The 144,179-nt window shown below is 46.1% G+C and overlaps 3 protein-coding genes and 3 non-coding genes across 6 annotated transcripts in view; 2 read left to right on the top strand and 4 right to left on the bottom strand.

The window, feature by feature from the left end:
- Positions 1–2,481: 2,481 nt before the first annotated feature.
- LOC119400410 (H(+)/Cl(-) exchange transporter 7-like) lies at positions 2,482–56,353 on the bottom strand (the record flags this gene model as incomplete). The annotated part of the gene is given in 24 exon segments (XM_037667433.2): positions 2,482–2,537; positions 4,343–4,426; positions 6,259–6,348; positions 6,779–6,862; positions 7,425–7,539; positions 9,679–9,725; positions 9,727–9,765; positions 16,045–16,224; positions 19,450–19,619; positions 22,104–22,197; positions 23,973–24,111; positions 25,980–26,040; positions 26,625–26,679; positions 27,253–27,363; positions 28,111–28,158; positions 28,160–28,176; positions 31,122–31,215; positions 33,110–33,193; positions 42,508–42,651; positions 47,668–47,777; positions 53,027–53,159; positions 54,279–54,344; positions 55,386–55,469; positions 56,187–56,353. Coding segments are annotated over 24 exon segments (2,207 nt in total), but the record flags the coding sequence as incomplete, so codon positions are not given.
- Positions 56,354–67,643: 11,290 nt separating this feature from the next.
- Trnaq-uug (transfer RNA glutamine (anticodon UUG)) lies at positions 67,644–67,715 on the bottom strand. The gene has a single exon. It is a non-coding gene; the product is annotated as a tRNA-Gln (tRNA).
- Positions 67,716–68,036: 321 nt separating this feature from the next.
- Trnaq-uug (transfer RNA glutamine (anticodon UUG)) lies at positions 68,037–68,108 on the bottom strand. The gene has a single exon. It is a non-coding gene; the product is annotated as a tRNA-Gln (tRNA).
- A 6-nt stretch (positions 68,109–68,114) lies between these two features.
- Positions 68,115–68,186, bottom strand: Trnae-uuc (transfer RNA glutamic acid (anticodon UUC)). The gene has a single exon. It is a non-coding gene; the product is annotated as a tRNA-Glu (tRNA).
- A 3,928-nt stretch (positions 68,187–72,114) lies between these two features.
- Positions 72,115–106,124, top strand: LOC119400412 (uncharacterized). Its single transcript, XM_037667434.2, has 6 exons — positions 72,115–72,229; positions 89,863–90,094; positions 90,945–91,137; positions 92,278–92,400; positions 102,437–102,574; positions 105,892–106,124. The coding sequence occupies exons 2-6, from the start codon at positions 89,903–89,905 to the stop codon at positions 106,110–106,112; spliced, it is 867 nt and encodes a 288-aa protein (XP_037523362.1). The 5' UTR covers positions 72,115–72,229; positions 89,863–89,902; the 3' UTR covers positions 106,113–106,124.
- Positions 106,125–117,569: 11,445 nt separating this feature from the next.
- The window catches only part of LOC119400413 (voltage-dependent calcium channel gamma-7 subunit), a 66,869-nt gene continuing 40,259 nt past the window's right edge, over positions 117,570–144,179 (top strand). Inside the window, exon 1 of the mRNA XM_037667435.2 lies at positions 117,570–118,056. Within this exon, the coding sequence (XP_037523363.1) occupies positions 117,849–118,056 (208 nt within the window). The 5' untranslated portion in view covers positions 117,570–117,848. The remainder of the gene's footprint in view (positions 118,057–144,179) is intronic.

The raw sequence follows: 144,179 nt of genomic DNA on the forward strand, positions 1-144,179 counted from the left end.
ATTAGCGGCGATTATGTCTTATATACATATAGTTGAAAAATTTAAGGCTGGCAATGCACATTTTGTGTATGTGTCATGTGCACACGCGCTCACGCAATACATCCATATTGTGAGGTGAATCAGTTTTAAGCAACTTAGCAGAAGAACACTGAAACCCGTGGAAAACAGTGTAAAAAATATGAGCGAAAAAGGAACGGTGAGAATTCCTTTAGTTAGCTATTAATTGTGAAAATGTTCCTACTTTGGCTTGTGTGCAATGAAGGATGTGCTTCATGCTGTAAAAGCTGGTGTTTCCTTTTTCTACGATCTCAACAAGTGTTGCTTGAAGTCCTTGAAAATTCTTCGTTAGGTGCTTGAAAGTCCTTAAAAACCTTGAATTGTTTTCTTCAAAGTTGCCATCAACCCTGTCTAATGCAGTTATGTTTACTTTTAGTAAACATTATTGTAGTTGTTTTGTATCACTCTAGATACCTCATTGTACTTCTTGTGTATGACTCATGAATGATGAGTGTCGCTCTACTTTCCTATGTACAAAGCTCGGTGAGACTTCGTGTAAACGTACAAATCGCCGCTCTATGCTGGTTAATGCTGCTTGCGTGATTTGCATTCTCTCTTGTGTTCATATTTGTCGCCGATATACTCAGATTCCTGCGTAAACTTTTAGGTTTTTTGTGATATTACAAGATTTGACCATGCCCACCATGTCAATAAATTGTTTTCAAAACTGCACGTGGTTTTCTACGAGATATTATTTTAGATAATGAAATGGCACTGAGCAATGCAACTGAGAACAAAAATAATGAGCATTTGGTTACTAACGTGAAGTTTTAAAGTTGGGCAACGCCCCCCTCCCCCTCTCCCCCCCCCCCCCCCCCCCCCCCCCCAACAACCAACCGCCCCCCCAAAGCAAGCGCCTGGATCCGCCCCTGCTGTAGCATAAAGTCAAATTGAGAACAATGTGAGCGTTAATTGTGCATTACACAACCAGCAGCGAACTCGGTCAGCTGTTAGAGAGAGGAGGCAAACATTTCAAGAGATAGTTGTAGAACAACATCATTAGTCAGTTTGTTCCAGTCTCTGAGAGTCCTTGAAAAATTTTCTTTTTTCAAATGATTATTGCACAATTTAAAGGGTGCAATAGTGTTATTGCAGTGTTACCTGAAGAGAGACAATACATTGAGATCTGCACTACAGTGTTGTGCCATGTGCTATTGAGCCATGCTATCTGCGGTGATCCCGCAGCCGCTTCCCATACTGTATTTTCTCGCATATAGCCCACCCCTGCGCCCCTAAGCTTAACTCTACAAAAGGAAAAAAAAAAAAACATGCACATAAGCCCTGCATATAACATGCACCCCGACTTTTTAAGCCCATTTTTCCGTTTATTGGTGCGGGTTATATGCGAGAAAATACCACTAATCGCCGAAACTTAGCAATAAAAAAAAAAGGCAAAGAGCTTGGCAAAATCTACTGAATATGGGACGAATATGTCTACCGTGCCAGACAATGGCAACAACAGCATAGCAAACACACAGCACGAATGCTGCCTCCGGCTGTTTGTTCGCTACTAGTACACCAGAGATCACGACATGGCAAAAATAGAAATTGGGTTGTACACACTCGAAAGTTGACTCACCTGTCTTGGAGCAATGAACTTTCAAGCACTAAACATGAACTTTTAAACAATAGAAATGTCTAAGTATAGATTATGCTGCACACAAGTGTATCAGTCTCTGACACAAGTCTGTGATAGTCAGGAAAGCCCTGCTGGTATGAATGCATTGCAGAATAGTGTGAGAAACATGGACGCAGGCTAGACAGGCAAAATGAGTGCTTGTTTCATCTGTCTAGCCTTCAATGTCTATCCTTTAGTGGTGCCTCTCATGTCCATATCTTTCCCAATGCAAAACTCAAACTGTATACTAGCTTGCGGTCGCTGTGTTTCGTAACAACGTTAATCCGTAACAAAATCCCCATTACACAAAAGATAACTCCCACAGGTCAAGTTACCAGTGATTCTGCTGTCATTCCTGAACAGTTTGGATGAATATAACTTCTTACTATGGTGATCATTTCTCATATTCCCTGGCATTTCTGGCATCGCAGTCACCAACCAACACTTTGGATTAGAAGGAAGACTGTCAAATCACTGAATAATCAGATTTGGCTTCAGAGAATCTGGTGTTGCACAGCCAGTCATGAATCAGCACTAACTTGCCCAATTGTCAGTACTTTTGCTCTGAATAATCAGAAGTGCAAAATACCGAACTAGCCAGAAGATATATGACTTCATTCTAAAGGTGGCCAAGAAATAATATGACAGGCGTGCTGTATTCTAGAATTACTTTCAGGGATAACATCAATTTCAGGTGACTAACCTAAGATGCATGCCAGACATGCTAAAGCTCTCTACTGGTCGAATGTATGCAACTGGTAGCAATCGAACGGGCACTCACCATATTACTGCCATCGACGACAACAAGGTGCCGAAGGCCAAGGGCTCTGAATAGCTTGAAAATCCTTGGCAGTGATGCATTCTGATGGCCATGCATAAAAATGGTATACAGCTCATTGGCATTCCAGAAATGGACAGGTTGATCAGACCAAGAGCAAAATTACTTTGTGAGATGGTCTGTGTGTGAGAAATATAATTTGCTATAATTAATATATGCGGTGAAAGGTGGAAATTTAAGTTTCCAAATCAGGATCATGGCGTGTGCAGGAAGCAGACGATACAGCAACCGTTAAAAGCAGCACTGCATTCTCCAACACAAGCAAATTGGCCCAATGGGAAAATTGTTACACTTTAGTTTGTTGAAACATGTGTATAATGTTTGCACACAGATACGTAGTGACACACACTCACAATGCCAGAGTTAAAGGGACACTAAACAGAAACAATGAATCGGTATAGGTCAATAAATTGTGCTCTGAGAACTCTAATGTCGTTAATTTCGCTGTCATAGGTTTATTAATCGACGAGAAAATCAAGTTCAAAGTTTCATTTTTAAATTTTCATGCCGCATTTCGGCGCAATTCTGCGTCGAAATCTCTCCGTGTGATGTCACGGATTTCGAAGTGTATTTATCATATTTTGGCGCCACTGGCTCAGCAAAATTAGCCCAAACTTGGTACGTTAAGTCTACGGTCCTCTCGAAGGACAATGTTCTTCATTTTTACCGATAAGGAACTACGTAGTCCCTAGTAAGCGCCGTCAAAATATGCGACGTCACGGCGAATAGTGCGGATGGTCAAGATGGTGTTGCCATCCACATTTTGTTTCTGCGCATTTTCTCGCTCACTAAGCGTCGTCGGCAGCAAGCGTGGTGTTGTTGGTGTCGTGAAAGAGTACTTTACTAATATGAGAAAAATCGTTTTGCTGTTTAGTGTCCCTTTAAGACAACTGGTACACAAGAGCTTTTGCATTTCGCACCTCAGAACGCCACCACCATGACTAGGAGCAAATCCACAATTTTTCACTACCATAGCCTGTGACTGTCAATAATGCAAGGAAGGCTGGTGTGGAAAAGTGGGGCTTGTCTTTGGCGATATTAATACAAATTGCTCAGGAAATTGCTGCTTGAGCTTGATGTTGAAGGGTTAATTAATGCAAAAATTCATGAAGAAACCTCATTTGGGAAAGACAGGGCGTGGAAACACGGACACAAGAAAGCGGCGTTTGTGGTGTCCTGACTTCTTTCTTGCGTCCGTGTTTCCACGCCCTGTCTTTTTAGAATGAATACTTACCAACTAGCTCAGCTCTCTGTTATTCTAAGCTCATTTGGGAGTTGCCTAAGCGATGCATTTTATTGCAGGTAGCAGCCATTCCTGGAACGCCACTTTCGGACGGCACCGGCACGGCGTCTTTCATCTCACCTTTAGCACTCGTCAGCGTTTCATCTTCTCTACAGCCCTCATGCGTATACCATGGAACACTTCCCCATGGCACGCACATTCCGCGAACACCGAAATGTGTGTTTGGCATGAAAATCTCTACCTTTTGTCCTGCAGAGGGCTTTTATTCCACTTTCACAAAATTCAATGACTCCTTCATGCAAAGTGTTACATTGCTACACTTGTTCTGTACCGCGGGTACAACGCATTGACGTAGGTCACATATGTTCACATTTTGCAAGCATGGATGTAAGGGGTAGTGGTTAAGACACTCGCCTTTGAAGCGTGATGGCCCGGGTTTGAACTCTAACACTGGAGTGAAAACTTATTTTCATTTATTTCTCTATAGCAGCGATCATCTTATGTGACAGGCAGACGGATGGACAGTTTTCTCATTGAGTCAGCATAAAAAATGTTTACACATTTAAAATTAAAGAAACAAACTCACGTGAGACACCGTGTAGGCAGCCGAGTTCATGAAGGGCTGAAGGTCCATGTTGTACTCGCGCTCCCGAACAGAGACGTGCACTTGCTGTTTATGAAAAATGAGAAAACATGCTATCACTACACTGCAAACACAGTTACAGCGCAAGCAAAATCCCTTGGCAAGGAACCACTGTTGACTATGTGCGAACCAAACAAAAAGCATGCTAGACATGCCACGAAATTCTGCGTACAAGTCGAATGAAGCAACGCAAAAATTAACGAGGTGGTCTTCGTTGGTGAAGTGCCGCGTTGTCTAAGCGTAATGCTGAATTTCGATAGCATGCCATCTGTTAGCAATGCCATTAACCAGTGAAGCATTGTGCAAATCATAGCAGCACAAAGAGCACATATAATTGCAGCGTTGAGCTAGTGATGCCCATGCATCCGTGGTAAAATGAAAATGCATTGGGCATCCCAATCTGCTAGCTCGTTCGTTGGAAATATTTAAGGGGTGTTCTGTTCATCCTGTCGTCAAATGCATTCTCACTAGGCCTGCGCGAATAGTAAACTTTAGGTTCAAAGCGAATAGTGATTTGGTCGAATAATTTCGAATCGAATTCAAATAGTATATATCACGTATTACAAAGAAAAATTAGCATATTTGTCATGACCCAACAAACCTGCACAATATTTTTTCATATTGAAACAAGGCATGTGCAAATTCGTTCTTTTTGGTTCAAAGGGAAGTGGAAGCAATGTTGAATAGTAGTAGGATTTGACTTTCAGTAGAATGCAAGTGATAATCTGTAAAATATGTTACGTTTTAAAGTTTACTCTACTTAGAGCATATAAGCTGGTATAATGAGCTTTTAAGCTTATAAAATGATGAATCGATGTGAGGGTAATTTGTTCATTCTTGATGTGGGACTTCACCGCAGCGCGGATTTCCCCTCGATAGGCGTGTTCACAGTACAGCACCCCTGCACTGCAGTGAAAACACCTTTACAGAGGATTATGTGCGGTTTATGTCTATTCGTTCATTTCGCATACTTCGAAATTTAGAATAATTTAAATTCGTTTCGAAGCGAATTTGAATACTGTAATATTCATTCAAGTGTTCGAACTGCTCAAATATTCGCACAAGCCTAATTCTCACACAACCTTCACTCAACAACATCATCGTCATCATCAGCCTGTCCTGTGTTCACTGCAGGATGAAAGCCTCTGCCAATGATCTCCAGTTTACCCTGTCCTGTGCAAGCAGATTCCATTTTGTGCCTCCGAATTTCTTAATTTCGTCTCTCCACCTAACCCTTTGGCGTTCACGACCATGCTTCCCATCTCTTGGTATCCACTCCGATCTTCCAACTGCCCATCTGTTATCTGTCCCTCTCGTGACGTGACCTACCCGGGTCCATTTTATCCTTTATATATCTACTAAGATATTGGCTACCCCTGTTCACCCTCTCATAGACTCTCCTGTCTTCCTATCTCTTAGGGTTATCCCTCTCATTTTTTGTTCCATTTCGGACTGGGTAGTCCTTAGTTTCTTTTAGAGTTTCTTCATTAATCTACGGGCTTCTGCCCCATCTGTGTTAAAACTGGCCCAATAAATACAATGGTTGTACAGTTTCTACTTTAGTGATAGCGCTAATGGTCATGAGTTGAGAGTGCCTGCCATATGCGTACCAGCCCCTCTTAATTCTTCGGTGGACTTCGTTTGCACGAGTGGGCTACACAGTTAATATTTGGCCTAGATAGACACCTTCTTTAACTGATTCAAGGGTCCGGCTGTTTGCCACGAATTCACATTCTTTTGCCAGACCACCTAGCATTATCTTTGTCTCCTGCACTCAATATAGAGGGTTCTCATGCTTAGGCATTGAAATGCCAACACTAAAGAAGCAATAAGGAGACGCCAAAGGTCAGTACAGTTACCTGAATGGTCGGGTAGCGCGGGTAAGCATCCCGGAAGTTGGAGAGCCGCAGTCGCCGATGGCAGGCTCCGTCAGTGTCACTCTGGAACATCTGGTGGGGCAACGTAGTGTGTGCTTATTATATTCCGACTAGCACTGAATCCAGTTCACTCTGATGTCTAAGAAGGCAGCTATGTGTGCAACCTTGATGGCCAGAAGGTCCCGTTGACAAAACAAAATAAGGAACTTAGAAAAACTAATATTATTGCTTTATGTTAATGCAACACTAAAGTGAAACAATTAATCGGTTTAGAGTGATAAACTGTACTCTGATAACTCTAATGTCATTAATTTCACCATCATGCGTTTAATAACAGAGGAGAAAATCAACGTCAAAGTTTCATCAAATTTCGCACCGAAATTTCCATGTGACGTCACACATTTCGAAGTGTATTATTAGTTATGCTTCCAATTTATACAGCCCATAGGCCAAGTTTCAAATATTTCAGAAATTTTAACAACTGAATTAACCGCATTCTCACCTTGTACTGAAGAAGAACGATAAGCTGCCACCGAAGAATAATGCCCCGGAAGCGGCCAAACGAGTGTTCTTCACCAGAACGCTCCTTCAACAAAAACAGAAAAAAGGTTGACGACGTCTCGGCTAAATGTTTCCATCTCTATTATCATCATCACTGTTACTATAATAACGGTAATAAACCTGCTATAACAGTAATGGACATTTTTTCTACTCCAAATGATATACAGGATTAAGCAAAATTTTAAAAATATGATTTATTTTGTGGCTTTTCAAGCCACAAATCTAACATACCGAATTAAAACGATTTAATTTTATTACTTTACTTAGTACTGACGTCATGAAAACTTTTAGCTCAAAGCTAAAGGAATTACCAAAGTTTGCCAATGCGTCCCGAGATGAAATTGCACTCTGTTGAGCACACAGCTTTAGACAGCAGGGTACTAGTTTGGGTGAGTTGGTATTTATATTGCATGACAATTTGACAATTTGCGCACAATAGAACAACTGCGCTTAAGACACGCAAGCGCAATGCGTGACAATAATATCATGCATCTTCACGGGTTTACTCTCCTTAGTTCATGTATGAAATGTGTTGTCCCACAGTACAGCTTTAGTGGAGTAATAAGCTGAGCTGGCAGGAAACCAACCTCAGCCGTGTCCACCACGGGGAAACCGTTGTGCGGACAGGAGGCGAGAACGTCGATGATCCTGCCAACATTCTCCACTGTCCGGAACGTGACCACAGGGTAGCCCATCACTTCCCTGAATAGACGCAAGCCACTTGTAGTCACCATCACTGTGTCATCGTCATCAGCTTATTTGCAACATTAGCACTCGTCTTCACCCGTCTTCTTTTGTGTATGTGTTTCTTGCGCTACGCATAGTTTCTAATCATTTCTGTTATTTTATGTCCACTGCCAAACAAGGGACTGTCGCAGTGATCTCCAAGTTACCCTATCTCGTGCGAGCTGATTCTATTTTATCTCTGCGAACTTCTTAACCTCGTCACTCCATCTATAACTCTCTGCCTTCCTCGAATGCGTTTCCCATCCCTTAGTAACCATTCTGTTGCTCTTACAGTCCGACGGTTGTCTGTCCTACGCATTACGTGGCCAGCTCAGTTCTATTTCTTGCCCTGTCAACCGGAACATACGCTATACATGCTTATTCCCCGACCCATTTTGCTGTCTTCTGATCTCTCATCGTTACGCCTATCATTTTCCACCAACATTCACACAAAATCAAATCAAATAAGATTATGGGAAGTTCAGTGTCCGAAAGCAATGCAAGGACCGCAACAGATTTTGTAGTTTTTAGGAAAATTTGGGATTTTCCCAGAAGAACCAGAATGTATTGCTGTGCACAAGCTTGTTCTCCACCTCCTAGTCTATTGAGGTTGCATGAGAGAGAGCTAGGCATATAAAAAATGCAGCTCGGGAAAGCAATCGCTGCCTAGAGGCAAACAAGTCCCCTCATTGAAGCATACGCTCCAACATTTCTTGTTCAATGAATATACAGTAATACCTCGTTAACTCGAACTCGCATATCTCGAAAAATCGGCTAAGTCGAAGTTTTGCGCAGTACCGAACAATTTCCCATAGGTGCAATGTATTTATTGCCCTTTATCTCGAAGTATTTCCGTGCCCACTTTCGGTTATCTCGAAATCTCGACTGATAATGGAACCGAAACTTCGCCGCCGAACCATTTCACAAAATACTAGCGGCAAAATGTCATACGTTTCACAAGGTTCGCGCGAGGCTGCCGCGTTTACGACGAAGTGGACACTGTTCCCGAAAGTAAAGTCGGAACCTAGCGGCATACGAACTTTGTCGAGCAACCCTGTGTCACGTCGTGACGCTATAGACGTGCACATAAGCAGGCCCTGCAAAATAGCTCGGGTCGTACAAGTTTTGTTTACCGTCAGAGACGCGATTTCAGCACTTTATTTACGCAAGGCACGTTGCGCGGATTTTTTCGTCGGCCGTGCGATGTGGTGAGGATAACGCCACCAAAGCAAAGCAAGTCACTGATGCTGCAAAGAAAGGTAGCCCTAATCAAAGAAACGGATTCGAGGCTCGAAGTTTCCGGACGTCAAAACGGCGCTGAATGTGTGGCATCGTGCGAGAGGAGCCCCTTCCAGTCACATCGACAGATAAGGCCGATTCTTTGGACTTAGCGGTGGGCTAAACTGACCTAGCCTGCAACATCGGCTGGTTTGACCATTTTCTTAAGCCAGACAACGTGGCGTCACGCACAGTGATAGCGGCAGCGTCGACGCAGCTACTCGAGGGGTGACGGCATCCGCCGAAACAAGAAACATGCTTCGCTTGATGCGAAATAAATTTGAGTGCAGCGGCGCGGATGATCGGCACATGCGATGTGTTAAGCAACTCGAGAAAGCTTTGCTAGGTGCAAGTGTTACTGAGAGGCAGACCAGGCTTAGTCGGTCTCTCTGCATTAAATAAAAAGGCAGTGCCGAAAAACACAGCTGGTTAATAGCGCTGGTATGTCATTATGTTTCTTCAAAACCTTTACAAAGAGCCAGTTTGGCGCTCCTGTTAAGAAACTGGTCAGTAGGGATAACGTTTCTAGATAGAACTGAACTTCTCAATGGAATTTGCCCAACTTTGCTTATCTCAAAAATCTGCTTATCTCGAAATTTTTTCTGGTTTTTACTACTTCGAGTTAACGAGGTATTACTGTAATATGTCCAACAAACCAACATGATCTGTTCAACAAACAGATGAGCAGATTATGATCATCAAACAGAATATGATCTCGTAAAAGAACAGATACAAAGTGAACTATACAGCCGATACTGCAATAGAACATGGACGTATCCAAAATTTTATAAGCCTTCAACGTAACTACAGCCAGCAGGAGCAAAAGAAATTGCTTGCCTGGCCGAGATGTTGCTCGAGCGTGAGGGAGCCTCCCACCCCAAAAAACGGAACACCAGCCAACTGAAGGTGGATGTCGTAAAGACCCTGCAAAGAGAGTAAATCAGAATCACAATGAACGCAGATACGGTGAGGGAATCAGAAGTCATTGTCATGCCTTCCTCCTGTAGTAGAGCACCAAGTTGGTGGAAATTCATCTCGAAATGGTTTTAACTGTGCTAGAAACACCACTCATTTTCTGTTGTCTGTGTCTCCAGAGCAGTTAAACACATTTCATCATGAACTTTCTCCTGTTCATGCGATTGTATGATAAAGTACTTTGTTTAGGGGTTGTATACTGTGAGACCAGCCACACCTCGAACTTGACAGCCCAAAACTTAAGAAGAAAGCATCAAAACAAGTACAACACCGGTAAAAGAAAATAGAACTCACCGATGTTTCCCAAGCAATGATGAATTCCAACCAAAGAATTCGAAGCAGTGTTATTTGCTACTAGCTTCAATATAACTGGGATCTCAAATGCCATGGGTGGCACGAAAGATTACGCAATCCAAAAATGCATAATGTGAACCATACGTAAGCAGCAGTGGGCCAGTAGACAATTGCACTGTGTGCATTAATGAATGAATTAATTAATTATGAAAAGAATAGGCTTGTGCGAGTAGTAAATTTTACGTTCGAAGCGAATATGAAGCGAATAGTGATTGTGGTCGAATAATTTCGAATCAAATTCGAATAGTATATATCACATATGATAAAGAAAAATGAGCATATTTGTCATGACCCAACCAACCTGCACAGCGTACTTTTTTAAAATTGTAACAAGGCATGTGCAAATGTCATTCTTTTTGGTTCAAAAGAAGTGGAAGCAACTTTAAATAGTAGCAGGATTTGGCTTTCGGTAGAATGCAAATGATAACCTGTAAAATATGTTACATTTTAAAATTTGCTATCCTTGGAGCATATAAGCCGGTATAACAAGTTTTTAAACTTAAAAAATGATGAATCGATGTGAGGGTAATATGTTAATTTAACCTTGAAGTGGGGCTTCATGGCAGTGCGGATTTTTTTTTTTGGAAAGGTGTATTCACGGTATAGCACTGCTCCACTGCAGTGAAACCACCTTTACAGGAGATTACAAGCGGACAGTGTGGATTTTTTCTGGAAAGGTGTTTTGGCCTCGAGGAGTTACGGAGTCGCCCTGTATCGGACGCGCCTCGATTGCGTGTTAGGCAGGATGCCGCCGGCGCGCGCCCCATAGGTTTTGCTGTCGGCGCTCTACAAAATCACCTCGCGGAAGCCCTCCGGGACATTTCTGCAGGTACTTTCGAAAAGAAATATGTTCTTTCCTGTCAAAGGAATAATTTTCGATGAACAGAAAGCACAAGATAGTCTACAGTCGCTGTCTCTCTGCAGAAAACCGAGCCCCCGCTGCACGCGGTCACCGCGTTGGAGACCCCTGAACCGGCTTCTTGCGTGAAAGGTAGTCACTCGCTGAGTGCAAACTATGTGAAATATCTCGTTAGAGTAGACTGCCTGTATAACCAAACGGAGCATAACAGAAAGAAGCCCCAAGCCAGCGATCGCACCGGTTCGCGACGACTGACGGTGCCTCTGCATGTATGAGCGTCTGCATGTATGTTCGTACTGATGGTTTCGCTTTTGCTACGAGCGCATTTTGGCACCGCGCTGTGAACTTTAGGCCGCAAAATATGAGAATTTGTGAGTAAACAAACAACTACTGTTGCGCGGACGCTATCAGAGCAGTTCAAAAACAATTTCCTTACAACTGCGGCTTCGGTGCGCATGGCAACTTTGTGATCTGCCGTCCCGACGATTCAGTGTTTTTTTTTTCTTTTTTGGTCTAAATTCGGGTACGTTTCAATGTCATTTGACAAGTTGTCTCGCACTGCGTATTGATCGGTCTTCTCAGCGGGCAAATGCCGCTGCTTATGTTTCTTTATTCCGCACATTCGTTTCGTTTGGTGCTCACACAAAACGTGATCAAATGTGACGCCTTTTTTAATGCTCCTTAATTATCGTTCCGTTTGCATTCCAGCGTTCTCTGTCATCAACAGATTCACAGACCAAAGCTTCACCACTTCGAGATTGCTGGTGGAAGAAAAACCAGTCTACGAGACCGAGCATGTAGTAGCATGCGACGCCTAGGAAAAGAAAGAAAATACAGTAACGTTTGCGGACTTGTTCTGCAAACGTCGGCTGTGAACTAGGGCCCACATGAACTTGAAATAGTGGTGAATAAAATAGAAGTTATTGCAGCAACCAACAGCCGCAAAACAGGATAGTAATTATTTGGCATGTACCCCAGCAATTTTGGCAGCAGTGTCGTGTCTAACGCCAACAGGGTGGCATCTTTCCCACGTAAATAAATGAGGCTCCAAGAAAATACATGGGGTTGGCCGGTGGGCCGATCACGGAGGCAATGCAAAATTTATGTAGCTTATGAAGCAATGCATGCCTCATCAAATAGGAAGGTTGCCCGTCGGCATCCCGCGTCGGCGGAGTCAACACGAGTGATGCAAAAAATAATCGTCACGTGATGGTGTCACCATATGACGTCATCATGACGTCACAGATCGCCAAAATATGTAACGTCATTATGACGTCACACAATGTGACGTCACATGATGACGTATTCACACTCATGGTCGCTTTGCATTGCCTCCGTGATCGGTCACGGAGGCCGTGCAAAACCGCGTTAGGCGCAGAACGCTTTTGGAGAGGGGCGCGGGAGAATCAGTACATCGACTGACAAGAAGAAGATGGCTTTCGCCTTCTAGTCATCTTTAACGAATGCATAAGGGACCCTGTGCGTTTTTTAATTTAATGTATCTAAACAATGACTTGCGCATCTGCAGCCGATTTTGTGGACGCTGAGCACGGGGCCGACGATCAAGAGGTCACATTGGAGGGTTCTGAGATGGCATCGCACGTGGTAAAAGGTAGCGCTTTTACCATCCTGTGGCAGATAAGCATCATTTGCCGGCGGGAAGCGCGCGCGAGCCATTGTCTCAGTGCACGCTGTCTGCTACTCACCGAACATCGCAGGCCCGAAGCAGTAACAAAAGTCTTCGTCGCGGAAGTGCTTGTTGCACACAAGACTCGTAGCGGATGGCTACTCTCCGGTTCTTAGCTTTACAACCCATGCTTCACGCTGTTTCTTGTTCCGCGGTTACCAGTGCAGGCTGACACTGGGCTCCTTTGCGTAAGCGCGGCACTGCGGCACCGAGCGGTAGAGCCCCATGTTCATCGCCTTCGGAGGCAGCCACTCTATTACAATGGCTTCAATTGAGTAGTAAATGAGAGAAAAGTTCCGAATTTGAACAGACAGCAGTGCATGTGGGACTTGAAACTCGTTTTCAAAGCACGCGGCAGTGCGCCACAAGCAGCCGACACGGCCGCTGAGACCACGTGATGCTGCCAAGCACGTCACGCCGACGGTGGCGCCGGCGTTTCCAGTGGTGGGCCTCGAGGCCAATACACGGTAATAGAACCCCTCCACTGCAGTGAAACCACCTTTACAGGAGGGTTATACGCGGACTAATATACACCTATTCATTCATTTCGAATACTTCGAAATTTTCAATAATTTAAATTCGAATCGAAGCGAATTCGAATACCGTATTATTCGTTCGAATATTCGAAGTGCTTGAATATTCGCACAAGCCTAGAAAAGAAGAGCATTCACTTCTGTTGTGGTGGGCAGTGCGGAGGATTACATGGATTTAATACTTATAGTAAGAAAAATTAGAGAAAACAGCATGGGTCTCGTTTAGAAGCCGCATCTCCTCAAAACCAACAAAAAATTTTTTGAAAGAAGCACAGCTCTTGTAGGAGTCTAAAGGTATTATTGGCGCCAAAAAAACATGCATAGACAGCAAAATAGGCAATTCTTACTGATTACTCAAAGCTTTCCAGTCTAAAATTAGGCATAATACCATGTACTCCCAAATATAACACATTCAAAAATGAAACACAATTTCTGTTAAAAAAGATCACAAAATATATCTTACACTTCACTTTATGAAAGTAAGGTACACAAGGAAAAATTGTCCTCTAACTCGATGGTTCTCAATTCTGACAGCCTCGAGGACAACTTGTTGGCTGACTTTAGTGGGATATCACTCATTTGGCTGACCAGCAACTACATACAGTCAAATCCCGCTACAACGAAATTGACGGGACGGGCGAAAAAAATTCGTTATCGCGGAATTTCGTTGCAGCGAAATTTCATCTATAGACCACAAACGTTAGGAAGATCTGATGATCATGACTCGTCATTTGGTCCCGTCAAGCGCATATGCATTGTCCTTTGCATTTAACTCTCGCTAACTCGGACGCACTTGGCCGCACACCGAGTAAATGTATTTTCTCGCGTATAACACGCACAAAATATACAGAAAATTTTGCGCTAAACTCAGGGTGCGGGCTATACGCAAATGTCGGTGCGCAAGTTGGCTTCACGGTAATGCAAGGAAGGCGGCTTTGCGTCAACACGCGAGTTATACACGTGGGTTATACACGAGCAAATACTATATGCAGGCTACCCTCGATGCGTGCCGAGCGCGTAGTGCCGTAAAGGAGCGTGCCAAAGTTCGCTAGAGGCTAACTGAAAACGAAGTGCCGAAGCTTCGCACTACCACAGTCATAAGCGAGCGAAGGGAAAGCTGAAACGCTTCGTGCCGTTTTACGACTTTATTGCCTTTAATCTTTCTTCCGGTGTATTAGCTGCGTACTTGAGCGTATTCGCTATCGATGATCGCGACGATAGCGACCGCGGTTTTCTGCGCAGCGGTTGCGGCAAACGGTGGTTCGTTTTCAATCCGTGCGCGCTGGCCGTGCGCGTGCCTTGAGAACTGCGTCGTTGCTATCTGTGATTGCGTCTACCGCAGTTTTGACCGCAGCATTGCTTTGAGTCGGTGCGCGTACGTTGGATGCGCGCGTACTTTCGTGGTCGCTCATGATCGCGTCGACATGACCGCATTTGTGTTCACAGCGTTTGCGGCAGACGTAGTTACGTTTGGACTCGGTGTGTGCTGGCCGCGCGTGTGCCTTCAAAACGCCGTGGATGTCATTCACGATCGCAGGGCATGTGACGACGAGCAGTAGTTTTGTTTTGAGTGCTTCGTGAAAACAATGGCGGGAGTTCTTGAAGAACGATTCTTCCGCGGCCCACACGCGCATCAAACCCGCCGGCAGCATCATGGCGGATGGACGATCTGTCGCCGAGCATCTAAATAATTTACCGGGATGTGCGTGTGGTGGCAGAAAGCATGTCTCCAATGAAAATACGGGTCTTGCGATGCGGCCACACGGCTCTGGCAACGAGAAATGATCGAGTTTCTAGCGGAATTTCGCGGCAATCCTAGGCAAGCTCCGTTTCCTTATGTGCTGGCACTCGCGAAAACTTCGTTCAAGCGGAAATACCCAGAAAAAGTATTCGTTGTGACGAGACATTTTTCGCATTGTTTTCTATGGGCGGCTGACGGGGAATCGAAAATTATTCGTTGTGGCGGAAATTTCGTTGTAGCGGTATTCGTTATAACGGGATCCGACTGTAATTGCTAGTCGGTGTTTGATCACAACATGTCAATCGCTCTTTTGAGTTTTCATTTCTGGAACAGCTGTAGCACTAATTGCAAACTCTAGTAGAACTCGCTGTCGGGCTAGTTGGTACATGTCTGAATTAAATAGTCAACTTCGCGCCAAATTCACATTCACACAGAAGAAGAAACACAAGACAGGTGTTTCTTCTTCTGTGTGAATGTGAATTTGGCGCGAAGTTGACTATTTAATTGCAAACTGTTACCAATCTGGCCAATAAACTGCTCTCCTAAACTTTTGTCCTTAACCCACAAACAGCACAACCTATCGACTATCAATTTATCTATTAAGGAATGAAAATTAACTGATCCCTGAAGCACTGTGATATTATGCCATGTGATTCAATTTCTTTTCTATATATATACTTCTTGGTCTTTGCAGATGTTTTTTTCTTCGATTTATGGAATCATCTTTTGTAGTTACTCTAACACTGTTTCATTACAAAGTGTTTTATTGAAAGCTTTGTGTATCATGATCTATAAATTAAACAAACCCTTTCCTGTCTTTCCTAATTTTCTGCAAGTTTTTTCTCACTCCTTCAAAGTGCCTACATCTATTATATGATTTGTTATTTCCTACACAATTACATCTTGTACCGTGCTCACATGCTGCGAGACTCTGTAAGAGGCCAGCTGCAGCTTTTATTGCTTTTTTTTCCATCACCCCCTATTTCTCATGAAGAAATAAAAGTTCCTTTGATTGACTGATTCACCGACTGATTGATTGAAGAAAAAAACTAACCTCGGAGAAGAAGTCGCCTACCCACTTGGCCACCGTCAAGGCGATCATGATGGGCAGCGCAAAAGTGATGTTACGCGTTGCCTCAATCAGGATGACGCTCAGGCTGAGCGTCATGCGGACCACGCCGCCCAGGGTAGCCGCCGCTCCTATCAGTGCGAACTTGCCGGGGTTCACCCAGGTCTGCGGCCACAATGAAAACAGCACAACCGGGAGATCGGAGTACCAGCTTGAAATACAAGTGCCGAGCTCACAGAGTGCTACATAATGTTAGATTTTTGTTTACTGTCCGTCTGCGCTGTTGCTGGTAGTGTGCATGTATGCACACACACACATATACAGTAGAACCCCGCTGATACGTTTTTGAAGGGACCGTAGGAAATAAACGTAAGAGACGGGAAACGTAAGAGCCGAAAAACAGGAAAAACGGCAAAATATTTAGTGGTACAGAATTTTATTTCAATTCTTACGAGCAGCACGAAAATTGGCGCGCTCAGCCGCGATCTAGTCGATGGATAGAAACGTGGAGCTTAGGACGGCCTCATCCACAGAAATGTTATCAACGTATGTGATTTTTTTAACACCAACAGCTGTAGGCATGAAAGAACTAAGCACACGCAATCACGACCGGCGCAGCGAGTCCGACCGCGAACCGCACGCACGACCATGCGAGCTCCAACCAGCTCGAACTCCTCCCGTTCTCCGACAAATAACGATGATGATGAGTCTACGCCAACGCGATGGCAGAAGTGAATGCCAATCTCGAAGGCCTTGCTTTCGCAAGCAATTACGTCATACACGCCATGTTTGTGCAATACAAATCTCAAAGGCTATGCTTTTGTCAATAGTAAATGCCAATCTCGAAGGCCTTGCTTTCGCGAGCAGTTACGTCATAGACGCCATCTTTGCAATTTGAATCTCGAAGGCCATGCTTTTGTTTGCATCAATTGAAAGATTCTGTTGCTTGCGCCTCTCATGCGCCTAATATTACGGTCAAACGAGGCCAAGCTGCGTGAAAATGCACCATGGCCGCTCTCTTTGGTAGTCACTCGGTCGGCTCCGAGCGCACTTCGCGACGTATCATACGGGAACGGTCCGACAGTTACGACGTAACAGCGGGGTTCCCAATACATTGTATCCTATGGGAGTTATGCCGGGACCGGCGGAAAACGACGTAACAGCCGGGAAAACGCAGCAGTGAGGAACGTAACAGCGGGGTTCTACTGTATATCCATACATGATCTTGTTGCCCCAATTTAATGACTTAGGAGAATCTCTACTTACTTGAAACCACAGGTGTTTGATATACACTCAAACCTCGATATACCGAATTATCAGTTATAACGAAGTAAATGAAGAATAGTCTTGTCATAGATACAGTGTTACAAATATACGTTTGTAACGAATTTTTGGATATAACGAACTTATTTTCGTGTCAGATGTGACTTTGTTATAATGAGGCTTGAGTGTATAAGGTCACATATTTAAAGTGGTGCATGGATGTTGCAACTTGCACGCAAGGCACACACTAGTACTTGTGAGAATCTATAGTAGACCACCAGAACAGCACAATGACACCGAAATATGTACTATACAATATGCAGTGGTGCTCATGCTTAGGACGTAGTAACAATGAACAAAACAGTAAGAGAGATACTGCTGCATATTGGAAGGCAAAGTCCTGCAATACCCACATGTTTTTAGTTTACTTTCAATCCTCAATTCTGTAACTCTAACGCTAGGCCTAATGTGTTCACAGATTCACTCTTGCTTGAGTCACCAGTACGTCACAGATGACATTTATTTCCTCTGAGCAGCTGTAGAAATGCAGGTCTTTTTTCATCACAGTTCAGACTCAACATACCAGTGAACCAAATTTTGTTCCTATTCACAAAGTGAACATCTCCTGTGGCTAGTGGCACCGCTTCTTTAAAATCAACAAACATACAACAGCAGATAGCTTTCCACTTTTACAAAGCATGACTTACATGGTACATGAACTGCCGGCGTGTCCTCATAATGAACTATGCTTGCAGTGAGATGTGGTGGCGGTACTACATTTATTCGGGTAAGCAAATCAGTGTGCAAAGAGGCAGCTGCGGCAACCAGTCTGGCCAAGAGCCACGACATGAAGTACATGCAAGGCAATGTTCGATGATGGCAGATGATGACACACAGTGTTGATGCTGCAATGCTCACGGTGTGAAATGTGACAGGGAATCTTCAAGTAAAAGACTTCACATGTGTAATTATTCGAGAGCACCATGTCATGCATCTACAAATCTCATTACTAGAGGCGGTGCGTACTCTGACCTGTGTGTACAAGTTAAAATTACACTGATGTCACACTAACTGGTCACAGTGGATCGAAACGGAGCTATGCACATTGCTTAGCACTAAATTGACGCATGCTAAATGTGCCATATACATCTCAAGATGTTGAAATGAGCAGCTGCAAGGAATGTGTTGATTAATTAATGGAACTACAGTAAAAGCTCGTTAATTTGACAACCGTTAATTCGGAAATTCAGATAATTCGGACGGCTCTATTGGTCCCGGCCAAAGTGCATGTTAATCTATGGGACCAAACCTTCGTTAATTCGTCAGAATTGGGCTCCGCACCGCTTAATTCGGACAAATGCTGACGGCTGCCGCTACACAAAAGTGTGGTAAAGCATCGCTGGCACCACTGGAGCGAAACCGAAACCCGAGTGGCATCGCCATCGTCATCAACTAGTGGGGGCGATCGCAGCGTCACCGAACGTCGGCGTCTTCTTTCTTCGCTCCAATGCGCCTCCGGCGCCATTTTCCCTTGTGTTGTGTCGGCACCGTCTCTTCTTGCGGAGTTCTCTTTTTTTTTTCCCCCGTTGTGACCGTGTTTACATGTGAGGCCCAAGCATGCGGCAGTAGCTGACGATGGCATCGACGAGTTATCAGCCGAGTCCACCGACGATGACTGTCCGACCTTCGATGCTGTCCTTCCCACAAATATGACCCTTCAGGACTACATCGCGATTGATGATTGTGTCGCCACGACTGGTCTCCTGCCCGATCAAAAAATTATTAATGATGTCGTGACCTCATCACACCTCACGGGAAGTCTCGGAGGCGCTTTTGATATTAGAGGACGTTTGCCTGAGCACTTGCAACAGTTTGCGTGCTGTTGGCCGTTTGGAAGAGTTAAGAAAAATTGTAATGTCAGCCGGAATCTGCGCGAAAACGCAGACGACCATTACAAAATACTTCAGCAAATAAAGGTATGCTTCTGCAACTTGATTTTAATGTTGTTTTTCCTGTTTATTCGTTATTTCGGCATTCGGTTAATTCGGACATTTTTTCCGGTCTCGTGAAATCCGAATTAACGAGCTTTTACTGTAGTCAAAAAGATGGTTTCAATAAATCACGCACACTTGTAGGGAACATGTTGCGGACACCAATGCCGAGCAGACGGCCCCAGACCGCGCCCACCAGGAGCGTGGGGATGAACACTCCGCTGGAGACACTCAACCCATACGTCCAGCAGCTCAGTAAGAAGTACACCATGAAGAATGCCAGCAGGGTCAGTGCCGTCCATGTGCCTGGAGAGAATCGGTGAACAGTTTGTGAGACACAGGCGCTGAGCACAGTCGACTTCTGCTAATGTGACCCTGAAGGAGATGACAAAATTGGTTTAAGTGGGGAAGTGGGTTTTTTGAAAGTCATCAAGATCTCCTTTACACAATTTATTGAAACTGCACACACTTAATCAGTTTTCTTTGCCGATTCCAAATATGCAATCATTTTTTAACTACATGAATTAGTTCCAAGGTTAATTACAAATTAATTAGCACTGTTTCCGGGCACAATGGAGCAAAGACTACTCATCAAAATCTTGCTTTAGGCACAATGCTAGATACTAGGAAACACAAGCTTCACAATGGTAGGAATACGTCTTTAATTATACAGTCGATCCCGAATATATCGAACTCGAAGGAGACCGCGAAATAGTTCGATATATCAAGAATTCGAAATACAAAATATGCATATTTAAGGCTTAATTAAAGCACTGCAGGCCTCGACACAGTTTTCGGAAATCGTAAAAAGCGCGAACATGATTATTCGCTCTTTATTTCGCATGAAAATAGTCGGCAAACTTGTCTTCCTTGTTGCGCGCCGTGAATTCATTAAGTTATCATCAATATCATTGAAGCTTTCCAAATAAGCAAATTCAGCACCTTCGGCCACAACAGTGGTGATCGACACTGAACGCCGATGCAAACTCTGTAGCGCGGTAAAGGGTTCAGCGGTGGCAGCGGCGGCATTGGCATCTTCAAACCGCACGGGTCCATTTCCGCAGCACTGGCAACGTCAGCTCTGATCTCGGCATCGATGCAGTCAGAAATAGCTACGTCATTATCTACACCGATGGAGTCGCTCGTTGTGCTCTCATCCAATATGTCGCAAAATTCACAGACGCACCATACGCCGCAGTCAGCGGTCATGAATGACGCACCCAAAATCATCACCTGGCACCAAGACCCACAAGGAAACGGTGCACGACTGTGCTTTACTTGACGTCGCTCCAAGCACCGTCATCATTTTTATTGCTACGAGCGGGACAATGTTTAGTTCGACTCCCGAATGACGGTTTATCAAGAACGAAGCAAGAAGCACACAAGTCCACATGCCGCAAGAGACAACGACAACGCTGCACAAAGAAACATTTCTCCACCGTCGACATGTTGGCGATAGCGATGACACTTCTGGCTTTGTAGAAGGCAGCCGATGCTTTGGCGAGAAATACGAAAAAAACCTTAGCCTTTGAGATGTGCGTTTTAAAACCGAAAACACCAAAAATACGTCACGAGATGGCGCATCTCAAAGGCCATGCTTTTCGGGCCCACATGCCATCGTGTGCGAACAAACAAGGAAAGGAATGAAAACATTACTACGAGGCTGCCGAGTCACTTTGCATTCTTATTTTGAAAAACCCTATGCCATGCATTAAAACCTGCAGATCGCGCATCAAATGTACCGGTGCAGTGACAAGCGCTGCGCAATGAACTAGATCAAAACAATGGAATAATACCGCTTTTTCGTCACCTGCACGCGACAAGGGATCGGAACTTGTTAGAACGCGGCCGAAAAATGATCAATATTTGTTAGGAAAAATGCACTTTCTGGGCTTCGGCGCGGCGTTCAATATAGCGGATGTTTCACTGTGCGGGAGTTCGATATACATGTGCACCAGCCCCATACTTTTGCATGGGAAATTCAAGGGGATTTCTCAACTGTTAGATATAGCCAATAATTCTACATATCTGAGTTCGATATATCCGGGATCGACTGTAATGATAATTGTTGGGCTTTATGTCCCAAGACCACAATATCATTATGAGGGATGCCATAGTGGAGGGCTCCGGAAATTTCGACCACCTGGCATACTTAGCTTGCACCTAAATCTAAGCCTTTCGCCTCCATGGAAATGCGGCCGCTGCGGCCGGGATTCAATCCCGCAACCTTCGGGTCAGCAGTCGAGCCCCTACACACTAGACCACTGTAGTGGGTTAAATTTGACCCTGAAGGACATGACAAAATTGGCCGAATTATCTGGCAGGTAGAGCTCGGCAAGGAGGAGGGAAAAAACAATGAAATTTGCCGCTGACTCACTTGGCAGTGTTTGAACCTACAGTAACATGTCCCCTAATCAAATGTGCATGCACATTTTATGAATTCAAAGGAGGAAAATACATTCAAAATGATAATGGAGCATCTAGATTATGTAGACATTGAGTGTATGCCCAATTTTTTCAGCATAAATTGACCGACTGACTGACTGACTAACTGACTGACTGACTGACTGACTGACTGACTGACTGACTGACTGACTGACTGACTGACTGACTGACTGACTGACTGACTGACTGACTGACTGACTGACTGATTGATTGATTGATTGATTGATTGATTGATTGGTGAAGTGGTGACCAGGCTACAAAACACACTTGAAAGACTAAAAATTAATCATGATCATGTTCTATTTGAAATGCTCATAGAACTAAGCACACTAAAGAAACCCTTACCTTCAGGTCTGTGGAAAAGGCTGCGAACACTAGCTTCAGGTGTCTGGAACCAGATTTCTCCCAGCGCACTATACCGGCCATCAGAGCAGTTGAACTGGAAGAGCCATAGAATAGCAGCGATGGAATGAGACACGATGCTACAGCAAGACAGTGGCGCGAATATAGTGAAATTACAAGCAAGCACACCCTCCAAATTCATTGCTAATTTCAAATTTCCACGCCATTCTGAGAAAGCACTCCCACGCTCCCTCTTTGCAGCCCGACTGTGTACCAAGTACATGCAACACTGGCCTGCTTGAGTTTCATCCAATCCTGCTTAGCAGCTCTATCGCGAAGCGCCTGCATCTGAAATTTGTCATCATAATTAGATTTTTTTTCCCGTGCATAATGATCGCACCACAAACTTAGCGCAAGACACCCGTGTTGATTTTCGGAGTCCTACAAGCAAAAGCACGGCCTTCAAGATCTGAATTCCAAGATGGTACCTATGACGACATAGTCTGCAAGAGTAAGGCATCGAAGATCTGTTTGTTGCTTAGAGATGTTGCGTTAGCTCGTCATAGGAAGTGCTTCCATGCCATGCTTCCCGCGGACTCATTGCCTTGCCATTGTGTTTCCCGTGTGTGTGAGCAGTCGCTACATTGCGCTGTGGATGTGGACTTCTGTGTGCATGTGGACTTCTGAGGAAGTCCACATGCACAGTTTTTTTTCTGGCATCAGAACTTTGCTGCCACCATCTTGAATTTTAGTGCCATTCTGGGCAAGTGCACCTTGCCAGTAATTTCAGCGTATCTTCAAAGGTGCACTTAGTTAATACAGACACAGGACGAATAAAATACAGGACACAATACGACGAGCGCACTTTGCGCTCTTTGTATTGCGTCCTGTATTTTATCCGTCCTGTGTCTGTATTAACTAAGCACACCTTTGAAGATGAATGAACACCAACTAGCCCACCTCATAGCTCTCCTCAATTTCAGCTTGCTAAAGGGAGGGGGGGGGGGCTTGCTTGGGATTTCACGGTATTTAGCAGTAGCGTGTAGGCGACATATGAGTGTAACGACTAAGTTGGAGTTCGTCAGGTAATGTAATGATGGCAATATGTAGAGTTTAATGGGACAAGTGCAAGAAATAGCAGGGACATGTGCTGCACAGTGTGGGTACCACATTTTCTTGCATATAACTCGCACAAAATATACAGATAATTCGGGGCTAAAATGGGGGTGCGAGTTAGATATAAATCTCAGTGCTCAAGTTAGCTTCATGGCACTGCTTCATGGTAGTGCAAGGAAAGCGGCTTACACGGCAATACACGGGCATCTTTCTTCTTCTTTCTAAATTTTATTTGCCCATGGTTTGTAGTTGGGGATGCGGGTTATATGCAGTGGTGGTTTATACACGAGAATTATAGTATGTCATGACAACTGGCGAGAACTATAAGCATTAAGCGAAAGACGATGAACCCAGTGACAGACTAAGAAGAATACTAATTTAAATGGCGTCAGCAGACGCAAGGCAGGGGCTACTGGAGGTCTCTGGCAATGCCCTCTGTCTCGCAGTGGACAAAAATTAGGCTCACAATGATGATAAGGAAACAGTATTGAACATCCAAGCTCGCAATTAGGAAACACAGAGCCTTTTAGCAGTGTTGAATAGCAAAACGATTGGACAGCCAACTGGGTTTAACGTTCCCAAATCAACACTCCGGCTGTGAGAGACACCGTAGTGGAAGATGCCAGATTTTTCACCAGATAAGCCCCATGCTAACTTGCTTAGTAGTAGCAAAACAGCTTAGCCACAGTGCTACCACGGTGGTTGCATCTGGATTGGAAAATTTGGAGCGGTACAAAGAATGACGTTACGGCTCACCTGCAGAGCATTATCGTAAAAGTCATCCCTATGAGGCCGGCAGTCGGTCGAGATGTCAATCATGAGGAAGCCCACAGAGGCGGTTACTATCGCCACGGCAACAGCTTCCAACACCCTGATCCACCGCCGATACAAGTACCTGAATAGAACCATATATACAACGTGCTCACTCATTTAAATTTACAGTGCAATAGGTGATGTGGCGAACTCGTAGGTTTTTGCCAAGTATGATGTGAACACTCTTATGAAAGAGGATACATAACCTTATGCACTCTATTAAGCTCTTGCAACACGCATTATGACTAGAGCTGTGCGAATAGCAAAATTTTGGGTGCGAAGCGAATTCGAATAATAAAGATTGAGTGCGAATCGAATCGAATAATTTCGAATAATTTTCGAATATTTCTCAAACATTTTTCGAATAATTCGAAGTGAAATTACAGAAAAAGTTGCAGTGAATCCCTAAGTATGTTCTTGTGAGATAGCAACATGAAAGTGTTTCTTTTCGCGAGGTAGATGAAGTGCTGGTGGGGTCATATTTCATAGTTGTCTTTCTTATCAAGAATGAGGCAATGTAGAGGCCGAATTGGATTTATGTACATGATTTGGTGCAACCAAAGTGTTGCCGACAACACTTTACTTGCCGACAACACTTTACACGTGATAGGCAGAGATGCCATTTCCTCAGCCTCTCCTTCTCTTTCAACTTCTGTGGAAGGCCAACTGATGTGGCAGACAAGGGTGTGCTCCCTTCAAGTCCTGAGTTCCAAGTCTGCCTCGTAGACGTCGATATATAAGAACATCTGAAATTTTGGATGCTAAAAAGCTTTGGCGTCCGATTTTTCAGACTTCCTGCCCAAATTTCAGGTCCAAAACAGCATTAATTGAGCCCCCAACTCTGCCACATCTTTCATCTCCATATTAGAACCAGCGTTTTCTTGAGTTAATACATTTGCGACCGTAGCGGAGCTTGAAAGGCAGCTTTGCCGCAATACAGGGGTGTGATGAGGTGAAGCATATTGAAAATCTAGGGACCACTTCCAAACGGACGTTGACTGTCTCTTGGCTAAGTTCGACCGTAACGGACCTTGAAAGGCAGCTTTGCCGCAATACGGGGGTGTGATGAGGTGAAGCATATTAAAAATCTAGGGACCACTTCCAACCGGACTTTCTCTCTTGGCTAAGTTCGACCGTAACGGAGCTTGAAAGGCAGCTTTGCCGCAATACGAGAGTGTAATGAGGTAAAGCATATTGAAAATCTGAAGGGGTCACTTTCAACCGGACGTTGACTGCATTTGTCTTTGGGAAGTTCGAATAGTTCGAATAGTAAAATTTCAGTGCGAATCAAATCGAATAGCAAACACTATTCGAAAAATATTCGAAATTTCGAACATTCGCACACCCCTAATTATGACCAGTCACCCATAAATGCGTGAAATTTACATCTGATGCCAAGGTTCTGGAGAACCAACTTAAGCTGAGTGGAAATGCTGGAATAAACTATAGTGCATTTTAGAGCAGTTAATTTCAATTATAACATAATTATCTAATCGCTGTACAGCTGGTCCCCCATGCCATATTTCTTCATAAAAAGACTTCAATTACCCATTCAAATTACATCCAATAGTTATCTGCTGATAGCAAGCACTCACAAGAAAATATTTTTTAAATTTCGAATTCCTGCCAAGACACCCCACGTCAAGCGTCACATTTATAACACTATATTGCATTCACCAAAGTGATCAAGTGTAGCAAAATATTTCACCCAGAAGTAATATTATAAGAACTTTAGGTAACAGGAGTGTTTAATTTACCATTATCTCAGTGTTCATTGTCTCTCTATTTCCACTAGTGCACAGAAATGGCAAAAGTAAGTCGCGTGCACAAATGTACATGCCGTGTCGCAAAGGGTCAAAAACAATGCCAGCAACACCGTAGGTTTCTAAATCTAATACTACGAGTCCCACTCAGTATTTTTATTACTTATGGTAAAGCACGCATAAGTACCTTATTCTGAAGACGGTCAGCTTGAAGTTCACTAGATTGAAGAGGGCTCCCAGCAGTCCACCTAGACAAGAAAAAAACTTAGCACATATGTGCAAAATGTAAACAGTAATACTGGGACATTCCGAGTCGACAGAGGCTGCACACCACGGATACTTACTTTATCTATGAGGCATTTAAGGCGAAACGGCAAATGAAAAGAACAATTATAATCTTAATACTTAAACATTGAGTTCACACAAAAATACAAACAAGGTGAGGAGAATTTTTCCAAGGAGATCATTCATATGTTAGACACAACCAAATGAATCGAACCGACAATTAGGCCAGAGAAAGCATAGGGGACGTTAACTGTTGTCTTCAACTGTAGTGTGCTCATTGTGACGTAAATTGAAATGAATTGAAGTGGACGAAAAATCGCCCATTCTGTCGATGAGATCCCACCGATGGAGTGGGTGATTTTTCATCCACTTCGATTCACTTCAATTTACATCACAATTAGTACACTACAGTTAAAGACAGCAATTAACAAAATACAAAAAAGTGATTTCACGCTTGGTGACTACAACGGTTCTTACAGACTCAGTAGTTCTCACGAGCACTACGTGGTAATTCTCATGAGCACTGCTAATAGGCCGGGGTACTCACCAATTGCTCCCATGACTATGTAGATGGGTAGTTCTATGATGCTCCACTGAACATCCTATAGAAAAGGAAAAAGTCCCATTTGCTTCTGTGTAGCAAAAAGTGATCCAAGTTGACAAAATTTTGCTCATCAGTGTGCTCAGAATGCAATTACACCAAATTCCACACAAAAGTGAAATTTTATTGGCAGCAAAAAAAAAAAAAAAGGTGAAAGTAAAATACAATATAATCGTGTTACATGAAACCTCAAGGCACTTAAAAAATGTGCTTCATTTAGCAGCAGTATTGTTTAAGGACAAAGATGTTTAAAGGGACACGAGGAGAAAAAAGCTTTTTTTCATACTATTACTAAATTACTCTTTCAAAATTCCAAAATCACCAATCTTACCACAAGAAAACGCTTGGTAAGCAAGAAAACACGCAAAAAGAAAATGCGGGCGGCAATGCCACCTTGGAAATTCCCGCACCAAACACCCTGACGTCATAGATTTCAACGGTGTCTACTAGGTCCTATGTAGGTCCTAATCTATTTAAATGAAGTACATTGTCCTCTGAGGGAGCCATAGATTTAACATACCAAGTTTCAGAGAATTTTGATAAGCCAGTTCTACAGCAGCTATGCCTCACTCACATCAAACTCTCCAAAGTTGACCAAGCCCGAGAAGGACAGCTCCCCGGCATGTCCGTGGAAGGCACTCAGGATGACGCTCAACGAGAAGGCGGATATGGTCGAGCAGAAAAACTGAAATGTGAAAAAATGGTTGAACAAGACTTCCATCACACTGCAACATTACTAGAGCAGCGTAGAATCCATTCCAGTTTAGCGGCGGTGACATCTGCCGAATGGCGTGCTTGCACTAGAGCATTCAATGCTATGGATCTCTTGTTACAATTCTTCCTGCAATTCTCTTGCCACAGAACTGTAGCATCGATCACACTGCTCGGTAACTGCACCACGCTAGCTCCGCCAACCAAGTGTGCTGCACCACTCTGTCTGCTGGTGTCGTCAGCATGCTCTCCTTATGCAACTTCTTCGTCCAGTTGTTGACACAATGATGGGAAGCAGAGGATGAAAAAACTGCATTTCTGGACCTTCTGGCAAGCACATTCATCACTTTGCATAATGAACAGAAGCCGCCATTTCCAGAGTTCTCCGAGGGACGACACAGATGCAACCTCAAGTTGTGATTGGCAGTGGCGGTTGAAGTAGACCCAGAACCAATCGAGAGGGGCATTTCGACGGATCTCACCGCCGCCGAACCAGATTCTATGCCGCTCTAGATGCAGCCCTTGACCGACATGTTAGTTTACATATTTTAATATTTTTATCCGTTAGACAAGTTATACAACAGCAAGAAATAAGAGCAGAGTGAAGTGTTGTTATGTCATTATCACAAGTTTTCTTTTTTTAATTATGCAGTCGTAGGCAAATAAATGAACGTGTTATAAATATGAAATAAATGAGCAATTAGAAAAAGGTGGCACGTACAATCCTCCATGTTAGAGACTGGTTCCAAAAGCTGGCGCCTTCTTCCAAAACTGAACAAGACACCGCCTGCAATGTGCAGAAAATAGCGAGAATATATGTAAAGAACCACAATTACGTACTAAACATGCAAAACAAGCTTGTTCCTGCAAGCTTGGCTTACAGCCGTCAAATTGGAAAGAGTACATTCGCTAGTTTGCTCCGATTGTATGTGTTTACTTTTTCTCTTCCTTCATTCATGCAGCTGCAATCAAAAGTGTGGTGGGCTACTAGCAGTAGTTGTAGTAAACATTGTTAAACTGTCCTAAAACACGCAAACATATGAGGTAGCTTGTGGAACACTTCTATGTCAAAGCCATTCACAGCATCTGAAGCAGTGCTGCTAGTATCATTCGGTGACAGCTTCTTCAACCACAGCACTTCAGAAATGTTTCCATCTGATATGAGAGCAGTTGCACAGTGCAACTGCTCTCATATCAGATGAGGAAAAAAGAAAGAATGTAGTACAGTCGAACCCGGGTATATCGAACTCGCCAAAAAACGTTTATTAGTTCGATATATGGCATAATTCGATATAGGCCCGCTATAGGACTTAATGACACAAAGGCACATACAAATAAGAAAAGTACTTTATTAAGGGGAGACGTGGGTCTTAAAAAAATGTTTTTTTAAAAGTTGGGTGAATGGCATGAAATTTAATACACTTATTCAGCTTTTTCTGCAGATTCAAAATCTCTAAGTAGATTTTTAATAGCTGCATTAGAACAAAATATATGCAATTTCTAACTCATATTTAAGCATATTTCTTACGGGGATTTTTGGCAACTTTGCTTTGTCAAGCACAAAAACAAAGTATGTGGCAAGGTTGCCAGGAAGCTGGTCTAGCCGGTGATGCTATTTATTTTCTTACAATATTGTTCACCAAATTATAATTCTCGATTATCAGAAATAGTATGCAGCAAAAAAATTTCACTCACATTTACGTTTACTATTCATTTTGCATTCAAAGTTTGCTGAGACAATCAGATTAGCATCACCGGCTAAACCAGCTCTCTGGCAGCCTTGCCACATATTTTGTTTCTGTGTTTGACAAAGCAAAGTTGCCAAAAATTCCCGTAAGAAATATGCTTTTAGAGATTGCACATCTTTTGTACTAATGCAGCTACCAAAAATCTAATTAGAGATTTGGAATCTGCAGAAAAAATGGGATAAGTTTGTTAAATTTCGTTCAGTTCACCCAGCTAATAAAAGAAATAAAAAAAAGACCCGCGTCTCCCCTTAATATGGTGGCTTACTTGCGTGCCCTACTTTGGAACAAAATAGTCCCGGATTTTCTTCTGTTTCAACAACTTCGCTGCCTGCGACAGCACGCACGCCTCCACGTCCAACGAGTCGGAGCAGCCTTGTATATTCACGCAATAGCGCCGGACCAATGCAAGTGCACTAATCACTTCGGAGGATGTAGGCAACGGGCCATCGTCAATTTCCTTATTGCTGTCGCTTTGGCTCGTGGTCGGCACGACGTCTGCAACGTATTCCTCATCTTGTAGCTGGCCCATGATGGCGACATCATCGTCCGCACTGACGAACTCGTCGAATGTCGATCCGTAAGCGGTGGCGACGCCGGACTTCTTCTCACCGCGCTCGACTCGATTTGTGATTTCAAGTTTCGTGGCGAACGGCAAATTCTGCCTCTTTGCACAAGCCATGACGACAGCGCGCCAAGAAAGTTCACACAGCGCCAACAGGCAACACCACCAGCACGGACCACGCTGAACTCGTGGAAAAGAGGCAGCAGGCACGCAAGAATAAAGAAAGAAAAAATGGCGCTCACTTGTACCGCCTCCGCGCCTCGGAGAAAGCGCGACGGCCTCTGATTGGCTGTAAGCGCTGCGAGCAGGCCAGGATCATTTTTTGTAGGGGGGTGTTCGGCCGTGCACAGCCGGGTCTAAACCACTTTTTCTAGGGTGGTGCCGGCAGTTTTCCCCGACACCGCGAGGGAAAGCCAACTTGCTGGGGCACTTTTGAGGCACACGGAGTTTGATATATCGGTTGTCGTTGCTATTTTCGTTCGATGTAACAGTAACTTTTGCTATATATTCTCAATGTAAATTTACCGTGTTTAGAAATTGTTCGATATACGGGATAATTTGATATAAACGGGTTCGATATAGTCGGGCTCGACTGTATGCATTAATTATTACTACTTCCAACCCTCTGCACTAGCTGATAACTAGAACACGGTTGTTACAATATATAGTTGTGCATCAGTAGGCATGAGCATTCCAAAGTGGCACACTACATGTCCTCAATATTCTGTAAGGCATTATATGCTTACTAACAGACTGAAACTCTCTAACGAGCATTCCATGTAGTTAAAGATGCGTGCAGCAAGTTTATAACGCGACATGGTATTCATTAATGACTAGGAATTGGTGAAGAGTAAATTTGAGGTTCAAAGCAAATAGTGATGTGGTCGAATAATTTCGAATCGAATAGTTCGAATGAAGTGGAAGCAACTTTGAATAGCAGCAAGGTTTGTACAGCAGTGCAGGTTATAACTGGTACAATATGTCACGTTTTAAAAATTACTATACTTAGTGCATATAAGCCCATATAACACGCCTTTAAACTAAAAAAAAAATCATTGAGGTGAAGGTAACAAGTACATTTAACCTTGAAGTCTGGCTTCGCGGCAGTACGGATTTCCTCTGGATGAGTGGTTTCACGGCATGGCATCCTCACACTGCAGTGAAACCACCTTTGCAGGGGGGTCATATGCAGTCGAATATACATTTGTTCATTTCGAATACTTCGAAATTTCGAATAATCTAAATTCATGTCGAAGCAAATTAGAATACTGTAATATTCACTCAAATATTTGAAGCGCCCGAATATTCTCCCATGCCTACTAATGACAACAACTGGAGTATGACACTGCACATCTCACATGTTACAGATTAAAAGAATGGCTTCAATCAATCAAAATATCGTTTGAAATATGGGACACCCACCAACGGGTGCTCCAAAAGCAGCGGCCACTCCGGCGGCTGCCCCGGCAGAGACGAAGTCTCGCTTTTCATGATCCTCGCGGAATTCCCGGAAGCACTGCAACGTCGAGAAAAAACTAGCTCATACACAGCCAACACGTAGTGCGTAAAATGTTCTAGGCTTACAAACAACTTGTGGGGATCATCTCAGTGAAACAGCATTAAAACACCACTCATTCACAACCCCCACATACACTGAGGAATAAAAAAGTGCTTTCCTATTAATGAACTCAAGAAGTGTGGCAGTACAGAAACTGGGGTAGCAAATGACAGCAATTAATTGAATAGTGCTGCCTCCATATTCTTGTATAATCGCATCAAAAGTAATAAACAAGCAACTCCCACATTTTCAAATAATCTCGATTTACCCTTTGCTTTGGCATCAGCCAGCAACTGTCATGTTTACTTTTCATTTAATGTGTTCGTTAGGCATGTAATTACATCCTAAACTTGACTGAGTGCTGATTCGTGGCTTCAGAAAATGCTGTGGGTTTAACAAAATTCAATCACGACAATCCAGTATAGTTTGACAAGTAGACATACACACAGAGCAGTGAGGTATTCACTCAAAGAAGCTTTCTTGTCAGCAAGAACAATTAATTTCTTTGTGTGGTACATTTCTACAAAACTGCTTTCAAACCCTCCATCTTTTTTTCATCACATTGCATAACTGAATGAAGCTGTTCATACAAACTTTGTACAGTAGAACCCCGCTGATACGTTTTTGAAGGGACCGTAGGAAATAAACGTAAGAGACGGGAAACGTAAGAGCCGAAAAACAGGAAAAACGGCAAATTATTTAGTGGTACAGAATTTTATTTAAATTCTTACGAGCAGCACGAAAATTGGCGCGCTCAGCCGCGATCTAGTCGATGGATAGAAACGCGGAGCTTAGGACGGCCTCATCCACAGAAATGTAATCAACGTATGTGATTTTTTTAACATCAACAGCTGTAGGCATGAAAGAACTAAGCACACGCAATCACGACCGGCGCGGCGAGTCCGACCGCAAACCGCACACACGACCATGCGAGCTCCAACCAGCTCGAACTCCTCCCGCTCTCCGGCAAATAACGATGATGATGAGTCTACGCCAACGCGATGGCAGAAGTGAATGCCTATCTCGAAGGCCTTGCTTTCGCAAGCAATTACGTCATACACGCCATGTTTGTGCAATACAAATCTCAAAGGCTATGCTTTTGTCAATAGTAAATGCCAATCTCGAAGGCCTTGCTTTCGCGAGCAGTTACGTCATAGACGCCATCTTTGCAATTTGAATCTCGAAGGCCATGCTTTTGTTTGCATCAATTGAAAGATTCTGCTGCTTGGGCCTCTCATGCGGCTAATATTACGGTCAAACGAGGCCAAGCTGCGTGAAAATGCACCATGGCGGCTCTCTTTGGTAGTCACTCGGTCGGCTCCGAGCGCACTTCGCGACGTATCATACGGGAACGGTCCGACAGTTACGACGTAACAGCGGGGTTTCCAATACATTGTATCCTATGGGAGCTATGCCGGGACCGGCGGAAAACGACGTAACAGCCGGTAAAACGCAGCAGTGAGGAACGTAACAGCGGGGTTCTACTGTATATATTTTTCACAATGCTCCACACCTTTTCCCCACTAGCTACAAGGCTTCTCAAAAGTAATATAAAACTGACCCCTGCAATTAATAATAAATGATATGTAATCTTGTCTCACTGTATTCCAAAGCCCCAACTGTACACATTTTATATTTGTTGTTTGACTTTGTGACCTCTTCCTCTACCACATTTGTTTCACAACATTTTATCAAATATTATCCTTACAATAACTTCTAACATAATGTTTTTTCACGCTGTTTATTCGTTCAAGCAGGACACTGGAAACACTCTGTGCATACTGTATTCTCTTCCTCTGTATGCATCATTGAGTGCAACACTTCCTTGTGGAAACAAGGGCTCGGCACTCACATTGAGATCCTTCCTAAACGTGGTGCTCTTGCCTTGCGAGATACCAGCGGCAATCACCGAGCCGCAGTGGATCATGGGACCTTCCTGAAAGTACAGAGGTGAAAAATCATGCAAGAACCATGAGAAACCATGCACTGAATTTGCGTCCAACCTTTGTCAAGCCCTTTACAGACACTAGCATCGACCATTTTGCAGTTGCTCTGGTCACGAACTACTTTGCCTTTTTGGCACTGCACGGAAAGAGCATTGGCATGAGCAAATGTGCAGTGAGTCACTTATTTTAGAAAAATTGTCTTTTTGCCTGAGGCTTTTATACACTGTATAGTCTACAGCCAATATCGTGTTGTATGTGATGACTACAAGAAGCTCTCTTTGGGGTTCTCATTGCCACCTTATTCTTCAGTGCTTTTAAACAGAACAGCTGCAGGTTGTGGGGGTGCTGTCGGCCCCTGTGGAGTTGTCTGCGCCTAGTGGCGCACGCGCGCCTCGCGGATAGGCCGTCGGCGGCAGTGGCGCTGGGCTCGCGAGCGTTGGGGTTCGCGCGTGAGCGACGGCCGCGCCACTGGAGAGAAGCGAGCGAGCCCGCCGCGGCCGCCGGGCGGGAAAAAGGAAGTCTCTTGGGATTTGGCGGCTGGCGTGGACGGGCGGCTTCCCGCGGTGGGTCCCGCTGGGGGACGATACCGCGGCTCATTTCCCTCGGGGCCCCTCGTCGGTGAGTCGTGCGTCCTCGCACGCCGCATTCGCGGTTATTGCTTGTATGTTATGGTGTATTTCATGTGTTACGTTGTTGAATGTGTGTTATGTTATCCAAGTATTCATTGCCCGCGTGTAATTGTTTTAGCGAGTGACTAGATTGTAATAAGATTCAGCCGGCGAGCTCGCCGAATGTAAAAGCAGTGTGTAATAAACTTGAATGTGTTCGTTGAACCGACCGCGTCTGCTGTCTTCCGTGTGCTCTGAGAGCCGGCGATAATGAGAACACCCGATCGCAGATCCCACACTGGCTGCCCAACGTGGAGGCTCTTGGGGCATCGGACGACAGTTTTCGCGGTTCGGGCATCCTTTGTGTGAGCCGGGTTAGAGTAGGCCTAGGGGGGGATTGTCATCGCAAAATGGCGGCGTGCTTTCTAGAGAGCGAGGAGATCGGTTGTTGTGGCATGTTTGAACTTGTCGGCCCACTAGTTTTTTTTTTTGCTGTTTGCAAGTGGGGAGATTGGTTGTTGTGGCATGTTTGAACGCGTCGGCACACTAAGAGTTCTTTTTCTTTTTTTTTTCTGTACGGAAGTTCATTTTATTTAAAAAAAAAAAAAACGTCGTTGAGTTTTCGGTACGAGCCATGTGGTCCGCATCATGGGAGAGCGAGGCATAGAGTACGTGGATTGTAGGCAAGCCCGAAGCGAGCGTGTACGGAAGCTTCGTAGGTGGTCCGGGTTTCTGTAAATAGTTTCTTCTGTCTCTTTGACTCTGGGAGTCGCGGCCTGTGTAGCCGGGTGGCCAGGGGCCACGGGTGTCGTTGCTGCTGGTATTGCGACTCGACGCCGGGGCGTCGTGACATCGTCCGGGACGATGGGCGCCGATCGCTCGGTAATCTGCTGTGTGCAGCGAGCGCGTAGGGCCACCTCACGGAGCTGATGTCTCCTCGCGACTGCCTCCTCTGCGGGGTGCTCGTTTTGGATGCCGGTTGTTGTCGAGCGACTCGTTGGGCCTAAGGCCTTGCGGGGCCGCCTGTCGCGCGGGGGACACAACCCGTTGGATCGTGGCGATGAGGTGTTGCACAAATTAAGAAAAGCAACATTGGCTCACTTAAATTTGTCGTCTGCCGCCGCCGATATCATTGCTAGCCGTTGCTACGTGGGCGCTGCGCCCGTAGCTCCCTTCCCCTTGCTCTGCGGCATCGTTCTGTCGAGTGTTTTGAATGTACGCAGCGGGATTGACGTAACCCGCGGCTGGCTGTCCCCTGCACGTCGTCTTCGCCGTTGGCCGGGAATGCGGTCGAGATGTCTTGGGCAATGGACATGCCTGTGACCTGCGCGGCGGTCTTCAAGCTGGGGGGCCCTCGTGAGTGTTGCCCATAACCGGAGGACGTGTCGGTGCGAGCGACGCTCTCTCGCGCCGACGGCCACGTCGCCTTTGCGGTTCCGGGACGGAGGCCAAGCCATCGAGCCAGTGCAGCGGTGTCGACCAGCGGCTGTGTCGCGGTGCACGGACATTCTTTAGGGACATTTAGGCCACATGTGTTGTTTTTAGTAGAGCTTGTGTAGATGTTTGTTTTCAAGTTTTTTTTTCGGGATATGTGTTGAATTAAGGTTGGGGGGATGTGGGGGTGCTGTCGGCCCCTGTGGAGTTGTCTGCGCCTAGTGGCGCACGCGCGCCTCGCGGATAGGCCGTCGGCGGCAGTGGCGCTGGGCTCGCGAGCGTTGGGGTTCGCGCGTGAGCGACGGCCGCGCCACCGGAGAGAAGCGAGCGAGCCCGCCGCGGCTGCCAGGCGGGAAAAAGGAAGTCTCTTGGGATTTGGCGGCTGGCGTGGACGGGCGGCTTCCCGCGGTGGGTCCCGCTGGGGGACGATACCCCGGCTCGTTTCCCTCGGGGCCCCTCGTCGGTGAGTCGTGCGTCCTCGCACGCCGCATTCGCGGTTATTGCTTGTATTGTCACGTGGTCGTGACGACGAAGACAGCAGTCAGCACGTTCGAGATGAAACTGTTTACTTGGCCGAACTTGTGGCCGGGAAACTGTAAGTCAATCTACAGCAACACACTGATAGCGGCGGACAGAGCGTCGACCGTCGATCAACTGACAAGCGGTCAAGCGCGTCGGCTTTTATACAGGCGCTATGGAACTTTCCAGCAATATCGCTGGTGGCGGCGTTATCTCTCGACAAAGCTGGAACATTCGCGTGCGGCACGCAATCTTAACAAAACGATCTACTAAAATCGTGAAGCTTCTCGAACACTGCTTCACGGCCAGCGTCGAGCGTTGATAACCGTCCTTGCTGGTCAAACTCGAACACATCAAAATAAAAGAAGAAGCGGGCGTGGCATTGCCCCCCTCTGAAAAAGCATCGTCCCGATGCTTGCAACAGAACATGCAAAGGAAAAAACAAGTGCATGCACAAATAAATTACAATAACAAAGGAAAAAGTAGAGTTCTCAGGTTCGCTAACGCGCAAAAAACGGCTTAAGGCGCACGACATGGACGACTTCAGGTCGTGCGCGGCGTCGCTGGGAGTTCGTAATGCCGTCCGGGACGACCTCGTAGTCAAGAGCGCCGTGACGTCGAAGCACCTTGTATGGGCCGAAGTATCGACGAAGAAGTTTTTCACTGAGCCCACGTCGGCGTATCGGCGTCCAGACCCACACACGGTCACCGGGTTGGTACTCCATGTGGCGTCGTCGAAGATTATAGTGACGGCTGTCGACCCTCTGCTGGTTCTTGATGCGCAGGCGGGCGAGCTGTCGAGCTTCTTCGGCGCGTTGCAAATAGGCGGCAACGTCGAGATCGTCTTCGTCGGTGGCGGTTGGTAGCATTGCGTCGAGCGTTGTTGCCGGGCTCCTTCCGTAGACCAGCTTGTACGGCGTCATTTGCGTCGTTTCTTGCATGGCCGTGTTGTATGCGAAGGTCACATACGGAAGGATGGCATCCCACGTCTTGTGTTCGACGTCGACATACATGGCCAGCATGTCGGCGATGGTCTTGTTTAGCCGCTCGGTGAGGCCATTGGTCTGTGGGTGGTACGCTGTGGTCCGGCGGTGGCTTGTTTGGCTGTATCTCAGTATTGCCTGAGTTAGGTCAGCAGTAAACGCCGTACCTCTGTCGGTGATGAGGACCTCTGGGGCGCCATGACGCAGGAGGATGTTCTCAACGAAGAACTTTGCTACCTCGGCGGCACTGCCTTTGGGCAAGGCCTTCGTCTCCGCGTAGCGGGTGAGGTAGTCAGTCGCTACGACGATCCACTTGTTGCCGGAAGTCCACGTCGGGAACGGCCCCAGTAGGTCCATCCCGATTTGCTGGAACGGCCGGTGAGGTGGTTCGATTGGCTGCATAAGTCCCGCTGGCCTAGTCGGTGGTGTCTTCCGTCGCTGGCAATCTCGGCAAGTCTTGACGTAGTGGGCGACGTCGGCAGCAAGGCGTGGCCAGTAGTACTTTTCCTGTATTCTGGCGAGGGTGCGGGAAACACCGAGGTGTCCAGCCGTCGGGTCGTCGTGTAGGGCCTGGAGGACTTCTGGTCGCAATGATGAGGGCACGACAAGAAGGTAGTCCGTTCGAAGTGGCGAGAAGTTCTTTTTCAGGAGAACGGCGTTCCGTAAGAAAAACGACGACAGTCCTCGCTTGAATACCTTCGGAACAACGGCGGTCTTGCACTCGAGGTACTCCATAAGGCCCCCCAGTTCCGCGTCGGCTCGTTGCCTTTCGGCGAAGTCGTCGGCACTTATAGTTCCGAGGAAGCAGTCATCGTCGTCGTCTTGCGGTGGCGCGTCGACGGGGGCACGAGAGAGGCAGTCGGCGTCAGAGTGTTTTCGTCCGGACTTGTACACGACGGTAATGTCGAATTCTTGAAGCCTCAAACTCCATCGTGCGAGACGACCTGAAGGGTCCTTCAAGTTAGCTAGCCAGCATAAGGCGTGATGGTCACTGACAACTTTGAAGGGCCTGCCATAGAGGTAGGGGCGAAACTTTGACGTAGCCCAGATGATGGCAAGGCATTCCCTTTCTGTTGTGGAATAGTTGGCTTCTGCCTTGGATAGTGACCGGCTAGCATAACTGATAACCCTTTCAAGCCCGTCAGTCTTTTGCACAAGGACGGCACCGAGTCCTACGCTGCTAGCGTCGGTGTGTATTTCAGTGTCGGCGCAATCGTCGAAATGCGCAAGTATGGGTGGCGTCTGCAGGCATCGTTTAAGTTCCTCAAATGCTTGCACTTGCTCCGTTTCCCACCTGAATTCCACGTTAGTCTTCGTGAGAAGCGTCAGTGGTTCGGCGATGCGTGAAAAGTTTTTGACGAAGCGTCTGTAATAGGCGCATAAGCCGAGAAATCGGCGCACGGCCTTCTTGTCGGTGGGAGGCGCGAAGTCGGCGATGGCCGCTGTTTCCGCGGGTCTGGGCGCACTCCAGACTTGCTGATCACATGGCCCAGAAACAAGAGCTCGTTGTACGCGAATCGGCACTTTTCTGGCTTCAGGGTCAGTCCAGAGGCCTTTATTGCTTGAAGTACTGCCTCGAGCCGCCGGAGATGCTCGTCGAAGGTCAAGGAAAACACGACGACGTCGTCCAAATACACAAGGCACGTCTGCCACTTCAATCCGGCCAGTACAGTGTCCATGATGCGCTGGAACGTCGCAGATGCCGAGCAAAGACCGAAAGGCATGACCTTGAACTCAAAGAGGCCGTCGGGTGTTATAAAAGCCGTCTTTTCTCGGTCTCTCTCGTCTACTTCGATCTGCCAATAGCCGGTCTTGAGGTCCATCGATGAAAAGTACGTCGCGTTGTGAAGTCGATCCAGGGTGTCGTCTATCCGTGGGAGGGGGTACACGTCCTTCTTCGTGATTTTGTTCAGGCGCCGATAATCAACGCAGAAGCGCAGTGTCCCGTCCTTCTTCCTCACTAACACCACGAGTGACGCCCACGGACTCTTGGACGGCTGGATGATGTTGTCGCGTAGCATCTCGTCGACTTGTTTCTTTATCGCGTCGCGCTCTCGAGTCGAAACTCTGTAGGGGCTCTGACGGAGTGGTCGAGAATCTTCTTCTGTTATAATGCGGTGCTTAACAAGGTGCGTTTGTCGTACCCGCGATGACGACGAGAAACAGTCCTTGTATTGCAGGAGCAGGGTTTTGAACTGGTCTTGTTTGACCTTCGCAAGGCTCGGGTTGACGTCAAAATCCGGTTCGGGACCTCTATTCGTCGAAGCAGGTTCGGCAGCATCGAAGAGGGCGAAAGCATCGCTGGCGGCTACACATTCGTCAATGTAGGCAACCGTCGTACCAATGTAGAGGTGCCTATATTCGTGGCTGAAGTTTGTCAGCACTACCTTTGCTTTACCGTCACGCAGTTCGGCTATACCTCTTGCGACGCAAATTTGACGGTTCAGGAGTAGTTGCTGATCGCCCTCGATGACGCCTTCAAGGTTCGCAGGTTTTTCGGTGCCGACGGAAATAATGACGCTGGAGCGGGGCGGAACGGTCACCTGCTCTTCTATCACATTCAATGCATGGTTCCCTGGCGTCGCGTGGGGCGGGAGCGCTTTGTCTGAGGTTAGCGTTATCGACTCAGATCTCAGGTCGATGACGGCGCCGTGGTCACTTAGGAAGTCCATTCCAAGTATCACATCCCTAGAGCAATTTTGTAGGATTACAAAGCTCGCAGGATAAGTCCGGTTATTGATGGTGACTCTCGCCGTGCAGACACCAATCGGCGTTATCAGGTGGCCTCCAGCTGTCCGGATTTCGGGTCCACTCCAAGCGGTCTTTACTTTCTTCAGCTTGGTGGCGAACGGTCCACTGAAGACAGAATAGTCGGCTCCGGTGTCGACGAGAGCTGTGACGCTGTGCCCGTCGATAAGAACGTCGAGGTCGCTAGTTCGTCGTCTCGCGTTGCAGTTAGGTCGTGGCGTGGGGTCACGGCTACGTCGGTTTGTTCCGCTGCTTCCCCGTTGCGTCGTCAGGTCTACTTCGGTCCGCGAGGTTTCATCGGCAGGACTTCGTCTGCTTCGCGTCGTGTTCTGCAGGTCTCCTCGCGTTGTCGTCGTCGGCGGCCGCGGAGGATCTTCGGCATTTCGTCGTGCAGCAACCGCACCTCCATCGGTTGCTGCCCTTAGTTTTCCGGATACGGGCTAGGCGACCGGCCCCGGTTTGGGCCAGTGTACTGCCGGCGGTGCGGTGACATGTAGCGGCCGGGCGACGGCGAGCGGGAAGGTCGTCGTTCTTGCCACTGTGTTCCGGTGAGGAAGTCGTCGATGTCGCGAGGCCGTTCGCCTGGCTGGGGGCGCGGCGCGTTGACGGCGAATCCGCGTAGCCCCATCTGACGGTACTGGCAGCGGCGGTAGGTATGGCCGGCCTCCCCGCAGTGGTAGCAGAGCGGGCGGTTGTCAGGGGCGCGCCAAACGTCGGTCTTCCTTGGGGCATAGCGCGGGGCATAGCGCCGGGCGACAGGAGGACGGTAGGGCGTTGGTGGTGGTGGCGGCGGCGGCGTCTGGCGGCCGAACTGCTGCGGCGGCGCGGCGTCATGACGTGGACGAGGAGCGGGGGCGTTGCGTCGGGCTGCTGCAGCATAGTTCATTGCTTGCAGCTGCGGCTGCGCTGCATCGGGGGTGCCCAGCGACTGCTGGATTTCCTCGCGGACCATGTCGGCGATCGAATCCACTTGAGGCTGCGCTGAAGGCAACAGCTTGCGCAGCTCCTCCCGCACTATCGCTCTGATGGTTTCCCGTAGGTCGTCGGTGCCTAGCGAGTGCGCTTCTGTGTAGCCTGTCGACAGGGTTGAGCGGTTGTATTGCTTCGTCCTAATCTCGAGGGATTTTTCAATTGTTGTAGCCTCCTTTAGGAATTCGATGACAGTTTTCGGTGGGTTCCGCACCAATCCTGCAAAGAGGTCTTGTTTCACTCCCCGCATAAGGAAGCGGACCTTTTTTTCCTCAGGCATCGCAGCATCAGCCAGGCGGAAAAGTCGCGTCATCTCTTCCGTGTAGATGGTGACCGTCTCATTCGGTAGCTGTGCTCTTGTCTCCAGCAAAGCAGCGGCCTTTTCCTTGCGGACGATGCTCGCGAAGGTATTAAGGAACGTCGTCCGAAAGAGGTCCCAGGATTGAAGGCTCGATTCATGGTTTTCGAACCACGTCTTCGCGGCGTCTTCTAAGTAGAAGTAGACGTGGCGCAGCTTCTCTTCAGTGTCCCAGTGGTTGAAGGCGGCGACTCGCTCGTACGTCTCCAGCCAGCTCTCCGGGTCTTCAAACGACGATCCACGGAAAGTCGGTGGCTCCCTTGGCTGTTGCATCACTACCGTTGTAGGTGGCAGGGGGTCTGTCATCGTCTCGGCGGTCGATGTGACGGTCTTCGGCTGCCTGGTGTTTTCGGGAAGGAGCCCGTACTCTGGTTGTAGTCCCTTCTGCCGGCGGCTGGTTCGAGGATCCGGGTTGTCCTTAGCGTCGTCTTCTTCTCGGCTTGGGCTTGGGTCAGCGCCCCGCGGTGGCGTCCGGATCATGAAGCAGCACCTCCACCAGATGTCACGTGGTCGTGACGACGAAGACAGCAGTCAGCACGTTCGAGATGAAACTGTTTACTTGGCCGAACTTGTGGCCGGGAAACTGTAAGTCAATCTACAGCAACACACTGATAGCGGCGGACAGAGCGTCGACCGTCGATCAACTGACAAGCGGTCAAGCGCGTCGGCTTTTATACAGGCGCTATGGAACTTTCCAGCAATATCGCTGGTGGCGGCGTTATCTCTCGACAAAGCTGGAACATTCGCGTGCGGCACGCAATCTTAACAAAACGATCTACTAAAATCGTGAAGCTTCTCGAACACTGCTTCACGGCCAGCGTCGAGCGTTGATAACCGTCCTTGCTGGTCAAACTCGAACACATCAAAATAAAAGAAGAAGCGGGCGTGGCAGAATGTTATGGTGTATTTCATGTGTTACGTTGTTGAATGTGTGTTATGTTATCCAAGTATTCATTGTCCGCGTGTAATTGTTTTAGCGAGTGACTAGATTGTAATAAGATTCGGCCGGTGAGCTCGCCGAATGTAAAAGCAGTGTGTAATAAACTTGAATGTGTTCGTTGAACCGACCGCGTCTGCTGTCTTCCGTGTGCTCTGAGAGCCGGCGATAATGAGAACACCCGATCGCAGATCCCACAAGGTTCAATGAAGGTTCAACAGAAGTATAGTTTGCAATTTACTTATTTTTAATTTTTACACTCAGTATAACAATTTTGCCTCCACCGAGGCAAGGCCTACATTTGCAGTAGACTGCGAAGTCTTGTGGAAGTAAGTTTTTGCCCAAAAGTTAACACATCAAAGTGGGAGTGGACATGTTCACCCTCCCCCTCGTAGATAGGGTGGCTATGAAACAGTATGGCGAGCCACCTGGTGGGTACTTTTCTTCTTTCTTCTGTATGTACGATAAATGGAATAAACAGTTTCATGTCTGTCAGCATAGTTGCCTTGCTGTTAAGATGACAGACAGTAATGAAGCCTGTATCATGTTTGTCTCCAATGCTGTCTTCGTGAAGCGGTCTATTTTGCCGGCTATGGACGTGAGAACTGGAACAGTACCCAAGATGGCCACTGTCCACTTACTGTCTAATTTGCTGTCTACAGCGAGTATTGGAACACACCGACAAAAAGGGTCCCACAGAAAGGGGTCCCACAGCAGAGGCCGCAAAGAAAGCACAGCCCCAACGCACCTTCCCAACGGCCAGGCCTCCAACCACAGAGAGGACCACACCCACGGCCTTGGTGACCAGAGTCTTGAAGCGGACCACTTGGGGCACCTTGACACCGTTCAGGTAGCACTTGATCACCGGAATTCCACTCGCTGCGGCCACGGGCTGAGAAGACGGCACAGGCAGTTAGTAAATGGTTGGCAACTACCCGGGTAACTGCTTATTACCTAAATACTCTTTTTTGTCTGAGAACAAACATCTGAAAAAGCCCTGCAACATCTTTCTAAGTCACCACAGAATGACCTTACAAGTAGACTGGGTAGCCTCATGAATGTTCTGCTCCAAAGGTTTTCAAATCCATCAAGTATGAGCAGAGTTTTTGCATGAGACAATCTTCTCTCCTTTTGCCACAAAGAGTGTGCCAGAAGCTACACAGGGGGGATGGCATGAGGTTGACACCCAGTCCATAATTTACATTGCCATGTCACAGCCACTTTTTCTGTTCTTTCTTTCCTTTAAATGAATGACCTGCTATATTTGATTACAACAAGCGCAGCTATAACGTTAAGTGCTGTAGGATTGACAGTTGGGTGAGTTGATTAGGATGCATTTTTAAGAAAACGGCGCAATAGAACGAGATGTAAACACTGGAACCACGTGAGCACAAGCACCAACTCACAACTGAAGCTGTATTCAAAAGTGCAGAACAAATATGTATATATATAGTACATGCATGTGTCTACAAATACAAACCACAAAGCAAAAACCAAGCGAAGGACCAAAACATTAACCACTAAGATACAAGATTTCTTTATGCTGCAGTGTGATCAATGAAAAACTGATACATGAATGTCTTTTTCCATGCCTCGATTACAGTGCAGACCACTTATAACGTAACCGCATATAGTGCAGGACCGGTTATAATGCGGTCTTTTTCGACTCCCGTTTACCCTCCCATAGAACCGCATGTATACGCATACCGCTTATTGTGCAGTCCCCCAAGATGAAATACCGTTTATAATGCGGTTGCGAGAAAATATTTCTGACAAACGCGGTAGAGAGTGCGGTTCTCAAAGGAGGTACGCCGCTGGGGAGGGAGCGACGCGGTCGTTACGAAGGGCGAGGGCACGCACAGTGAACGAACGAGGGGCGGAGGGAGGAAAAAGACCGCGGCAGCGCTGTGCGGGCTCGCAGAGTGGGGAAGGATGGTGGTTGCCTAGGCGACGGAGTAGCCTTTGCACCGGCGGCGGCAAGGCTCCGCGGCCGCTTGCCGGCAGCGCGTTACGCGTGGAACGTACGATCGCGTCCTCATCAAGTGCGCTTTAAAGTAAGTTTCCTGTCGGGAAAAGCGTCGTCGTTATCACACTTGCTACAGATATCGCGTCTGCTACCTCGTCCGCAAATTGAAAAGTTTTGCAGCTTCATGACGCGAGCTTTCGCCTTTTCTGCCTGTGCGCGGACTTAAACGAGCTTGGCGGGTTTTTGTCGCCGTTGATCTCCCAGCCGCGAACATAAACCGCACAAACTTCGTATCATGCGCGCTGTTCTTGGGTTAGTGCTTGAGTGCGATCTTTTCGACGTCCGATCTTCATGTTGTCTTGGAGAAATTTCCCACGACAACATGCTGAACCGCACGCCTAATCAGCGTTGGTTGCTTTTCGGTAGCGGTCGCGGGCGATGAAAGTTGCGGTTTGGTGCGGAATCAACGAAACTTTTTGCGATGGCTGCACTTGAAGGGAAGAGAATCATATCGTTAATGAAAACGAGGGCATGGTTGGCACATGCAACTCTCGAATGGTGGTTCCGGATTCGATTGCAATGTCTTGGACAGCGCGTGCGCGCCCGTGATATCGAACGATCGGTACCGCTCAGCACGTGAAATTTCGGTCGCGATTCGACATGGTTTCTGTGTAATGCGCATACCTCGAGGTGGCCTGAAACGTAGTCGGCGAATTTCCGCGATGGCACTTTGTTTTGTTTGCTTTTTCCCCCCGTGTTCATTTCGTTGGCAATGCGGGTCTTTGGCGGTTAATTTTTGAACATTCGGAGATTTAAGTGGTTGTAAGCGCCCCAAATCGCATATGTCGATTATCGGACACGCGAGGCTACATGCTCAACACGTTTTGTGCAACTGCAGCCTTTGTAGAAGGTTGTTTTGGTTATAGTGCGGTACCGCTTATAGTGCGGATATTCGCAACTCCGGCGACTTACGTTATAAGCGGTCTATACTGTACTGAGATACCCAGACTCACATTATTCAGAGTAAGAAACATTCATGTGTCAGTTTTCCATCGGTCACAATGCAGCATAAAGAAATCTTTTATCTGAATAGGCAACGTTTTGTCTTTTGGCTTGGTTTTTGCTTTGTAGTGTGCAGCCACGTACGTGAATATATTCGTTCTGCACTGTTGAATAAAGCTTCAGTTGCGAGTTGGTGCTTGCGTTCATGTGGTTCCAGTCTTTCTGCCTCTTTCCATCACACCATTTTCTTAAAGGACCCCTGACACCAAAATTGAAACCTCAAGATGTTTGTGTTGTTTAATTGTCCTGTATACGGGGGCACTCCTGAGCGATTATTAGTGCCGGATGTTAGCTTTAGGATATTTTAATTTGGTTTTAATGTAAGCGTGAGTGCTCATTTCAGTTGGCAGCACCTCGCGACATCGCCACTGGTATGACGTAGACCGAGACCCCGTGTGACATTCCATAAGTAAAGCGAGATTGTCAACGTCAGAGAAGATTTGCGGGGCACGCACAATACCACGACTGGCACCCAGCGAGGACTATAGACAAGTTGCTTAAGTACCACTTTCCTGTCCGCGCCTATGCCGACCGATAGCCCGCTATCGATTGTTTTCAACTTCAAATTTTGCCACGCTAGGAGCACTTGCGGACGACCAACATCATCCATCGTATAAAAGATGAGAGGACCGAGCACTCATAGCTTCAAACATGGCGTTGTCATCGCGCCCCTGCCTCTCGAAAACGGCAAATTTAGGCGAATTCCGGTAAGTCTGAGTCAGATTTTTTTTATGCTGGCAGCAGCGCAGACTCTGAAGATGATTTTGACTCATTGGCCTTCAGCACAGACAGCGAAAGAACGTCAAACAGCCGTGGAATGTCAACAGGCAATCGCTGGTAACTTTGGTTTTGATATCCGAACCGAGTTGTCGCTGCCGCGCTCCGTTCGAAAGATATGTGGCGTGTTCTAAAGGTCACATTTTTTATCTGTGGGATATCAGCATTGTTTGGGCGGGACCACTTGCCGGCGCCTGCTGATCGCGTGGAGTTTCGCGCGAGAAAACAATCCGGAGTGGACCTTGGCATTGTGCTCCATAGTGCCACGCGGCGTTTCGTCGGAGCCGTCGATTTCTTCATGCTCTTCTTTACTTGAGAAATAATCGCCGAGATGTGCAGCACAACTAATAAATATGCATGAATGCATACTCTTCAGCAAAAAGTAACACAGAAAACGAAGGTTTTCTGTGAAACACGATGCACAAACCTGTGCTTCACTGCATCACGTAACTGCATTGCGGGGTGGCATGATAGCCACTAGGGCTAATGTTTTCTTTTATATCTAAATAACGACTAGAGATAGAATGCGTATATTTGCAGGGATATTGAATATGGCATTTTTGGTTAAAATGCATATTTCGAAATTTTTGTTTGTTCAATTGGTGCAAGGCACCATTGATGTTCTTACAGAATGTTCTCGTTTTTCCTGTTAAAGTTTCTTCTTCCAAAAAATTCTTTAGAAACGTTTGCTTAAATATAAAACCATTAGAAAGTCCATTCCTTGTTCTACAAGTTCATATCATATATTACAGTATCAATAATGTTCTGTGCAGTAGAAAAATTGTTTACAAGAGTACCCAAAATTGGCCTATTTTTCCGCGGACAGGAAAGTGTTAAGTACTATTGCGCTCAGTATGAGCTACATCACGGGAGCGTGTGGCCGAGCGCTCTGAAAGGTTGTACACTGCTGCCGATCATGGCATATTCTCGAGTCATCGAGAGAGAGTTTGGCTGTCCCTGCGAGCACGCATCACCTCCACTTGCTTTCACCCTCGCCCTCGTTATGCCCTGCGGAGATATCAGCTTCAAAAATGACAACTTCGAGAGTGAAAGCAAGCAAGTGGGGGCGATTTGCGCTTGCACGAGCAGCCACACTCTCTCCCAATAACTAGAAAATATGCCATGATCGGCGCCACTGTACAACCTTGCAGAGCGCTCGGCCATGCGCTCATGTGATGTAGCTCACAATGAGCGCGATAGTACCAGCAACACTGTAAAAAGCCCCTAAACGTTCAAGCAACACTGGGCTCGGCCGCCACTGTGCATGAAAACAAATAAAGAAACACGCAAGAATGCGGCGCTCGTGCGAGTGAAAAGAAATATTGACGGAAGATAGACGTTTCATTTCAATGTGAACATTTTATGTGATCCATGTGGTATGCACGTCCAGCCAAACGCACGGGACTGGTCGTGCGCAATGCCGGCCGTTGGCTGCTTTCTGTACATACATACAGATGGCACGGCAATCGATTCTTTTTTGCAACTTTTCTATTGTTTATCACCCCTCTCGCTCCGTTGTCGGGCTGCTCTCAACAAAGTTCTGGCTGCTTCGACCAGGAATCCTTTTTTCTTTTTCCTAAGGGAAGGGGGGGGGGATATACAGAAGCCCCCGCATCGTTTCATTCTGTACCGCACGCGGGGCACCAATTTGAAAAATGCACTTTCAACGACACCAAAGCTTGAGTGCACGTGATCTTGGGCGCTCCCCGGCTGTGGGGTGCTAGTTTCTTATGGTATTTAGGCGGGCGTTCCAAAGTGACGGCAAATTGTTGTCAATTAACGACACTAGCATTAATTATACAATGCATTAGAGCATTTACGATTCAATTTTGGAATTACCAGACACAAAGCTACAAATTACAGTAAAAAAGTCGCAACCAAAACTTTCGCTGTAAGGGTCCTTTAATAAATCACAGCTCTGGCACACAGCTGCAAACTGAGTGGCTGCAGTACCTACACGACATGGCATGTGGTCACCGAGATCACATGCTGGTGCGTCGTTTATGAAATCGACCAATAACTGTCACAACCACTTCCTCACCAACCTCCAAATAATGAAGAACACACAACAAACGTGGTCTCTTCGTAAACACGTTTACTCACCGCAACGTAAGCCACCAAGATTGCACCAGCCAGAACAGCAGCTGCGTTCATGCCAACCCAGCCGAGGTAAGGCAGGATGACGCAATCCCTGCGGATGCAATCGTTTATCCCTTTTTGATGTTTAGTTAAGGAAAGAATTGACTGAGTGGTGAATTGATCGATATACCATTAGTTGCTTGGCTGACCAAGCGATCGCTTCGTCAATTGACCAACTTACCTCCAGGTTTCCACACATAAGAGGATGACAGAACATTTTACTCATGCCATAGCCAGGGTTCATAGCAACTTTGAAGAAAAAAATTCAATGGTTTTTAGGACTTTCAAGCACCTAACGAAGAATTTTCAAGGACGTGAAACAACACTTGTTCAGATCGTAGAAAAAGAAAACACCAGCTAATACAGCATGAAGCACATCCTTCATTGCACACAAGCCAAAGCAGGCACTTTTTCACAATTAATAGCTCACTAAAGGAATTCTCATATTTCCTTTTTCGCTCATATTTCGTTCACTGCCGGTTCTATGGCATCACACTGTTTTCCACAAGTTTCAGTATTCTTCTGCTAGTTTGCTTAAACTGATTCACCTCACAATATGGATGTATTGCGTGAGCGTGTGTGCACACAACACGCACACAAAATGTGCATTGCCAGCCTTAGAATTTTTTAGCTTTATATTAAAGGGGCATTGACATAAAATTTCAAGCTCAAGATGTGTCCTTCATTTGATTGTTCGGTATGCATAAGTATTTTTGACCAAGTTTGAATGGCATCTGTCACCTGGAAGTTATTTTATTTCAAGGGCAAAGAGCGTATGAAAGCTCAATGGGGCTTTCATCATCCTGCGACATCGAGACTACTGTGACGTGTTCTGTGTGGCACATGCCATCCTGAGTGACGATGCACTAGTAGGGATGATGTCAACGATTCGAGTGTTTTTATTGTAGCGCCGACGCCCTGAAACGCTCTCACTTTTCATGCCTGATCTTCATCGCGCAGCTTTGAATGATTTCATGAAATTACAAGACGCAAACCACCAAGAAAAGACAGGCAAAAGGAAAGAGCATGATTCGACGTGTATTCGTCAGTCAGCATGTCGGGGAATTGTGTTGTTGGAAGCATGGAAAAAGCGGAATGAGTGTGTCGTTTCATTACACATGAGGTACATGCCAACACGACGGCAAGCTATCAAAGTGGAGTAGCGTCAAGATAAATATCATCACTAAGAAGTAACACGCAGGTAGCGTTAATAGTGAATTTTAGTTTGTCCGTAGACTTTGTTGCGCTAGCGTAATACCGGGTTACTGCAGCCGTAGGCCGGATAGGTGGGGCCATCCGGCGGTGCAAAGAAGACTTTGCAAGCACAGAACTGCTATTGTAGAAACCTAACGTATTCTATTTCTCCGCTGGTGTGCATTCGCTATACTGATATTCCTTAGACCCCTTTGCGTACACCGAAATATGCCGTGCATGCTAAAATTCTCTAATATAGCTAATTGAGACACACCAAGGAGCATGGCCCAAGCGTGCGTCCCCAGGCACCTCCTCGTTGCTGCTTGGAATGACGTCCATTTTTGATCGCTGTTTTGCAAAGCGTCGAAGTGAAAATGACTTGCGACGTTGCGAATCGCGGCGATTCCAAGTTCCAGGATGTCGTCTTCAACACTAGTCGACAGTTTTGACGGCAATGCTGGTGACAAGGCATGACCGAACGTGTGCGCAGTGTTGTATGCGTTACCGAAAAAAAGTAACTAAATACGTTACTCGTTACGCTGAAGAAAAAGGAACGCGTTACCACCCTGCGTTACTCATAAAAAAAGTTAACGCGTTACCATTACCGTTACCGAAAAAAAGTAACGGACGTTACTTCTGCCCAGGCCCGTAACCAGGAATTCTTTTCAGGGGGGGGGGGCCACTTGGTGAAAGCCTTGAAAAACACCAATTTTTATTTTTTTCTGTAAAACACCCCCCTCCATCAGAATTTCGGGGGGGGGGGGGAAGCGGGGCCCTCTGTCCCCCCCCCCCCCCCTGGCTACGGGCCTGCTTCTGCCGTTAACCCATAGTCAGAAATCTCAGTCAGTGCGTCCTAGCCTCAGGAACCTACAATAGCAACTTTATTGCTATTGGTGAAAGCCTTGAAAAACACCAATTTTTATTTTTTTTTCTGTAAAACACCCCCCTCCATCAGAATTTCGGGGGGGGGGGAGGGGGGCCCTCTGTCCCCCCCCCCCTGGCTACGGGCCTGCTTCTGCCGTTAACCCATAGTCAGAAATCTCAGTCAGTGCGTCCTAGCCTCAGGAACCTACAATAGCAACTTTATAAAACTCATATTTATATATCACATTAAAGTTGTCGCCCCAACAAGAATTTTACCCGAAATACTGACCAAACGAGAACAATTCACACAAATCTGCCGTATGTTCGCATTACGTACTATAGCCGCCTAAAGGTGCCTGTAAAGTTACATGTGATGGCTTCCAACTCAGTGGCAAATGGGGAAGATATATTTTTCGGAACGGGTCATTAAACGCGAAGTGACCGATTTCATCATCAACACTCTCCGCAATGATAACATCACTGAACTTGCAGTACTTTGACGGCGCGCTTCTACTACCAAAATAAATGCGCAAATTTTGCAGCAATAAAGGAATGCTTAAATGGCATAAATGTGCGGTAAATTAGTTGCCCACATCAACAAGTTTCTTTTTTTTTTTTTCAATTTGACCTGTATATTGCCGCAAATATTGCGACCGTGTAGGTGACAGTGTTCAAGGACAGCCTCGCTTGCTTAGGAGTTCAGTAACCAGCAACGTAGGTGCAGTTGCAAATAGCAAGAAGCAAAACTAATTTTGATTATGAAGTTTATAAAGAGTGCTAGAGTATTGCAGGGACAGTGTTCTAATGTAGCTGTGTTTCAAAGCTTCAATCGGAAAGCCTGAGTCGCTTATTAGTGAATACGTCCGCACTTACGCTAAATAGGAGCTCGACGGACGCACAATATCTTACTCCTGTATTCACTTTAAGGAAGAGCCGGCAAACGCGCGGAAAGTTTTCCTTGAGCCCGCTCATGAAGATGCCATGTGGCATCAAAGGTACCGAGACAGTCGCTCATCTTCAGTTGGCGATTACGTTCAGAAGGCATTTCCAAAGAAGTCATCCTCCTTTGCGCTGGAGCTCACATCGAGTCTTGGTGTCCACAAGACGAGCAGGTCTGGACAGCTAGCTTTTGACGGTTACGAGGACTGCATTACACTTCAGATGATCAACGACAACTTGAACTTCGATAGAAACATAACCGAAACTCTAGCAGATCCATTTAATAACCTTCAGCAATTTGCTCCCCATTGCAATTTCGCCGTTACTTGTAACGCGTTACCGCCAACACTGCGTGTGCGCCTAGCAGACGAAATGTTAGCTGAGCAGCTGAGCCTCACGTCACTCCTTTCTGTAGACAAGTGGTCAGCTGGGGCGCGGTCTGGAGGCGGCGCTGCCGGCGCTAAAAAATGGCGGGCTTGCCGGACGTTTTGAATCGTGCTAGATACCAGTGATCTAAATCAATAAAACAGATAGTTATTCAGTGGCATTCTGGGTTGCGAATCGCTACTAGGGGGGTCGATAACTACTCGTGGATGCAAAAATCTCGACATGGGTGAACTTGATGTCAGTGCTCCTTTAATATATAGATGACATAATTGCCGCTAATATAACAAAAAACGCAGGAAGAAACACAGACATGACAACACGGGCAGCACTTCCAACTTACTTTGTGTCATTTTAAGAGAAATTATGTCACATAGCAAGTACCAACTAGGCGATGAACAAATTCACCTCATAAGCATTTATGCGCACGCACTCACACATTTGCAAACAGGTCAGGCACCCTTCCCTCTCCACTGCCACAAAATAAAATCCTCGTTAACCCTCTGATCAAAAGTAGGCTCATGCGAACACAACTTTCTAGGCTCAAAGTGAATGGCAATTAGTGTCAAATAATTTTGAAGTGAATTCAAATAGTAGTGGGATTTGAATTGTAGTAGGATGCAAATTATATGTGGAAAAATACTTTAAGTTTTAAAATTTCTCATACTTAGGTAATATAAGACACTAATAAAAAGAATGATTGAAGTGCAGAAGCGTGCCTCCGCGCTGGGACGGATTTCCCCTGACAAGGTGGTTTCTTGGCACAGCAGTCCCGTGTTGCAGTGAAACGATCTTGAAGGTGGGTTACGTGTGGTAGAATATGTCTATTCGTTCTTTTTTGATACTTTCAAACATTAAATTAATGTCATAGCGAATTGGACAACTGCAATATGAGCTCAATTATTCGCACAGAACTATCCAATATGCAAGTGCTAAAAATTGGCTCAACAAAAGTGTATTGACAAAATTCGAGGACATTTAAGGAGCTACAAAAATTTAAGGGTTTTCGAGGCCTTGAAAATGCTATTTGAAAATTACGGGGTTTTCAAGGACCGCTAAGAACCCTGACAGCACAGACCCCTGGATTGATTTCACCCATATCCATCAGAATGCATCAAATATACAACTGAGCATGCATTAATCTTAAACAGATAGCAAAAGCTTGGTACACAAATGTTTACGTAATGTGCTCCCATTACAATAAAGATGCTGCAATTATAAATCAACAGTAACGTCATGCTGAACAGGAAACTACCATGGCAACCAAGCCTTCGAATATGGCTGTATATAGTCTTTTGGGGATGAAAAGTGGAATTACTACACTTCATAAACATAGCCTGAAGCGATGTTTACAGTTTGGTACAGAAAGTAACCATCATGCAGTAGGAGGGAACATAACACAAACTCTGGCTTCACTATATGATTATATTGCAGGTGTATGCAAAGTATAGGAACCTTAATGGAGTGACATTTCCTGGCTATTTTCACTGTCAGTATTTCTAGATATGCGGAGTCCAGGTTTCTGGGATAAGGGGCTCTAAAAATAGACAAAGTTCACTATGCAACTGGAAAACGCTTATACTTAACCAATATTTCGAGACATCGCAGTTCTAGCTAAGATGGGATCACTGTACCTAGTTTAACTATGACCTGTTTGAGCGACAGAATGGATGCCAAGAGATGGGAAACACAGGCAAGGCAAGTAAAGGGTTCAATAGGGGTGATGAAAATAAGAAATGTGCAGGCGTGAAATTGAATCAGCTCACACAAGACAGGGCAACTGGAGATTGTTGCGAGAGGCCTTTGTTCCACATTGAACATAAGATAGGCTGACAATAAGTAGTTTGCTGCCCTCTATCTTTAGAACGAGCAACATAACACCAAATACAAGCTCTGGAAGTGGAAATACGGGAGCGTTTACAGTCACTGATGAAAAGGATACAGTTCTTAAGTAATGTGAACTTGAGTTCCGATATGACTTCGATGCAAATGTCGATGGCACAGGCTGTCAAGGCTGTGAGGATGCCGATGATGAAGGTGACGAGCCATCGCTTCCAGTTGGTGTTTCGTATTGCCTGCAACAAAAGGTGCGAACAACTGAAGTTCTATCCCGAGACAGTAATGAGAGCTCAGCTGTGATACTTTTCACAAAATATAAGTAGTTTAGGGTCACCTCTAAAGACGCACCTAGAAGCAACGTATGTGCGGACACCTTTTAATACCAAGCACACTTCTTTAAGTTTCATACAATGTACTGGGAAGCCTATTCAAGAGATGTTAAAAAGACATTAAAGACAAAAATAATTTCTTGCGTGTTAATTACCATTTCGCAATACCGAAAGCACCACTATCACCAAGAGAAGACGCTTGGTAAGCGAGAAAACAGGCAAAAATTAAGTGCAGGTGGCAACGCCACCTTAATGTTCTCGCACCAGATCGTCGCGACGTCACAGATTTTAATGTAATTGTTTATCAGTAAAAATTATTTCCATTGTCTCCTAAGAAGCACGAAGTCTTAATGTAGCAACTTTCAGGAAATTTTACTGAACCAATCTTGCCAAAATATTTGAAAAGACTGAAATTTGTGGAGTCACGCTGAAGTTCACGGGCTGAAAATTTGATGTGAAATTCAAACGTGAAATTTTGGCCTTGATTTCCTCTTCCAATAATTAATCTATGACGGTGAAATTAATGAAAATAGAGTTCTGCAATAATAATTTATCTCTCTAGGCTGATTTCATGTTTCACTTTAGTGTCTGTTGAAAGGGAGATTACGGTCCTTAAGATTTCTGCATCATAGAGGTCACATCATAAATGTGCGTGCCTCTTGAAAACAAAGGTTGCTTGAGAAAATAAGTGACCATGTGCAATCCACATGTTTTTCCACAAATTCTCATCACTTCAAGCCTCTATATTCCCCTGAACTTCTGTCTTGTTGCGGATGTTTCTACAGGCAATGACAAGGTAACAGGAAACACAGTGTGGAACCATTGGAACAATGCTAACATTGTCAAAATTATCATAAAACAACTTTACCTTTTGACACCATTCCTATGTGGTGCTCTCACCTTGTGGCTTTGTAGCGAGCTAACGAAGCAATTATATTTAGAACCATACTTTGCTGCGGCAAACTGCACTTAAGTTATAAATAATCACAATCAAACTTTAACAAGACATGGAAGTACAATACTTACTGTAAATGTTGTCAGCCGTTGCTCTTCAACATAAAGGCTGTTTTCACATGTGTCATAGTCGAGGCTCTGAAAGAATAGGCGAGTAGCAGTGGCAAAGATTAGCAATAAAAAATACAGACAGCATAATATCCTCAGCCACAAAAAATAAATTCTCCAGTTTTATGTACCAAATCAATTATATCATTATGAGGTGTGGTGTAGCGGGAGACTCCAGATTAATTTGGAGCAACATGGGATCCTTCATGTGCACCAGAGTCTAAGTACATGGATGTCTTTAGCACTGAAGCTCCACTGAAATGTCACCACCTTGGCCAGCAATCAAGACTACGTCCTCAAGCTTAGCAGCAGAACAGCTTAGTTGCTAAGCTAATATGTGTGCTTGGGCAGGAGAGTGTATAATGAATGTGGCATTCTGCTGATAATAACCCACTGATTAAAAAAACAGCATATTAATGTTCTGGGGTCTTACAAGCCAAATTCAGAGTTTGATTAGGAGGTACGCCATAGTCAGAGACTCTTGATTAATTTTTACAACCTATTTCTTTATAGGGGGTATGCACTTGACGACATCCGCGAGGAGCACTAGTGGCGGGGTCGCCATTCTGACGGTCCGCACACTCGCTGCACGCGCAGTGTCAAAGATCCGTATGGAAAAAACGACTAGAGACCTCCGGAACACCTCCTGCGTGTACGAACGGACCTCCAAGATGGCGCGGCAATGGTGTTGCCGCCTTGCGGATCAAGGCTCAGTGCATACCCCTTGTAATGTGCATTCTGTGTGTGACACAAGACCATATGAAATGCCCTGTACGAAGATACTGTTTGTATTTTAGTTCCACAAAACTTAGTTTTCCTTTTTCTTGCTAGCTCTGTTCCACACAAACCCTGCATCTTGTATCAAACAAGGCTCACTTCAATTCGACTTAGCACCGAGAATTTCACAAGTAACACCAACAACCAATATTTCATCCAGCTTGTTGGTCTGTCATTGACTCGATCATCGATCGTTACCAATCGATTGATTGTCATCGATCGTTAGGAACGAGTAGTTGAGCATTTCACTTCCGAGATCCGCAGCCAAGTTTGTGAATCAGCTCACCGACGTACCTCGTATTTCTGTGAAAGCAGATCAAGCGAGCCGAGCTCCCGCATGTGCTTGTTCGTTCCGTCACTTCCATGGCTGTTGATCGACTGCAAATGCGAGAAGAAAAATGATATGTGAGCGCAGTAACATGCCGAGATGTATGAAAGCATAAACTAATGTGTGTGTGCCTCACCGACAAGCTACAGCGCTATTTAAACGATGACAGATCAAAACTAATAAGCGCTGTAGCTTGTCTATGACGGATTACCATCAACTCGCCTAAATTTCCCTTCTAGTGTATGTGCCGTCTTCCGAAGCAACGCGTTGGGTAGAGGTACAGTCAAACACGAAACAACGTGCAGTTAAAAAAAAAAACTAAAATGTAAATATGGCCGATCACCGCGCGAGCTTAGTCATCAGGCAACTACCGCCCTGTCCTACGCGAAAACATGTCATTTATGTTTCGCTAGTGTTCAGTGTCAAACAGACTCGGATGACACGGTCAGGCGCTATCGGCGATGTTCAAAGTTCTTCCTTCAGCCGAGTGAGATAACGCTAAAACACGAGTCTCAAATGCGTCCAAGTACTAACATTTCACTAACTCTTACTGCAGAACTAAAGCTTCAGGATCCTTCCTGTGTTGACGCATACACATCCTTGTTGTGCAAACGAGGCCTTTAAATAAAATCAGAATCAGGGTATTTGTGCCTTTTCACATCACGTTGATCCTAAACTTATGAATGACAGCTTCGGAACAACAAATGAGTCGCGCGAAGACGTAGGCGACGCGTCTTTTTGCGAAGTTGACGAAGTGGTAAACTCACGCCCGATGTTGATGGTAGGTGGTCCGCTTCGAAGAGGGGCGTTCGCTCGTCATCGCTGCTGTCTCGATTTGTACGATCCACTTTTCTTCGCAAACCAGGCATCGCTCCGCAGTCGCCCGATCGCCTTCATACAAACCGAGTTGCGAACATCGGAGGGTGGTGTATCGATACACGTGACTGTACACGTGACCACGTGACTTCACACACTGTAAAGTGACAGTTTAGTAATAAACAAATAAGCTGCTAATTCGCAAAACAATTAATAAAAATAATGCTGAAAAAACGAAATAAATATTTTAAGAAACACTGGCTTAATTTAGATATTCTAGCTTTTTTTTTTATTATACGAAGCTACGGTCAGTGCGTGTGACGCTGGAATCAGCCTCTTTTCCAGCACGGCGCTGCCATACTGCGGTCAGGTAAATTTACGTTTCAATTATAAATCGAGTTTAATCATTGCTGCATGCTGTCTTAATTACGGTGTTGTGTGAAAAATTACGAACTTTATTATGCGAAGTTGTCGCTAAATGAAACATTTCGTTGTTTTACAGGCTGCCCGTTGATTAAATCACGATGGTAAGTTGAAGTCTTCTCTCATGATCTTTCGCCGCGGTTGCTGCTAGATGACAAGTCTTCGGTGCTTGTGTAGTCCCGTCTCTGTAAAACGCGTGGCTTCAGTCTTGCCACTTGCTTGAAAAGTTAACGATCGTGTTAGCAACTACTACGTGTTTCTAATAATTGCGAAGATGACAACGCAAAGTGCGGGCATTTCTCGTGCCGCTCAGGTGTTTCGTAGCGCTTCGCGGGATCGAATCCCGGCCGCGGCGGCTGCATTTTCGATGGAGGCGAAAATGTTTGAGGCCCGTGTACTTAGATTTAGGTGCACGTTAAAGAACCCCAGGTGGTCGAAATTTCCGGAGCCCTCCACTACGGCGTCTCTCATAATCATATCGTGGTTTTGGGACGTTAAACCCCAGATATTATTAGGTGTTTCGTAGCGCTCAATGCGTGCGTGTTTTTCTTAACATCGATTGCTTGATCTGTTTCTACAGCCTAAGCAACTGAAGGAGATCAAGGAGTTCCTCCTGACGGCGAGGCGGAAAGATGCCAAGTGTAAGTATTCATTCTGAGGAGTACGCACTAGTTTGCCATGCATGCATTACGCTATCGCTGGACTGAGTACTTTCAGTGTATTTGATGATGTGCTCATAAAAATTGATGGCGCTGTTCTCGACTACTATTCTGTATGTGTGTTACTCCTTAAAAAGAACGATATATTGTGTGTGAATACAAGAGCATTCTTTGAATAGGCACAGAAGCGCAATCATTGTTCACAATCCCGCATATTTAATCGGAAACTGAACACGAAGAGGTGAATATTCCTCTGTTAATGTTTGTTATGATTATTTTACGGTCCACGTAGAATATGCAGTGTTTTAGAGCTTTGCTTAAAGTTCAACGCAATTTAGTTGTCCACATCTAGTCCTTCCAGGAAGCTATCAATCCATGCGTCGTCCTTCGTTGTTCGTGACAATCTGTACTTTACGAGTACGAAACTACGCCTTGCTTTAGTATTTTGTGGTGGCCATTTTCGTAGCCAGTACGAGCAATTTTCGCATGGTTTTCTGACTGTTACTGTCACAAAAACAGTTATGTATTGAAGTCTTAACCAATCTTGCACATAGGTGACCGACGAACGACCGTCCTTCCATTTGTTCAACAACTATCATTTACTACTGTTTAGCCAAATTTCAATTTATCCGGAGCACTGTGATTTCGCTATATGGTCTTCACAGCAGCAATAAAATAAAGCATATCATCTGAAAACTACTTATCGAAAGCAACCTCCCAGAACTATCAAAACAGTTCTGCTCAGTGAAAAACTTGATAGCTTGCGTGTGACGTCATGGAGCCGGCACTCCATGATGGCGGCTTTGATAAGTTGCAGTTAACCTGCTTCAATGTGATAATGACGTGGCAGGAATGCCTCTGCATGTATAATGAAAGAACCTGCATATGATGTTTTGAAAACATTAATGTGACATTGCAAACGTCGTGTCCCTACATGCTAGTGCTCCAACACGGCGATTTCAGTGACGTCAATGCAGGCCTTCAGTAGCACAGGTTATGTGGCCGAAGGGCCTGCGACACATAATGTGTTATGTTCGGCGGCATCACTCAATGGTGCACAAACCACAATCGACATACCTTTATTCAGTAATATTGAAAAGACTAGTCATATTGAATTGTCTTTTCAAGGCTCGTGTGCTAGTCTTTGGTTAATTTCTCTGTTGCTGTACAATCTGCTTTGCTGCGCGCATGTAACTCGTTTGTGAGCGATTGTAATGTTCTATAGCTAGTGCGCTGGAATATAAAGCTGTTGAGTTTTAGAACTATACCAAAAGCCTGGTTTTGCACTCGTATTATCCCATTTAAGGGAAAAACGGGATTTCATTAACCGTATGAAAACGCATCGCTTCTGTGGGACATTGACTAGGAAAAGAAAAAAGTTGCCCTGAAAAATGTGCTACGCAGAACTTTAGTAGCACAGGTGCTTGGATGTTTGATCCCGGCCGCAGTGGTCCCATTTTTTTAGATGAAATTCTAGAAGCCCATGTACTTATGGCGTATTCAGGTGGGCGATTTTGAGCGCTCTGAAAAGTGGTCGCGCGTTCAGTTGGCAAAATCCGAGCGCTCGAACTACCTTCGGGTGGTTCTTTCCGAGCGTCAGCCTCCGACTCGGAGCGCTCCCGACCGCTCTGACTTCGAAGTGAGAGCGTGGTGCGATCTGGCCGGGAGAGGCACGTTTACCGGCAGGTGACAGGGTGACAGCACGAGTGCGCATTTCAGAGGGGGAGAACATCAGACGCGTAATACTTTGTACACGTGTGTTGTATTGTGTTCGTGGCGATTTTGAGCGTTTGTGTGGTGAGTTCACATGTACCAAGCCATAACTGCACCATGTCGAAACGGAGGCGGCTACTGAAGGCGGACGAAACGTAAATGGTGTTACAGCAGCTCGCAATGCCTTCACATCGATGACGCCGAGCAACTTAATAGCGTATGGTAACGCATTACATGCGAGTACAAAGCTTAATCGTGTTGGCAAAAACAAGCGCTCTATGCCGAGCTCGTGAACGGCGTAGGAGACGGCCGGCGTCCGCCATGCTAGGCCTACCTCTCGGAATCGTGAGTGACGGCGAGCTAATGCGATGTGCTTGTCGTTCGCGAAGGCGTAGTTGTAGTGATTATTTTCTTATATAACGAAGCGTGGCTGTGCAAAGTTGTTTGTTTTGTGCTTTATTACGAAGATACGAAGTCCTCCAAGTGTGCATGCCGAGGCGCCCTATGTGGGCGGAGCCGCTGATTGCTCGTTCGCCCCGTGTGTGCTGAATCGCCGTACGCCGCGCGCCGGATCGGAGGCAAAAACGTACCATCTGTCTCGTCCTTAAACCAGCAGCTCGGACGATGACGCCAGCTCGGATAGTTGACCGCATTTGTCGATGTTTACCCGGCGGCTTCCCGCGCTGGTTGCACGGTGGCGCTACAGGCGCGCTGCTCCGAGATCGTCGATCCATTCGGTTGGTACGCTACCTCTCGCGCTCCGATTGGGGCTGCCTCCGCATCTGCCGACTCCGAGCCAGAGGATCGGAGCGACCAACCGAATACACCATTAGATTTGGCCCACGTTAAAGGCCCTTAGACCACTCAGTTCATTTACGAGGGAGCGGTTTCTTTCTCGCCTTCGCTACCCTTTCTACGAGTGCTATCTCCTCCTCAGCACTAAGCATTGAACATATCATGGTTTTGCACTTTTCGGCTACAAGCCATTATTGCCGCTTGCACACTCGAAAACACACAACATGAAGTGAATTTAGTTGATTGCACATGAGGCATGCGAGACAAGGCAGAACAGGTGTGCGACTGCGTGGCAAAGCAGGGTAGGAGACCATTCTCAACTGATATCCCTCATATATGGACCAATTGAGAGCTTATTTCCTCATGACATCATGTGAACAGACTGCCGGCGTCACGAGTTGTGCCGGAAAGACTGGAAACGCAAGGAGGGAATGCACTCATTCTTTGTATTTTCAGACGTTGTGTAGGGGCGCTCTGAAAGAACCCCAACTGGTCGAAATTTCCGGAGCCCTCATAATCATGTTGCGCTTTTGGTTCGTAAAACCCCGGTAGTTGTTACTACAAGTGCTTCGATGGTCAGTGTTGGTTCGGTGGCTCATGTTAATGCAAACATTTTTTTTTTTTTAAATGCGGTTTAATCATTCTTTTCATATTGCTTGTGATGAACAGGAATCGCCTTGTACAACTTTCAAGAAACTTTTGTGACGTCCACTTTGTTCTGTGTAGCGGTGAAGATAAAGAAGAACCCTAACAACGTGACCAAGTTCAAGGTGCGTTGCAGCAAGTACCTCTACACAATCGTCGTCACCGAGAAGGAGAAGGCCGAGAAGCTCAAGCAGTCCCTGCCCCCAGGTTTGTGTTCACTCATTGCCACTCGGCATGTGTGTGTTTGCATTACTATATGGCAGATATTGTAATGTTACATATCCATCGCTTTTAACAGCTTGTTTCTTGTTGATAATGTGCAACACTGTACAGAGATGAAATTTACCCTAGTAGTTACGGTTGCATCACCTTGACGATTACCATCTGTATATACACTGGAAACTGCTTGCCACTGTCATGTTTTCAACAATACCTAGGGGTGCTCTTTAGCTGTTTTTATCCTCTCTTTCACAGTGTGCTTGTACTCGCAATCTGAAAGAAAAAAATCCAACCAAAATGCTCTTAAAAATAATCTACCACTTGAAGTGTGCAAACTGCACATACTCTTGACAGCAGCGACATGCTTATGTCCATGGTGCTGTCACCACTGGTCTCCAGTGGCTGTTGTACTGCTCTTGTTATACTATATGAACAAAAATTACAATTTTTGCTTTTAGGTGTATTTAATATTTTATTTTTGGTGACAAAAACGAAAATAAAAAATCATAGTGCTTACGCGACTTTTGTGAGAAATGCCTAAACTACTCAACGCCCTTTCCATGCTGCCCTGTAGCAGCACCACAACTGCTTTGAGTTGATCGAGTCGTGGTGTTTCGAAGGCCGTTGACTGGAAGTTCTTCCAAGTGTGCCCGTGTGACACAGGTATTGGACACCAGTGCAACAGTCCTCCCCCGATGGTTAAATGTCGCTTTCTTAGCTCGGCCGCACCAAACCAGCACATCTCCTTGACAGTTGCTCTTGCATACGAGTCTACCAGTATCCAAATAGATTGCGTAGCAAGGCTGAATTCATTGCCTCGATTTAAGTTTCTGCTGTCGTCAGAAAAAATTCTTTCCTTTCCTGAAGCCATTGAGTGTCGAGTTGATAACTGGAACACACAGCTGGTCCCAGCGTGGTGGTAGGTCATGTTGTCTCACTTGTAACCAGCACCTCGCTATGTAATGGAGTATGAAGAGCTGTACAGTGGGGACGGAAAGAAACACGAGCATGCGGCATCTACATTCTCCGCTGTTTCGCATTTATTTTCAAGCGGCTGTAGCCTGGTTGGTGATAAAAAGTCACTAGAGTCGTCCATGATACAGTCGAGAACTATTCTAGATCCTTTTATTGCCATTAAGGTCAGAGCATGATGAAAACAGTACGCCATGCTGTTCACGTTTCTTTCCATACCCCCTGTACATATAACAACTGTACATTTAGCAAATAAATGCATGCAAATAAAATAACTGTGCACATGTTACCAACTTGAGGTGCTGCTTTTGTTACGTAGTATCAGTGTCATCTGATCTTCGATTATCTGCATTATTTTAGTTGTACACTCTTGCAATTCTTTAATAATATTGCACAAACGTCAACCTCGGTATACGGTAGCTTCTAATACCGGCGAGAAGCAGCGAGATGTGCCATACAGTGATCAGCGTCAGACCGGCTTTCTGAACACATGATCGCACAGATAAGGCTGACAGTGCTTAGCACCTCTAATCAGACAGCGCACGCACACAAATTTGTTCTCTGTGGTTGCATATCACGTAGGAAATCCCCTTACTTCCCGCCTATATTAGGTGCTACCTTGACCAGGGATCAGCGCTCACGCAATATTATTTCAAAATTGCCCAGCAAAAGCCCTGCACCAGCTTTTGTGATTATGACTGTAGTTGGCTGCAAGTTCAGGTTTGAATGTAGAAAATTTTTGACAGAAATCTGTCTGACTTGGTGAAAGAATTCTAGATGTCAAAATGTCCATAGTTTTTGGATGGACACAGTGTTTTGAGATCTGTTTGTTGCCTTCTTCGGGGGTTGGCTGTATCAGTTATGGAAGCAACAACTTCTCCTTGTACCTTGGCTCCTTCTTTCTGCCATGTTGTGAAGGCTGTGCATGTACACCGTTGGCAACATTTCCTGTGAGCTTTTAATGGCTATGTGCACAGTGTGGAAGAGACACAAAGACAAGCGACCGACGAAGACTAGCACTGCTTCCAACATTTATTAACATAATACATGAAAAAATGAAAAGATAGCGCGCATGATCACGGCTCACTTGCCTGTGCATGAAGACAGGAAGTGAACAGGAACCAAGATAACACCAAAAGAATAAAAAAAGAGCAGAAAACTTATGTCTAGGTTATCTCTTTCTTTGACAGTTAAAGCAATAGAACGTTTATTGAGGCAATTGCATCAATAAACCTTCTATTGCTGCAGCTTCAGTGATGGTGCGAGTGTTATCCTGGTAATGCCTAGCGAGAATCTGTGTTGTTGAATGCTGGAGTGCATCCACATTGGCAACAATGAATTGTGAAAAAGCCCTCAGTTCCTTTCTGTACTTTCTGGTTGTGCTCGTGTGAATGAGGACAGCGCGAGTCCTCGTCGGTCCCTTGTCCTTGTGTCTCTTCCGCGCGTGTACATAGCCGTGGAATACTAACTTGCTCGGTCACAGCTTTCAATGTTGTTGGCTGTAGTTTTATTCTGTTCTGAGTTCAGGTTTTGTCACTCGCATTGGCACCTCATGACGTTAAAATTTGTGGCAGCAGACACCTTAGCAGAGTAGGCTAGCATGTTGTTCAAAGCACAATTTAGTCGTAGGTAAAGTCGTGTAAACCATGCATGTGTATTTTTTCTTGCATGCCTAACGCAACCTCTCTTATTCCTTTTCAGGTCTCCAGGTGAAAGAGCTCAAGTAAATAAATGGATTGCTAAAAAAACATCTTGAGACTCTTTTATGTGTTATTTTTTCTTTTCTAATTGTGGAATGAATGTGGAAGTGTGTGAGCACTTTTCACGGGTTTCATAGGTTTTGTTTTGTCTGCTCCAAGGGAGAAGGCTTTTTTTTTTTTGTTGTTGCAATAAACTGGGAATTTTAGCGTATGGCCTCTTGTGTGCATTATTTTATATATCAATCTGTCAAAGGCGCCAAACTATCTAGTGGTCACTCTGGCTTCAGTTTTGTCGTTGCATTAGAGTTCAAACAAGCCATGTTTTTCTTACTCTGGGAACACAAGTTTGTGTTTGCAAACAAAGCATCCGAAATTGGCCATCACGTGAAATCGACGCTATGGGGTACTTAGGCAGCTTATTGGCATATGATTTGCCAACAGTAACGATACCAGTTTTGAGATTTTGTCTTTCTGAATATCGAATGGTGCCAAGTTATGTCAGTCAAGCATTGCCATCTAGTCTGTGAACCACATTATTCACATTGCCATTTGGTGAAGCAGATTGTCAACCGTTTTGGAGTATATGTTCATGTATGTTCTGGTACTGGTAACTCCGGCATACGTCTTTCACCAAGTCTGAGCTTCGAGTGTGTTGGTGTGTCGTCGGGATGAGTTTGAAAAATGTTTGAAAACTGATCGGCACACCTACTGTAGTTGCAAGGAAGTGCGATGTCGATATACTCAATAACTGATCTTAATGTATAGTTAAGTGCATTTTTGAACCCAAATTCAGTAAAATGCAGTCAGGCATTATAGCTTGCAATGCACAGTTGCTTTCATTCATCAATCAGTTTATTGTTACATTGTAATTCAAGTCCATCATACAAAATTGTATATACAGAGTACAAGACTGCAACAGAACCCTCTGTGAAGTAACTTCTCAAAATGTACTTTTGGGCTAGTTGGTTCATAATCGTAGTAGAACAGCGCCGGCGAAAACAACTTTCAGTTGTTAGTGCGCCTTGTGTTACGTGTCCTTCTCCTCGTCTGGTCTGTTGTTTTCGCCGGCGCTGTTCTACTACGAATCTGTGAAGGAGGTTTCAGTTTGCTTTTGCATTTGTTAATAAAGGCTTATTCACACCTGCGACTTGCACCGGTCCCGTGACCATTTGCAGCTGGTGACGCAAAAAGAGACAAGGCGACATATGTTCACACCTGTGTGCGACTTCCCGTCGCCACACCAAATTCATGTCTGCTCCCATATGGCTCGCATTGTCATTACCCATTAAAATAAGCTGACGTTCATGCGCATGTGACTGGTTCAGAGGTTTGCGACTGAGCGAAAGCAGTCACTTTGCGACTACCTCGGTTGCGCAACCGGTGCTAGTTGCAGGTGTGAACAAGCTTTAAGTAAGCCAAATTCATTAGCTCACTTGCGTACCTCTGTGGTCTTTCAATTACATTGAAGTGAGCATGTGAAACAGTTAACATTGCACTCATGATCACAACATTGTACTCATGCCTGCATGACCTGCTTTGGTGGTCTAGTGGTTATTGTGCTCAAATGCTGACCCAAAGGTCGCGGGATCGAACCCCGGACGCGGTGACTGCATTTTCGATTGGCTTAAGGCCCACCCATGTACTTATTTTTAGTTGCACGTTAAAGAAACCCAGGTGGCGGAAATTTCCGGAGCCCTCCACGTGGCGTCCCTCATAACCATATCATGGTTTTGGGACGTTAAACCCCATCAATTATATTATTATTACAAAGCCTGCATCGATGGAACTCTTCTTTTAGGTTTCTGTCTTGCGGTGCTTGCATACAGCAAGTCTGCTCGTGCAGACTAGGGCAAAGATCTTCTACCCTGGCAAGTGCGACACGCTCAGTCACATGCAGCAAAAATGTCAGTTTGTCACTGAAGGGGTACAAGATCTTAGCCCGGTTGGATTCAGTATGTACATTGCAGATCAAAAGAGTTGACCTGTAGTGCAGAATTATGTAGATCAACTGAACATTACCAATGGAACTTCATTATTACTTTGCAAACACAATGGAGAGCCGTGGTTTTTTGCCACAGTCCATTGTATTTCCTCTCACACATAATGGCTGTTTGTGTCAGCAATTCTAAAATCAAGTGCTTGGTCTCTTGCTTGATGCTGATTGGGTGAATGTAAGCCACGAGCAAATCTGGCATACACAAAATGCAGAAAAAGCTTGAAATAATTGCCAGAGAAGCATTGCTGGATCACTAACTACCACAGTATTTATGCATGCTGGTACTGTCTAGTGATTAATTTGACCCATGCAGGGCCACAGAAGTAGATTACTTTAGCAAACAGAGGCAATTGAATTCAGCTCTTGGGAGCGTGGAATATTGTTAAGAATATCATGACCTTGTTGGGCAGGCATTGCGTAGTAATTGCCATGCGATGTACAAAGCAGGCAGCTGTATAGACCTTTTCACAGGAGAGAAAAAACGCCGCCATGCTGGAGTACAAAGGCTGAAGTCACAGCTTTGGCAGTGCATTTTTGGGGGGTCACGCCTATTTAGCGCAGCCCAGAGAGGATTATGGCGGCGCCCAGGGAGCCATCTGTGAAAAAGTCTATACAAGGCCTAACACGATTTGAAGCAAGCTATGATGGATGGCTTCAAAGGCAGAAGGTGTGTTGGTCACGATAAAAGCAATTCTTATCTAAACGGGCACCAAATACCTCATGTTTTCGAGGTTTCAGTAACTGGTGCATCAACGAGGTGATAATGGGGCATAAACATCGCTGAGCAGTATTATATAACGTTTGCCTTGCGTAACAATGTGTGGTTTGTGGCTGGGACTTCTCCAGTGTGTTGAAATTAATCAAGAACTAGAAGTCAAATTAATGAGAGCCACCTGTACATGTAGTGCCTTGCTCACCAATTAGCTGTAGAGACTAATATTTAATTTTCTTTGCCATTTGTGCTGCTAGGTAAGGTGGGTTCATGTCTACTATGCAATGCAGGGATGTACTGATCCTGAATACATGAACAAATAAAAAACTAACTTTGTAAAGCTGGAGAGCGGAACTGGACCTGAAGCAAAAAATAAAAGTTTTATGCAATCCACAACTGGAACATTATTTCTGGCAGCATATGGTTAAGGACCCATTTCTGAAAAAAGGTACAGTACTCACGAATTCAAACGCGACACCAAATTTTTTAGTATAACGACTGGTGTGCACAATTGCTTGAGATAACTGCGTTATGTCGCAACAAATCTGGTCTCTGAAGATAATGTTGGCTCTGATCTACGCATTTCAATCGAAATTACGCCAATATGACCTGAACTGAAGATGGTAGAAGCAAAATATGTGCATTACTTAGCCCTAAATTGTCTTGTTTCAATCCATCGGTACTGTACCTCACTGCAGCTGCTTGTGAGAGCAGTACCAGCCGTTGTTGGCCATGGTTTTGAATAAGCCTGCTAGCAAAAACTCTCTTGAGCAAAAAAGCTTTGTGAACTTGACCCTAGGTTTTTCACGTCCCAGATGCCTTTCATTCATGCATTACCTGGACTAGTGATTTGACAGCCGTCCTACTATACTTTCGGCATCTAGCACAGGACGCAATACAAGGAATAGCATGAACTACAACATCGACAGGTGCCGTCTTCGTCTCGTTTCATGCCGACCAGGGCTGGATGTTGAAATGGAGTATGAACATGCCCAAACTTAGGTTATCTCAACGACTATCTCTTCTGTACATCTGCACATCCTCCAGATCACAGATGCTAAACAGACAGCTAAACATTAAACATTGTGAACACAAGACAAAGAACCACAAAATAGAGCGCTGACTCAAACCATATGCTTTATTTGCCAAAGAAGTGTGAAGAAGGTGACACATTCATAGTTATAAGCAGGACAGAGAGTTAATTTTACGTAGTAATAAAGAATCGCTGTGAAATTACGCGCTCGTTTGCAAAGCATGAATGAAAGAAGGTAATTTTGAGGGCTCATTTCTTTGTTTGACACAACCTTAATGACTTGATGGTTTTGTTAAACACTGCTGGTTTTTATCAATGTTTGCAAAGCAATCACTTGTGGTCCCACTGGTACGCAAATTGAAGCAGCTGCAACAGAAATCAACATATTTCTCACATATTTACAGGTGCAGCAGCACTGAACCTAAGCAACATTGTAGCCATAAGGAAAGAATAGCAGGTAGGCAAATCTGGCTCACTGCATGGAACTGCACACAAAGTCAAGAAGAAAAAAAAAGACAGCCTGAAAAAAAAAAAAAAAGCAAGGTCTCACCGAGATTTGAACTCGGATCGCTGGATTCAAAGTCCAGAGTGCTAACCATTACACCATGAGACCACGATATTACAGCGGGCGTACGTAGCTCCATCGATAGTGCCTTCGGCTTTGAGCCAGTTACGAGTGAATTGTATGCCGATTGGGCCTCACTGCGATAGAAACTAAGCTTTTAAATCTTAAACCATGCGCCGGACCTATTAGAGACGACGTATACATCAAAAAAAAGAAAAAAAAAAAGAAAGAAAGAAAGGACACCTCGCGTTTATGTTGAGCTGCGCAAAAGTACGTTCATAAAAGCAAAGCGCGTCGTATGTTTAATTGGCAAGGACGCAAAAATTAACGAGAACGTAAATGCGCCAGCCTAATTTAAAAAGCAAAAAGAGGTCTCACCGAGATTTGAACTCGGATCGCTGGATTCAAAGTCCAGAGTGCTAACCATTACACCATGAGACCAAATCATTCCGACGCCGGGAATCGAACCCGGGCCTTCTGGGTGAAAGCCAGATATCCTAGCCACTAGACCACGCCGGAGATGTCTTCGATCTCACTATTGCAGCTATATGAATGTACCAAACATCATAAGTGGTTCTCTTGTGTTTTTGCATGTTGTGCGAGTTTGGCTGGAATACAGTGTGTAAATCAATAACGCTTGCAGTCAATCAGGTCGGTAATGCGGTGAAAACTTACGACAACGGTCCGTGATCACGGGAGCCATGACTTTGACGCCGCATCTGCGTACGCCTGCACGACGGGCAAAATCTTGCGTTGAAGTTGTGCTGTCCGCTTTGTGTGCGCCTTAAAAAAATGAAATAAAAACTGTTCTAGCAGCGCGAGCTTCGAACACAAATTGCCGTTAGTGCAGCGCGTGCGTGTGTGTATCTTATTTTTCTTCTTCGCTGCTGTAAGGGTTAAATAAGTTAAACAACTGGCTAACACCTTTAGTGACAAACACGTTATAAACGATACCAGAAAAAGAAAAATAAGTAATACGCGCTAGTACTTTGGTTTCTTGACGCGTAGTATAATGGTAAAAAAAGAAGCACAATTTTCAAGCCTTCGAGATTGCCAGCGAACGAAACTCTTGGAGGCTTTGCTTTATGTATTGTTCACCGACGACGACGACGCCGCAATCTTTTACGCTATGAACTAAAATAAAATTACTGAATAACACTAATACTTCGTTTTCTTGACACTTAATATAACTTTCAAACAAAGTAAGCGTAACACGTGCTCATTTTATAACCTTTGCCTTGCGATTGTCAGCGCACAAGTCTTGAAGGCCATGCTTTTTCTGCGTCATGTCATTGCTCACCGACGACAGCGCTGCAATCTTTAACGCGTGATCATTGAATCTTCGTGAATCTTCGTGATCATTGAATACCATCAATCCCAACAAAATGTGGATTGATGGTATTCAATGATCACGAAGACCATGCGGTCTTTATACAGGGCCAAAAAATACCGATGGTAAGCGAGTACAAGTACCTCGGAGTATGGGTAAATGAGGGGGATAGATATATGGAGGTACAAGAGAAAGCATCGGTAGCAAAGGGAAAGAGGAATGCTGCAATTATGAAGCACAGAGCTTTATGGGGGTACAATAGGTACGAGGTGCTTCGAGGGCTGTGGAAGGGTGTGATGGTCCCGGGGCTTACATTTGGGAACTCAGTGGTGTGCATGAAGTCAGAGGTACAATCAGGAATGGATGTAAATCAAAGGACGGTGGGCCGCCTCGCGTTGGGCGCTCACGGGAAGACGACAAATGAGGCTGTAAAGGGTGATATGGGATGGACAGGCTTTGAAGTGAGGGAAGCTCAGAGCAAAATGAGATTCGAAGAGAGGCTGAGGAAAATGAAGAAGAGTAGATGGGCAGAGAAGGTTTTCAGGTATTTGTATAGAAAAAGCGTTGACACGCAGTGGAGAAAAAGAACCAGGAGGCTCACCAGTAAATATACGGCTAGCAGTGCGGGCGATATGGCAACAAGGAGCATTAAGCGGAAGGTCAGAGAGGCGGAGAGGACTTATTGGATGGCAGCGATGGAAAAGAAGCCGGCTCTGAGTAACTACCGAAAGGGAAAAAACGAAATAAGGAGGGAAAGGTTTTATGATAATTCAAGGGGAAGCGCTTTACTGTTTGAAGCAAGGTCGGGCTGCCTTAGAACGCGTAGCTATAAAGCGAGATTCAGTAAAGAAGAAGAACAATGTACATGCTGCGGGGGAACTAAGGAAACGATGGAACATGTACTGATTGAATGTGGCGATATTCACCCAGGTATACGTGTGGGCACGAGTCTACATGAAGCCTTGGGTTTTAGGGACAACAATGGAAAGCCGAACACGTCCGCGATAGAAATAAGTAAGAGACGGTTAGAGTATTGGTGGCAGAAAAGTAGAGATAAAGAACAAAAATAAATAATGGGGGGGAAAATAAGGTCAGTCTGCCTTAAGAGGCAGAGAGATAGACCGTGAATTTATATTTTTTTTGGTATAATAACAGATTTAATCAATGTAAATAAGGTATTAGGCCAACATAAAACAAGGAAGTTTTTTTTATTTTTATTTTTTTTTTCTCCGAGCCTGGTGGCAGACATGTCACCGCCCCGTTACAAAGGGGACGCTCATAGCATCCATCCATCCATCCTACTAGTCAAAGAAAAAAAAATGCCTAATTAGCATTAATACTTCGTTTCTTTTTTGACGCGTAATAGAATGACGCGTCAAGAATATCAAAAAATAACGCGAGGTCACTTCATAATCGACGATAAAAAGGCCGTGTTCATCGAGGAGAGCGCTGCAATTTTTTTGCAGCAGACGCTGTTCCGTTTAGCTGTAGCAAAATAATAAGTAATTAGGCTGCTATTTTTCTGGTTCAGACACTTAAACTGCACACCCAAACTTTGGAGACATTTGGAGACAATTAGCGCATGAACATCTTAGAGGCTATGGTTTTTAGGTAATGCCATTTTTCACCGGCGACAGCACTGGAATCCTTTCGTAGCAGACCACGTAACAGTCACTGTTCCGTTTTACTGTAGCGGAATAGTAAGAAATTAGGCTGTTATTTCTCTGTCACACACACCTTCGAGATCATCAGTGCATGAAAATCTCAAAGGCTATGCTTTCTATCAAACACGGCACTGCTCAACGACGACGCTGCAAACTTTTAGCTTATTCGTAGCAGACGACGTTTAGTTTTACTTCAGCAGTCTAACGAGATACTAAGCTGTTGTCGCTCTTGCACAGATACTTACATATTGCATATACAAACAAGCACGAGTCATGTGTACTGCGCACATATCGAGCAGCCAGACCAAATTTTCATTTCAGGGACATATTCACCGTTCATTGATAAGAGACAACGTTTACGACTCCGTGATGATGAACCAACGGTGTTTTCTAGAATGGTGTATAAACCAAATGTATTTGTGTAAAGCAGCATGTTGAATTGAATATGCGGTTGCCGGTATATTGCCGAAAGTGAGATGATATGAATTCGTGTCTTGTGATATCCTAGCTGCTAAACTGTCGTTGCGCCTCTCGCATACGCCGTTGTCAACATTGCCTGGATTGTTGTTTAAAACTTGTTTCGCAAATTTGCATGTTTACGAATGATCTCGCCGATCAGTTTGTGGAATAAGAACCTAATGTTCACGGGCTGCCTGCCCTGATTTGAAACTTCTTTTCCCGCTCAGTTAATCGACATGCTCCTTTCGCCCAATCTCGTCTCAAAGTTTTCGTACGTTGTGCATAATTTAGTGCATGCCGGGAACTAGTGCGCGGGTGGCGGCGGGGCTCGATCGAATGTCTACACGTACACCCTGTTCGGAAGACGGTATTTTTATCCCCGAAATGCAGGCCCCTAGCTCGCTTTGCTTGCTCGCGCTCGCGTGCAAAGCATTTCATGCACCGGAAGCATATCGAGAGAAAAGGAAGTCGCGGGCCGGAAACTAACGATTCCCTAGGAAATAGCCGCGAAAGGCACAACGAGCGTTGTTCAAAGCGCCCTTGGATTTGCTAGCTCTCGGAATCGGAGGTGCTTGAATATCTTTATGTAAAGCACTATCTGTGCCATGCTTTTCTGAACAACACTTAAGTGCCTTAAGTTTGTACTTTACGAGTTGTCGCGCCATCTATGAAGAAAAAAAATACTAATAGTGCGAACATTTGAGGAATTTGTACGGGAACGTGGATTTCTATTCCGCTTGTAGTGAACACGTGGTCAAAATAAATAAAGCGTTTTGAACATTTGAGACAAAAGAGCTGCGTATTTCACGTGAGGTCGCAGACTTCTATTTGATATCTGAGTGGTTCATACAAACGTAGCAATCTAAGCGATCAACGGACTCCGAGATTACCTTTGGCTCGGCCATCTTGGAGGCCGTGACGGTAGCGGCGCAGTGGTTCGAGAGCTCTCCGCTAGGCGCGTTAACGACGCTGCGTGGTTTCGTCCCGCAGCAGCTTTCGCTTCTTGTTTGCTTGGGCGACAAGTTGACCGCTCTTGTGTCTCTGCGGCGCCAAATGCGGCTCGGAAAGATTGTTTCACTCAGCAAGGCGGTTCTCGTGTTCGCCATGAGGTAAGTCGAACACGGTTCATTTTGTATTTCGATTCGTCCACGTTTCGGACTCGATCGCCGCGCTACCACGCAGGCGCATCCCGTCTTTCCCGATACGGGACGGTCTGAGTTCCTTGCGCAACGCCGTCCATGTCTTCTCTGGGACAGACATGTTCACCGGCAGTCCATCTAATCGAATCGAGAATAAGCCTAAGGCTTGTTCAAGCATACGCGACTCGTTATAGCTGGCTTCGGGCAAACAAAGGTGCGTACGGTCGATTCGACGCTTTCGTGGTTTTCTCTGAAAATCGTAGCTGCTTCTCTCGCCGCAAACTTGGCAAACTTACTTTATCCGTATAAGCTGGTCCTGCTTGAGATAGGGAAGCTCAGACCGCGGCGCTTGAAGCTGTTTCTTTATATTTTCTTTTTGTAGATTTTTAGGGCAAACCTCATCATACAAGTGGGAGCTGTATTTTTAGGTTCTTGAACTGATAAATTCCGAAAGCTACATGCCGATTCCGTTAAAATTTAGGAACTCGTCTTTTGAACGAATTTTGAATGCGCGGTCTGCTTTTGAAATGCATCTAGCAGTGATTGTTCATATTGCATGTAATATCATTTTCACAATGTCACAAATATGTTAGTAAGGAACATGTGACAAGTAGTTTTGTCCTTATTGTTTCATGTTCGAATTTAGTTTGTTCATTTCATTTTCGTTACGTACAAAACTTGCTGTTCCCGCCCTGTTGCTGCCAAAACGGCCAACAGTATATTTGGAAAGAAATAAACCGGCTTAAACCGAAAAGTGCCAAATTTGGGAACTGACCGCTAATTTCGTAAAGTCGTCTTCCCTGCAAAACTGTGTTTCCACCGGAAGATCCCTTCGCAGACTCGTTTATTTTTTCGGTTATATCGGAAACGAGATGCACCATGCACGTACGAACTTGAGCCGATGTCCGCATTCAGCTGTTGCAAATAAGAAGCGTATCTGAATTTACTCCTACATAAACGTTATGACATAAAAAGGGTAGGCCGCAACTGGAAGCAGTGCGAACAAGAAATAATGTTACCGAGACTTTTTCGCTCCGTGAACGAGGGTGAGTCGCAAGCGAGTGTGCTATCGCCCTTGTGCGTTGGCCGTAGACTGTCTCTACGCCAAAGGGACACTAAAGAGAAAAAAATATATATATATGGCAGCTTTGCTCTAGTGGTGCCAAGCCTGAAGGAAGAGCGGAGCTAGGGGGCCTTCCTTGTTTCGCTTTATTTTTATCTTTCTTTCTGTTTCTTGTATCTCTTTTTTGTACCTGTCTTTTTTATTTTTTTTCTCTATCCATTTCTTTCTGTTTCTCGCTCTTTCTAGCTTTACTTCTCTTTCTTCTCTTTTTGTCTCTCTCTCTCTATTTATCTATTAATCTTTCGCTGTATCTCTTTGTTTCTCTTTATTTCTCTCTTTTTTTCTCTTCACTGCCTTGCTCTCTGTTTTTTCTGTCTCTTTTTCGTGCCTGTTTCTTTCTATCTATTTCTCTATCTCTCTGTCTATGTCCTTCCCTGTCAATTTCTATCGTATCACGTCTTTATTTATATCTATTTATGTATTTCTTTCTCTCTCTCTCACGTGCTCCACTTCGCCGAACAGAGTTTTCGTTTAACGCTCGCGCCTGCTGTACTCGGTGATGGGACTTGTCCAGTTCCTGTGGGGCATACCCACCTGAGGAGTTTTGCACGACGGAGCACACGTTACCGGTAGCTTAAACAACTTCGCTGTTAGGATTATTGTTCTGATATTAGTAAATTACAAAGTTCTTCACAATACCGAAGAGAAGACGCTTGGTAAGCGAGAAAACGCGCAACAAGAAAATACACGTGGCGGCGTCACGTTGAAGTTTCCGCAACACCTCACCGTGACGTCATAGATTTCGACAGCGTCTACTAAGTGATACGCAATTATTTATCGGTAGGAATTGTCTACGTTGTGTTATAAGGGAGCCAGAGGCTTAGCATACCGAGTTTCAGAAAATTTTAGTTGAACCAACGTGGCAAAAACTCGCAAAAAGACTTTTGAAATTCGTGACGTCACAGTGACGCTCACGCGCTGAAGTTTCGGCGCGAAATTAAATAACGAAACTTCGACGATCATTTCCTTATCTTGTAACTAACCTATGATAGCGAAATTAATGACAGTAGAGTTCTGGAGGGATGGCTTATCGCTCTAAAGTGATTTGGCGTTTCACTCAAGTGTCCCTTTAACCTGTATGGCATTGTCGTCCTCAATGTTTCGAAGGAGTGTATAGTGAGCATGGTATCAATTTCCACGGGCGCGTTCGCCCCCGGCCCCTGAATGCCGCATTGGCCGTTATTCGAAATAAGTCGCCGATTTGGCATAAACGATGTCCAGGAGGATGTCAGCCGCTCCGCAACCGACTTGGACAATTGAGGTAGCTCGGACCGATACGTACCCACCGGAAATGACGCGCTTCAACTCTCGTTGGATCCTGGCACAAAACAATTTCGTGTTGAAATGTCGAGGACGATTAAGATTGATCTTTAAGAGTGGAAGGCGATAGCGTAATCGGGTCTAGTTCGCATCACCTTCCCATTCGCATACCATGCTTCGCTTCTAGGGGGACACCTCAACCGCGCCGTGAGGCAAGGAACGCCTGTGCGTGTTGTAGTGCGCCTACTGCAAGTACAATTGCGAAATGCATACTACCAGTGGCGCAGCTCCCTGAAATTTTAACGCGATAGCGTTAAAGAGCTCGCTTCGAAGAAAATCCGGTGTCGGTATCTGTGTCGGTGCCGGCGTCGGTTGTGAGCGAAAAATCAGCGTTGTTCGTGAGCGAAAATTCGAGATAGATGCAAATAAATAAATAATAATAATAATGAAATTTCAGTCCGAGTGGGAATCGAATCCTGGCCTTCTGCGTGGCAAGCAGGTGCTCTACCACAGAGCCACGTCATTGCTTGAAACTGCTTCAAAAAAAAAGAAAAAGAAAGAAAGAAAGCGCTATACGAATGTCATGTAAAGCGAGGGCTCTCCTTAACGCACGTAATGTTGCGTGGCAGAAGCGGTGAATCGCGGCAGGCGTCAAGGTTTGTGAATTGCACAACGAGTGAGGGGTCTAAGGGCCCACCCATTACAAAGCACTCAGACATATTTAATCATCATCAGCAACAAAAGCGTCAACAAGGTGAGCAGCTGCGTAGGTTCGCGCGTTGCCTTACGTACGCGTAGTGGGTACATCGCCGATTCGCAAAAGGAAGAATTATGGCGCAGTGGTCACTTAACAACTGTAATTGCAGTAGGCATTCTAGGATAGTTTAAAACGGCCATGTTACGCACACGGACGCTCCTTTCCTTGCGGCGTTGTCGAGGCGTCCGCCGTGAAGCGAAGCGAGGCTACCGATTGAGGAGGCGATGCGAACGGGGCACGCTATCGCGTTCTACTCTTGAAGCGAAGCTCAAGCGTCCTCCATTTTTTTACATGTTCTATGTGTATATCTGCGCGCACACATACAAACACACGCACGAACGTATACATAAAGGAGGGTTGCGCCATCCCCGAATAAAAACTCTGGCTACGCTCCTGTATACTACGTCATAATTCACCATATTGAGTCTACCTCAACACTGTTACCGACGGGGTGAATAGCTAAAAGGAGGTCGTGGACAAAGGCGGACAAACGACAGGCGGTTAATGGCAACTGAGGTTTACCGGTCCGCGCATGCGGTGACCACCATGATCTTACTAATGTGTCTAATCTTGCTGTTCTTTTAATCACTGTTTCTTTAGGTTTTCATAAGTTGTCACTGTCAGTCACAGCACATGTTCATCCTAGCCTTCGGCACCGTTGCCCTCATGTATATATTCTTTGTGTGTTTTCGCAATAAACCTCAGTTTCATTAAGCGCATGTCGTTTGTCCGCCTTTGTCCATGTCGTTCTTTTAGTGCTTCACTCCGTCGGCAACAATGCTGCACCAACTAACCCAAACTATTCATCTTGTCACGCGCTGCAAGGCATTGACAATGACCAAGAAACGGAGACATACACATAGTCTTGCCCGATCACCCTCGGTATTTGTCAATTCCTGGCAGAGCGTTACGCGATGAAGTCGTATCAACTAGCCACCATTGCAGCCTCGTCACGCATGAGGTCATAGCGCCGCCGTACAATTTCAACGAAATGCACGGTTAACTCTGTCTGGCGTTGCGTAAGTGTCGCTATTTTGTCAATGGTAGAGAGTACTGCAATCATGGCGCGCATAGGCGCGCAAGCGGGCATGTCACGTTTTTTTTTTTCTTTCTTGCATTTTGCGGGCATGTGTAGTAAGCAGAAACCCACTAATGCTTAATAGATAGAAAGTTAGAAACTTTCTAATCGCATGTTTTGCAAACGGATCAACAACGTTCTCATTGAAATTTCTTGCCATGCGTCGATGCTTAAAAGGTTAGTTAATTAAACATGTCTAATTAAGCAATTAAGCAAAACGCAAAAGTTACACATCATCTCCCCCTACGGACAACCATGGTGGGATGCGAGAGCATCGCTGGGGGTGCGCTTCGAGTTTCCGTTTCTCTTATGTGACTTATCAGACGGTGGTTGTCGAGGCGTTTGAATCACCGCTTGCCGACGCTGACGTTTACGTTCGGCTTCCCGAGCCTTCCTCTGCTCCGCGGCGGGGGCGCTGCCGCTGCAACTAGCGCCGACGTTGTTCATGGCGTTTCGCACACCGTTGCACAGAGAGAGGATGACGGAAGCACAGCGAACGCGTGCTTTCGCAGCCTCGCAGCTTCGAGATTCGCTTGCCGGCGTTGCCTTTTACGTTCAGCTTCGCGAGCGTCCATTGAGCCGTTGCGAAGGAGAGTGCAACGGGTGCGCACTATTGGCCTCGAGGCCCACCACTGGAAACGCCGGCGCCACCGTCGGCGTGACGTGCTTGGCAGGATCACGTGGTCTCAGCGGCCGCGTCGGCTGCTTGTGGCGCACTGCCGCGTGCTTTGAAAACGAGTTTCAAGTCCCACATGCGCTGCGGTGTGTTCAAATTCGGAAGTTTTCTCTCATTTCCTACTCAATTGAAACCATTGTAATAGAGTGGCTGCCTCCGAAGGCGACGAACATGGGGCTCTACCGCTCGGTGCCGCAGTGCCGCGCTTACGCAAAGGAGCCCAGTGTCAGCCTGCACTCGTAACCGCGGGACAAGAAACAGCGTGAAGCATGGGTTGTAAAGCTAAGAACCGGCAAGTAGCCAACCGCTACGAGTCTTGTGTGCAACAAGCACTTCCGCGACGAAGACTTTTGTTACTGCGTCGGGCCTGCGATGTTCGGTGAGTAGCAGACAGCGCGCACTGAGACGATGGCTCGCGCGCGCTTCCCGCCGGCAAATGATGCTTATCTGCAGGGTTGCCAATGGTGGCTACTTTTCGCCAAATTGGCGAATTTGAGAGGCCCATGGCGACCTAAAATTATGAATGGCGACATGGCGAATTTTTGGCGATTTTCGGCTTAGGTCTCCACTGAGTTATGCATCCTGAGCCCAGTGTCTTCCCAACAAATGAGCGGCAACATTCTCCGTATTTTTGTTGGTTTTAGACCCCTGAGTAGAATGTGCGCATTGAGCGTCATTCGGTATGTCCGTCCAACTCGTGTGTATCTCCTCAATTCATCTAGACGCAGGAGGTACTGGAACGTCCCCCAGTGACATTGCAGAAAAATTTAGGTCAGCGGACTGCCTTGAAAACCGCGAGGGGGCAGTGTAGGACTATAAGTTTATGGCTATAGGTGCTTTAAGCTTCTCTAAAGTTCCGCTTCTGAAGGAGCTAGACGACGGGTTGGCCGCGTGCTCCGACCATTTGTTCCGCCAAAGCTCCAACTGTTCTGAATAGCTTGGCGACTTATTCACTGTTGCAGTACCCCCAACTCAGCTCGTAAAGACAGCTTTGGAATAGCGAAGAGAGGCGGATACGCGGCTATTTGTGCAATAAACAAATATTTATTGAGGAATTTTCCACTGCTCTCGGTGAGCGTGTGCAATGAAAACAATTGGTATATAACATTTTACATTGTCTATCTGTTCAATAATAGTGCATTGGATTGACACGTGTAGATATTATAAATGACTATATGAAAAGGTCGGTGGCGTCCGCTATCATATTAGTTCACGCTGAAAATGTGTAAGACTCACTAATGATCGGTTCCTGTAAGAATTCTCTCGAGTTACCTTCAATAAACCTTTTAATCATTTTAATTCACATGAGGGTACGTAAAGCTGTCTAAAAACAACGCTTTCACGGTTTTCGCTTAAGGTTTAGCACACTTTTACCCTTTAAACGAGCGGACAGGAATGGGATATCATGAGCGTTTCAATCATACACCCTTGCACCACCACGCACATCTTGCGGGTAGTCGGGGAAGCAGCACCATGAACTGCTATGGTGAAGCGGGCGATACGAGTGGCATTGAGAAACGTCAATATAATTTAAGGGTCTTGGATGGTACTGTATTCTACGGTGCTATACGTGAGTGGAAATTTTTATTACTAGTTATGCCGCATATGTCTAGAATGGCGACTTTTTTGGCGAAATCTGTAAAAAAAATGGCGACTTTTGGCGACTTTTTGCTCGTCGTTTGGCGACATTTACTCTAAAGTCAGTGGCAACCCTGCTTATCTGCCACATGATGGTAAAAGCGCTACCTTTTACCACGTGCGATGCCATCGCAGAACCCTCCAATGCGACCTCTTGATCATGGGCCCCGTGCTCAGCGTCCACAAAATCGGCTGCAGATGCGCAAGTCATTGTTTAGATACGTTGAATTAAAACGCACAGGGTCCCTTATGCATTCGTTAAAGATTATTAGAAGGCGAAAGCCATCTTCTACTTGTCAGTCGATGTACTGATTCTCGCGCGCCCCCCTCCGAAAGCGTTCTGCACCTAACGCGGTTTTGCACGGCGTCCGTGACTGATCACGGAGGCAATGCAAAGCGACCATGACGTGTGAATACGTCATCATGTGACGTCACATTATGTGACGTCATAATGATGCTACATATTTCGGCGATCTGTGACGTCATGATTACGTCATATGGTGACACCATAACGTGACGATTATTTTTTGCATCACTCGTGTTGACGCCGCCGACGCGGGACACCGACGCGCAACCTTCGCATTTGATTAGGCATGCATTGCTTCATAAGCTACATAAATTTTGCATTGCCTCCGTGACCGGCCCACCTATGATCGGCCCACCGGCCAACCCCATGTATTTTCTCGGAGCCTCATTTATTTACGTGGGAAAGATGCCGCCCTGTTGGCGTTAGACACGACAGTGCTGCCAAAATTGCTGGGGTACACGCCAAATAATTACTATCCTGTTTTGCGGCTGCTGGTTGCTGCAATACCTTCTATTTTATTCCCCGCTATTTCAAGTTCATGTGGGTCCTAGTTCACAGCCGGCGTGTGCAGAACAAGTCCGGCAAACGTTAGTGCATTTTCTTTCTTTTCCTAGGCGTCGCATGCTACTACATGCTCGGTCTCGTGGACTGGTTCTCCTTCCACCAGCAATCTCGAAGTGCTGAAGCTTTGGTCTATGAATTCGCTGATGAAAGAGAGCGGCAAGTTCACTCGAATGCGAACGGAACGATAATTAAGGAGCATTCAAAAAAGGCGTCGCATTTGCTCACGTTTTGTATGAGCACCAAACGAAACGAATGCGCTGAATAAAGAAACAGCAGCAGCGGCATCTGCCCGCTGAGAAGACCGATCAATACGCAGTGCGAGACAACTTGTCAAGTGACATTGAAACGTCCCCGAATTTAGACCGAAAAAGAAAAAAAAAAAACACTGAATCGTCGGGACGGCAGATCACAAAGTTGCCATGCGCACCGAAGCCGCAGTTGTAAGGAAATTGTTTTTGAACTGCTCTGATAGCGTCCGCGCAACAGTAGTTGTTTGTTTACTCACAAATTCCCATATTTTGCGGCCTAAAGTTCACAGCGCGGTGCCAAAACGCGCTCGTAGCAAAAGCGAAACCATCAGCACGAACATACATGCAGACGCTCAGACATGCAGAGGCACCGTCAGTCGTCGCGAACCCGTGCGATCGCTGGCTTGAGGCTTCTTTCTGTTATGCTTCGTTTGGTTATACAGGTAGTCTACTCTAACGAGATATTTCACATAGTTTGCACTCAGCGAGTGACTACCTTTCACGCAAGAAGCCGGTTCAGGGGTCTCCAACGCGGAGATAGCGTGAAGCGGGTGCTCAGTTTTCTGCAAACAGACAGCGACTGTAGACTATCTTGTGCTTTTAGTTCGTCGAAAATGATTATTTTGACAGTAAAGAACACAGTTCATTTCGAAAGTACTTACAGAAATGCCCTGGAGGGCCTCCGCGAGGTGTTTTTGTAGAGCGCCGACAGAAAAACCTATGGGGAGTGCGCCGGCGGTATCCTGCCTAGCACGCAATCGAGGCGCGTCCGATAGAGGGCGACTCCGTAACTCCTCGAGGCCAATATACGAGCGCACAGCTGTGGCGGAGAGAGAGAAACGGGAAAGGAGAAACGAAGCGGAGGCAGCGCTCACGCCACCTCCTCTCGCTCATGTGAGGAGAGGAGGGAGAGTTGGCGCATGCGCAGTATGGGTGCGGACGCCGCAGAACGGACACTACCCCGAGCATGAGATCCCTTTCGCATCCAAAAATATTGCAGCTTACTCCATGCAAAAGTAAGTTGAATGCATTTGGTTACGTCATCATAGAGTGCGTTGGCATATTTTTAAACTCTGGCTAGATATTGCTGTGGGGCTGTGGCACCCTGTATACCCTAGTACGGTGCATGGAAACACGACAATACTGGAAACGTTATGAAATGGTTACGATATACATGTTCGCCACAAATGACTTCCTCTTTTTGACCTGCAACGTTTCCCTGGTGTCGCGAGAGAAGAAAAACGTTTAAAAGTGCATGCTTCGCATAATTGCGAGAGATGCACTCTAAACTCAAATTAACGCTCCGCAAGCGTTCCGCTATTATTTAATCTTATTGCAAGGAGAGGCAGAGAGAAAAAAATCACAGCATATCAACGGAGTGAATGATGATGAGTGAGCGAAGCTGCGGAGGTTCATCGGTAAACCGTGAATCTTCCGTGAATTCTGCCCAGTACATCATCACCGACGTGAGATCGGGCGCGTTTATACTAAAGGTTCGATGAGAGTTATGACGACTTGCAGCTCACTTTAATTTTACATGTACGCTGTGAATTTTCATTGTTTAGAAAGCCATTGCTTTAGAAAACATCTGGCGTCTTTCGTTAAGCAGCTGGCGTCTTTTTGTTTTGCATTAGAAACATCTGGCGTCTTTTCGTTTTGCTTTTAGAAAACATCTGGCGTCTTTCGTTGGCTTATTTCATCAATCAACGGCGTTTTGAACAAAATTTTTATTGTTTAATCACGCACAGGAGAAATCTCACCAGGCACTACCTTGGATGTAAACAATGGCTGCTAATGGGAATGAGAGACAGAAGAAGTCGGCTTTTAGCTAACACTTACACTTCTACTTCTACTAACGTTTCCTACTGGAACATGCCAATGGCTGCTAATGGGGAATGAGAGACAGAAGAATTCGGCTTTTAGTTAACGCGCACGCTGCGAATTTTTTATTGTTCAACAACGCACAGGAGAAATCTCCCACCGGCACCACCTTGGAGGTCAAGATCTGGTACTAGCGTTACGACTGGTTACGCACTACGAGGGACGAACGGGTGCCGCTTTAAGTAGCTTCGCCCCTAAAAGAAACTTAATTGCCATGCGAAAACTGATAGTTCGATCTGCCAGATATTGTGTGACGTGTTGAGAGAAGGAAACGGGCGGAGCGGAAAGCACTTATAAGACCTAGAATTGGACACGCGCTGGCCTAAACTTTTACATTCGAGCAGTTGACTCGACTGAGCATCAAGGTATGTTGGTACTTGCGAAGTTCAGTAGCATGAGATGCTCGCCCAAGTCCAGCACGAGCGTGCCGCGCAGGTGCGGTGATATAAGAGGACTGGAGAAATCGAGGCCCCAAAAAATGGCGAGCCTCAAAGACAGCTGCGTCAGTACTCCTTACATAGCGTTTATAGATAAATAGTTGAGTTTCCTTTCGGGGGTTGCATAATCGTGGTTAATTCTTGATAAGTGCTTGAAATGTTTGTGTATCAGGCTTTGCTCATTTTCTTGTTCCTTTTGTTGTTGTTGATATCTGCTCTATATTTATATGATACCTGCTGACACCTGCTGCATATTGGTGTACGAGCAATCAGACCTCAGTTAATTTTTAGTCAGCGCCTTTATCTCGTGTCGCCTGTGTCAATCTTCGCTAGGCGTGCGCTGTTATTACCTTGTGATAGCACGGGGAAATTTAGTACACGGAGATCTGGCAATTACATTATTATTTCAGGAAACGGCAATAGAATGAATGAGCAAATTTTTTTGAGGAATGGAATATCATAAATGTCTTATATGGATTGACAATTGATATTTCTTCCCACCTTTAGCCCAGAAAGACGGGGACCAATTGGTAACCTTTGTGAGAAGCTTGTCATCGCTTCATTTTCATTCTTGCATCAATTGCTGAGCTCGTTTTCTTTTGGAGAACCCTTCGCACTCCTCGTGCGCTCTCCGCTATAAACTTTGACAAGATGACGAGTAAGTTTTCGTGCCTTCATTGAGTATGGTGACACCTTGGGTGCAGCTTACTTCTAATAATTAATAATAATTTCCTTGGTTCTACGTGCCAGAACCACAATATGATTATGAAGCACGCGGCAGTGGAGTGTTACGGAAATTTGGACCTCCTGGAATTCTTTAACGTGTACCTGAGTCCTAGTAACCAGGCCTTTATCGCCTATATCGAAAATCTGTATTTCTCAGTACGTTGATATCTCTTCATTCGCCCTCCGGACTACTAGCTCACTTCTTTTGCTGTCTAATCGACACATTTTTACGTATTGAGGTTTTCCGGATAATCATTGTGTAATTTCAGACTACATGGTGTTGATGGACCTCAAAGAAAGAAAGCGAAACATTTCAAGATGTGAAAAAAAAGAAAGAAAGAAAACTTGCGCAGCTTGCACCGAGTCGCGCGAGCTGATAAGCACTCGGCTGGTTCCATGGCTTGACAAAGCACATAGGCATTCACACCCCGATGCACGATGTGTTCACGTGATCACATTGTAAACCACGAGTATTGGCAAGGTATCGATCGGGTTCGATTGGGTGTCTCTGTTTAGTTCTTTCTCTTTCTTTGTTTCTCGCTCTTTCTCCCTTTGTTTCTCTTTATGTCTTGATATGTCTGTTTTTCTGTGTCTTTTCTTGTGTCTGTTTCTATGTCTTTCTCTCTATGTCTGTATTTCTCTTTCTCACTCTCTCTGCATTCGTTCTCTCACCCATCCAAGTTATTGAATCTCACGCCGGACAAATCGGCGGAGCGGGAGAGCGCGGCGCCGGGCGCACTTGTTCGCGGAGCGAAGCAGAAGATGAAGCGAGCGAGCGCCGGAGGAGGGAGGAATAAACTTTATTAAGGGAAACCAGCAGGTTTAAGTGGCCGGGCCTAGGCCTCCCATGAGGGGACGTCAAGGGCTTGCCTCAACAACGCCTCGATGATAATTTTTTTTCCACATCGCGAACCGGACAAACAGCGGGCATAACAGCTCTGCTGTAAAATTCTTGACCGGAGATACCTCGCGCATGCAATCTTTTGTTGCCACACCTATATAGTATCTCTATATGTGGTGCAACAAACCCCCTTATGCATCGTGTGGTCAATGAAGTCACATTTATGTCCCGTTTTTTTTTTCGTTTTTTTTTTCTGGCACAGAATTGATCTGCCGTGCGGCACCATGAAGCCGCGTCTGTGACGTCACGTAAAAGAAAACAAAAAAAAGAACTTTAAAATGGTTTTCATGGGCGTCACAGACGCAGCTTCCTTTTGTGCTAGTAGGCGACGTCACTGCCCCGTAAGATCACGTGCACATCGTACAGATTTCTGCCGATGACCGTTTTTAGATGCGAAGCATCTTTTCCTTGCAGCTGAGTCCGGTGGTGGTGACGGCGTCCGCGCTCCACTGCGCATGTGCGTCCCCTCCCCCCCTCTCTCCTCTCCTACGCTCCCCCCCCCCCGCCCACTCGCGCGCCTCCATCTCTCCTGCGACGAGTAGGCAGCAGTGATGCCTCCGGCGTCTTGACGTGGCACGAGCGGCCGATGACCGCGTCTGCTTAATCTGTGGCTCTTGACACGGGGCGCTCTTGCTCTTCTTCCCTCGCTGAAGAATTTCATAACGACACCAATGGCATGAACTGCAGAGAGGCAGACGCACATGATGTTGCGGCTTTGCGGGAGTCGAATACCTCGGAAGTCGAAGACAGTGCTGATTCTACGCCAGAGGAAGGCACAGGCTCGAGAACGCAAGAAAAAAAATTACACCACCTCCCGCTCAAGCCAACCATCTCCCCGCTGCTTCGCATCCACACATGGTTCCTATTAGCGGGAGATGGTGTAATTTTTTTTCACCGGACTATCTTATCGGTTTGTCGCTTGACACAACGAGGTGTTCGTCGTGCTGCGAAGGTACTTGCTTATGCTGCTTCTCGACGTGCCGGCTTTCCTTAGATGGTGATATCTCTTCTGGCAATGCGTCATTGCCCAGACCTTATGGATGGCTTGCACTGCCGTCACTGAAAAAGACACGTTAGAGCACCGACATGGTGGGACGCGAACTTTGTGATGTCACGTTAGTGTTTTCAGTACATCGCATGCTGGTTCTTTCGATATTCGCGCACAGAGGCCCAATAACGTTCCAGCGATCTCGCTATCACACTGAAGCAGGTTAATCGCCGCGTGATTGTACTGCCTTGACGTCATCTTAGCTGCCATGTTGGAGCCACGTAGTGCGTCCATGACGTCACGTGCAATCTATCAATAGAGCAGGGGCCCCAACCCGCGTCCCGCGGGCCTCATTTGACCCGCGGACGTTTCGAAGGCGTCCCTCGGCTTCACAAAGAATAAAATGTTTGTGACTTTGCTAATAATAATAATATCTGGGGTTTTACGTCCCAAAACCACGATATGATTATGAGGGACGCCGCAGTCAAGGGCTCCGAAAATTTAGACCCTCTGGTGTTTTTTAACGTGCACTGACATCGCACAGTACACGGGTCTCTAGCATTTCGCCTCCATCGAAATGCGACCGCCGCGGCCGGGATCGAGCCCGCGTCCTTCTGGTCAGCAGCCGTACACTGCAACCGCTATACCACCGCGGCGGACTGGGATTTTGCTAAATGGCACTCACATCATTTACTCGCCTATTGCGGTAAGCCACAGAGATGGGTCTGTTCTCAAGCATTTCTGTTTTAGAGTGCAGCTGTCAGGCGCCCGTTCCTGCGTTGAGCGACTTCGCCGTTGGCGTCGGCGCCGTAACCGATAGAGAGAACGAGGACGAAAGAGAGCCAACGCGGAGTCTGTCGATATCACGAGCCACTGGCCTCTAAGCTCGCTTTGTTCCTCCGTCACGCGCGCTGGCCCCTCGGTCGGAGCTCGTGCGCATGCAGGGCTAGCACGTGCACTGCGACTTCGCTTGTCGCAACGGGGCTGTCGGCGTTTCGCTTGGTTCGCGACGCCTGCAATGAACAGAGTGGTGTGCGTAGCACACGAGCGTTAGCAGTTTCTGTGGCAATATGTAACGAATGTTACATTGCTACAACTGCGGATAGCGAAGACTTCAAACACAGTTGGTTTTGCCCCAACACGAAGCTGCGCTGAGAATTCGGATTAGGCAGTATCGTAACCGTCCGTGAATCTTTTTTTCGTGAGGAACACCATGCTGTCAACATATGTTTAAACATAACCGTAGAGCAAAATCTCTAACTTCAGAATCGGTGTCTAGATTTGAGTCATTCTGGAGGTGAGTACGGATATGTTTTTCGAATTCTGACGCCGAATCCCCTTCGGAATGATGATCCATATATGAGGTATCGGAAATGCGCTCTTTCAAATGGCAACTTTAGGGGCACTTTGTTCAACCCCCCTCCCCCCCCCTCCCCCGCTTGAACCTTCTTCACTGCCCCGGCCCTTGCGGGACTAAGCTTTGTGACTGCTGCCCGTTATCTAACGTGAGTTTGAGACCCCTGTTATGAGTCAGAACCCCGTGGTCGCAACCGCATTGCCACACGCTTCTTTTTTTCTATTTTTATGTAACCGGCATGTTACACGGGTAACCACTGCCTCGCGCGAACCGCGCCCGAATGTATGCGAACCTTCCAGATTATTTTAGAACATTCTGATAAGCTAGAGCACGCAACGCGAAATGTAGAGCTTGTTCTGCAACCGACGCGGCCACCAACGATAAGGCTTGAATCTTCGGTGCCACATGTATAAATGCCGACGCGCCTTACCGCAGATAGATTACCGGCGCTCTGATAACCGCTCAGTGTACAGCATGTATTGCTTTTACTTTGACTTTTCGTTTCCTGGGCACAAGTTCGCCCAATAAAGAGTTTCGTCTTTAATAGGCCGAATGCCGCCTTCTTCACCGTCGCGACCAGGTGACAATGTGAAGCCAACAGATAATGGAGCGAAGGAATTTGTTGTTGAGCAAAAGACGATAGGGCAACGTGAACGAAAGAAACAAGTTTGCGCGGCGTTAGCGCCGACAGAGCGTGTCCGGTCGACCAGAGTGCGTTTAACTGGGCCGTGGTCTGTCGCCCTCCCCTGACTGGGTGACGGCCAAGCGGGGGTCGGCTGGACGACGTGATGGCCGTTTGCATCGAAGGTCGCGGCCAAGAGAGGGTGTTTGAGGGCGCTGTGCCAAAAAGTGTGTGCGAGAGAGAGGGACAGACGAGGTGATGGTGGGGGTGTGCGGACCAGAACGCGTGGTGGAACCCTGGGCTGCGAATCGATACGGCACGCACTCGCCCCCCTTTTGCGGCGCGACGGCCGACGCGGCCAGTACAGTGCAGAGGCGACTGTATACGGGGCACCTCGTGTGTGCAGTACGTGCGGAGCGTGATTGCAGGGAGTTGTGTGCCCACCCTCCTCCTGCCGTGGGGGTGTGTGTCGTGGTCACATTCGCCATTCCGTGCAGCAGGAATCGAGTGCGGACCACGGTGTGATCGACCTCTCGTTCGCTTCATCACTTCCTCCTTCCCCTGCCTCCCAGATTAAAAGAGGAAGATAATGTGACGAACAAAAAAGAGTCATATGGTCCCTTATGCATTTCAAATCAAATCAAATGAAACCAAATTAATTTCAACATACAACTGATGTTGCCTATGACGACTCGAACGAAAGCCATCTTCTTTTTTTTTCAGTCGATTTTATTATTTTCAATCGATTGTATTATTACATTGTCAGTAGCGGCAGTCTGAGTGTCTTTCTTCCCTTCATCCTTGTATTTTCGCGCCCACATCCAAGAAGTATTATCCCCCCCCCCCTTTGATAGCTTTCTACACTGCCTCCGTGACCGGAAGCATTGGAAGCTTTCTGCACATCACATGGTTTCGCTGTGCCTCCGTGATAGGCCCTACTTTGACTAAGCGAGGATGTAATAACGTTATCATGTGATGTCACGTTCTGCGACGTCATTGCAACGTCACAAAATCTGGTGGCCTTAGGCGTCATATTGACGTCATAGGGTGACGTATCACATGATTTTTTTTTTGCATCACTCGTGTTGACACCATAGAGTTTCCTAAAATTAACTAGAGGGGACTCTGGCGCTGCGATCGTTCAGCCACCATGGGAATGATGGGTAGTACACGGATTTGCCTAGTATTCGTACTTGCATGCTTCAAACGCACTTGTGGCTTTGTTCATTGCTGTGTTTTGGTTTTCTTTCGGATGAAAGATTGGATCGTTGTGAACTTCGTGACCAGATTTGAATTGGTGAGCCTCAAAAAGTTAAGTGGTGATGTGGAACTGCTGAGTGTTTGCTGAACTTCGTCTTGCGACAAAGTTGATGTAGTCGACGCCGAGCCGAACGGCGCCGAAAGTACGAAGTTTAGACAAATCCGTGTACTACCCATCATTCGCATGCTGGCTGAAGCGCCATGCGTTGCAGCTCCCATAGACACTAGCGCCAGGGTTCCCTCTAGTAAGTATTGTAGGAAACTCTATGGTTGACACCACCGACGGGCACTTTTCGCGTTTGATGAGGCATCTATGGCTTTCGCCTTAAAGGGACACTAAAGAGAAACAATGAATTGGTTTAGATTGATAAAGTGTGCTCGCAGAACTCTTGTGTAGTTTATTTCACCACCAAAGGTTTATTATTACAGGAGAACACCAAGTTCAAAGTTTCATTTTTAAATTTCGCGCCGAACTTTGTAATTCGTGACGTAAAAGAGTTCAAAGAGCATTTAACGTATTTTGTCGCCATTGCTCGACGAAATTTCCACAAACTCGTTATGTCAAATCTCTGGCCCCCTCAGAGGACAATGTACTTCGATTTAACCGATTAGGAACTACGTAGGCCCAAGCAGGCGCCGTCAATAATATGCGACGTCACGGCAAATGGTGCGGGAATTCCAAGTTGGCGTCTCCACCTGTATTTTCTTTTTGCGCGTTTTCGCGCTTATTACGCGTCTTCTCTCAGCAAGCGTGGTGTTTTTGGTATCGTGGAAGACTGCTGTACTAATGCAAGAAAAATCGTTTTGCTCTTTAGTGTCCCTTTAAGATTAAAACAGCCAGCAAAGAAATAGCGCAATATTGGTACATGTATATACACGCAGGGCGTAGATGGCAAAAGAAAAACGTGGATGTTTACCAGATATCTCCAGGTGCTGCCATGTGTTAATGTAGAATAGGGTATGAAAGAGTGAAAGAAACGGAGAGTCTGTGAAGTCGGCCCATTGTCATTATGGTATTGTCAATGTCGAAATAACACATAGAAATAGGGGAAGCGAAATACACAAGCGTTAACCTTCGACGAAGTTTATTCAACAACTGCGTGTTGAAGTAGTAGACATGAGCACTCTCGATATACGATCCAGATGCCGGGTGTGCAGGGTGGTGTGATCCGCCGTCGTGTTCTCTCAGTTGAGTAAGTGAGCAACTTTATTAAATATCCTGCAAATTGATTGCCTGGGTCTAGGCCACGCCGGGGCAGTAGAGAGACTCTGTCTCTCGGTAGCTTACCGGGCTTGCTGAATTGCCCGAAGCTGATCCTGGAGATCTGAGCAAGTCAGCGCGGCTCTCCACCGCGCCCTTAGTTCATCCGGTGCGAATGTAATTCTCTTCTGAACTATTTCGCAATCGCAGAGTATATGCTATTGGGTGGCTCCTCTATCATTACACAATATTCGTTTGGTCTCAGAGTATAATACCGGAAACATACGGTTAAGATGTTCCAAGTTCGTGTAAGTTCTGCTTTGAAGGCGCCTCCAGTCAACCGCCTGAGACCTGTCCAGTTTCGGGCTAGTAGCTCGAAATATAAACCTCGACTTTTGACGGGCCATAGATTTTCATCAAATTCGAAGGAGTCTCGAAGCTGAGTTTATTATCATTTGATACTGAATTGTGTCTGTGTACACTAGTGTACTGCGCTGCACGTCGCGGTGTACTCTTATCGCTACTAAAGTATAATCATTATTTTTCGTCTTTGCATTTTTTTTGTTTTATTTCGTCCAGGAGGTGACGTCAGCGGGGCGGCGCCATCGGGGCAGTAGCTATGGAGCCTCGTGGCAGCATAACGGCGCCCAACGGTGGCCACCAAATGGCCAGCACCACTACTACCACGCACCACCAGCACCAAGGCGGTGGCTGCGATGCGAGCTCTTTCTACTTAGGCGCAACACTGTTTCTCAGCCTGGGCTCGGCGCTTTGTCTCCTGCTCGCCTTCCTCAGCGACCACTGGGAGCTGGTAAATGCACCGCTGTAAATGCTCCAGAGTTGCACCGGTGTGCTTCCGGAGTTGTAACATCGTCCGAGTGTTCTCTCTATAGATGTATTCGACTGTCGCATAAGAGCGATCTTACAAGATAGAACAAATACACTATAACTTAAATGACAGGCTTTGAGAGAGTAGGGATTCATTAAAACCGCTGCACCGTGCTTTTCCTCCCAGTCAGTAAGACTTAAAATAAGCTGGAGTTCTGCCGCAGCGCTCGCAAATGACCATTCGAACATGTGGACACGGACTTGCAAGTTAACCGGCTTCAATGATGAGGAAAAGAAGAAAAGCTGGGATTTCTGGGACGAATTCACGAAACTTCTTTTTCATAAGGGCGTTTTGCTTCACCAGAGTCCTGCTTCACTAATATGATGTCCCGCATCGTGATTGGCTGAAATATTCTCTTACGAAAATGTTTAGCCTAAGACTTATTTTGTGAATAGGGGCCGTTGTTTGCGTAAACCCTGACGTCAATGAGACGGTGCACATAGATAATAATGGTAAATTATTGCATTTGAAAGCTATATTTTGTTGGATACGACCAATTTGAGCCGTCACAATGGTAAAAATATGACTACATGAGGGCGAAATTCAGTCAAATTTGCACACTACCCATCATTCTCATGCTGGTTGCACCACCACGTATAGAGCTCGCATGCGCACCAGCGCAGACTGAATATGCTTCGTAGAAAACTCTACGGTCCGACCGTGGCCTCCGTGAGTTGGCAGTGTATTCGGGCTTCTTAAGCACTCCGATCTCGGAGGCGATGGTATGAACACAAACCTCCGTGATTCCCGACGCGTCTTTGCCACATCCCAGGTGCTGTACGACGCCGAGCACGTGGCCTCGCTAGCCCGGCAGAAAGGCATGTCACTGACGCGCTCGCGCAACGTGCTCCGCCTGGCGGATGGTGGCGGAGTCGGCGGAGTGCAGCAGCAGCCGCAGCAAGGATCGTCGCTCTTCCTGGTCAACCTCAACGGCGGGGTGCATCGTATATGCGCCACGCTAGACGGTACGGCAAGGCACTCGGTTCCCTTCTGGTCACTTGCGGCCACGCGCTGCGCGTTCCAATAATTGACGCTCTCACGATCTTGCCGGTGATTAGCCGTTCCCGATATGGCAATCTAATATTTTATCGAGGTTACAGAAATTACTTGGACCGTGGCCTGAAAAGCATATTCAGCAAAGGCGAACATCTTCCTGAAAAACTTCTTAGTGGAAACTGGAGTATAGATAAGCGCTTGTGATGAACAGCTATCTGCTGCTATATACGAAATGACCTGATAGTTCGTGTACTGCGGGGGCTTTGACCGTCTCTCCCACGGCGTCCACACCCCCACTACCCATGTGCGTCCTTTCCTACGCTCCCCCCCCCTCCTCTCGCGCGCCTCATTCTCTCCTGCGCAACGCCGCGATGAGCGCCAGCGCATGCGCGTTCCCTCCCCCTCTCTCTCCTCTCCTACGCTCCCCCCCTCCTTTCGCGCGCCTCATTCTCTCCTGCGACGAGTAGGCAGCAGCGACGCCTCCGGCGTCTCCTACGCTCCCCCCCCCCCCTCCTTTCGCGTGCCTCATTCTCTCCTGCGACGAGTAGGCAGCAGCGACGCCTCCGGCGTCTTGACGTGGCACGAGCGGCCGATGGCCGGCTCTGCTTCTGTGGCTCTAGACGCGGGGCGCTCGTGCTCTCCTTCCCTCGCTGAAGAATCCCACGACGACACCAATGGCATGGACTGCAGATAGGCAGACGCTCAAGATCTTGCGACTTTGCGGGAGTCGAATACCTCGGACGCCGGCAGTTCCACGCAGCGGGAGCTGGATGTAGACTGGAAGACAGTGCATGTTTTTTTTCGCGTTCACATTTTTTTTTTTGCGCAAAGTTGGCGAGGTGATATAAACATCAACTTCTCCACAGCAAGCCAGTTAAAACAGAAAACAGGTTATCGCGGTGACTTGTTTTTTCACGTTGCCACATTTCATTGTGGCTAGGACGTGAACGCATTCCCTGCATGGAGGAGGGAAATAGTTAGGAGGGAGCATTGCGTAATGCGAAATAAACAAAGAATAGGTCAGTCACGCACACGCCAAGTTTCGCTGGCCCCCATTTTCCTATAGAGGAAAGGCTCCCGAATTTGTCTTTCTTTCACATCTACCGCAGGGGACGACCTGGCCTTTCTGGGCAACGAAGCCAAGGGCGCCCCTGGCGGCTGCATCTCCTACTACTCTTCCTCGGACGAGGAACGCATCTCGACCCTCGTAGTCCGCTCGCCCTGGCTTGACAGTGATTGTTGCACCATCTCATACTCTTGGATAACAGAGAGTTTAAAGGCAGGGGTCGGCAACCTTTTGAGGTGTAGGGCCGAGTTGCATGAAGCCCGCACGGCGGGGGCCGCACGGTAAATAGGAGGTGGAGGGGGGGGGGTGCTTTACAGGCAAAGAGAGAGATTCGGTTAATAGACAATAATCATATACAAAACTGTAATAGAAACGCATACCTCAAGGGTGCAATTTATCAACATTAGCTAGAAGAGAAAAAAAAAAAAAAACTCCTTCAATGCGGCTTTTGGCGTTGAACATTTTAGCCAACTCGCAAATGTCTACATCTCACCGACAGACACAGAAAGTCGTGGAGGCGTTCATCGCTTAGTAGGGAGGTGTTCATAAGCCAATTAGAGGGGGGGGCGGGGTTCTGACGTCGTGCCGGGGGCCGCATGCGGCCCGCGGGCCACAGGTTGCCGACCCCTGTTTAAAGGGACACTAATATGGAACAATATATTAGTTGAGACTGATAAACAATACCCTGAAAACTCTTGTACTGTCGGTTTCACCACCATAGCTTGATTAAGGGATCATAAAATCAATGTCAAATGTGCCACTTTTAAATTTCTCGCCGAAGTCACCGATGGTGACGTCACAGATTTCAAGGTGCTTTCTCATATTTTGGCCACATTGGCCCAACCAAACATCCTGAAACTTGGTATATTACGTCTCTGGCTCCCTCAGCAGACAGTGTATTTCATTTTTACCGATTATGAACTACGTAGGCAATAGGGGATGCCGTCAAAATCTGTGACGTCATGATGGGTGTTGCGTGAACTTCAAGGTGGCGTCGCCACTTGCATGCATTTTTCTTTTTGCGCGTTTTTTGCGTGTTGTCGCAGCAAGCGTGGTGATATTGAATTTGTGAAAGAGTAATTTACTAATAATAGCAAAATCGTTTTTCTCTTTAGTGTCTCTTTAAAGGGACCGACAACTGCCCAGAATATGAAATGAGTTGACTCCACTGATGTAAAGATTGTCCGTTGCACTGACTCAAACCAACCCTGTTTTTTTCGTGAGAGATGGATTTGTATTTTTATTTCTGAATTGAAAGTCGCGAAAAATGACCTGTGGCACCTCTGGCGGCAAAAACATGAATGATCCGATGAAGACGGCCACGTGACCGTTGATTGCTGTACGCGGTCGACGATTTTTTTGTTAGTATAGAAATATTGTTCGTTTCTTTATATTAAAAGGCATTACTCCATAATAATGTACATATAGGCCTGCGTTAGTAGTATGCATTAAAGTGGCGCTGCCTTCGCGTGACGTAATGATCCCATGCTCGTCAGCGCGTCTTGAGCAACTTTTCAGCGTGCTCATGCAACCGTGCACGCAGTTTCTAGGTCGCTAAGATTTTGGAGCGACATAGTTTTGCTACCTACACTTCGTCTCAGAAATGACGCGCGCTGCTACTCGGTGCGGCCGTGCATACGCACAGTTACGTTTTCGATTACTTGGCTTGGCTCGTGTATCGAGAGAGTAACGACGCCGGGACAAGCCATCCATGACACAGGCGCAGGCAACCTTGGTCGCAGGCGCACACAGCGCTGTACAAATACCGGGAAGGTGTATAAAGCCACACATCTCATTGTGACAGCTTGCTATTTTGCTATTTTCAAAAATGGTTGGAAAGCTCAAAATAAAGGTGGTTAAGCATAGTTACAGTAACTCCTGCGAAAGCAGAACAACGACAGCTTTCACAAGGGCTAGCGGTATCGCTATAATTCTAAGCGTTGCTGGAGCAAGCCTCCATGCGTGTTTGGAGCCTTTCAGATAGAAAAATACTGCTTATAAAATAACTACGTGTTTTTCAGATAAGCCACTGCCGCTACAAGCGCTACGAAGGGTGAGCTTCCTGTCGCGCCGTAAAAAAAAACTGGGTCGAGAAAAATCAGTTGTCGGTCCCTTTAAGGTGAAATCCTTCGACGCCTCATCTAACGCGAAAAATGACAGTCGGTGGCGTTGGCGTCAACACTAAGAGATGCAAAAAAAAATCATGTCATGACGTCACAGGTTGTCAGAACTTGTGACATCACTATGACGTCATGATGACGTGAAGTCATATGAAGACGTCGTCACATGAAATCGTCGCTTGGTCAAAGGTGGGCCGATCTCGGAGGCACTGAACATTCGGCAGATCCCACGCGTTGTGAAAATCAGTTTCATGCGAAGCAGTCAGCGAGTACTTCTATGCTGTACTTTATGGCTTTGAGCCAAGCGTTACGAGGTGGATCGACGTGTTTTTGTAAGTGTAGTAGCTGTGTGCACATCGTGGGCGTACCAGGCACGTCGACAACACTGGCGTTTAAAGGGTAACTTATGGTGCGACGTAACGTCAGCCCTCACGTTAGAGTACATACGTCAGTATCATCGAAACAAAGTGCACTTTATGGTGCAATCATGTGAATATCACATTCACACCTAACTTTCGTTAATGTATTCCACCGGCGTCGAGCAATGCTGCCATGTAGCTTGCTGAATCATAGGAATAGAAATGTAATGTTTATTAAACTGCTATAAAAGCGGAGCCAACACTGGAACCACAGACGCTAATAGACCTGGCGTGGCTCTGTGGTAGAATACCTGACTGTCACGCAGAATGCTTGGGTTTGATTCCTGCTGGGATCCTAATTCTTGTTCTTTCCATTCGTCGGGTCCGTTTTCAAATTGTACTTTGGAATGAGTAAACTGATAGATAGATAGATAGATAGATAGATAGATAGATAGATAGATAGATAGATAGATAGATAGATAGATAGATAGATAGATAGATAGATAGATAGATAGATAGATAGATAGATAGATAGATAGATAGATAGATAGATAGATAGATAGATAGATAGATAGATAGATAGAAACGCTCAAAGTGCCAAAGGTTCGCTAAGAAATGCTTCGCATTTAAAGACCACTTCAGGTTAACAAAGGCTGTGAAGCCTCCGGTCACGGAGGCAGTACAAAACTACGTTAGGTGCAGAAAGCTTTCGTGGAGGGGGGGGGGGTGAGAGGCTGAGGGGGGATTAATACAGTCGATTGCGAAGTAAAAGAAGATGGCACTCGCCTTTGAGTCGTCTTATCACATGGTTCATGTCACAAAGGTCACACGAACCGTCTGACTTTTCTTGGGCTCTTCTCGTTCTCTAGTGCCCTCTAGGCATTCTTTTTGTGCTCCCGACCACTTGCGTCCTCTAACGCATGGGAACCCTAAGAAAAAAAAATCACCATCTCCCACTAAAGGGAACCATGTGGGGATGCGAAGGAGCGCATGGGTCGACTTAAAGTTCCGTTCATCACTGGCACCTTGCCCGATGTTAACGCGTCCTTGCAAGTGGAGCACACCATGAATTCACTGTAGTTGCTGTTGCTGTTACTCGTCCCGAACTCTTGTTGGAGCACGCCACGCGGGTTCATCGCGCGTCTGCAGAATCTCGTCAGAATCCCATCACGTGATTGCTGAGAGAATGTAAGGAGGACAGGCCACAGCGTCTTACCCAGCCCCTTACACAGGCCCCAACGCGCTAGCGCGTGCCAGCGCGTTCTGACTAGGATGTAACGCGTTGGTTCATCGCGCGTCTGCAGAATCTCTTTCGCCGACGACATCACATGATTCTGAGAGAGCGTAAGAGGGAGAGGCCACAGCGTCTTACCCAGCCCCTTACACAGGCCCGAACGCGCTAGCGCATGCCACCACACGTGGTTTTGTCTGCGTTACGCCAAGCTAGGACAGCATACGGCAGCCCGGGCCCGTAAAGTGCTCTGTACCTATCATCATCAAGGCGGTCGAAGAACAAGACGAAGAAGACTTCTCCTTGGCGCGAGCGCGCGCTCAATATGTTACAGATGGCTATGGTATACGTTTTAGAAAGCGGACGGTCGCCAATGGAACTACGGACAAAGTCCAGCGCAAACGCTGCTTCGCATCTAAAACTTTATATATGGGTAGTGTTCGAATCCACGCCTAAGGAACAGCGTCTTCTGGCGCTGTCCCTTAGGCGTGAAATTGCATAGGTCTTGAAGGACGTTGCTAAGCTCGCGGGCGCGAGTTCGATTGCCGGTCACGGCGACCGCATTTCTATGGTGGTTTTGTTTAGTTTTGTACAATACTTCTTTACAGCGATTCTTCTTAGGTGACATGGGGGAGTCGAACGGACACGCAGTTTTCTTTCCGAGTCGGCATTGAAATGGTTACGGTTTCGAAGTTGGGTTCCTGGCCATTTTTTAATTGACTTGGTATTCACTACTTAATATTTCGTCACATTCAGTTAAAGGATGTAAGCCCAGGGTAACGGGTATAAGAATACTTGTTTTGCACTGCGTGAACATCAAGGGTAATTAACTACTGTGAAGAAAATTAGCTCAATACCCAGAGAAATGACGGTGGCTATATCGATAGTTTATGTTAGCAACGCGTATTTGCACTCGGCTTCGTCGATGCACTGTTGATGTCTCTTCTGCGCGGACGGCTCACTGCGTTTGCACAGTATGTACACTGTAAATAGTCAACCGTTATTCTAAACACGCTCTGCCTTCAAGAGTACATGTAGTGCTATATGCCTATAAGTCGGTCGCTTAATCTTCTGAACACAGCTGTTTGTAGCTCTCCCATGGTGCATTGTACAGTAATGCGAATCGTATACTGCTATGGAGTATTTAGAACTCTATAGTCGGTTACAACCTAAACAAAATTTGGGAGCCCTTGCCCTATCGGGAAAATGGCTGCAAGCGAAGCGTGGCGTATTACTTTTCTTTCCTTCTTTCTTTCGCATAGCGCAATGCTCCCTCCTAACTGTTTCCTTCCTCCATGCCGGGAATCGGACCTTCATGCACGTGCTCCTCAGAGCAACACTTCATTTGTCACCGTTCATATCCATGCCATGCGTTCATATTCAGGAAGCAGTGAAATGTGGCAACGCGTGAAATGACGAGTCACCTAGATAAAATCTCGTACTGCCGTATCTGAAACGGCTGATCGCCGACAAGCCCACGATCGAGAGTCAATCAATTACAGGCAGAAGGCGCGTAACAAATACGCATGTTTCCGGCGAATCTTCGATGGCCGCACTTCCGTGCACTCGCCGGCGCCGGGTTTCCCGCGTTAGACGCCACCGAATTCTGTGAGTTACAACAAGCTGCGCTTTAATAATAATAATAATAATAATAATAATAATAATAATAATAATAATAATAATAATAATAATAATAATAATAATAATATCATTAATATTATTATTTTCCCTATAGGCCAAGGGCTCCCAAATTTTGTTTCGTTTGTAACCGACTACAGTGTTCTAAATACTCCATAGCGGTATTTAAAAATTACACCATTTCCCGCTAAAGGGGACCATGAGGCGATGCGAAGCCGGAGCACTTGCACGATCGCGTTCCGTTGGCGTTCTTTGGGCATGCTACCGACCTCACGTCGTGGAAGGCGAAGAGGAACGCTACGCGCGTCTTGTCTTCCCTCCAGCCCGGCCGTTAATTCTTACAAGGCGAGCGGGGAACGCAGTCGGCAGGCGTGCGAGAGGGGGCAGCGTAGGAGAGGAGAGAGAGGGGGAGGGGACGCGCATGCGCCGGTGCTCATCGCGGCGTTGCGCAGGAGAGAATTTCGGCATGTCTAGCCCGCGTTTCAGAGGGAGAGTTGAAAGGGGGTGAGGAAGTGGAGAGAAGGAGGGGAGAGGGGTGGAAGAAGGGGAGGGGAAGTGGAGAGGGTATGCGCATGCGGAATAAGGGTGGTCACGCCGCACACCACCACCACCACCACCACCGGATTGAACTCCGCCAGAAGATACTTCGCATCTAATAGAAGGCGATTCGCATTACTGTACAATGCGCCATGGGAGAGCTACAAATAGCTGTGTTTAGAAGATTTTGAAGGCAGTGTGTGCTTGGAATGATGGTTGACCATTATACGTTTTCTACACTGTTCAAGAGCAGTGAGGCGTACGCAAACACGTGGCAGTTATAGCATCGATGAAACCGAGTTGGCCAAGTACAAATACGCGTTGCTAACATAAACTATCTATATAGCCACCCCTATTTCTCCGGGTATTTTGCGGATTTCCTTCACAGAAGTTAATTACCCTTGAAGTTCATGCATTGCAAAACAAGTATTCTTATACACGTTACCCTGGGCTTACATCCTTTAACTGAATGTGACGAAATATTAAGTAGTAAATACCAAGTCAATTAAAAAAAAAATGATGGCTGATCCCTCCGTCATAGAAATCGGTATAGCACGAAAGTGAAATGTGTCGTCACAGAAGTAGTTTATTGTTTATAGTGCATTGGCATATGAGAGCTCGTACAATGTCTACTGTTGTTTGGCAAATATAGCACCGCTCGATGTGGACGCATCTCACTCACGTTGACGCCTAGTGACCCATCTCCGCACCGACGACTAACGCCCATGATCATGATTTAACCCTTGCGGTAGATGAAGTTCTTAACATACACGTGGACACCGCATATGGTGAATCCCACGCACATATGACATCAGCAAGCACATAATAAACACTGATACTGGATATGCACTCCTTCAAAGCGTCGTGCAATGCGAAGAGAAACGCTACGCGCGTCGTGTCTTCCCTCTAGCCTGGCCGTTACTTCTCACAGGGCGAGCGGGGAACGCGGTGCGACAGCCAAGCGAGCGTCGGAGAGCTATTTTTCGATGTGAATGGATGCTATGAGCGAGGCTTGGGATAAAGCTGCCACCTCACGGCGTGTTAAAGCGTTGACGAAATTTAACGTGTATTGGAAACGCGCCGAATGGGACGGTCGTAGCAACGGCACGTTTTTTTTTTTCGAGCCTGGTGGCACAGATATCACCACCCCGTTATAAAGGGGAGGCTCATAGCATCCATCCATCAATCTAAGAGCAATGTGAGAGGAAAGCGTGAAAGATAAAATGCGCGTTCATGTGGCCTCTGTAATGTGTGTAGCGGTGGCTCAGTGGGCTAAACGCCCGCCAGCCGTCGTCGCGGACCGAGAGGGCATGGGTTCGACTCCCGTTGACGGAACTTTTTCCTATAGTTTTTCGTTTGCCATCTGACTGCGTTTATTTTGCTGACCTACTTCCGTGACGGAAATACGTCATGAATCTCTTGGTGGACCACGGCATAAAACACTTTCGTGTTAAAATGGCCAGGAACCCAACTTCGAAACCGTAACCATTTCAATGCCGACTCGGAAAGAAAGCTGCGTGTCCGTTCGACTCCCCCATGTCACCTAAGAAAAATCGTTGTAAAGAAGTAATGTACAAAACTAAACAAAAGTTCTTGGCGGTGCTGAGTTTTAAATCATATACACCGAATTAATGAAATAAAGGAATTTTAGGGGCGAAGCACCTTAAGGCCGAGGCTTGTCCGTCCGATTGGCGTTCGTGCTCACGGCACAGCACCATGTAACATCGAAACATCACGTTTATCAATAGACTAATGTCAATCATAGTTGTGACCAAACAATATAAAACACCTACAAGCACGAACCTTTTATACTAGTCGGCGCCTTCAACGTACACATTATGGACCTTAGGACCTAGCTTTGTCGTCGACTCTCACTGTCCGCTGTCACGGTATATAGAAAGCCGTTGCTCTAGTCGAAACATATATGTGTGTATATGAATAAAAAAAGGTTTGCAATAGACGAACATCAATCTTAATTGTGACAGAGCAATATAAGACACCTACAAGCACAAACCCTTTATAGTAGTCGGTGACTTCAACGTAGACATTACGGACCTTAGGACCTAGCTTTGTCGTCGACTCTTTATGTCACTTTATGTCACTCAATTTACATTATATGGGGAAACGCTTGGGTAACGTACGGTTGCTCACCCATACGATATCCAGAGCTTCGCCCACTGGTCATGATTCACTTCGTGGAGATGCGTGGATTTTTCTTGAGGGCTCGTTTCTTTGTTTGACACAACCTTAATGAAAACCAGCAGATATTGAAGCCAGGGATGGTATAGGGGACGTTAACTGCACTGTTTCAAGTGTATTGTAGTAATTGTTATGTAGATGTGAAGAAAGAAAAGTGGACGAAAGGAGAACTTTCCGTCGGCAGGGACCGAATCTGCAACCTTCAAAGGTTGCTTGGCGAAGCTTGCAGTTTGGGTCCCTGCCGGCGGCAAGTTGCCTTTTCGTCCACTTTACTTTCTTCACATCTACAACACAATTACTACAATACACTTGAAACAGTACAGTTAACGTCCCCTATACCCTGCCTCGCTTCATTATCTGCTCGTTTTCATTAATCCTATACTCCCTTACATAGACCAGGTAGCAACGCCATGGAAGCTAGAGGGAGTTCTTGCAGCAGGCGCGTTCAACCAAGAAATAGTTCATTGATTTTAACACCCGTAATGGGATTTTTTTCCTTTTTAGGATGAGTAATAAATGATGGTTTGTGCTTTAGAAATAACAAACCACGTTATTTATACGGTTGTCGATTGGTTGTTCTGGAATATCTTTGCTTTCGCAATGTGGCCTCCGCGATGTGCTCCGGTAGCGCGAAGCCGCAACCACGCGCGGACTTGCACATTTTGCTGGCCGAACTTCTTGCATAGCTTCCACAGCGTTGCAGCTATAGTGAACTAGAATAGTATACATTTTGGTTCACTCTAGTTGCAGCTGATGTAGGAAATGGAATGTATATAGGGAATCACGCTTAGAAGCCGGGTGTCTTGCCCACTGGGCTAAATTTACACCCCCGCTTGGAGAATGTGGATATATCTGAACCATATGAACGCGTTTTGCGGGCGGGACAAAACAAATGCAAAAGGAGAGCGCTTTCTGTGAAGCCACTTCGTTGAATTTCTTAGATGTGGAACAAAAGCCCGTAGCAACAACATGTAACGCCGACGTGTAAGATAGTACGCATAAGAGAAGTTTGCATTTCGCGAAAATTTCATGGCTTGACCGCGTCTCGGTTGTCGCGCGATGTCTCATGCCTTGGGCCGTTCCAGACGCTGATGAACGCTTGAGAAACAAGAAGAAAAACGCCCAGCCGGTGCCACCCGAAAACGACGTTCCAGGGAAGGGCCGCAACCATAGAGCTTCCTACAATAAAACTCCGCGCTTGCGCTTCACGTAGACAACACCAAAAGGAGATTGTACGGTGACGTTTTATATTTAATTCACAAATGGGCCCATCTTGGTCATCATGGCATAACAGGAGTGAATAGAGGTTACAAACCATAGTAAAAAAACAGAGAGAGAGAGAAAGAGAGAATGCAAAGGGCGCTGCAGTTCGCGTAATAACAGACAAATAATCATACAATACGAAAATAATTTACAAACTCGTCGATAAGCAAGTCTCGCGCAAATTTTTCTTAATTATTAAGCAGTTCGATATTACCCGAATGAGAGAGAACCTAAAAAAATGTTGGCAGCATGTTACAATTTCTGTAACATTTGAAGGCGAGAAGCTTGCTGCACACTTGGTAATCTTTCAAGCTATAGAATCGGGTACCAGACTTCTCGCAAGGCATAACGAGACGCAGTGTGAGAGGCACGCATTAGATTACCTCGACGCTCTCGGTGGATTCCAATGATCCTCCGCCGAAGCTCTCTGCACCTCACTTGCATTGCCTCCGGGATCGGCTCACCTTTGCCGAAGCTACGATGTCATGTGATGACGTCGCCAATTTCGCCGATCTGTGACGTGGTGATGACGTCACAGCGATCTGCTACCTCTACACGCAGTGCCAGCTCGGAGAAGGTCACGTGGGTTTTTTGGGCGGGTCTCGCGACTTGGACAGGCAGTTGCAGCCTAACTGCCTGCCCTGAAGTTGGCAGCTGACAAACCAGCTTGTCGACACGTGGGCGCCAGCGGCACCCCGTGTTAACGAATTTTTCATCTCTTGTAAAGCGAGGTAATTCTCTCGAAATTGAGTCGATATAGACTAGGCAGAAAGCGCTCCTATGCGTTTAACCACGCATGAAGTCGCGAGTTCCGCATCGCAGTCATAATTTCTCCGTGCGTGTCGTGTGCTGCAGAAATGAAGAACCTGGCCATGTCGTGTTCGCTGGTCAGCTTGATCCTGGTCGGCGCCAGCGCACTGGTCGGAGGCTTCGGCATCTGCAAGCGACAGCTGTCCGCCGTCATGGTCACCGGTGTGATGTTCATACTCGCCGGTGAGCGAGAAGAGTAGACAGACAGACAGACAGACAGACAGACAGACAGACAGACAGACAGACAGACAGACAGAGCAGACAGACAGACAGACAGACAGACAGACAGACAGACAGATAGTATAGAATAGACAGACAGGACAGATAGATAGATAGTAGTAGATAGATAGATAGATAGTAGATAGATAGATAGATAGATAGATAGATAGTAGATAGATAGATAGATAGATAGATAGAGATAGATAGATAGTAGATAGATAGATAGATAGATAGATAGATAGAAGATAGATAGATAGAGATAGATAGATAGCTAGATAGATAGATTAGATAGTAGATAGGATAGATAGTAGATATTAGATAGATAGATAGATAGGATAGAAGCTAGGCAGGCAGGCCGAGGCAGGCGCAGGCAGGCAGGCAGAGAATGAGGTATAACAGCACACGCATTATTTTATTACTTCATTATAAGAGTGGAGAGACAACAGTTAACCAACACAAGCAGCCACTATCAACACTAGGGGCAACCAAAGTTAGCAGCCGCTAGCGCTGGTGTTATTCGAGTAGACGCTGCAGGCTTGATATAAACTATGCACACCTTCTTGGAAAGCTGTTATTGTTATAGTGTATATTTTGTCTTAATTATAGTTTTATCTGATAGTTTGTATGTGCTGCTTTATTTCACTTGAGTTTTCGTAAGAGGCACTGGTGGGCTAGTTGGCGAGTCGTGATAGTTTATGGCAGAGCACATCGGGAACAAAGAGGACGCAGAACATAAGAACAGAGAGAGAGAGAGAGAGAGAGAAACTTTATTTGCGTATAACGCGGAGCAAAGCAAATGGTCGGGCCCCTATTCCAGGGCTCCGCTGGCCCTTGCCATCTTCTCTGCCCGTTGGATCAGACAAAGCTGATCATCAAAGGCCGAGCTGGACAGCAGTGCCTCCCATTTTTCCTCTGTGTTATTCATGTTGTGGTGTTCTTCGTTGTGAAGTGTACACTCCCATGTAATGTGAAACAGAGTTGGTGGGGCCCCGCACCACGGACATATATCTCTGTATGCTGTGGGGTAGAATACATGTAGCCTGTGTAAGTTCGTATATGTGTTTGTCTGGAGTCTGCGTAACGCCGCAGATTCCATTGCTGTGAGGTTCTTATGCGGTGCTGGATAGAGTTTTCTATTCTCCCTGTAATACTGAAGAATTGTAGCAAAATTAGGGTCTAGGGGCGTTGGGTCCTCTATTGCAGTGTGCAAGGAAGCTCGGTGATTTGTGAAGCCTCGAGCCGCCTCATCCGCAAACTGGTTCCCGGTGACGCCCGCATGCCCTGGCGCCCAGATAATCGTTTGGGTGTATTCAATTGGAAAATCTCTAGGAGCTTTGGTTAGAATTTGGAAGGCCTTCGTACATATTCTACCCCTTTCGTAGTTCCTACATGCAGCCTTCGAATCCGTGATTATTGTCAGTGGGGCTTTTCGCTCCCTGCCCTCCTTGATTGCCAGTGCTAGCGCTATCTCCTCCGCTTCTGTAATGGAGGCTTGGGCTATGGAGGCACAACTTGTAATGTTTCCTTTTCGGTCTGTGACCACAGCCACCATATTTTTTGCATTAGTCTGATATGGTGCTGCGTCTGTAAATCTTGCCGTATTCAAATATTTTGTCTTTTTATCTATGTAAGCTGCTCTTGCTTTACGCCTTCCAGCATGTAGAATTGGATCCATGTTCTTCGGTAGGGGACATATCTTGTACCAGGCTCTGACTAAGCACGACAATTCCTTAGCTCTTCCATGTGCCTGTACTTGTCCACCGAGACCGATCCTCTGAAGAAGTTCTCTGCCGGTTGGCGTCTGTAGCAGGCGGTTAATCTGTGTGGTCACTTGCGCTTCAGCCAACTCATCAAAGGTATTGTGGAGTCCAAGCGCTAACAGCTTCGCAGTTGAAGTGCTTTGTGGTAGTCGCAGAGCCGCTTTATACGCCATCCAGAAAACGACAGCATAGAACATAATGGACATATTTTGTTCTTGTTCTTGTTCAGCTTCAACTGTGGCTCACACCCACAGTGGGGATTGGCCAATAATTGAGTGGTTTTACAAAAAGTCTGTTCTTATTATTTTGTCGGCTTTTTCTTTCTCCAACATGAACAAAGAGGAGAAAGAAAAAGCCGACAAAATAATAAGAACAGACTTTTTGTAAAACCACTCAATTATTGGCCAATCCCCACTGTGGGTGTGAGCCACAGTTGAAGCTGAACAAGAACAAGAACAAAATATGTCCATTATGTTCTATGCTGTCGTTTTCTCTGACGTGCGCTGCCATAAACAATAGTCGGACAACATAATAATAATTGCGAGCTCGCTCAGCCCACAGTACTGCGGTGCTCACGTCAATCATCTGTGCAATAGAGTCGTGCTTGGTGGTTTATCTTATAACGCTGCTAATCTAAATACTGCGCATATTATGAATTAAAAGTTCGTCGTCCCTTGATAAAATATTACGTGTGGTTGAGCAGTTAAGACGTAATCTTTTTTTAAGTTTAGCAGGTCGTTCAAGCTTTTGACCGAGAACTAGCGACACGAACGGGTGCCTTTATCGGACCCCCCCCCCCCCCTTTCAGAAAACAAAAAACGAAGGAGTCAGGGGAAGATAGAAGGTAGCGATGATAAATTCGTAAACAGGGTGTGTGTACTGGAGCCGACGTTTCGACGAGCGGACTTGTCTTCTTCCAGGCTGCAACTTGGAGAAGACAAGTCCGCTTGTCGAAACATCGGCTGTCGCACACACCCGCTCTTTACGAATATTTCGCCTTTATGGGAAAGTCACCTACTTTAAATACGCGCGAGGCGTGTTTCACGTCACGTAAATAAGCCATTGCAATCGCACGAGGCATTTACGCGAATTTGCTCTGGTTGGAACAGGGACGGCTGTGGGCGGAGCTTAGATTTATTCTTAGGTTTTAACCGACTATTGATAGCTTGCACGTGACGTCATGGACACACAACGGGGCTCCAAGATGGCGGCTGAGATGACGTCAAGGCAGCGTAATCACGCGGCGATTAACCTGCTTCAGTGTGATAGCGACGTCGCCGGGCCGTTGTTGGGCCTATGTGCATGAATAGCGAAGGAAGGAGCATGCGATGTACTTATAACAGTAACGTGACGTCACAAAGTTCGCATCCCGCCGTGTTGGTGCTCTATCGTGGCTGTTTCAGTGACGTCACTGCAAACCATCTACAGATATTTCGTTCGTTGTTTACGAAAACACACCCGCACTGACATATATAAATATGGCAAAGTCTTCTTACATTCCCCGCTTTCTCCTTGATGCAGCGGTGTTCGCGACGTTCACGAGCTGTTTCATGCACTTCAAGCGCACCGTGCCCCAGGGCGTGCTGACGGGCACCGACTTCGACCAGGGCTTGCCCTCGGACTTCCTGCGCAGCCGCCGCTTCGCCCGTGACTGGGCCGCCTCGCTGTCGTGGCTGGGCATCGCCCTGTGCCTCTTCACCTCCATCTTCTGGCTCATTCTGGCCAGGATCATGCGATTCTGAAGCGGCCCGCGCCTACTTGCTCACACGTGGTCCTTATCGACCGTCCACTTTCCTTCTTTTCACGGACCAAGTCGTGCTTGACCGATGGTACATTCGGCTGGTCGCTCCGACTCGGATTGTAACAACGCGAAGAGCGCTCTTTATCAGAGCCGAAGGAAGAGTTTAAAGATGAACATTAGGCAGAATTCTGTCTTGTTGGGAAGGAACTTATGGTTGAAACAGAGTGACACCAACCAAGGTACTGATTGTACGGGTCGAGCGTGCAGTCAGCCGCTCGCCAGAGCGATCGTAGGCTGGAAGCAAAGAGTTTCCACAATAATACCTAGAAGGAAATGTGGCGCCAGCGTCTATGCGAGTTTCCTAAGGGGCGCTGTGCCGCGATGTGAATGACGGTATATATGTGTCCTTGAGGCTTGTGTTGGCCGGTGTTGAGCGAGGCTTGGCCTAAAACGTGGATACGGCTGCGCAAATAAGGAATCTCCTCAACGAAACCTTCATAAACGGATTCCATTCGCCCGTTTTGCGCTTCACAATAAACGTTCACGCGCCCGCAGGGATATAAGCGCACGGCGAAAGGAAGAAACAGACGACAAAATGTCGCAGAGGCAAGCTTATTTGCTTCTCATACAAAGGAGGAAGCCGGGACTAAATGTGGAAAACCTGACGAAGGCCTCGGCTCCCTTGCACAATGAGCTTGAACGCTGACCTTGTCGTCTGTCTTCCAACTTTGACGGCCGTTCGCTACACTTTACGTTTCATACAACTGCCCATCGAAACAGAAGTTCTCGAATTTAAGCAAAACTTGTTTCTGCACAATGCTAAGAAACAAAAGTCCATTTCAGGCTCCTTCAGTGAAAAATTCACGCAAAGAACGCTCCTACTCTGACGCGCCTCCGAGGTGTCCGGTCTCTTCGTGAACGATGCCAATCCGAATACGACACAATGCCAGCATTCCCATGCATGCTACGGAGTTGCAGCGCCATTTTTTCCTTCTAGGTAATAACAGGCCACTCTATGACCGGAAGAGTAAACACATCACGCCAATCACGGAAGCAACGGGAGCCACGTGACCGGAAGTCCACCAGAAGACTGCCGCGCTCTGAGGTAGAAGGTGAGGGCGCCTCAGAGCTCTCTCATCTGGCGTGTGGTGCTGTGCAAAAACCGGCTGATTCAGTTCAAGGCGCTTGAAAACGACCAGTTGAATGTACCACAAGAACGGCTCTTCATCCACTGTGCACCAAAAGACGCGCCGAGCTCTTATGGAATGGTTATAAGGTTGTGCAAAGAACGTCCGGACCGTGTTGTCAGCCGATATTTTCCAGTGTGCGTCGATTGATAGACTAAGTGCTGGGAAGCTGACGTGACGACTAATGCGCCAATACACTTTTAGTAGACACGTCTGCAGACGCTCGGTTTCAATATGAAAATAGAAAAAAATAATTGTCATTCGCCTGAGCTGTAGCACAAAGCTTTAAAGGAAGCACCACACGGGTTTCTCAAAAAGAGGAGCTTTACTTTTGAAGGAATGCTCTTTCTGGTTCGAAAATGAAACCCGGGACCACGTGTTTCCGGAACGGTCTACCGTCTTTACCATCTGGGCTAGGCAGGAGATCCCTCGTCCTCGGTTCAATTGATTGATCAATCAACTCTGAAACATGCATACAACGTCACAGTGCATGCAGACAGTACCCCTGGAAACTTTGATGAGTTGTAGCAGGAGTCCGCTTCTTACATATGTGGTTAACAATGAACTGCAAGACATGCGAGAATAAATGAAGATATTACAGGAAGCTTTGTTGCTAACACCTGAAATAACGTTGTTGTTGTTTTTTTCCTTCGCTAACATAGAAGTTCTTTTTCTAAGTTAAACTGGCGAAAACGAACAAGTTCCTTAGGCATATAAAATGGCGTTATTGACGCGGGAGGTAAAGTATATCAAAGCTTCGCTGCATCGTGAGTAAATAAGGAAAAATGTTCTATAATAAATCGTTATGTGTGAGCACTTCTAGCTGTATGGATGAGGTATATCATAGTAGGTGTAATAAATACGTGGGATATTGATATGCTAGCGTGACTGAATGGGAACTAAATAGGGTTGCGTAAAAATGTGCAATCACACATTAAAACGCGGTCGTTAAACACGATGCCCTGACCAAGTCGAATGCCCAGGCTTGCTTTCTGAGAAACCAGCGTGGATTCAACTTGTCGCTCTGTGCTGCAGCCTGACGAATGAGACGAGTTTTCTCCTTCGAGAGCCTTCCTCCATCTTGCGCGCTTCTGCAGATATATTTTGCTATATTCACTACACTTGCGAGATCCACCGATAGCCCTGAAAACACCCGCGGTCAGCGGTGGTGAGAACGCGTGAAAGCTCATTTCTCCACATTAAGAGTGTGCACAGGAAGTATCCCGTTTCAGAGAGACGCCATCATTTTATGGGATGGTCTGTAGAGTTTACGAAAGATTCAATACGGGCTTGCTGGTAACACATGTTGAGTATGTTTTTCTCGCAGCGCGAAGGAAGACCGGAAGAAAATAGGAGACGTAGCACCCATGTAGAGGAGATGTGTATCTATGCGTGCCTTCTTTCGTCCTGTGATTCGCAAAAGCTGATTAAACAGCGGAGCTGATGGCATCAGCGCGCTTTTCCTCCGATTTCGCCAACGCCCAGCGCGCCCTTCCTCCTCTCTCACCAGCACCACCTGTGCTCGAGCACGCGCTACCATTGGTCGACTCCTTTCACCGGCCCAGCCAATCGTGTTCCTGCTCTCTTCCCCTCACCACATCCTCCGCTCCCGCCATAGCTTCGCCTACACTCTCTTCACGTCGCTGCCCTTCTCCCACCAGGCTCAACTCACTACACTAAGCTTCCCTCTCACCCACCTAGCTTTAGGTGCACCTCCGCTCCTCAGGCTTCGCTCTCGCAGCTGGGATAGAAAGTGCGGACGACGGATCCCCAGAGATTTACCTCGGCCTAAACACCCCCGCTGTTAAAAAAAAAAAACTACTCAACATGGTCTCTAGAGAGAGAGACAGGTTTATTTACAGAAATGTTGCTAGGCCTGTCTGTGCTATGGTCTGCTCTGGCATGCTTGTCCTGCCTGCATTGGGTAGTTATTGAATACGGAGAGGAAAACGATAACAGAGAGCTGAGCTAGTTGGTAAGTATTCATTCTAAACGGACAGGGCGCGCAAACACGGACACAAGAAAAAAGTCACGCCACCACAAACGCCGTTTGTGGTGTCGTGACTACTCTCTTGTGTCCGTGTTTGCGCGCCCTGTTTTTTAGAGGAAAAGGAGTGATGAATGACGATAAGATAAGGAGGTACGTGTGGTATAAAAGTTCATAAGGTTGTGATTACTCTGAAAGCCGTGCGTCTGGTCTAGTTGCGGTAAGCGTGATTACAGGAGCGCCTATAATTTTTCTACCAGATGGTCTATATGTTCAAACAGGAAACAGCGTAGAAATACGAGGATAGAGCAGAGTAAAAAAGAAAGCTACACACGGAGCGCTGACTCATCGAAGGACCAACATGTTAACGAACATACGCATGGATGAACACTAAATTAGAACTTGTTCGAGATGCTGGGGGACACGGTATTGAAATAGCCCATAACTGCATTTGAATGTAAAAAAAAAGAGTTGAGTTCAGCTTTACAAACCTGTATTTTTACATCTTTCTATATTGTTCTGTGTTATTAAACAAGAAAGTTGGGCTAGTTGGTGCAGTTGCTTTAGCTGTGGCATATTTACTAGCTCAAAAACTTAACAAAAGCAGACATGACAGTCTGTTTCTTTTCTTTTTTTTTTGTGATCTGTCCAGTATCTTCTTTTTTTTTTTTGCTGAAGCGGCCGTCCAACACTTCTTGAACAAAGAAAATGCTTCCGATATGCAGTCGAAACTTATGCGAAAGAGTAGCTTCTACAGCGTTGATGGCGACGTAAGGTGTGAGAAAGTGCGCATTTCGTGCGATAACTCCGCTTGCACATTGACGGATTACAACAGTATTCGCGACACAATATTCACGAAGCAAGGTAGTGCCACAGCAGAGTCACTCTCGTTCTACGATAACGTAGAACAGTTCTGCAGGGCCCGTCTAAGGGTTCGCGCTAGGGAACGTGTCACTGCTTTGTGTTTCCAGTTTCCACGTTCATTTATTGTTTCCGACGTCTCTCTGCGTAACCTGACACCTGGTCCAGTTGCCGACGCTTTCCAAAGCATTTGTAGAAGACGGTAGAGCGTGCGTAAGGAAAATATACCGGGTTGAACGGAGACTGCGCGCCACCTGGTGCGTGTGTAAGTGCTCAACGCCTGACTCGTGCGCAGCCGTGAAAAGTGACGTCACTGGTTGAGGCCAAGTCGAACTTCCTGTTTTTGCGAGCAAAAAAAAAAAAAAAGCCTTGCACGTGCTTGTGTGCTCAGCAGTAGTGCCTGCACATTGGCGACGCTTTCGATATACTTGTCGCTAAAATGAACCAATAAAACACTTGTTTTCCTGAACTGCGACGCTTTTGTATGGCTGATTTTCAAACATACAGGGTCCGAAGACTTCATTTTTTAAAGGTGAAGGTGTTAATGGGCTTTAAAATGAATGTGAACCAGCTAGCCCGACTTGGTGTTCTACTTCAATGAAGGTGTAATTGCGTTGCGTCATCTGCATCAGTTGTGACCAATGACAACAACAGCAATTAAAGGGGTACTGACAAGAAAATTTTAAGTTGTAGTTTTTTTTTTGAGTCAAATGAAAGGCCAAGCCCTCAAGAGCCTAGAAAATGCACTGGTAAGCGTGCAGTGCACCCCGAAAAAGTAATTAGAGTATGTTTTTAAAGCTAGTATTATGGATCCCACTGTACCCTGACGTCACAACGCGGTATCAGCTTCTCGTCACGTGCTCGCGCAAGATATCGTGACGTTTCCGCGGCCGCTCCGTTGGTGACGCACAAGCGCCCATTTTGAATGTTTTGGTGCCTAACGTCGTCATAACTACCCGTACTGGTGGGTGACGTAACCATAATTGACACTGTAGCCTGACGTCACGCTAGTGTCGATGTCAGTAGGTGCGCCACGCCAAAATGGATTTTAATGTCAAAATGTAACATCTTATTAGCATTTACTGAGCTTCACACGTGCGCAGAGCCGTCTCTGTATACAGGAGATTTGTATGACAGAGCACACTCACCTTCGAACATTCGTATCGGTATAACTTTGAGGTATACAAACATTGATTTTATGTTTTTTTAATGAAACGTACACAAGGAGACGTTGGTGTCATTTCGTGGCGCTGGTTACTCCTCTTGCATAATAGTGCCCGTCGCAAAGTTGAGAACAAGCACAAAACTAACCAAATAGGCACATAACAGAACAACCACGCACTTAGTCCCACCTATTCAACGCAGAAAAGTTCACAAAACGCAAATATTTCCACACATAACATAAAAATTTGCCAAGATGTTGTCACAGGCCATCATAAGGCACTTGAGAATTTGTTTTTAAGTACTGCACTCTAACTGCAACGGTTATGTTTGCAGAAACAAATGCTCCACGAACGCGAATATACAAGAAACACCTAGCCAAGAATGCCGGTTGATAATGACAATGTGCACAACATTTTCATGCATATTTGGACGGAGAACAACGCTATCGACGTGGACAAATGCTTAGGTACAAGGAAGAGACGACACGGAGTACTGTAAATGAGAAGTGAAATAAATTATGATAGACACATCGGCCACATATTTTTACTTATTTAGATAAAAAGTAATTGCTACGGATGCTGGCGAAGGCTTAGGCACAGGCAAAAGACTATTGTTTGCACTCCGCATCATCTCTCATTTGTGGGTACGCCTTCGTCCGCGTCATGACGCTGCTGCCCTTCGAAATAAGAAACATCAGCAGCAAGTCTCGAACTTACAATACGCGTACTTGTTGACTGCGTTGCAAAGCGATTGTCTCCTTGCACTGTACTTCAGGCAGCCGCACAGAACATGTCGAATGGTTGCTTCATCGCCGCAGTCTTTACAGGTCGCGGTGTCGGCCACCCCTATTCGAAACGCATACCCATTGGTTAGTGCGACGCCCAGCCAAAATCTACACAAAAGAGTGATGTCACCTCGGCGAAGTCTTGATGGAATACCAACACACTCAGCAGACCACACCTGGATTTGCGATCATTTCACCATCTTTCGTCAACTTTGGCCGCCAAGAAGTGCTAATGCTTACAAGTGCTGGTAGTGTGCGAATAAACACGGCAATTAAATTTGTCAGAGAATCTCGTCGACATTGGAGGCCGTCACAAAACGTCTGTAGGAGAGACCTGGGAAGACGCTGCTCGTTTTCAATAAACAGAAGCGAGCAGTTGATACAATGCGAGTGCATGCGTTAGAGAAAAACTGGCAGGGTCCCTTATGCATTCGCCTAAGACGACTCGAAAATAAAAACCGTCTTTTCTTTTTCTTCTTAGTCGATGTATTGATCCTGCCCCGCCCTCCTCCAAAAGGTTTGAACACCTAACGTGCTTTTGCACTCCTCCAAGATCAGAGGCATTGCGAGCTTTCTGCTCCTCATCTGGTTGTGCACTGCCTCCGGGATCGGTCCACCTTTGGCCAAGCGACGATGTCACGTGATGACGTCACCATGTGACGTTATGTGACGTCCTGATGACGTCACGTGGGGACGTCATACGTGATGATGACCTTTTGCTTAACTTGTGTTGACGCCGACGGTCAATTTTCGCGTCTGATGGGGCATCTGAGGCTTCCGCCTTTAAAATATTATGGCAGCTTCGCGCGAGTGGTGCCAAGCCTGAAGGAAGAGCGGAGCCTTTCTTGTTTCTCTTTATTTCTCCTGTTTCTTGTATCTGTTTTTTTTTATCTGTTCCTTTCTATTTCTTACTTTCTCGGTCTATTTCTTTCTCTTTCTCGATGTTTCTATATTTATTTCTCTTTCTTCCCTTTCTCTCTCTCTCTATTTATCGCTTCCTCTTTCTTTGTATCTCTATCTTTCTATTTCTTTGTTTCTCTCTCTCTCTCTTTCTCTCTCTGTCAATGTTTATCTGTCTTTTTATCTTTTTACCTCATTATTCCCTTTATTTCTCTCGTATTTCTCTCTTCCTCTTTTTTTCTATCGTTTTTCTTTCTCTATTTTCTATCTCTTTCTTTCTTTCTCTTTTTCACCTGTTGATTTTCGTTAGACACTCGCACCTGCTGTGCACGGTACTGGGGCCTGCCCAATTCCTGTGACGCATACCCCCCTGAGGAGTTTTGCATGACGAAGCACAAATTACCGATAGCTTACACAACTTCACTGTAAAGAGGATGAAGAGAGAACGTGCCTATTCGTGATGATGATGCTTATTGGCAGCTTAAACAGCTGTTAAATGAACTGTAGCCCTATAAGGTAAAAGCCCGTACCGAGTAGTGAGCAGCAAAAATTTTCCTCGCGAGCGAAAGCTATAGTGGCATCGATAAAAACGACGTAGTCTGTTCAGGAAGGGAAATGCGAGCGCGCGGTAAAAGAAAAAAAAATCCCCAACCAGTGGGCAGACATCGAGCGGAGCGTGTCCACCACTTATCAGCGTAGAAGAAGACAGCGTTCGGTCGTCACAATCGATGCTGGCCGCCAGCCTTAATGATTCCGCTTAGGGCGCGTGCCATGGTCGTGGTCGCCTTCGCTCGAAACATCGAGCAAGTGTGAGCGCCGTGCCATACTGGGGCCGCACCGATAAGGACGTTCCAAAAACACCCGTCGCCCTCCCGGCTGCTCCTTCTCTGGCGTCTTGATCTTTCTCGCGTATTTTTCTCTTTTTTGATATCTTCCTTGTTTTTCTTACTGTGTAAGCGTGTGGGCTGTCAGTTCGGTCCTTTTTGTCATTTATTGAAAAGCGCGTTTAAAATTTTGCGTTCACTAACTTAATCTTCTAATTTTTATACCTTGCTCTGTTCATTCCTTCATTTATTCATTCATTCGTTAATTAGTTTGAATTAATTAATTCGTTCGTTCATTACCTGCCGCAGTTATCTAGAGGTTATGGTGCTCGACTGCTCACCCGAAGGTCGCAGGATCGAATCCCGGCCGCGGCGGCCGCATTTCGATGGAGGTGAGATGCTAGAGGTCCGTGTGCTTAGATTTAGGTGCACCTTAAAGAACAGCAGGTAGTAAAAATTTTTGGAGCCCTCCACTACGGCGTCCCTCATGATCATATCATGGTTTTGAGACGTAAAATCCCAGATATTATTATCATTCATTCGCATCACCGATAAGAACGTTCCAAAAACACTGGTCGTCCTCCCCCCGTCTTCTCCTTCACTGACGTCTTCGCTCTTTTTCGTTTTCCTTTTTTTTTGTCTTCATTGTTTTGCTTTCTGCGTAAGAGTGTGTGCTGTTAGTTCGGTCTTCTTTATCACTTGTTTCAATTTGTTTTCATTCACTAACTTAAACATACGTTTATTTAGATACCTTGGTCTGTTCATTCATTCCTTCATTCATTCGTTCACTTGTTCGTTGACCTGTTCCTGCGTACTGATAAGCCACCAAATGGTTCACATGGGCAATTTGGTGCACTTCAGTAATCCTATAAATATATATTATTTATTTATATTTATTTTCAATACCGCCAGTCTCTTTCCGAGACCATAGTTGGTGGGCGTACAGGTTGGACAGGCAGGTGCAACAAAACAAAAACAGGAATCCAATGCGGTGCTCAAAAAGGTATAGAGTGTAAGTTTCTTAATAATAATTGTCAATCAGTATACAAATGTACACATGAAAATCATATACAGAAATATAAAAATCAATATACAAATATACAATACACAATTATGGACGTAATAATAATGATAATAACATATATATATATATATATATATATATATATATATATATATATATATATATATATATATATATATATATATATATATATATATATATATATATATATATATATATATATATATATATATATATATATATATATATATATATATATATATATATATATATCCTTTTTCCTCATGTGAATCGTCACTATTGGAAGCATATCAGAGGCCAAGTGCTCAGTGAAGAGTGTTTTCTGGTTTGCTGTAACTTGCCTGCGTAGCACTTGGTATGCAGCTTTATTAGCCACATTATCAAGGAAACTAAGCTAAATGAACAACAGTAAAGGCAGTGTGAAGGGACAATACATGAATAAACACACTGTGTCCTTTCTGAGCAAACAGCTAATTAATACAGCTTTGAAATATTACCGAAAAATATTTCTACAAAAAGCAATAAAGTAAAAAAAGTAACGCTGATAACTAATACAACAACAGAACGACCCTAATGTTTATAGTTACCAATAAAATTAACCCGAAACATTAAAATACAAGAAGAAACGACAGACGTGGCCAAGATCCTCCCATTATATCGTTTCTTCTTCTGTCCTGTTTCCGTATTTTTCGCGTCAGTTTTATTGGCCAGTACGTTAATCCAACTTGCCCAATCTACTGTCCTTTTAAATGTTCCTAAACTTCACCATCACTCAGGTTTAGACAAAACACATAAATTTCGCGTTGTTATTCTGAGTTATTCACTCATACTTACGAGCTTAGGAGTGCATTGCGTGGGAACACGCAATCACTTTTGCATACATTTTCGAAATGAAGCGAACTTGCTGGATATAGCTGCTTCGAACATAGCCTCCAAATTCTGGATGAAACCAAGCGAGAAAGAAAAGTTGGAACTTGGAGGTTTTGCTTTTTTTTCTCGCGATAAAATCTAGGGAAAGGTAGGGTGATTAAGGTGATAGAAAGATATAAGCTTTGCTCGTGTGAATAGCCAAGAGACAACACAAATCGAAGAAATTATTATTACGCTTAAACTAAGAGCCGCCACATGTTCTAAGAAGCTTTTCCTATGCGTGATTTTTAATACAATGAAATATAATTTGCAGTGGCAAACCTGCTGCGTAATTTAAGCTCGTGACATTTTAAACAAGCTTCTCCTCAGCATGACACATGGTGCAGTGAAGTATGATTTACAGGAGAGAAGAAAAAAGTGTAAGCTATGGTCAATTGTTTTAGTAAGCTTCTCCTCAGTATGATACTTAGTGCAGTGAAGTGTGATTTACAGGAGCACAAATGCTGCATAATTTTTACTCGCCAAGCTTCTCCTCAGCGTTACAGTTTGAGCAGCGAAGTATGATTTACAGGAGAAAACTTGACCAATTTTGTGGGAAAATTATCGAAAACAAGGACAATATATCCAGGTAAAATGTCTACTAATGAGATTCCTGGGCTCCACTTCACATCACATTAAGCTGTTGCCTAACACTACCACTAACAAGCTGGTATATCCAGATGCTCATTAATCTTTAGCCCTGGGTCCACGAGAACAATTGCTCGTCTGTTCGAACTTTTCGAAGCTCAGTTTTCGCCCCCTGGCATCGACTACACATCCCCCACTATAGTTGTAATTAAGGTCACATTCTCCCATTTGGTCTATGTCAGTGCATACGGTGCATACAGTTCAACTGCTTGCGCCGTTCCATTCGCCCAAACTTGCACTACGACGTGCTGCCCGTCCCTAACCCTGCCACCCCTTTATCCCAAATACAAACGGGGTGCAGCCCTTCTCCCGTCCACGCCGGCGAGCTAACGTGTGCGAGGCGTTGATGAACGAAGAGCAGCAGCGACAGGCAGGCTGGGAAGGGGCTACCGGCGTGGTTCTTTCCACCACTGAGGTGATACGAAGGCCCCCTAGTGGCAGCCGTAGAGTTAGTCCCCCTGCCGCGAAGCAGCGGAGAAACCATTCCTGTCATCCGTGCCGCTACATACGTTCATACTGTTAGGTAATCAGGGGCCGTGCGCGCCCTCTATGAGAGGCGAAACGGTTGAGTCGCACTCTGATAGTTGTGCCTACGTAATGAAATCACTCTTCTTGGAATAAAACTTGCAGAAGTACCGTTTATAATGCCTCTCGTCTGTAATTTCCGTACACGTTTATTATACCGGTCTCACACGGTGCACTGCTGATCGCGATTAAGCCCGATCCTGAATAAATTGTTCAACATTGATTGGCTCCCTTCTGCAGCATGCGTAAAGAAGCCAATCGTGATCGAGAAATTCGATCCGGATCAGGCCCGATAACGATCAAAAGTGACCGCTTTAACACTCGTGTTGGAGTAAGGAGTTAAAGACTCGACCACCGACAGGCGGCGGTGCTATCCTTATACCCCGTAATCCGGGCTCCAGCTGAGGGCTCCAGATATCGACGGAAGGAGCTTGAGCACAGAGAGGAGGGGACTTGTTTCGTTTCGCAATCCCTCGGCGGTGCGCCCGCGATCGAACCCGGGAGGGACGGCGGGAGCGGCGGCGGCGGCGCCTTGGTCGACTCTCCTCCGCGGCTAGCGGCGGCGGCCTACGAGCCGGCGCGGCCCAGCAACGTCAAGCGGCGGCGGCGTCGACGTCTCGACGAGCAGCAGCAGCAGCAAGCTCGTCAGGAGGCGTCGCAGGACGCGGCGCGGTGGCGGCGCGTGGCGCGGATACGGACTGCGCTGCCTCGGCGGTGGATGTTCGGCGCTGCAGTCTCGCGGCCGCCGCGGCTGCTCCGCTGCCGCCCGCCCGCGGCGGTCGCTGGCGACGAGGCAGCTCGACGGGTAGCGTGCTCGCCGAGCCGTTCGCCTGGCCCAGCAGCCTGCATGGCCGTCCCCCCTTGGGCACCAGCGGGGGAGCGGGATCGCCGCGGCCGGCCGCCATGTCTCGCCTCAGCGTGCGCGCGTTGCGGGTGCTGACGCCCGCGTCGGCGCTGGCCTCGCTCGTGGCGAACGCCATCGCGCTCTGCTCCAACAGCTGGCTGCACAGCACCGAGCTCATGCCCAACCCGAGCTACAACGGCTCAGGGGACCGCGAGCAGCTAGCCAAGAACACCGTGTCCGGGCTCTGGAAGATCTGCTTCAACGAACGTGAGCTCTCTTCTCCTCCTCTCCCCCGGTCTCACTCTCTCCCTCCTTCTTCCTTGAATCCCTTCTCCCCAGAACTAGTTCCCCCAGAGAGCTAGTAGGCATTCTAGGATACTTTGAAACGGCCAATTTACACGCGCACGGACGTTCCTTTCCTAGCGGCACGGATGTAAAGGTGGCCACCGATAAGCGAAGCCAGGCTCGCCACTCAGAAGGCGAGGCCAACGAGGCCCGATTACGCTGTCGCGTTTTACTCTTGAGGCGAAGCTCAAGTGCACTCCGTGCCTTTTTTATTCACAGAAAATTTTATTTTTGCAACTAAAGAGGTAAAGGAGACTCTTTGCCTCCTACGCGGTGGTCTAGTCGTTATGGTGCTCGACTACTAACCAAAAGGTTGTGGGATTGAATCCCGGCCGCGGCGGCCGCTTTCCGATGCAGGCGAAAATGCTTGGCGCCCGTGTGCTTAGATTTAGGTTCACGTTAAAGAACCCCAGGTGGTCTAAAATTTCCGGAGCCCTCCACTACGGCGTCCCTCACAACCACATCGTGGTTTTTGGACGTTAAGCCCCAGCGATTATCATTATCTTCTCCCCGTCTCCCTCCCTCCTCTTTCTTCTTCAAATCCCTTCTTCGCTCAGAAGGCAAGGCTAGTAGGATGTTGTTGTTTTTTATTCGCAGTGTAATTCAAAGCAGTGGACACGGGTTTGCCTATTACAAGGGCTAACTAAAGGCGCGGGCAGCGATCACACTTCGTAGTCTTCCTTTTCTCTCTTAGCCAAGACTTGTGTCCCCTACCTTCATTCCAGTAGAAACTTTAATTGTGCAACAAGAGGTAGAGGAGACTCCTTACTTCATACACTTAGGATCAATACTTGACTATGTTCGCGTTATTTGGGGACCCGGTTCAGAAGTATCTCGCAGAAAAGATAGAAAAAGGTTCAAAACTGGGCAGCCCCGATTTGTCAGCGATAACTTCAACCCCTTCGCTGGTATATCGGGAATAAAGGCTACGTTAGGCAGGGAAACACTACAGTCTAGAAGACGGGAAACGTTCCTCACTTTCGAATCCCGAGAACCGGGTCAGGCTTTACGGTGAGGCGTACTGGTACGAGAGGCCTTCCCCCCACCTTTACGGCTGCCGCCGGTGGAATCGCTGAGTGCGCGGGTTACGCCCTCCTACACAGGTATATATACCTGTTTCAGACGCACACACGCACACGCGCGTAAAAGTGGAGCCTGCCCCTTTTTACCACGACGGCCGAGACTCGACTTTTTTTTTTTTCACCCTCCTTTCGAAACGACGGTGGTGCTGCATGAGAGGTGCGTTCGACTGTGCCTTCGCTCTCAGATGCAGTTTTGCGATCTAGCTACCTCTTTTTTCCTTGTGCGGTTAGCGATTAGAAGGCACAACGATTCCGACGCTAGTTGCTTCTTCTCACGTGTTGCAGACACTAAGATGTTAGGAGGGCAGAAAGCAGGAGTGTGGAGGCAATAAATGATACTTTAATGCCTCGTCATCCACTGCTCTACGTACTCCTAACCACCACAGGGCACGGAATAGTGTTGCAATGTTTCACGTTTGGGAGGAATTGGTAATACCATGCAACAAATTATTGTGCGTGTTTTTTGCTTATATTTCTAGTCTTATCCGTGTGAAAAGCATTTTTTGAAGCTTGCTTCTTCGCTCATCGTTGGAACGTACCGCGCACACCCTTTGCCCCTTCCGCACATTCCATGGTTGCCTACTTTGCCTTTATTGTATTCTATGCTAACAGCAAATGTTTATCGAGAAAGAGCGATATGGTTTAGTGAAATGCTGGAGATGTCAGCCTGGCTGTTTGCCTGTCATGCTAGTTCAGGTACTGGGTGAAGGATTATGATATATGCAATGATAAACGCACAACAGCACAAACACGCATGCACACAGATTACACTGTTTACTGATTTAACGTTTTTGGGCGTGTTGGTATGTCATACTGAGGCTTATTGCACACGAAAGACACGGACAAAGAAAGGCGCTACACACAGGCACTAACTTGCAACAATGTTTATTTCTAAAACAGGGAACCACATATATAGGCAACATCGTTTTACAACCATCATCAGTAGGTGCAGTTTGCAATACTCAACAATCTTTACGTAGATAGGCTAACTCCTTGCAGGAGAGGGCAGTCGATGTCTTGGAAACACAGTTATCCTATAGCCTATGAATCAATTCAGGCCTAGATTATTTCGCGGTTTAACTGACCTATGCTGGTAATAATAATTAAGCAATATTGAAAAATTGGCATGGACGTGGTAGGAGCATCGTCACCTGCACTGCCACCTGAATTACTGCAATGCCTGCAGTGGGCATCGAGGAACGCATCCCCTTTTTGTCTTCTTTCACGTCGTAGCGGTGTTCCTTTGCCCACATCTTAGTTTCCTCATCTTAATTATTCTGGGAAAAATCGATGGTGTTCCACTAGAAGGGCAGAAATATCGATGCCGAGTTCCCCCACTGAACTTTTACTTACGCAGGTCTGGTGTGGTGCAGTCAGCTTTATGCCTGTATTGCAGCGAGAGTGAATCTCTGCACCATTTTTCTTTAACATGCAGGTTGTTCACAAATCAAAGAAAAAGATTTCTAGACGAACCCCTCCTGATGATGGGCTTAAATTCATCACTTCCGGTGGTTCTTTCCTTCGGTGATACCGCACTGGGTTTTGGCCACAGGAACATTTGCGATGCCATATGTGATTTTCTACGTGGGACAAAACGAATTTAATGTTAAGTTTATCTATTTTGCCCTTATTTTTCAACTATATCGGCTTGTCTAATTTTTTCCCACTTGATTATACCAACGAGTTACTTGGTAAGCTATACATTTCTAAACATATTTAGGTTATAAAGCAATTTTATCGCTAAAATAAGGTACCGCCCGCTTCATGACCAATCCCCCGCGGTGGGTTGCGTCAAGTTACTAAGAAACAACCAACCTTTAAACGCACATTTAGGCATCGTCCACTTTGACCCACTAATTCTTGCCACGTGTTAATGGAAGGTTTTCGAAATAAACGTTGTAGCAAGCTAGCGCCTGCATGTGTCTCTTCTTTCTTAGTCTGTGTTTTTCGTGCGCTATAAAAAACAAAAAAAAAGTTTCCTCGAGGCCTGTGGGCCGCAAGAACTTCAACAGCGCTTTAGTGGCGCGTAACACACAGGTGGTACTTCGCCATGGGCCGAGAATATGCCGCAGTTCTCAGCTGGATTCCCGTGGGTTCTGTACTGTTTCCTTTAGTACAGGCTTGTTTCTCCGCTGTTTTAAAATAAACAATCAAAATCCGTGGTTGATGCCCCGTATAGGCTACATTTACCACGTTGCAATCGCGAATACCTCTTGTTATCTTTCCGTTTACTGTCGCATCATCGCGTGTTTGACCCTCAGTATGCGGCAAAAATCCCCAATGGTTCAAATGATCTTCGGTTACAACATAAGAAAAAAATGCCAGCTCCACCCGTAGTCATCGCTGTCCCTCCCACAGATAATTTGTAGCGGTGTGCGAATAGTCAAATTTCACCTCGAATTGAATTCGAATCAAATAGTGCCGAATAGTGGCCAAAAATGTCTAATATCGAATCGAATATAGAATACAAATGATTTTATTGAAATCTGAAAGAAAGAACAATGGTAATGTTGTGCTTCATCGTCATGAGTGCTCCAGGCCCAAAAATATTCGGGCACGCGTCCACAGCAGCGTTTTAACTGCGCGCCGGAACAATGGGAGTTTGTGAACGAGTGGTGCGGGGCGGCAGTGGCGACTGCACAGCGTGAACAAGTTTTCACATGTCAAGCCAATCACAGAGGGTTTCCCGGGCCAAAATCGGGACGTTTTACGGCGCTTGCACTATACGCGACCGAACTACGCAAGAAGTCCGTGCCTTCGTTTCGGGAGCGAAGTTGTGAAGGGCTTGAAAGTTTTCTCGTGGGTTCTTTCACGTATGTAAATGACATAATCTCATTTAAAATAAACATGCTCTCGCTTCTGAACCTGGATATCGGTGAAAATTTTAACGAAAGGCCTACTGTAACGACTTTAGTGTTGGTTTAGGCACCCCACCATAACCAAGTTGCACCATTGGCCTTTGTCGCGCTTTAGATATTCGCCATGTGGAATTATTCGAAACTTCGAATACTAGCTATTCGAAAGTGGAATCGAATTATTCGACTAGGTATTATTCGATTCGAATTCAACGATGAATGAACTTTATTTAGTTAGTAGAAAGATCCCCCTCCCCCTTTCAGAAGGGAGGACCCAACCTAGACGTCGGCCATGATCCCGTGGGCCCTGGCAGCATCTTCGGCCTGCCGTACTAAGCGTGCTTGTAATTGTGAGTCGGAGCTGAGCAGCGCGGCCTTCCACCCGCGCCCGTCTGTGAATTCGCCCCTCATGGGAGCCTCCGGGCACGCCCAGAGCATGTGGCTCAAGTCCGCCCTGTTATTGCAAAATTTCCGGATTAAGTTCCGGCGCGCAGTGGTTCATCTAAAGTAGAATATTCACACACCTCTAATAATTTGCATAAATGCTCCATCCAGTACATAGAGTTTCATACAATAACCTAGAGAGGAAACTGGCGCTGCGATCGTTCACCCACCATGGGAATGATGGGAAGTGCAAGCTTCGGATTGGATTTCGTGAGCTAGCGAACTGTTTACGGATCTTTTCCTACAGTTTCAGTTTCGTTCTTTGCGAAGCGTGGGCAGTGGGGTGCGTTGCAAAGCACTCAAGCAGTGCCTTTGTTGTTCAAAGAGGCTGAAAACCGCTAGGTTTCTTGGTTTGCTGCCACGTTGAAGCTTTACAGGTTGTATTTGACAGTTTTAGCAAAGCTTTGTGCACTCACCGCTGCGCATAGATGTAGGGTCCCATGCCAGTGCAGGAAATTGCATAAAGTTCACGTTTGTTTGATAAGCTGGTCTTGTCAAAACTCGTTCAGATCGGCTACAAAACGACGGCGAAGCTAAGTAGACGCACCGTCACGCTCTTCTGACTTGACTTCACAACAAAATGAGAGATGCGTTGGGGGCAGACCACTTGGAGAGACGCACCTGGCATCGCAGCAGATGATACGTTAAGTGTTTCTCACTCAATATGCTACTGTTATTTCCATAAATAGAAAATACGTACTTTCGAGAAAGACAAGCGCGTTTGTTTTAAGTGTTGTAAAAACAATAATTCATTATATTTTGATGCCAAATCTGGAACGCAATTGCAGAGTAATGCATACCCAAGTGGTTGAATTTGTTCGGGTTTCAGTTCCATCTCACGGTCACGCAAACTTTTTGCAATAAGTCATGCAGCACATCGTGCATTTATTTTCAAGACGTCAAGCCCTTACCGAGCGTTTCAGGTAGTCGACTTCCCCATACATACGCACGTTGGTGTCGCTGGTTTTAGGGCAGAAACTTGAACTTTCTGGTAAATTTTGTCAGGGCTGAACTCGGCTGAACTTGGTGTGTTAGGTGGTAACGACGAACCTTTAACTCTTTGAATGCGTAGTGTTTACATTAGCCGAGGAGAAATTACTTGCGGTTCGAGCGGAAACCAGCTAGCACGACTGTCATTCACAGGTGAAGGGCAGGCGCGTCCAATTTTTTTTAAACCTCCTTGGGCGCGTCGCGGTTTTCTGGGCGGAGCTGACATTTTTTTCTTAGGTTTTGGCCGAGTGTAGTCAAGGTTTTTCAAACGCGTTTTCCAATCTTGCATAAAACACACTTCGGAAACGATACAATGGCTTTGTCGTCCGGAACGCTCCCTGTTGCCATTCAACGCAATGCGCGTCGACTGTTGCTGTGGTGGTTCCCCAATAATCATCTGTTGCTCTCTAAAAATAATAATAATAAAAGAAGTTTGCGTGTTACTCATCCCGGTGTGTCCTGACTTGTCACTTATATACCAATATTTAAAGACATGATAGTATATATAAAGGTGCTATGAGGGCTAATTGGTATGAATTCATGACTGTTCGGGCTTCCGGGAACTAACGAAATGACAATGAAACCCGAAGGTCGCGGGATCGAATCCCAGCCGCGGCGGCTGCATTTTCTATGGAGGCGAAAATGTTTGAGGCCCGTGTACTTAGATTTAGGTGCACGTTAAAGAACCCCAGGTGGTCGAAATTTCCGGAGCCCTCCACTACGGCGTCTCTCATAATCATATCGTGGTTTTGGGACGTTAAACCCCAGATATTATTATTATTAAATGACAATGAAAAAAAAAAGACACACATGGGGTGTCTTTAGAGCGACACTAAAGCGAAACAATGAATCGGTTTAAGCTGATAAACCATACTCTAAAAACACTAATGAAGTTAAGTTCACCGTCATAGGCATATAATGAGAGAAAATCAAGGTAAGAGTTTCATTTTTAAATTTCGCGCCGAAATCCCCACGCGTGAAGTCACCGATTTCAAAGAGAATTTTTCGTATTTTGGCCATAATGAATCAACTAAACGCATTGAAACTTAGTATGTTAATTTTCTGACACCCTCAGAAGACAATGTACTTAATTTTTACCGATTGGGAACTACATAGGCCCTAATAGGCGCCGTCAAAATCTATGAGGTCACCGCGATTGGTTCGGGAATTGCAAGGTGGCGTCGCCACCCGCATTATCTTTTTGTGAGTTTTCTAGCTTACCAAGCGTCTTCTCGCGACAAGCTCGGTGATATTGGTATTGTGGAATAGTATTTCACTAATACGAGAAAAATCGTTTTCCTCTTTATTGACCATTAAAGAAACACCTTAGCTCTCTTTTCGAGATCATTACACTCCCTTCGTACAGTGACACACGAATATTGACACACATTACTCACGCTTTCGTCATATCCTTTGAGCTAAAAATTCAATTGATGTTGCACTCTTGAAACACAACAAGGCGAAAGCCTGGCCGCACTCATTTAAGACAAATGAGCCCAACGAGCGAGCACAGTGTTCGCGGATCTAAACGCGACAATTTAGGGCTAAGCAACGCGCGTACTTTCATAATTTCAGAGAGAAGGGAATTTTTAGGGCTCGTTTTTTTTTTTTTGATACAACCTTAATGGAAACCAACGGATAATGAAGCCAAGGAAAGTATAAGGGACGTTAATCATACTGTTTTTTTAAGTATATTGTAGTAATAATGATATACATGTCAAGAAAGTAATGTAGAGCTTCGGGCGCATTATTCGAAAGTTGCAGGTTCGGTCCCTGCCGGCGGCAAGTTGTCTTTTCGTCTACTTTACTTTCTTCACATCTATATCATAATAACTACAATACACTTAGAAAGACAGCCCAATTAACATCCCATATACCGTCCTCAACTTCATTATCAATTGGTTTACATTAAGGTTGTTTCATAATTATCGGGGTTTTAAGTCCCAGAACCACGATAGGATCATGAAGGACGCCGTAGTGGAGGGCTCCGGAAATTTCGACCACCTGGAGTTCTTTAACGTTCACCTAATTCTAAGTACACGGGACTCTAGCATTTCGCCTCGACCAAAATGCGGCCGCCGTGGTGGGAATTCGATCCCGCGAACTTTGGAAACACACGCACTTTCGTTTCCACCGTCTTCGGTTCGCGTCATATCGACGAAAGTTCGACCCCAATTTTCATATCAGAGCCAACATTGCTATCCTATAAGTAGACAGATTCATAAGGACGCTACGTGGTTATTTCGAGCAATCGAGATTACCAGGGGAGCGATTCTCGATGCGTCCATCCAACGGACACGCCCATTTCGGCGGAGCATATTCAGTTACTCGAGAAAGCGGCCAGCCATGACGTCATCAGGTTCTTGACCACGTCGACGCACCGAACCCGCACAACACACTCCCAGAGTAAGAAGAAAGAAAGCGCACGAAGTGTGTAGTCACAGAACACCTTAACAAACTTTACAAGTCTGTCCTTGCATATGAGCGTGTCCCAGGTGCTTGAGAACGATGCAGGGAATGTATACCGACATTCACAGGTGCGCTAGACGGGAGGCAGCGTTAGACCTCATTCGAGGGACAACACGCTCACAGTATCAGAGTTCATGTACGGCCTCCGAGATTCGCGCGGTCAATAAGCGGATCTCTCTAAGCGGCGTCCGTTGCGTCGATGGACACTGCATCCCTTTCAGTTGTGTCGAGTTGTGAAAGCTCCGTGACGTCAAATGACGTTGCCGAAGAAGAACCGGAAACAGGGGTCGCGCTGCTCGCCGAGCTCTAGCCAATCAGCGGCGGTCGAAATCGAGAATAGCTCCCAGGTCTCGCCTAATTTCGTTAATTCTTTTAATATCGAGACATGTAAGGCTCAGAAAGGCTGTAAGGCCTCAGAAATTTTATCCCATGCGATCCTGTATCGCTTCCTTTGGTTCCTGTGTGCACTGGATACTCTACTCCGGGAGAGCTGCATATACCGTCCCTTTAAAGGGCCCCTAAACCACCCAGAGGTCGAAATTTAGTTGTGGCGTTGCAGTTGTGCACGAGTCTATAGCGAACGCTGGCGGAGCTGCACGCGTTTTCTCGTTTCGCTCTTTTCTTCGCTAGGCTGCGTTCCTCGGCTCGTCTGTCCACCTATCCGAATGCCCTTCCTCTGCGTCCAAGGTGTAAACGCAAGAAGCGCGCGCATCTGCTAGCAGAAAACAGGCTCTTGCTCAAGACGTCACCTATTCATACAGGTCACGTCATGACAGCTGTTGTCGATGTAGGAAAGGCACGAAGAGGAGCACGCGAGCGTCTGTTGGTGGTTTAAGGGCCCTTTAACACAACGAAGACTAGGTTTCCCCATTCGCACTGTCAATGGAGCCAAGCAAATTGGCACTGCGAACGCAGGCTACATTACAAAGCCCCCGCGCTTGCTCTGGTTAATCTGCCATTTTCGTCTGCTTATCTAATTAGTATTGGAGTCAACAGAAACGTAAGCTAATATTTACCCAATTGTTCGTTCTTTCGTCACATCCTTTAAACTAAAAAATCCGGCAGATCCCACTAACTGTGAAAATCAATTCCATGCGAAGCAGCCGGAGATTAGCAACCCGTGCCGGATTTTTCGCTTTGAGCCAAGCGTTACGAAATCGATCGACGTCCTTGTGTAAATTGAGTAGTTGTGCGCATATCGAGCAGGATTTGTATTAGTTTTAATCATCCTTGTGTGTATCATGGGCTTACCAGGCTCGCCGAGTACACTGGCGTGCAAAGGGTAGCTCTCGTCAGAGCAGAGACGTCAGTTTTATCGCCACTATCTATCTATACGTCTATCTTAGAGACTACCTCGTCTATACGTCTATCTTACAGAGGCCACTATCTTACAGAGACATCGTCATTTTGACGAGGTCTCTGTGAATATTATGACTTCGCTGAAATTGTAAATATGTTGAGTTTCACATTTACATATATGAGGCCGAGTGTAGGAGAAATGCTACGTATTTCAATCACAAACTTCATACACAATGCGCACTTAAAGCTCGCCAATCATTTCTTTGGAGCATATAAAATAGGGAGTCTCACGTATTTTAAGGAAATTACGTACAAGAGATTTTTGAAATCCCATACAATGTGCTTCGTTTCTTTTCTCCGTTTTAAACGTTCGAGATGCTGCTTTTCATAAAATTTGATCAGCTATTTCTTTTTCTCTACATACATACAGCGTTTGAGTTGCACAGAGTCACCCTAATCAATGTACGCTTTAAGTAAAAATTGTTCCTCAACGAGGTATATTTTTCCAAACACTTTCTCGTACGAGCAAGTAGTGTCGCCAAGTTAAGCGCACTTAATGCCCACAGAATGCATTAGTAAATGCTTACTCCTTTCGAATATAAAGAAATTAAGCTTTGGTCTTGTATATGTCTCACTGGTTCTTGGATGTGAGCGCGAAAAGACAATCGAAGACAATTAGTAATCGAAGCTGAACAGATAGACTATTTTGGCGATAGTTGTGTTAGCAAAACGTCACTCTCTTTGAGCAAAAAGGAATTAGACTACCTGCGCATGTGTTAAGGTCTGTCTGGTTGCCGGTGATGCAGAAGCGGTCAATTTCGCCATAGGAGGTTTTCAACCCTGTCATGTTGTTGTTTGTATTGCTCGTTTTTCATGTTATATGCTAGTGGTCACGTGTGCAAAAGAAGGTATATAAGTAGGCTTGGTGAATGAAAATAAACGTTTTTTGTTGTCAGTAGCGCCAGTGTGTGTGTCTTCTTCCCTTCGTCCTTGTCTTTTCGCGCTCACATCCAAGAACCATGACAGACCAACAAGCCCGCATCGCTACCCTCGTCTATGTCTCACTGTTCTATTACCGAAACAGTACTACAATGACATTTCCCTCGCACTGACATAAATTCAGGACCGTTGTATGTTAACTGTACTCCTAAAGTAACTACAGGTTTAGTTTGCTATGGAGTAATGGTTAATGCGCTGAACGAGCAACAAGAGACTAACTGAGCGAGACTGAACCTTCTGGCTCCGGAACCATATGACGTATACCGCTGCATATTTTGGCGTTGGCGACGTGACAAGAGTCGTGTCAATGCTTATAAGTAGTCCTAACATAGAGCAACATGTCCTACCACTAAGGAAGAAAACTGCTAAACATTATGCATTTTTACATGCCGAAAAAACACTACTACCATGAATCACGGCGCAGTGAGAGGCGCATCACATGACATCGATGATGACGATGTCATTTGATGACGCCATCATATAACGGCGTCACGATGACGTCACAATGATGGCGCAAATTATTATTGTATGTGACGTGATAATGACGTCATGTGGTGACGTCATCAAGTGATAATGATTTCTTGAGTCACTCGTGTTGACGCCGCCAGAAGGAATATCGTTGCGCATTTATTACGGAATGCCATTGTGATGACTGAGCAGGTTAGGGTAATTACTTATTATTAATATTTGCGAGGTATTAATCGAGACGAAAGATAGAACAAGCGCTAATACTAAACAATGGGTTTCAGGCGTGGCGCAGGTTCTTTTGTGTTTGGAGCAATGAACGCGCTTTTGTGGAAAGGGCCGATCGCTGGCTCGCGAATTCCGTCGACAATCGTTCGCGACTGGTTTCACGAGGGAGCCTATAGGTGGCGTAGTACGAAACTACGAAGTAGGGAGCCTTAATGCACCACTCTCATCTCAGATGCGCGAGCGTTCTGAGAACGCTTTTAAACGGAATCTTCGGCCCGCTCGCTTCTATAGGATTCTTTCTCCGCGACTTGGCACCGAGCAAAATAGAGCTGCCAAAGTTCGTAACGTTTGAATCGATTAGGAGAACACGAAACACATTTATGCAGGAAGGAAACAGCGCAGCGCCTTCTTAAGCCTTCTTTCTCTTTCGCTCTCCCAGTGTCCAGATCTGATCAAACACTCAATTCCTTCGTGCAGCGCCTATTAACGCCCACTTCGTTTCCGTCCCTAATAAAAGAAAAAGAAAAGGCAAGCGGCACTTATTCTTGTATTTTCTTTAGGCCATAAGGAAAACCCAATAATTCATAGCGTACGTTACTTCGTGAAAGTGTCTTCCTTTGTAATGCCCCGTCTGCAGGCTGCAAAATCCAACAACATAACAATGTGTTCCGTCTCTTTCGCGTTGCTCTTAAGTGCTGTTACGCTGGCCAGCTAAATTGTCGAGCTTAGGGAAGAAAAAAAACTGTAACAATATCGCTTCTCCGTAGAAAGTGCCGAGCGCCAAGCTAATTGAATCTGCCTTTTAGGAAGGTGTGAAAAGAAAACGACAAGAACGGGACTTGCGTATGCAAATGAGACGTTACTTCGTTCGACTCAGATTGTACCAACGTTTCGCCACGTTAGAGAATTGCCGTACCATGTTTTCTTTCTAAATTTTTTTTATTGCTATTGTTGAAAACGGAAGTGGCGTAATGTCGTTTCGCCGATTGCCGCCGTCTAGCTTGCAGAGTTTTGAGCGCCCGAGGTAGGAGAAGTTGCGAACAGGCAGCATGCGGGTGCTCGCAACGTATCGATCGGAACGACCACGCGGTTCGGAACGAATTGACGTTCTTGCAGGTGCGAAAGCTAGACTTAAACAAACTATACCGTGCCGGTTCGAAAGCTGGAAGCAATTATTTCGCAGTTGCGAAAGCTGTAGGAACAAACAGACGACATTCCAAGTGCGAACTGTCATGCGGTTTGAAAGCTAGAAGCAACGCGTTTTCAAGTGCGAAATCTTGCAGCAGACAGACGATATTCCGGGTGAGAAAGCCAGAAACAGATAGACGTTCTTGTGGGTGCGAACGCCAGAAGTGAACAGGCGTTCTTGCGGGTGTGAAAGCTAGTCACAAGCAAAGAATCTTGCGGGTGTCAAAACTTGAATCGAACAAATGTTCTTATGGGTGCGAAATCTAGAAACAGACAGACGACTTTGCAGGTGTTGAAACTAGAATCAAACAGACGTTCTCGTGTGTGCGAAAGCTCGAAATCAATAGACGCTCTAGCAGGTGCGAAAGCTAGGCATTATCAAACGATCTTGCGGCTGTGAAAACTAGAACCAGACTTCCGTGCGGGCGTCAAATCAAGGAACGAATAGACGACCTGGCGAGTGTAGTAACTGGAAACGAACAAACGATCATAGGCGAGAGCTAAGACTCGGAAGCGGGAGATGCGAAGAGAGCCAATGTATGCGTAACAGCTAACTTTCGAAAAGGAACTCGTTTAGCAGACGATACAGTGACGGCGAAGGCGCAAAAAAAGAAAAAAAGAGTGTACGTGTTTTCACGTGCAGCGAGGCGGACTAAGTGCTTCGCGGGGGCCTTAAGAGCGCGAATGCCAATTAAGGGAAACTTGGTTTCTTTCCGTCTAAATGCAAATGAGCGGGCAAGACGCGCCGCGATCCCCTTTGCGCAGTGTTTTTTTTTTTTTTTAACGCTGGATGAAAGCTCGAGACAAGACAGGCGCTGGCCTTTTCCCTGCAGAAAGCACGATGCGGGTCACTGTGCTCTGGTCAAAATGCTATAAATACTAAACATTTTTGTTCATTATGTATACTTATCTTTTCTCTAAGTGTATGCGTATGCTGTCTTGCGTATGGGATTTCACGCTGCATTTGGGCGCTTCTCGCCTCGGTTGACCCCCTACTGTTATGTTGGAGCTAAACGTTTTTAACAGAGCGATTGATTGCTTGCTTGCTTGCTTGCTTGCTTGCTTGCTTGCTTGCTTGCTTGCTTGCTTGATTGATTGATTGATTGATTGATTGATTGATTGATTGATTGATTGATTGATTGATTGATTGATTGATATAAAATAGGGGGCCTTTTCCGAATGTGAACACAAATGCTACGGTCATATGCGTAAGTTGCGTGTGCCTGCAGTTAGACCAGCCACTACTCTGTGTCAACGCGTTTCGTGGCAAGAAGCGCTTGAAAAATTATATTTTTTTAGAGCGCAGCTCCTAGGCGCCCGTTCCTACATAGAGTGGCGTCGCCGTTGTTGGCTGGCGTCGGCGTAACCGATAGAGCGAGCGAGGACGAAAGAGAGCGAACGCGGGGTCTGTCGATATCACGAGCCACTGGACTTTAACCTCGCTTTCTTCCACCGTCATGCGCCCTGGCCCCTCGGTCGGAGCTCGTGCACATGCAGGGCTGGCACGTGCACTGCGGCTGCCTTCGCTTGTTGTAACTAAATAGTTGTAACGGGGATGTTGGCATTTCTCTTTTTTTTAAAGAAATACTGCAGGCCAATACTTTGGCCCAAGCAGGAGGGGCATTACAGAAAGAGAAAAAACAAACAAGCAAAAAAGAAAATACAACATGCGTAAACAATGCCATATGAAATGTACATAGTGCGTAAAAAGAAGCAGCAATCTCACCTCGACATCACTAAAATTCACAAGAAAAATGGTTTGTCAAGGCAGCCATGAAATCGTTCGATTGAAATACATGAATAGGAAGAGAATTGCACTCGCTCACCGTTCGAGGAAAGAAGCCGTACTTGTGGGCGTTTGTTCGCGCGAAAATCGGCGCAAGCAAATGTTCGTGAGTGTGTCTTGTTTTTCTCGTAGTAGGCCTACATACCGAAGAGGGCGAAACCATATTATTTTTCGCAGCAAGCGTATTGTGTAGAAGTACCAGACGATTAATTTTTCTGCGTGTTTGTAGTGTCTGTATACTGTTTTGTGACATTAATGAGGACGGGGAGTCTTCCTGGCATATTTTCCGTATATAAAACCTCACAGCTTTTCTCTGGACTCGCTCAAGTTTCAAAATGTCATTTTTAGTATGTGGGTCCCAGATTTCAGCAGCATATTCTAATTTTGATCTTACGATTGCATTATAAGCTAACATTTTAGTTCTTACAGGCGCGTGTTTAAGCTTCCTCTTTACGAACCACAGCTTCTTTAAGGCGGTTGAGCAGATATCTGAAATATGTGTTTTCCATGTTAGTTTATTGGTAAGAGTAACGCCAAGATACTTATATTTTTCGACTTCGGTTGCAGTTCTGTTTTCAAGTTCACTGGGAGACTTTTTTCTTGTTACGCGCAAAAGTACGGTTTTCTCCGCATTTAGCTGCATTCCCCAATTCAAGCACCACTCAGAAATTGCTACAAGACATCTCTGCAACTCTTCATGATCATCATGTGACACTATTTCCTTATATATAACACTATCATCCGCATATAACCGAATGGACACATTTGCAGGGATAACATCTATTATATCATTAACATAAATAAAAACAATAATGGCCCTAGCACACTGCCCTGAGGAACTCCTGAGGAACTCCTGAGAACTCCTGAGGATTCGCGATGCCCGCAATGCACAGAGTGGTGTGCGTAGCACTCGAGCGCTGGCAGTTTCTGTGGCAATATGTAACGAATGTTACATTGCGACAACTGCGGATAACCATAGCTTCAAAGACAGTTGGAGTTGCCCCAAGACGAAGCTTCGCTCAGGATTCGCATTAAGGAGTATCGTGATTGTCGGTGAATTTTTTTCGTAGCACGCACAGTGAAGTATACTTGAAGAAATTATGGTGTACTCGAGAGTGACCCACGTGATCCAGCAGCTTTTATAACAACCAACACATCGCTCCATTTGGTGCTCCACTCGCATTAGGAGAGTGAGTGAGTGAGTGAGTGAGTGAGTGAGTGAGTGAGTGAGTGAGTGAGTGAGTGAGTGAGTGAGTGAGTGAGTGAGTGAGTGAGTGAGTGAGTGAGTGAGTGAGTGAGTGAGTGAGTGAGTGAGTGAGTGAGTGAGTGAGTGAGTGAGTGAGTGAGTGAGTGAGTGAGTGAGTGAGTGAGTGAGTGAGTGAGTGAGCGCATAGGAGAGCAAGATGAGTGCATAGCAGAGCGAGAAAGGTCTAGAAAGGGCTAGAAAACATGTATTTTCAAAGTAATCTCGGTGTTATCATCATCATCATCAGCCTGACCACGTCCATTGCAGGGCAAAGGCCTCTTCCGTGTTTCACCAATTAACATTTTCCTGTGCTTGCCGCGCCCACGTTATCCTCGCGAACTTCTTAATCTCATCTGCCCACCTATCTGCCTACGCTCGCTTGCGTTCTCTTGGAATCCAGTCTTTTAGTCTTAAAGACCAGCGGTTGTCTTGGCTTCTCGCTATATGCCTGCCCATACCCATTCTGAACAAGGGTATCAGTGCAGGCTAGTTGGTATTCCCCTGCAAGATGTGGGTGTAGCGTGACGTAAGAAAAGGTTAAGAAAGACAGACGACAGGAAAGAGTCGTCTATCTTTCGTAACCTTTTCTTGCGATGCGCTACACCCACACCCTTTCTGACCCAACCTGCTTTCTTCTCGTCCCTTAAGGACAACTTAATTTCAGGACGACGCAGCGAGCCATGGAAAGGAAGATGATAGGTGTAACCTTGCTGATGTGGCACATGAAAAATACTCACGTTTTCCAGAAAAGCCTTACGCTTGATGGCGAAACGCTAGTTGCAACGCCTTCGGCGAGTTGAACCTTTGTATTCGACCCTTTATTCGCTGCGCTGAAGCTTTACCCTTAATAATGCTGCTTGTAAGTTTCCGTAACGATAGAAACTCGAAAACAGAATTCATCTGTCCCAGCTAAAAGACGCATTGCAGTAATGCGCGTTGCGGGAGCGGCATGTTTAATTAGGCAGTGGCACGGCCTGATTCGTGAGCGTTCTTGTTGTTCGCTCGAACGCCTTCGGTAATTATGTGCGCGCTAATACGGCTCTCCGGCGCGTCTCACGAGCCGCTTTGACGCACGGAGGATTTTTCCGATACCAGCATTGCACTCATTAAATCATTCTGTACAGTCACAGGCTTCAGGAAGCGTTTATCTTCTTGACGTGGAATGCACGATAGAGAGGCTAGGATTAAAAAGAAAACACTAACACAGCTCCTACAATCAATCTTGCGTGTTGCTCATTGCGCGGTGTCTTAATTAATTGACGCTATCTATCTATCTATCTATCTATCTATCTATCTATCTATCTATCTATCTATCTATCTATCTATCTATCTATCTATCTATCTATCTATCTATCTATCTATCTATCTATCTATCTATCTATCTATCTATCTATCTATCTATCTATCTATCTATCTATCTATCTATCTATCTATCTATCTATCTATCTATCTATCTATCTATCTATCTATCTATCTATCTATCTAATCTAATCTATCTATCTATCTATCTATCTATCTATATCTATCTACATCTATCTATCTATCTATCTATCTACTTCTCTATCTATCTACTATCTATTTCCTATCTATCATCTCATCTATTATCTATCTATCTATCTATCTATCTACTCTATCTATCTATCTATCTATCTATTTGCTTGTTCCAAAGTACAGTTTGAAAACGGATTCAGGGACAAATGCCTGGTTTGTACAAGCCCAACTAGGCCCTTGCATTTAATAATAATAATATCTAGGGTTTAACGTCCCAAAACCACGATATGATTATTGCAGACGCCGTACTGGAGGTCTCCGGAAATTTCGACCACCTGGGGTTCTTATAACGTGCACCTAGATCTAGGTACACGGGCCTCAAACATTTTCGCCTCCATCGAAAATGCAGCCGCCGCGGCCGGGATTCGATCCCGCGAGCTTCAGGTCAGCAGCCGAGCACCATAACCACTATAGACCACTGTGGAGGGTAACTAGACCCTAGCAACCGCAATGTAGCGTATCTACATTAGCACAGAAATACAAGAAATGTAGTACAATGGCTTTATATGAACAATAACGTAATGTTGAACAATTTACAAGGTAATACGGTAATTGTCCTGCGTAATAACTTCTTGTCGCCGCTCATGCTAAGTCGGGTAGGCACTACCGCACTACCAGCGTCCACAGCACTGCAACCACCACAATACCTACGTAAATATGTCTCGATGCTATTACACTACCCAAAACTACCGTGTTCACTACGCACATACCACGCTGACATAATTATCCATCGGCCAGTGGAGCCACGCCACGGTGGTGTAGTGGTTATGGCGCTCGACTGCTGACCCGAAGGTCGCGGGATGGAATCCCCGGACGCGGCGGCTGTGTTTTCGATGGAGGCGATAATGTTTGAGGCCCGTGTACATAGATTTATTTACACGTTAAAGAACCCGAGGTGGTCGAAATTTCCGGAGCCCTCCACTACGGCGTCCCTCATAATCATATCGTCGTTTTTGAAAGTTAAACGCCAGATAATCTTATCGGCCAGTGGACACTGGCCGCTAATCACGGGTCAATATCCACTGTGCCTTGCGTTTCTGGTAACTATATGAAAAATTCCTGAACGTACGATTTCCAAGGAAAGATAAAAATCTTCGACAGTAAACTGTCAGGTGTGGCAGACGTCCATAAATGTGATGACCACGTGAACTACTACTTCACTGTTTCACTAGTTACATTTGAATTGTTTACTGTACAACTCACATTGAAATTGACGAATTGGAGCAGGAGAGCCTTCAATGACTGTCGGACCACGACATCCAGAAGGCTTGTGATCCAGAAGGCTCGACGATCCAGAAGGCTTGTGATATGCACTCTTCTACGAACGCTTTGGAACCTGTTCTATTCTGTTCTAAATGGCTTGCTGTGGAAAAGTTATCACCTCGGCTACTACATTTCTATAGGTTCAGTAATTTCAATGATAGTGTGATGTGGAGCAATTAGGCGTGCAAACCCAAGCCATTAAAAGAGGAAGTACCAGCGCGACTACACTGAGCATTGTGTTGGTTCACCTTGTTGAACAAAAAAGAGGAACGACAATTGCTTTCTTCTTTTATTTTTGCAAGCAATGTGAGAATTCAGAATTGTTTTTAGGACCAACCTTTTTTTTCTGGGTCACTGAAAGCTAGCTCATAGTTTTGCCTCTTTGAACACGTTCTGTCCAAAATACGTCTTCCACACTTGTGCTACTGCAGCTTGCTACTAACGCCAATGCCAGTTATAGCGAACAGGTCTCGAACTACACCGGTACCCATACGAGGGGCAATAGATAAGCATACATCAGAGCACTTCTGTCTCGCGATGTTTTGTGTGTTTATCTTTAACGTTTTGTTTCTCTGCTGTAAAATGTCTGTTCAACATGAGCTTAAACAAACTTATTCAACTCGTCATACTGCTGCAAATTCTGTTGTCTACAATTTTCTTTGCCACAAAAGATAAGCGGCACCTTCCTGAACTGCATCGGTTCTTGGTATGTGTACCTTCATGTGGCGTAAAGCAAAGGGCAGACAACCGGTGGTCAATAGGAGCATCGAAGTGGATACCAAGGCAAGGGACAAGAAGCCGAGTAGTCCAGCGAGTTAGATGGAGTGATGAAATTAAGAAGTTCGCAGGGATAATATGGAATCGGCTAGCACAGGATAGGGTAAAGGGGAGACCATTGGGAGAGGCATCCGTCCTGCAGTGTACTCAAAATTGCCGAGAATGATGACGATGCTGATGACATGGCAGCGGGCGTAGCATTGTCGCTGCAGTATTATTAAAGACGACTTACATATATATGCATTTATGTGTATTGTATTACCATTCCATGCATGAATCTTCGCTTTCTCTTTCCTTATTATGTTTACCTCGTGTTTTCTGTCGCTTATTGTGATTTCTGTTGGGGGTGCTGGTTTCAATTTGGGTCCCGACGGTCTTGCTGGCTCCACATAAGATTTCGCGCCTTGACTGTTCTTCTCTCGTGAATGTTGAATCAAAGATGGGTCCTAAGACATTTTCTTGCTTAACATGGACCTGAAAAAAAATTGGCCACGTATCTGCGTGCTACGCTGCAAATGTCGTCGAAAGACGATAGTCTCCTGCCGGCCGTTTTTGCGCCGTTAAGCGCAGCCTAAGAAACACTAGCATTTTCAGCGCAGTCTAAGAACACTAGGGTCTTTAGAATTACGTATCTGTGTATTTTCTAGTAAACGCACACACCACCTAATATTTACGTATTGATATTGCGCCTCAGATATGTGTAATATTTCCTTTTTGATCGGGAATGTTCACAAGTATGAACGCTGCTACCAGTTCACGATAGCTTGGCGTTCAGCAAGTGCTCAAACTTTGGCCGGGTGGCTGAATCGTGTGACAGACAGAAGGACAGACAAACAAATTTCTGCGTTTGAGCATAGAGAAATGGTTTGAGTATCCCAAGAAAGACTATAGTGTTTAAAAAAAGGTGTACGATTTCGGGTACCATCTGTACTCTACTGCGGGAGAGCAATATGCGGTGCCGGCACCGCACAAGAGGAGGGAGCACGGCGCACGGGTGTCCATGGAGCCGAACATTAGGACACACCTATTTTAAGTCATCCCGAAAAGCCTCCGTGCTCTATCTGGTTATTTTGCAGAGGCGTGTTGCCTATCCAAACAGGTTCAGCGCAAAAAACTAAATTAAGTTTCCATTTAGTCCTTTAACCAAAAGAATGCAGAATAACGAAAATGCCTGAAATGGTGGCGTTCAAATATCTGCTACGAACTCCACTCCAAGGAAGGCGCATATTCGACGAAATGAAGTACTGATAGCCCTAGCGGTTGCCGAATGAATGAAAAGCGGTTGTCATGTACGCACACGCGGTGGTCGAACCGTATGTTACGTGTGTCCAAGTAACACGGGCACACTACTTAAGCCTAAAATGTTCTAGCGGCGCCATACGGTTCAAATGTCGCACGTATGTAACATATGATGCATCATCACCGTAGTAGTTTTTAAAGAGGCGGGTCCCCTTACAGTAGCTCATGACCATAATGTAGGCTACATTATCCAACACTATCCGACATTATCCGTAGTTTAGCCGACACAAGTATAAGCCAAGACTTAGCTGCCAGCCTTTACGTCGTCTGTCTGTCGGATATTATATGTATTGCCATGTATAAACATTTCCGAGCTGTCTACACCTTAAGTATTTCCATTTGCATGTTGGACTTGAGTTTTCACCGCAATGCACCGTACCATTCAAGATACGCGTGCGTTATTTTGCATGCTGTCATTTTTCGGCCCTTGACCGTAGAGGACGGATAAAGTCACAGTTTCGCCGCAACGGCAAAACAATGAATGCGATAGCAACAAATTAGAATTCCACACGAAGAATGGCAAGCAGCCCGATACTTGCAACGCGCCGCTTGAGCGCAAAGGACTGGCGAAAAGAACACACACAGGGCGACCGCGAACTAACAGCGGTCACAGCTCGACACTTGCAGCGCACTACTCAAACACAAGGAAGGACTCTTGAAAAGAACACATAGGTACACACTGGAAGAGCGCGAACTAACTGTTAAACGGTTGTTACTTCTTCGTGTTTGAGCAGCGCGCTACAACCCAACGCTCTTAGACTTCTTTTAGGGGCGAAGCTCCTTAAGGCGGCACCCGTTCGTCCCTCGTAGTCGTCGTGGTCGTAGTAGTGAGTAACAAGTCTTACGCTTTGACCTCCAAGGTGGTGCCGGTGGGAGATTTCTCCTGTGCGTTGTTGAACAATAAAAAATTCGCAGCGTGCTCGTTAACTAAAAGCCGAATTCTTCTGTCTCTCATTCCCCATTAGCAGCCATTGGCATGTTCCAGTAGGAAACGTTAGTAGAAGTAGAATTGTAAGTGTTAGCTAAAAGCCGACTTCTTCTGTCTCTCATTGCCATTAGCAGCCATTGTTTACCTCCAAGGTAGTGCCTGGTGAGATTTCTCCTGTGCGTGATTAAACAATAAAAGTTTTGTTCAAAACGCCGTTGATTGATGAAATAAACCAACGAAAGACGCCAGATGTTTTGTAAAAGCAGAACGAAAGAACGCCAGATGTTTTTCTTAAAGTGTAGTAGTAGTAGCGGTAGTAGTTGCATGTAGCCACCTCGCCCGATCGTCAACGGGCGAGGTGGACCGGCAACGGCGCGAGGACCCTGCCGTACGAGAGTTAAATCACACTAAAAGACATACTTTGCGGGCGATACACTCTAGTGAGCTTTCAACTTTTCGTCTTAATGTACATGATAAAGAAATTATTTCTACGAAAAACGCAAGGCACACCTTGAGCAATATGTTTGGTTTTGTGACGCTAAATGGAACCATGAGGCGATGCGAAGCCGGAGCACTTGCACGATCGCGTTCCGTTGGCTTTCGTTGGGCATGCTACCGACCTCGCGTCGTGGAACGCGCGTCCTGTCTTCCCTCTAGCCTTGCCTTTAATTCGCACAGGGCGAGCGGGGAATGCGGTCGCTCTTGGCGCTCTTTCGCTCGGGAGCGGACTTCTTCCTTGCATTTCACCGATCCCAAGTGATAATGAAGGGACCACGTAAACCAACAGTACAATAAAAGTTTGATGTTTAATATATACACGATGTTTCACACTCTTTATATTATGTACTGGGCGCATTTCACGGAAGAGTTTCACGGTTTACAGATGATTCCCTCCGTAGCTTCGCCCCACTCATCATCATTCACCCCGTGGATATGCTGTGATTTTTTCTTTAAAACTGCGGCGCGTGAAGTGACCCCTCCGCGTCTCCTGCCGCGCGGTGGCGTTCGACGCATCGTTTTCTCGGCGTCTCACATCATCAGTTGGTACAGAAATGGGCCACTTTTTAATGCGCGTCTGAAGTAAAATGTAGCAGCGTTGCTTTAAAGCGCGCCCTTCGGGAAATCTCGCGGGTGACGATACATATACTGAAGCACCTCCGAGCACTGCGTGCCGTTAGCTTTAAATGGTGCATATAAATAGCTCGCCGTTGTCATGCTGAAGAGCCGGTGGCGCATGGCTGAGTTGTTTAAAGCAGCGCGTAGCGGAGCGACGGGTCGAAGGTTCGAATCCCGGTGTCCGCGCTTCGGAAGTTTCTTTCTTCTGATTTATTTTTCTTTGTGGCTTTTATTTATATATTCATACATATACATATCCGGCACATGACGGCGACGGCAAAAACCAGCCGAGAGTGCCCATATAATTGCTATCGCAATGAAACAACTCGTCATACAATGCTATATAACAAAAAGTAACCTGACTGAAGGCTTTTCCCCGGTATGGTTGACTGAAGCATCGGCACAGACGTACTTTCCTACAGTAACACTTCGAATTCTGTGTATGCTCATCCAAGCGTAACACACCGTATCACCGCATCAAACGCCTGTCCACGTAATCAATCACCAGTAACTATACGAGAGGACCGCCGCTAGGGGATGCACCGGGCAACACTGGCTTCGGCGTGTGGCCCCCCTTTTTTACTTTCCTTACTCGATACGTGAGTCCCCTGTGGCGCTTCGCGATGCGATCAGAACGCAAGAAAAAGGGCGGACGACGACGTAGCACATACCCTCCGAGCTGTTACCCGCCAGGCCTATACGAAGAGACACAGACGCGAAACGAAAAAAGAAGAAGACGGTGAGACAGGAAGGGACTAGAGAGGAGAGGAGATTAGGCGAAGCGCCATCTGGAAGTAATGAGCAGTGACACGAGAGGGCCTAGAAGCTGGCGTTCTCGCTGGCGCTCGACGCGTTTCGTCTCCGAAGAAGAAGGAACCTCGAAGCGAAGCCAGCGTCCCTTGGAAGACGAGATATAAGCTCGGAACCGGTCCCTCCTAGTTGAGTGCAGCACTGCGCGAGCCGTCCTACTAAGGTGCTACGATCATACACCGGAACATTTCGCTAGCACGTTGCACGTTACGAAGCTTCGTTTGGAGCAAAGCTTCGCTTCGGGCTATTTAGTTGGTCATACTTACTCATGTAAACATCTAGGCGCGAAGTACACGAGGACAAAAAGCAAACACTGCGCTCTTCCTGTCTACAGTGTTTTTTGTCCTCGTCTCTTGCGCGCCTAGATGTCTTCATTTCGAGTCCCTCAACCTGAAACCTATACTTCATCGTAGAGTCACTACAATGTCGAACACCTCTTCAACCACTGAAGCCTTATCCAACTTGATGCGCGACGGAAGTATCAATACGGATCGCCCTTTTCGAGGGTGTGCATATAATTCTCCAGCCTCATTTTAAGGAATCTATCCGGGGGAAGCTAAGCGAACCGTGCAAGGGAATCGAAGAGGCGTTTCTTTTGTATCGTTGATGACTAATGGGCGTTCGCTTCTAATCTTTCTCCGTGCTCAGTGCGCCTGGCGGGAAAAACTTTGAAGACGTCCTCGAAAGGAAAACTGAACATGTTGAAGGTAGCAATATCACTTTCTCTAGAACTGAGCGTAGTTTGCGACAGCACATCATGTAGCACATATTGCGAACATTGGGAAAACGCAGTCACATCTTCTTTCTCCCTTGTGCCAGAGAGATGTCACGACACGACTGGGATCACTTGCCCGATGAATTAGTACGAACGCCACAAACGGAGACAACCTTCGCGAAGTAGTAAGAGCCAGCATTAGGTATTCCCGCCTCGTTTCTGACGCAAGTTCGTTTTTTAAGTTACATTGCTGTATCACTTGCTAGCACTTTCCTAGCATTTTTACACGTTACGAAGCTTCGTTTTGAAGTTCATCAACCTGAAACCTATACTTCGTCCTACAGTCACTCCAATGTAGAACACCTCTTCAACCCCTGAAGCCTCGTTGAACTTGACACATGACAGAACCTGGTGGTATCAATACGGATCGCCTTTTTTCGAGGGGTTGCATATAATTCTGCAGCCTCATTTTGAAGAATCTATCCGAGTGAAGCTAAGCGAACCGTGCAAGGGGATCGAAGAGGCGCTTTTTTTAAGTGCGAATGCACTTTATAAGCGACCCTGAATCCGCCGTCCCATAGCAACGGCGCGAGGAGCGGAGAGGAGCGTCTGTAGCAACGGGGCAGCGACGTCACGCGCCACGTGACTGCGCGCGCTCCGCCCTCCGCTCCGTGGCTGCGCGCGGCCCGCGCATTGCCTGTGGTGGTGAAGGCCGGCGGCGAGACGCCGAACGAAAGCGTGCGAAGCGAGCCGAGCACCCCGAAGCCGATCTGGCGCGGGGGACGCGCGATGCGTGAGCGAGCACAGGCCCTCGAATTCGATCGGCCGGACGCGCGCTTCAAGCGAGACTTCCTGGACCGCAGCTTCGGATATAGCTGCGCGGTGTGCGATCGACTGTGGTTCGACAACAACCTGAGCCCCATCTCGGGCGTGCGCAACGCCGCCAACAAGTTGAACGCGTTGCGGGTTCTTTGGAACGAGTTCGGAAGACAGATCATCATCATCAGTAAAAGTGCTTTGCACTTAAAAACGGCCAGACCTCCGTGGGTCGGCTGGCGCGTGCTCTCTCGCTGCCGTCTCCTTCGCTCGGCTCTGCAGTTTAGTCGCGCGCGCCCCCTCATAGCATCACCCCGTGCTTCGCACTTCCTCATACTCCCCTTCGGGGAAATGCGGGTTTTTTTTTTTGTACCGTTGATGACTAATGTGCGCTCGCTTCGAATCTTGACTTCTCCGTGCTCCTTTCACCTGATGGGAAAAGCTTAGAAGACGTCTCGAAAGGAAAACTGAACACTTTGAAGGTATACAGCAATATGGAGGTGCAATCGTTAAAGAGTTTCCTTAGAATTCGGCGTAGTTTGCCAGTGAACTTTACGTAGCACAGGTTGTGAACATTAAAGAAAACGTACTCGCCTATTGTTTCTCATTTATGCTAAAGAGAAGTCACCACTCGACTGGGATCACTTGCCTGATGAATTAGTACGAACGTAACTAATGTAGACCACAGTCGCGAATTAGCGCCAGTCAGCTTTACGCGACTTAAGCCGTATCCTAAAACAAGTTTGTTCTAAACGCGATAGCAATAAAGAACCCGTGTCTCAGAAAATGCGGCGTCGGCGGCGTTGTCCGTGAGGCAGAAATCTCCATGGATGCAAAGACTAAAAACCAGGGTTCAAGTCAGAATCAAAACCAGGCAGAACCACGCGAGTGCTTGAAGCTGCTTTGGGAAAATACGTCGGGCTTCATGTCGGCCGAAGAGTGACGTTAACAGGCGTAATACTGCGTGACGGAAGCGTATACTCGTACCATGTGTCACAGCGTGTGAATTGTGTAAGGAGTTGGCAGTTTAATTAAAGGCCCATCCATTCGAAAACGCTGAGCCATAATTAATCCTGGTCATCACATCAGCCAGAGTATCAACAACATCTGTAGCTGCTTCGGTGCGCGTGTTGCACAACAGACGCGTAGTGGGAGCTTCGACCCGTGGTGAGATCAATCAATCAATCAATCAATCAATCAATCAATCAATCAATCAATCAATCAATCAATCAATCAATCAATCAATCAATCAATCAATCAATCAATATTGGTTCGTAGTGTGCTAGCAAATCACGTTTACATTCTACGAACGCAATGCGGGATCTACTGGTTTTGCGACGTTAAACCCCAGATATTATTATTATTATTTTTTTTTTTATTAATGCGGGATCTACGTCGTGTCTGGACGGAGTCCCGGGTAACGGAATAAAAAATATCTCACTTTACACAGAAATCTAAACTAGGCGCAAAGTTCGCAAGAAGCGGGGTACTTCAAATGACAACAGCGGAGTAAGAAAATTGAAGGAAAAAAAAAAAAAGATATGTCTCGAAGTGACTTTTCGAAACGGTTCCCGTGTGGACACCAAAACGTCAGTTTCGTTATCTATTGGTTATATCGACAAGATTTATAATTCATATACAATGATACCACCTGGCCAGATGGCCTTCCGTCGAACTGTTGACCCCATTTTTCTGTTTCTTATTCGTGCACAGTTTACG

The sequence above is a fragment of the Rhipicephalus sanguineus genome, chromosome 7, assembly GCF_013339695.2.
Source record: "Rhipicephalus sanguineus isolate Rsan-2018 chromosome 7, BIME_Rsan_1.4, whole genome shotgun sequence".
Classification (NCBI taxonomy): Eukaryota; Metazoa; Arthropoda; class Arachnida; order Ixodida; family Ixodidae; genus Rhipicephalus; species Rhipicephalus sanguineus.

Coding starts and splice junctions, on each gene's coding strand:
- LOC119400412 (XM_037667434.2), top strand. CDS start 89,903: ATGGAGCCTCGTGGCAGCATAACGGCGCCCAACGGTGGCCACCAAATG. Junction 91,138..92,277: donor TATATGCGCCACGCTAGACG/GTACGGCAAGGC, acceptor CATCTACCGCAG/GGGACGACCTGGCCTTTCTG. Junction 102,575..105,891: donor TGTGATGTTCATACTCGCCG/GTGAGCGAGAAG, acceptor TCCTTGATGCAG/CGGTGTTCGCGACGTTCACG.